Genomic DNA, 121,896 nt, shown 5'->3' with positions numbered 1-121,896 from the left:
TGACAAAATAATGACAGCCTCCAAGAGATGCAGCTTTAGTAGTCCACACATCAGAGTGGATTAATTCCAATGGCTTCTCACTCTCTTGAACATGTCTAGGAAATGGCTTCCTTGCTTGTTTTCCAAATTGACAGGCTTCACATACCTTATGCATTTATGCAATCTTTGAATTTAGGCAATCCTGCAACAATATTTTGGGCCTGCATTGATTTAAGTCGCTGTACATTAACATGACCAATGCATTTATGTCAGATATCAATATCTGCAACTACACCGGTCCCATGTGCAAACATTGTTGCACTCAATTCAGACATGTTTGCATCCAATGTAAACATTCTGCCCTTCTTCTTTCCTTTTGCTATCAAGCGATCTTTATTTTTCATATCCTCAACAAAGCATCCATGAGGATTAAATCTGACCTGCAAGCCCTGCTCAACCATTTGACCAACAAAAACCAAATTCTTGGTGATATTCGGGACATGAAATACATCGGACATGTATTTCTTTTTTCCATCCTACATAGACAAAGGAATTTTTCCAATCTGCACAATAGGATGTGCAGTATCATCACCAGTCTCCACAAATCCTGGTTTTTCCATTTTTCTTGCATCCTCCATCCATTCTGCATGACCTATCATGTGGTTTGATACACCTGAGTCAACATACCACACATCGTTGCTTTCTTCTACACTTGTCACAGAATTGTTCATGTGCTGCACCATAAAAAAATGCTCATTTCTATCATCACCCTGTCTACTAGAAGATGCATAATTCCCTTGTTGCAATTTCCCATTCATGATGTCATTCTGCTTTTTATAGCAGTCTTTAGCCATATGACCCATTTTACCACAGTAGTAGCATTCAACATTGCTGTTTGCATTTTGGCATCTTTGCCATCCACTACGATCTCTTTGGCTCCCCCTGCCTCTAGAGTTACCACGTCCTCCTCCATAGGACTGGTTTTCTTGAGTTTGCTGCATATTCTGATTTCTACCATGGCCTCCAAATCGGCCTCCTCTACCTCTGCCTCTACCTCTTCCAGCATTTGAGTAGAAGACAGCTTCTTTTGAAGTTCCTCCTGAAGAAGATGCACCACCATTTCTCTGCTCCTCAGAAATTAGAAGAGCAATTAACTCCTCAAAATCAGGAAATCTTTCACGAACTGAAATGGATGTCCGAAACTGTGCATAATCCTTTCCTAGACCATTCAAGGTCACAGAAACTAAATCATCATCTTCCACTGGCGACCCAATGGAAGCAAGTGCATCTGCAATCTTCTTCACTTTCATGTGGTAGTCATACTTTCTCTTTGCACATTATGCAACTCTTGCTTGAGCTGCATTTTCCTGGCTTGCGTATTTGTGCTATACATTTTTGACAAAGTATCCCTCCCATGCCTCCTTTGGCGTACTTGCATCCTGAATATGCACAATCATAGAGTCTGAAATACTGATAGACAGCCAGTACATAACTTTCCTGGCTCTCTCATGCCATGCTTTAAATGCCTGCATTTGCTGTTGATTGGGAACATCAGGAAGAACTGGTTCTTCTTCATTTCCTGCAACAAATTCCCAATATCCTTTTCCCATAAGGAAATTCGTCATTCTAAACTTCCATGCCTGGAAGTTCTTCTTGTCAAGCTTTTCAGTTACAATCTGTGAAAGAGAATCAGACACCATTACAGAACACTGCAAAAAATTCTGTCACTGCAAAAAACTCAGCTTCACCCTCACAAGGACAAATCTGCAAAATTGGCGAAAGTGGTATTTGACCACACAGGCACTTCCTAGTGACGATTTTGCATAAACAGGAACCAAGGATGATTCTGAAACTCCCAATGTCTCTACGCACAAGCATACGATGCAACTTCTACAGTAACTTTTCACCAACCTGTAGAACAGTGGTCGCACAGCATAAAATAGGGTCTTTTCCTGAGTGCGTGCAGAAAACTTCCGCCTCCAAAACAGGCCCCGAAATGGCCTCAAATCAAAAAAGCAGGGTCGCCTAGGGCTAAAGCCCTGTCATGCAGCATATATTGCCCTCTTGCTTCACCGCGAAGGGCGTCTCAACCTGAGACAATGCACTCTTGCAATTTCCGGCTGTGCTACCTACAGAGATCTACTCCCAAAACAAAAAATGAAAGCAAAACTACTCTTTTTACCAGAACATCGCGAGCTTGGCTTGCTTTCTTGAGCTCCTTACCACGAACAAGGCTCTGATACCATGTCAAGATTGTGGGAGAGAAGGAAGGAGTCTCACTTGTAGCTTTCTTGCTTGCACAATGGGGGAATACACACAAGGGTGGAGGCTGAAAACAGTTTTCCTCTTCTTAGTTGTGTAAGCCAAAAAAAACTCTCATACAAAGAAATAGAAAAACCCTATATATGGGTCTCAAAACCAAAGACAACTAACTAAGGTGGCATACTAACTGAGCCACGAACTAGAGTAGATAAGGATAGCTGTCATCTAGCTATTATTCATGGGCGGTGTACCAACCGCATCTGCAACTGATAAGTCGGTGACATAAATGCACAACGGTCACCCTGGCGTATCACGAGTGGAGCTCGATATCTCAACACTTACCGCCCCTTGATTATGCATGTTTTGATTCATGCAAGCATTGTCTTTATGGCACGCAGACGAGGTCTATGCATAAGAAGTCTGGTAGGCCACCCATGAGTGAGCCCTTGGCATTGGCACATTCGGATGTCTTTGGGCCCATGCCTTATCAATCTATGGGTGGTGCAAAGTATTTTGTTACGTTCATAGATGATTTTTGACGAAAAGTTTGGGCTTATCCCATTAAGCTGAAATCCGATGTCTTGGCTGTGTTTCAGAGATGGTTTGCATTGGTTGAGAACCAGTCTAGGTATAGGCTAAAATGCCTAAGGACAGATAATGGGGGTGAGTATGTCTCCCGTGCTTTTGACCAGTTATGTGATGAGAGGGGTATTAAGCGTCAATTGACCGCCCCCTACATCCCCCCCATAATGGTTTGGCTGAGCGGATGAATAGAACCATCCAGGAGCATGTACGCAGTATGCTTAGCCATGTAGGCCTACCACAAAGCTTTTGGGCTGAGGCAGTTAGTACAGCTGTGCATGTCATAAACAGATCACTCTTTAGTGGTTTGGATTTCCAGGTTGTAAAGGAGGTATGGACTGGAAAATCTCCCTCTTATGCACATCTTCGTGTCTTTGGATGTGAGGCATTTTGCCATGTGCCCAGGGACAAGAGAAGTAAGCTGGATCCCAAGAGTGTCAAATGCATTTTCCTTGGTTATGGGGATGCAGGCGAGATGGGTTACCGTCTTTGGGATCCGCAGGCGCGGAAAGTCATCCGCAGTCATGATGTAGTCTTCCATGAAGACAAAACACATATGCAGCCTGAGAGAGTTGTTGAGATCCGCAGGGTCATATTTCAGGAGGAACCGAGAGCTCCCGCACAACTAGTTGGATAGCCTACAGTTGTACCAGATGCTCATGGTCAGGGTGTTGGACAGGCAGCAGAGCCTGTCGTGAGATGGTCAACTAGAGACAGACGTCCACCTGATAGATTTCAGCCCTCGATGCGTTATGTCTTGGTTACAGATGCAGGAGAGCCTTTCACCTATGATGAGGCTATGCCCAGGGATGACAATCACTCCTGGGAGAGGGCTATGCAATCTGAGATGGACTCCATGCATAAGAATGACACTTGGGATTTGGTTTCCTTGCCTACGGGCAAGAAGGCTTTGCCATGCAAGTGGGTGTACAAGCTAAAAAGTACCCCTGGACACCCCAAGCTGGCATACAAGGCTAGATTGGTAGCAAAGGGTTTTAAGCAGGAGCATGGTGTGGACTTTGACGAGGTCTTTTCTCCTGTGGTTAAGATGACCACCTTGCACTTAGTCTTGGCTTTGGTTGCTCAGCTTGACTTGGATTTATACCAGATGGATGTCAAGACAACTTTCTTACATGGGGACTTGCATGATGAGATTTATATGGAGCAGCCTAAGGGCTTTGCAGAACCTGGCAGGCAGCACCTAGTGTGCATATTGAAAAAAAGTCTTTATGGCTTGAAACAGGCACCTAGAGAGTGGTATCATAAGTTTGATGCCTTTATGCGGTCACATGGCTATAACCGAAGTGCTATGGATCCGTGTCTTTACACAAAGAGAGCCCGTGATGGTTCTTTATTGATTTTGGTACTCTATGTGGATGATATGCTGATAGCAGGGAAAGCTCATGATGAGGTAGATGCTCTTAAGGTTCAGCCCAAGAAGGGCTTTGAGATGAAAGATCTGGGACAGACCGCTCACATACTTGGTATGCGCATTAGACGCGATAGGCATCAAGGACTCCTCTACTTGTCACAGAGAGAGTACATTCATAAAGTCCTTGAGTGCTTCCGCATGGAGGACATAAAGCCTATTGGTTGTCCATTGCCTTCTTATGTGAAGGTATCACAGGCTGATTGTCCGCAGATAGATGAGAGAGGGCCGAGATGGCCAAGATTCCCTATGCATCCGCAGTGGGCAGTCTTATGTATGCCATGATAGCCACTCGTCCAGATATTGCCTTTGCAGTTGGTGTTGTGGCATGCTATATGGCTACACCTAGCAAGAAGCATTGGGATGCCGTGAAGGGTATCATGAGGTACCTGAAGGGCACTGTAGATATGTGCATATGCTATGGCAGCCAGGATACAGGAGTCGTGGGGTACACTGACTCTGATTATGCAGGACATGCAGATAGCAGAAAGTCCACTTTCGGCTATGTATTCACATATGTTGGAGGTGCTGTTTCTTGGATGTCTAGGGTGCAGAAATGCACGACCCTTTCTACTACAGAGGCCGAGTATGTTGCAGTCATTGAGGCTTGCAAGGAGGCCATTTGGTTGCTGACCTTGGTATTGATGCTATCCCTACACTGCATTCGGATTCTATGAGTGCTAGTCAGTTAGCCAAGAATATGGTCTTCCATGCGAAGACGAAACACATTGAGATCAGGTATCACTTCATACGTGGGGTCGTTGAGGACAAGTCTGTTGATCTTGTCAAGATCTCGACTGACCAGAATCCTGCACATCTGCTCACGAAAAGCCTCTCTACAGAGCACTTTACCTTCCTCAGGAGGTTGATAGGCGTGGGATGAGATGACGTCTTTTCTCATCCTGTTGTACATGTGTACATGTTGTAATGTCTTTTTTCTTTTTCTTTTCACTCCTCACTAGGGCAGATTCGCCTTTAAGTGGGAGGTTGTTGGGGGTAAAGGTGCCTCCGCCTAGATACTTGTGTATTACTACATTGACAGCCACCGCCACTGCACACTGCAGATGGCGGGCGCCCGTCACCGTCACTTTATTCTTTATTCTTTTAGTGACAGTTTGAATAAAGGAAGGCCCGATCACACATTGTGACTGCTGCAGTTTCCATTTCTAGTCTCTCACTTTCTTGCTCTTGCTCTCCAGCCATAGCTCTCGAGTCCAACCTTCGATCCGTCGCTCCCTTTCATGCCAAAATTGAGCAGAAGTTGATAGTGTATTCTAAGCTGCATGTATTGTTTGGTGGGAGGTTAGTTATTATTGATAATGTTCTTATTCCTACAATTATGTTTGTTGTGGTCGTGGTACCATTCGTCAAAAGCAAATGGAACTGGATAGAAAAGCTAATAAAACCATTAAATAAAGTTCTATATTGGGCAATATTTATGGATGAATCTAATCTTTATAACTTTATTAAAATACTATCTTCCATTAGTACTTTTCAAGTTTACAAATATATTTTATCATTTTGTAAATAGACATGCTTGCCATTATAATCGATATGAACATTACAATATTATGTTTTTATCAAATTAATAAATATCTAATATATATATATTTCAATAAGGCATAATATACTATTTTATTTTAGTTTTTTCAATCACTTTGAAAAAGAATGACACATATCAAATCTCATGTAACATAGAGAGCTCAATTGCTTTTCCAACCACATGATGTCTAAGAATTAAAATCTTTTTAAGAGACAAAATAAGCTATCCAAATATAATTGGATCAATACGGTATAAGCTTTATATCAAGTTTATGTGAGTTCAATAAGAGAGTTACAAATATGGTATAAGCTTTATATCGAGTTTATGTGAGTTCAATAAGAGAGTTACAAATATTTATAACATATATAGAACCACTAATTATTTTATTTAAAGGAAAGAAGAAAGAATATAACCGTTATATCCTCTAAGTTACTAAATTAGAAAGTTTCCAAATCCACACATATTTAGAGTTTATCCCTCCAACTGATGACTTTTGTTCACAGTTTCTTAACAACGAACGTAAACACTATGGTCCTTCTCTTACTAGTATGACCAATTTCTTTTTACACGTTCAGCTATTGACTGGTTTTTCTTTATTTTTTTTCTCATTCTTTTGAGTTAAAAAATTAAAAGAAAATTAATTTACTTTTTTTTCTTTTTTCTTCCCATTATTATTTTTATGATTAAGAAATGGGCAACTTAGCTAGAGGTATGAAAGTGTGAATAGCTAGCTCTTTTAAATAATGTCGCATTGCCTAATGGAAAAGAGCAAGAGGGAAAGTTCTGGATATCTCTTGACTTGGAACTTTGGAAGTCTTGTTTGATCTCTGTGCTATTATTCCATCTGCATTCTTGCTGATTTGGCGATGGCGGACAGCCTGGAGAAGCGGGCCAACGCTGCCTTCATCGACGAGGACTACGAGCGCGCAGTGGAGCTCTTCACGGAGGCCTTTGCTGCAGACCCCCAGAATGCCTCTCTTCTTGTTAGCAGGGCGCAGGCTCACATTAAGCTCGAGAACTACACAGGTCTATCTCAGAGATTCCTGTCGAGAGAGAGAGACACACACACACACACACACACACATATTGCACATCAATTTGGGTGTACTTATAGACCAGACTGCTTTTCGTAAATCAAATATTTCAAAATACACAAGAAGATTCGGACAAATTCCCACTACAATTCCAACATTGAGAATTGTGATAACATCGCGAGCTTCTGCAAGGGAGGGACTGCATACCTAGCCAGGTGGGGTTGGGGGCAGAGGGCTGCCGGTCCAGGGTGCCTTCCTAGCAGAATCTCATGATCTTAAACACTATAGGGTAAAACAAGGGAAAAGAGTCCCTTTTCCAACGAGGGAGAATGTCAAAAACTTATTGTGAATATGGATGTGAGCTATGCAACAATTTGACATCTAATTGGAATATATAATACTCGTAGAGATGTCAACTATTTAGGTGAAGTGCTTCTGGTTTGGGCTTACATTGTCATTCTCACAAATCACATCACTTATCAGTCTACACTGATGATGCGAATTACTTAGCCAAACATATAAGCTGAAAAACTTGCAAATTGCATTGTTCATCAGTGTTTGCATGGTATTATGCTTGCTGTAAAACGCTACAGTCTGGTCAATGAAGTACACTGGTCAATGAAATCGGAGGGATGAGTGTTATTATACTCTCCTCGGAATCATCAGCAAGAAGCATTGAAATCATAGACCATTCTTGTCCGACACAAGGTTCATCCACTAAGCCATACCACAAGGAGGAGCCCGAAGTCGAGTCTAGGTTCACATCATTAAAGCCTAAAAAGACCATTAAACCTCGGAAGAAGATTGTACATAAGAAAGAACCACTAAAGTCATATTTTGAAATATTACATATGTATGACTTTCAGCCTTTCTCCTCATTACAACTCTGATATTAATTGTTTGATTTATTTCCCGCGAGCAAGTGTTAGTCCATATAGCTTCTACTAAGTGCTCCTTTTCTGTCATAAAAAGGGGCATATTATGAGCAATTGTTGGAAGAAATATCCTGACAAAATGAAGTGCAATAAATGCAAAAAGACAGGGCATATCACCAGTGAGTGTCTCGGTGTTCGAGAAGTACCTAAGGAATTGGAGGTCAACTTTGCCTCCGAGTCCACAGGTGACCGACTCTTTTGAGTCTTGTAACACTCTACCTATAACATTTTTTTTGTAGCTTGATATAAAGGCATCTCATTGAGAATTAAGGGGAGGCATCCTATTTATCCAATGCCACCTGGCATTGAGGGGGAGGTGTTGAAAGATAAAGCATAGGAACTCTCCTTACATTGGAGAGGATAAGGGTAGCTAGGTGTAAATGGACTGGAGGACAGGGGAAAACCTAACCCTAACTCCAGTGGCTATATAAACAGCCTAAATTACACACTCAATGTAGAGGAGAGTGTACTAGTTGTACTTTGAGCAACAGACTAAACAAAATCTTGTTCTTGTTCTTGTGCTTGAGCTCTCTTTCTCCCTCTTGTGTACACTCTCTCATGCCTTCAACTCTGAGTTGCAACAGATCTATAAGGATCAAATCAATTTGAATCATTGAGCCAATACATCTTGATAATAGTTGATATATAAAAGGTTGGTTACATAGCATTTGAGCTCTATAGCAAAATTCCTCAATGTTCTAGATTTGACCTTCAGTTCATGGCCTTACTCAACTTTGTACTATTAGCATTGGTACATTTTATGGGTTTTATTGGTTGTATTTGAGCACTCATCCGGGCGCTTTAGTAGGCATTTGGGTGGCCTTTTGTGTTTGGCCTATTTGTCTCAAGCTTCTCCTTGTGGCCTATTTATAGATGCCTCCTCTTCACTCTCCTCATTCATTGTGCCTTCGCCTTTCGCATCTGTTGGAGAAAGGGAGACAAGAGGAACTTTGGTAGTTGCCATAGCTTGTGTGACTTGCACACATCTTCTCAGGCTTTGGTATATATTTCATCTTTGTGTCCTTGCTTTCTTGTTTATCTCTTTCAATGTTCAACAGATTGCTTGTTTTCACGTCGTTTCTCTTTCTGTTCTTGCTTTCTTGTTTATCTCTTTCAATGTTCAACAGATTGCTTGTTTTCATGTCGTTTCTCTTTCTTATATGATTTCAAACAACCAATAACTTGATGTTGATATGTATGCTTTTGCTGTTCTCGGTGCGATAGATTTAGTACATGCAATGTTTCCTAGTCTTCGTGTTACTATTCCTCGTGCCTCAATGGAGGGACTTACTGCTGTTGATGTGGCACTTGCTGGTGACACTTTCACACTCCATTTCCTATGAATTGCTATCTCACCCGCTTGTTAAGTAGCCATGGTTCTATGTGTCTCATTCTTGTGTGTACTATGATGAGTTGCTATCATTGTATATTTTATTATACTAATTACCTCACCAATGGTCTTAGAGAGGATGTTAGCATTTGTACATTTCATGGGTTTTATTGGCTCTCTTGTGGCTGCCACTCCTCAAGACTTGATGGATACAAGTTTATTAACATCAAGTGATATTATCAATTACAAGATGACAAGTGTTTGTTGAAAATGACAAGTGGAGGGGCACCTTTCTTCAAAATGACACGTGATCTTTTAGATGCCAAATGTCACTTTTCTAGAGAAAGAAGCTTCCAAACGTTCTACTCTAAAAATCTCTCAAATGGTTAAGAATTTGAGGTAGTTGCTAAATACAAAATTATTCCTTGCGAATTTCAAAGCCATTGATGTGAATAGAATTTTCATTTGAGCAACTTTCAAAAATAGTAATCTCCTAAATTTTAGAAGTTGCTAAATTTAGCTTTTGGAGAGCTTTATTATATAGGTTTACTGGTTCATGGTTTGTTTCTTCAATCATGAGCTTCTGGTTTCACTTTCTGAAACGACTCATTATATGGATTTGTAGTTAATGTGACTATCTAAGTGTAAAAGGCTTAGTCATCTAAGCTTTCTGGTTAATTTGACCGCCCAACTAAACTTTTAATTTCTCTTGGGCATCCCTCAATGACGACCCAAGTATAATTATTGGGCGTTCTAGCCATTGGCCACCCTTAAATAGAAAGATGAACATTTAATCATATTTTAGAATACTTAAATAATACAAATTTCAAAGTACATGAGCATCAAATTAATTTGGAATCATTGAGCCAATATGTCTTAGTAACAATTGATATACAGAAGGTTTGTTACAGTGGGAGAGGAAGAGAGGGATATCTCCGTCTCTTGGTGATGTAGCGGAAATGAAGGGGGAAATTAGTAGATGATGCCGAATCCGCAATTTGTCTTTGCCTTCTCTGATGAGCAGGGCCTTAATTTCTTTGAGATTATGTGCTCTGATCATGTCAAAATAATAGGTATGCTTTGATACCATGTCAAAATAAACAACAATGTAGAGAGACAGTAGGGTTTGCGGGGAGTATCATAGAGTGTGTATGCCAAACACTGAGAGAGAAGAGAAACTCAGAAACACAAGAACACGATGATGATGCATTGAATCATGCTATAAGAAGAAAAGTTGATATAACAGAGCTGAAGCTCAAAGGATAGCTGCATTGTTCTATCTGAATCAGGCAGTAGCACCTGCGTGAATTTGCACAATGAAGGGAGCAAAACACAATCCTCCTTTTAGTGGGCTATTGAAGTAATCATTGGAAGGTGAAAGACAATTGTCGAGGGAGTGAACTGCAGTCCTCTGATGCCATGGAGATGTGGAAGATAATCACTAGTTGTCAAGGGAGCGAACCATAGTCCTCTGATGCTGGGGAGTGTTTTGGGCAGCAAAACGCAAATCCGAGAGTGTCGGAGATGTCAAACGTAGGGAGAGCAGCCTAAATGCTGATACCAGGTGGATAATGATGACGCCAAATGATGGAGGATGAACCGGGCTGCAAAATCACAAGTCCTAGCAGCCTATGTGATAGATGAGTGACACCAGGTGGTGGAGGAGGAGCTAGGCTGCAAAAATGTAGGTCCCAGTAGCCTTTGAGATAGATGAGTAATGAAATCACTAACGCTAGGTGATGTAGACTGTCGCCAATGGCTAGGTTGCTGACGCCAAGCTGGAGAATTGAGACAATGATGCCACACAAGGAGAAGACCTCCAAATTGAAAAATGCAAGTGAAGGTGGAGCTTGAAGAAGAAGGGTGCTAATGTTAAGTAGATGATGGTGACGCCAAGTGGAAGATGCCCCAAATGCAACGCTTGATGATGGAACAAGGCACTTGAAGTAGAAGAGGAAGGGTGAAGGCAGGCATGAGCTATGAATTGCAATGTTCTCTTGAAGGGGTGTAAGGGTAGTGAAAAGGGCTGGTGAGAGAAGGGAAGTGGTGGTGACCGAAAAAGGTGGTGAAGAATGACTAAAGAGAGAGTGGTGGAATGAATGAAGTGATTGCCTATTTATAGGCACAAGCTATCTAGGGTGGTGCACCACTGTGTGGGGGCCCACTGAAAAAGTGGCCAAAATGTGGACACAGGTTCATTTTTGGGGTTGTCAGTGCGAAACCTGAATGAAGTGTGGAAACTGAAGAAGTGGTTTCTCAACGCGTTCGCCTAAAGTTTGTGTCTTCATCAAACAACTTTGCAAAGATTTTGACCAAGGCAGTCAATTGATAGGTGCTTTAGTATTTACTACCCAGGATTGGCTTGGGTACACCCTCATCTAACAAACTTTGCAAAGATTTTGACCAAGGCAGTCAATTGATAGGTGCTTTAGTATTTACTACCAAGGATTGGCTTGGGTATACCCTCATCTACTTCTTTAGATTGATAAGAAGAGGGTGCTTCCCTCTAGCTTTCCCTTCTAGATTGAGAGGTGGCGGCTTTCTTCTCTCGATGGTGAGACAGGGTGGTGTTTATAGTTCAGTTTGAGACATTATGTATATTGTACTTTGTATCATCATCTGTATAACCAACATTACCATGATCGTAAAAGGGCAATTGGGCTAGTGAACAATTTCCTTGAGAGGAACTTATCCAAGTGGCATCGTTGCATAGAATTTTGCATGAGTATGATCATACTTGCATTGCCTCTTGCATAACACTAGTGCATCGGCATTCTACTCTTGTAAACATGTATATGTGTGCATTTATCCCTGTTTAGTCTTGGGATGATTGACTCTTGATTCACCATATTTCTGGCATTACACATGGTAGTCTCCAAGGGCAGTCTCCCTTGCTTGCTTGCTTCGCTTACCTAGCTTGCTTTCCAAACTTCTTTTTTCCCTCTCTACATACCCACCATATTTGTGTCACACACTTAGCCTATTCCTCGGTCATTGACATTCAATAGTGGTAGGGATAGTCTTGTGTGTTTTGTGGATGTCTTGGGATTGATCATCTCTTTCTCCCTTTGGGGCACTGTTATCCCATCGACTAAAAACTTTTGGAAAACCCTCACTTAATGTTAAATCTTTTAAAAATCAAAACAAAAGCCCTCAAAAAAGAAAGTCCATTGTGGTAAGATCACCATTGCCTCTATAGGCTTAGTAGGTCATTGGGCACCGACATGCACCCTTTGCCCAATGTTGTGGCTGCTTTGGGTGGGGCACCTTGGAGAAAAGAAAAGAACAAAGGCTTGGACTTGTTTGCAGTCCCTTTCTGATTTCACACCATTTCTAGGTGTGTATAATTAGGAACTTAATCCAATATCACCTAGACTAAGAACATAATGCTGGAATTACCTATGACTATTTAGGCTCATTAGAATCATGGTGCACAAACACAATATCACTTACGCACTAGGCATAGGGCACATTGCACTTTGGGAGGGGAGCATCATTCCAAGGGGTTGATGAGAGAGGAGCTATTGACTAAGTGATTACGAGTACTAAGCTGGCTTCAAATCATCTTACCAAGCATTATTCAAGAGTCCACGAAGATCAACAAGCTGAGAGGAGTTTTGGCATGAGAGGGGGTGTTGAGCTAACAATAGCCTTCATTAAACGGCCCCAAATCTCAAGTTAATTAATGAATTTAAACCATTTCTTTTAAACAGATGTGGTTCAAGAGAGTTTCAGTGTGTTGGTTTAGAGCATTTCTTTACAAATTCTTGTGTATGAAGAAATTGCAGTTGATCTGAAGGGTTTGCCCATCCTCATTTGTTTTGGCGTGCATGTGAGAGTTCAAGGACCGATTTGTGCCCAATTTTTAGTCAAATCAAGGGGCAAATTGATTCTAGTTGCAGCTGGTCATTTGTGACAGCCGGTTGTATTGGGTTTGAAGAGAGAGAGATGAGCCTATATCTCCATGTACTTCAAATTAGAGCAATATGATCTAAAGAAATACCGCAAGGGATGTTGGTTGTTGGGCCCAATCGAGTGTTGGCTGTCCAATATTTAAGTGTAAAATGTTCATTTCACATTTGTGAATTTATTGCTTGTTGTAATTAAAGTTAATCAGATCATTTAACACCTTGTCCAAGAAGGAAGTCTGGTTTTAGGGGGCACTTGGTTTTTTTTTTTGGGGGTGGGGGTGTAGTTTGGGTCATAAGGAGTAGGTCATAGTCACAATGCATGATTGATATTTAGAGCATGTTTGCTTGTAAATTTAGAATTGTCTTCGTTAATGCTAATGCTAGAAGGGGGACAACCCGCCGCGCCCGGGGGGGGGGGGGGGGGCGGGCAGCGGTGTAGTTTGGTGGAGGAGTAGGTCATGGGCACAACTCATGGTTGATGTTTAGAGCATGTTCACCTGTAAATTTAGAACAGTTTTTTTAATGCCCAATTCTAGAGATTGACATTTCAAAGTTTAAAAAAACTGTTACATCTTTGTTCTTAATTCATAAACATTAAAACACTGTTGGATTGTTGCAAGCAACACATAGGATTGAGCAAAATGTGAGCTCTTAATTATATTGTAGAATATTGGCTACATTGCTCCAGTTGTACTAGGAGGGAGTGAATTTACGTTTTTTCTTTGTTTGGGGAAGGGGAGTGGGAAGAGGGAGCAGCTGACAGGGAGGCAAGAGGTGCTAAACTCAGGGACATGAGTCTTGTGAAATGGCCACAACACACTGATTTTGATCCTCTTATGGGCATTCACTTCTTTTCTGTGTAATTTATAAATACTTAGTCAAAGGATCACATGGTACACTATTTTAGCACTATGATGAGGTGTAACACAAACCACTCTCATTAAAAGTTATTGGTGAGCTGTTCTCAGTCGTACTACTCAAATGTTTGCTTGTTCTAGGCCAAGTGTTCCCTATAATTTCTGATGTGTCCACCTCCTGCTGTTTAAAAATCACAACTCAACCTGAACTATTGTGATCAAGCAGATGCTGTTTCAGATGCCACCAAAGCAATAGAGTTGGATCCATCTCTCTCAAAAGCCTACTTACGGAAAGGGTAGGACTGCTGTTATTGGCTGAATATGTTGATTAATGATTCTTCACATACTTGTGCACTTGAACTTAACTGCTTTTTCTAAACAGCGTTGCGTGCTTTTCACTTGAGGAATATGAGACGGCAAAAGCTGCATTTCTAGCTGCTTTGGAGCATGAACCTTCAAACTCACAATACAAAAATTGGATTCAAAAATGTAATGCTGCATTGGCTGGTAAGTTTCTTGTTGTTTTGCACCTTATAAATTAGAAAGGTCTGTTTACACGTTCAAGTTTCTAGGGTACAGGAAAGTTGTCAAAGTCCATATGAAGCAGAAATAGATTGTAATGAGAATGAAAAGGGGCTTAGTGGAGTGATCAAGAAAAGGGGGCATAATAGATGATCTTTGTGAAACACGAGAAGTGAACAAGAAGGGAGAGGAGAGAGTAAAGAGGGATATATTATAACGTGTCTTTGTTGCATTACTTTCAACATGCACTAAAATAAAAATGTTGTAATAATCACCATAGATGTGCTTTTCAACTTCCATCCTTCTAGTTGATGGGCCTTATATTTTGGTAAGAGGTGCTTCAATTTCATTCGTGCAATTTTGTTCCAATGTGAAAATTTATTACTGGCTTGCTTAGCCAGATCCAAGCACAGTCGTTAGAGAGGGAAAGAAAAGAAAGTTTATAGTTAATATTGATGGGAGAGAAATGAAAAGAGAGGGTTAGGATTCATGATTTCCATACCAGCTAGAAAACTCTGTTTTGAACCTGTGAAGCTTGTTGAATGAAATGTATATCTTGGGTTTGGCTCCCAGGTTTGTCTTGTGTGGCCGTAATGTTTCAATCAGAGCTGTTAGCTTATCATAAGCAGAAATTATGGATAAAAGCAATAGAAATAGTAGAAATAGACTCAGCTTCAATTGAGCTCAAAAAGAGATCAGGATATCTGAACACTCTGGTTGTGTACGGTTATGTCATCTGGATGCTCGTGAGACAGAGTTGTTCCGAGTCCCCAGCAACTGTCGCTCGCTTCTCATTGGAAGAGTCAAGCTGTGTAGGTTGTGGCTCTAGCTGTAGAAACAAGATGTTGCTTCTGTGAATACAAGGAAGAGGGTGTCAGAGTGCTGTGTTGCGGAAGCATGTGCTCAGATCAATTGAATGTGCTGAACACGGAGAGAGAGAGAGAGAGAGAGAGAGAGAGAGAGAGAGAGAGCAGAACACTGAAAGAGAGCAGAACACTGAATAAAGGAACGAAATGCTAGGTACAAGGCTGTGCAGGTAGAGACAGATCAAAGTTGGAAGACCCCACTCTCTGTGCACACTGACAGCACATTGGACAAACATAAGGCTTGCTTGGTAGCCAAAGGTTTTGCTCAAAAGGCCAAGTTTAGGCTTTCCCTCTGCTCCACAGACGGCCATGACTTGCACTGTGCTTGCCTTAGTCAACCATTTCCAGTGGCCTGTCTACCATCTAGATATGAAATCAGCCTTCCTAGGTTCTTTTTTTTGGATGGTACGATGTACAAGTTGAAGAAGACTCTGTACAGCCTTAAACATGCTCTATTGACACTTTCCTGAGGGAGAAGTTGGCATATTGAAAGAATGCCTCCTATCCAAATCTATGCATAACTTCAGCTGAAGGGTGAACCTCGTTCGTGCTCAATGTGGATGACCTCCTATTGACAGGTGACCATGCCTGGATGATTCAGCAGACCAAGAACACCCTTCATGAGCACTTTGAGATGAGAAAAATGGGCCTTTTACATTTCTTTTTTGAGTTAGGACTCATGAGATATGGCAACCAAGGAGGGGATCTCTTTCTTTTTCTTTCGTAAAAGGTAATTGTATTAATTATGAAAGAAAAGGTACAAGGTTACATGATTACAAGATACACGATGGCTCTAAGCCACTGTGTGTGAACTTGTCTGTACAAAACACGGACTGAGATACACAAGTCACGGCAAAGACACAGAGGAAATTGCCCTATGCCAGGGAAGCAAGTCTTCCCGAGGGAGCAAGTCAGAGTGCCGAATGAGATCTATTATTGCCTATGCCAGGGAAGCAAGTCTTCCCGAGGGAGCAAGTCAGAGTGCCGAATGAGATCTATTTGCCTCTCTCTCTCTCTCTCTCTCTCTCTCTCTCTCTCTCTCTCGGTAATGAGTAATTATATTAACTATGAAAAATAGTACAAGATTACAAAGTACAGAGTGGCTCTAGGCCATTATACATGAACCAGATATAAAGGATTCAACAAGTGCAAAGGGACAAGAGTGCAAATGGAGCCCCGGGCCTAGAGACAAAAAGGATGAAGAGTGTTGATGGGATTTGGCCGCATGAGCGTGGGCGTTTGCTGTCAATTCTCCAATACAACACCTTCAAAGAAGTCTCCTAGCACATTGAAGGAGTTGGGCCGTTGATGTTCAGTCCATAAGGAGGAAGGCCTGTCCACAAGGTGGGAAGTAGAGCCTAGATACTTACGATTCCAAGGTGTGATGACTTGACCAACAACATCAAAAGCCAATTGGGCTAGAGCATTGTGAGCACGTTGGTGTGATTGTTGTCGTTTTGTGGCTGAGGATCCTTGGGGACAATAGAAACTCAAACAGGGGATGCATCAATACACTTGCTTGGCAATGCAAAGAAGTCTAAAGGGGGTCTTGCGGTGAAAAAGAACGAGCAGGTACATAGGGCATAGGGTATGAAGAAATGCTCTAAACACAAAAAAACATAAAACCAATCATACGATAAAGCATAGACAAATAACATAGAACACAGTTAGGGTTAAGGTAGCTCAAAGATAGTGAACACAATGAATAATGAAGTGAATGACTACTAAATATACAATGCTCATGCAATGAATACACTATGTAGGAATGCTAGACCTTAAACTTTCGTATCTCTGGGATCAAGGCAAAGGTTATGAGCTGGAGAGAGTGCCGTACTCCAAAACAGATCCTGAAACGCACCAAGGTAACCTTCCTGTGTCAAATACTAGCAAATGGAGCTAGAGAGGCTGGATCTAATGCAGATAGGTAGTGAGGAGAGGGAAAGACTAAAAACACAACTGTCTCAGGAGAGAGAAAAATTGGGTGACAGCAGATGTGTGCAAATGTAGCCACTAGGAGCCAAGCAACAAGCAGAAGATAAAGAAAAAACCAAACGCAAATGCCAGATGACCAGGCAGCAACTAGAGAGTGATAATGACAACTCCAAGAGGTGGTGATAACACCAAACGCAGATCCAACAGGTGGCAATAGCTCCAAGGTACCATACGACAGCTCCATGGTGAAGACAATAGCTAGCAGGTAGAGACGGAGATTAGAATTAGGTGCCAAATAGTAGCATACAACAAAGGAAAGGTTTGACCTTGATGTCCTCTGCTAACAAGGTGTGGGCAACAATGATATGACTCTTGAAACCTACAAAAACGAGATTGAGAGAGAGTGGTAGGTTGCATGCCTATTTATAGAAACTTTGGGGCATCCAAATTGGGGTTTGGCATGTGGGACATAATTACTTTCTAGGATCAAGTTTCTTTTTAAAATAATAAGGTTTTTTCATTAATTAAGTGTGTTTTGGGGCTATTTAAGTCAGACTAATGCATTTTTAGCTTAATACTCTCTCTCAAGGCCCAAAACTGAGCCATGAGAAAGAAACCCTTTTGTTTATTTTCTGTTACCCCAAGAAATCTCACACCAAAGCAACCAGGGCATTGAGCAAAGGGTACATGTCGACTGCCTAATGACTTACCAAGACTACAGAGGCAATGGCTATCTTACTAGGGGAGCCCAAGTGATGACCCCAGAGAGGCCAGGGTATCAGACTGAGCGTACTCGTCGGTTGTCCAAGGGCCTATCAAGTCTTGTAAAGGCAGATGAAATCAACAATGGAATTTTTTTAAAAAAAGGGCTTGTTTTAGTTCGTAACAAGATTGAGTATTAAGTGATAGTTTCAGATCAATGTTTATCCCATTGAGTCATTGTGCCTCAAAGTATAGGAAATAAGGATGGATAGCCCTACTACCTTCATAAACACACTATTAGGATACGTGTCTAGGGATTACTTAAGGATGTATGTGTGTGTCAATCATATGGAGAAGAGAGACAAGCAATACAACATGTTAGTAAGCAAGATAAGCAAAGCCAGTATGCAAGTATAGGGAAAAACTCTCTTAGAAGACTGCCATATGCAATGCCACGAGTATGGTAGATCTAGAGTCAATTACTCCAAGGGTGATTGAAAAGAGATAAATGTGCATAAATGCATGTTTACATGAATAGAATGCCAATGCGTGGGGTAAGGCAAAGGAAGATGCAAGTTTTTATTCTCATGTAAAATGCGATGCAATGATGTTGCTCGGATAGTGCCCTTGCAGACAAATTATTTACTTGCGTAAGCGCTCTTTTATAATATCATCCTAACAATGTGAACGAAGTTACAATTGTCCATAATGTACAATACAGAGGAAATAAATGTCTGAGAGTGAAAAAAAGTCTAAGCATCATCACTATCACTATTAAGAGAAGAAAACTGTCCCCTCTTGAACTAGAAAGAGAAATAAGAGGGAAGCACCCACTCGTCAATTTGAAAAAGTAGAGGGTATTTCCAAGCCGATCCGTGCTAGAAGGTACTCTAGAACTAGCTTGTTGACTGCTTGGTCAAAATATTTGCAAAATTGTCACTGGAAGGCATAAACTCCACACGAATAATGCCTAGCTTGACTTGTCCTTTGGTGATGTGGAAGCAAACTGCCATGTGCCGTGTCGGAGGTGCGATGATCAGATTATCCGCAAGGGCAATGGCACTCTGGTTGTTGCAGTAGACAATGGTAGGCGCCTTACAAGAAAACTGAAGTGCGGCCAGCAAGTTCTTAAAAAAGATAACCTCAGTGGTACCATTAAAGAGAGCTATGTACTCTGTCACGACCGTGGAAGCCACCACCATCTCCTACTTACAACTAGCCCAAGAGATGAATGTTGTGCCCAAGATATAGAGGTAGCTGTCGTGGAAACGTTAGGTGTCAGGATCTCTCCCCCAATCAGAATTAGTGTACCCCTATAAGCACAAACCATGGCTATAAGTTAGTCCATAATTATAATTACACCTTAAACATCTTGACACACAAAGACGAGCAATCCAATGAGACACTCTAGGTGCATTAAAATACTAACTAAGCAAACTAATTGAGTATGCAAGATCTAGCCTAGACTCTAGTTTGTATCAACCAAAGTTGTTTCCCTACATTAGAGTAATACGTGTGAGCATCAAAAGGCTGACTTGAGGTATCCTTATGCAGATGTACAATGGGATCAAGACGTGTTGCCCTAGCCGTGTCTGATCAGTGCAATATTGTTCCACTAATTTTAGGGCGTACTTATGTTTTGTGACAAAAAGGTACTTCCCTTGGATCGAACAATCTCCATCCCCGTGAAATAAGACAACAAACCTAAATCGATAATCTCGAATGTAGCGTAAAGTCTTGCCTTGATTTCTACTATGGTTGCAAAATTTGAGCCAGTGAGGAGTATCATGAACGTACAACAAGATATAGCTAACCCTTATGCTTGTGGTGTACACATATAGATTTGGATAATAGGGGATAGAATGGTATCCATGAGTCTGTAAAAAGTTGTCCATCATATGGTACCAAGACCTCGGTGCTTGCTTTTAGCTCATAAAGAGCTTTCCACCAGCAAAATACATTGTCATTCCGATCAGCATAAGAAAAGCTGGGAGGTTGCTCCACATAGACTTTCTTCTCCAGATAACCGTTCAAAAACGCACTTTTGACGTCCATTTGATAGATCAACTAATCGTGGTGAGTGCAACCAACAGGCAAAATGATGTCAACTGAGCGGTAGGTATGAAGGTTTTTTCATAGCCAATGCTATGCTTTTGCCAGAATCTTGCACTATAAGGCAAGCTTTGTATTTGTCTAAAGTACTGTCAGCCTTTATCTTGGTCCTAAAAATCCACTTAGTCTTGATGACTGGCTTGTAGCAAGGACGATCCATCAATGTCCAACTCCCATTTCCATTGATACTATCCAGTTTCTTTCCCATGGCCTCATGCCACTAAGGGTCTTGAGAGCCTCTTCCCAATTGTCCAGCTCGAAATGTGCAATGTAATCAACTGTAAACAACGATGCGTATGAAGCTTGAGGGACAAGTTGAGTAGACCTTCTACTGCTCTTCAGAGTGGGATTCAATGGAAGGATTCTCGAATCTCGCATGGTTTGTTGGAGTCAATGAGGTAATGGGCCTCTTAGATTGGGCCTAGGAGCTAAAGTATTTGCAAGAAGGTCAAGAGCCGCGGTAGTAGATCCGGCTCAAAAGACTCGATCTCAAGTGAGGTGAGTGGAGGTGAGGACACAAGAGTCTAGTGCAGAAGACTACATGACGTTCCTCTCATCAAAGATGACATCCCTCCTAACAAACACCTTGTTCATCAAAGGATTGAATAAACAGTAAGCTTTCACTTCAAAAGAATAGCCCACAAAGATCAAGAGATCAGCTCGAGGGGTGAGCTTTCCTTTCTTATCATTCGAGGTGTACGTATAAGCACACCACTACCGAAGACTGTGAAGAGAGAGACAACAGATTGAGAACGAAAAAATGCGTTGTACAGAGTCTTTTAGGAATCACCATAGTTAGACATCGGTTAAGGATGTATACCGAAGTGTTAACAGCCTCAACCCAAAGTCACTCATCTCGGAGCTCTACTGTGCGTAGCATAGAATGTGCCATATTCAGGACTTTTCCGTTTCTACGCTCTACGACTCCATTTTGTGCAAGGTAGTGTCAGAAGTGGTGCAGCAATGGAAGCATAAACAACATGCTGAAATAAATTGCTGAAACACAAGACAAGAAAAATAAACACAAATACAGATGAGAACTCAGATGTAAGCCCGAGAAACAGAATCCATATTGAACACGAGACAACCGCATATAACAGTGAGTCACTGGCTGTGTGGGCATCTTGGCACCAGCTCCTCTCTTCTCAGAAGAATCCACAAATGATGGCTGAAGTACACAAGAAGAGGAGCCCTAGTAATATATAGGCATAAAATGGGGGGAGCATTAAATGTAGTCGGCTAGCATTAAATGCCGGCCAGTCCACCACCAAGATGCCTCGGAGAGTATTTGACGTCGATGTCGAGCATAACACCACCACCTGAAAATAGAGAAAAATCATAGCAGTTCTCTGTGTTATGTCACCTATGTCACTCTGGACATACAAGACCAATCTACCAAACATGTCTCTGAACATGTAACCATGGAATCCCAGTCTTCGGCCAAAACCGCCAAAGTGTCCTCTCATATGGGCTCCAGACGAAAGCCTCCCGCTCTCTGTCAAGTAACCAACCCATCATGAACCTGGATGTCAATCCTAGCTCCAAGATTTGTATCTGCCAGACTTCACGCGATGCGTCAAGGATGTCCCTCTCTGGATCCTGTGCATCTGTATAGACATATAGATGAGGCACGACTGCCCCATCTCACCACCCTCTCACACTCCCTCTTTGGCATTGGAGAGTCGTGAGGGATGTCCGCATTGCCTTCACTAGAAAGCAGCTGAGGAAGGGGCCACTAAGCCCTTCCCACGATCTGAAGAAGAGGATCCCTTCCGCGCCTTGGACTTTATCTTGGCTGGAGGATCGGGATCAGAATCTGAGGCAGATGACTCGTCGGAGGAGTCCGCATCCCGCTTCGTCTTCTGCTCTTGGTTCTTCGTGGAAGCCACTAACTCTTTGCAGTCCTTCCTTAAATGACCTTTCTTGCCACAGTGATAACACTGGGCCTTCGACTTCTTCATCTTCGAACCCCTCTCTGAAGCTGCAAAAGCCTCACCTGAACCTCCATAATGTGACGGAAGCCTCCCTTGTAGTCGCAAAGTAGCCTCATGCTCAAGTAGCATGGAGGACATGCGAAGAAAACTGACAAGAGTCGTAGATGTCTACGCCCGTAAAGCATTCGCCACTCCATCAAATTCTCAAGGAAGCTTGTAGAGTACCGTACCAACAAGATGTGCCTTTGATAGGGCAGAGTGCATAGGACGAAGCTGGTCCAGGAGTTGGGTAACACGAAGTAGGAAGGATTGAATCGTATCTTTGGATTCAAACTTCAGTTGTTGGAGCTGGCTATAGAGAGTAAGGGCCCTCACGGTGGAAGGAGCCTCGTACATTAACTGCAAATTCGACCATACATCTGCAGTTGTCGTACAGGAGGTGACTGCGGTAGGACTTCTTTGGAAATGCATCGAAGTAATGCTGAATAAGCACGGGCATCATCCGAATCCCATGTAAGAACTGCCTCCTCATGGTTGTCTTCATCAAAATCAGATGGAACAGGAGAAGGTTGTTGAGGACGTGCCATAGCTCCGTTAACCACGTACCATAATCGCTTCTGAATAAACCAAGCCTTCATCACTGCACTCCACGTGTAATAATCAGGTTCACGGAGCTTGTCATCAGTGGATGTGCATGGAGGAGCCATCTGGAGAGGATTTAGAAAAAAAATAGAGAAAAGAAGGGATTAGGAGAGGGAACACAGCCAAACCATGAGCACAGACTGCTAAAAAACAAGAGTTCACATGCAGGATAACCCAAAAACTGATCAAAATGGGCCAAGATCTGCTGCACAAAGTCAAAAAAATCAGTTCAAAGCTGCCAGAAACAGCAAAAACGGCCTGTTCTGCTAGTCGCCCAGCCCAAAATAGTTCTGAAAACAACAAAACGCAGGCTGCACACTGCATAAACAGGTGTAGGGAATTGTTGCCAACAGCTTGATGATGAAAACACAGGCAGCAGGAGGTGTTGGACAGCAGGCGATGGCAAATCTGCAGAAAACGCAGGTCAAATAGGTCGCCTATATGGAGCAGCAGCCGCCTGATCAGCAAGATGGAAAACAGTCTTGAAATCAGCAATAAAACACAGCAAAAACACAAAACCTGAAAACTGATACTATGTTAGAAGTGGTGCAGCAATGGAAGCATAAACAACATGCTGAAACAAACTGCTGAAACACAAGACAAGAAAAATAAACACAAATACAGATGATAACTCAGATGTATGCCCGGGAAACGGGATCCATATTGAACACAAGACAGCAGCTTACAACAGTGAGTCACTGGCTGTGTGGGCACCCTGGCACCAGCTCCTCTCTCCTCAGAAGAATCCACAAATGATGGCTGAAGTACACAAGAGGAGGAGGAGCCCTAGCAATATATAGGCATAAAATGGGGGGAGCATTAAATGCAGTCGGCCCAGCATTAAATGCTCCCAGCCCCAAAAATGGGCACCAAAAAATGCCAGAAAAAATACTCCCACAGCTCCTGCAGCACAGACTTACCCTGAGCTGACTAATTTGCTAACAGGTAGTTGGTAGAGGTGAGTTGGCGTATACCTTGCTTTTAACTTAGAGAAATCATGGGAGGTAAACTCGCCTCTAGAATTGCTCCTCATAGTATCCATACAATGAACAGTCTACCAATAGTACCCAAGCAATGAAATAAGTGAAAACATCGAACTTGTGCTTGAGGAAGTACACCCACATGTATCTAGAGAAATTATTCACTATAGAAAAGTACATCACGCCATTCAAGGTAGCAATGGGTGTGGGACCACAAAAATCTACATGAATGAGCATAAGGGGTTTCGCAGCACAAGTGATAGACTACCGAGGAAAGGGTATACGATGCTACTTACCTAGTTGACATCCTTTACATACCTATCAAGATAGTTTTAGATATGGAAGGCCCTCAACCACCCCTTAATGCAATAACTCTTAAAGAAAGTTGTAGCCAAGATATCCTAAGCGAAAATGCCAAAGATAAAGTCCATGGGCTCTTGTGTGGCGGAAAAGGCTGGAAGTGATGGAACTCCAAATCATTGGCAGTAGGCTTGATAAGAAAATGGGTCATGTGGTAAAGGCCATTAGGCTGTGTCTTGGCACGAGCAATTACTAAACCAATTTGAGAGTCTAGGGCCTTAACTGTGGTCGCTGTGAAGAAAACTGCTCGCCCCAATTGGCAAAGCTATTGAATGGACAACAAGTTTACGCCAAGCTGGGAGACATGATAGACATCATCCAGTGAGGCTAGATTCGGACCCTAGTTCGTAGCAAAACTGATGAAACCCTAGGCTTGAATCTTGACTGAGAAGTTATTTCCTACACGGACTCTCTTGGCTATAGGGACTCGGGAAATGAAAATATCCTCTATAGGATGAGTGTGGCTCCATTGTCCACAAGCCGAATAGGGGAGGATATGCTCGGCTATAATGAGTGGGCTCCTGCAGGCTTCTCATCAAGAGGCAACTTGTAGATGTGAACAAGACTTACATTCGATGTCTCTAAGGAGACGATGTGGGCTTCTACAGACCAGTCAAACAAACCTTTTGGAGTTAAGTAGTTTGCCAACTGTGATGGCTGATTGGTGGTAGTGTGGGTTTGGCCTCACCATTGCCCCTGCTAGGGGTTGCCACCACCCTGCTTCCCTTGTGGGGGGTTACCCAACTAGGGTGCGGGGTTCGGATTCTTGGATTTTGGTTGTGTGTCTCTTGCCTTAGATTGAAACTTGTCATCATAATGGCCGTCTTCTGACAATGTTGACAATACCTATTATTCTTAGGTACATTCTATCATCTAGGCTTGAAAGTTGATTGTGTGGTTCCTTGGGATTCACTAGCCTTGTTTTGATTTTGATTTGAATTTTGTTTGCCCTTGCCTTGTTGACTCTTGTGAGAAATTGCAATGAGAGCCCCCTCTATCAAGGACATGTTATAAAATTGATCGAAACAACCGTGCATAACGCAACAGTCGACACTCAAACTCATATAATGTGGGCATTTGAGGCTATGAAATCATTTGTTGTAGAAAATGAAAATATTTCTTGGCAACTTATTAAGGAACAAAGTAACCTAATTGTCAGAGGACTTAGGAGCCCTAGTGGTTGAGAACTCAACAAGGAGATGCCGATACTCAACCAACTTGACTTTCAAGTCATCCTTGATTGTGATATTAAAGTTTTGGAGCTCATGATACAAATTGATGCGACGGGTCCTATCTCAAGCCACATAGTGGTCATTTAAGTGTGCCCAACGCTTGGATGCTAAGTTGAAATGCTCAAGCTAAGAGTGAAACTCATGCAATAAGCCCTACATAAGCTCGACAATAGTGGAGACATCACAAGGCTTTCCTGAGGAACGACCTTGTATGAAACATGTTGGTGTAAAGTCCTTTCGGGTGTAAAGTCCCTTAATTTCCGTGTGTATAAACATATACTTGTGTGATTGTATTCTTTGTGTACCGTGACTTGCTGGTACACTCATCTTGGAATTCTCTCTCTCACTCTCAACCCTACTCTTGCTCCATTTCTGTCTTGCATTCCATTGTGTACTCATCCCAACAAAGTGGTATCAGAGCTGCGGCAAGAGTGTGTGCGCTACCCAAGGACAATGCGAATTAGTTTCAGCTCACATGCTCAAAGAAACATCAAGTGGCAGTGTTTCAGATTCGTTTTTTGCTTAGATAGGCCAGGGGCAACTTTCCAGGCCAGCGTCGTAGCAGACATGTGCAGTGTGGCAGCAGGCAATCAGTCTCCCAGGCAAGCGACAGGTCAATTTCGACTAGGTGAGGGAATTGATAGCGTTTCCAGGCAGGCAACGGGCTAACAAAGACCACGCGATAGCAGGCGACTGCTCATGGCAGGTCAACGGCTTTCGTCATGTTTCGGCAGTTTCTTTTTTGTCGTCATATTTTTATTAATTTCTGCAAGCAGCCCCCTTCTCGCTGACAGGGGTTGGCACGCATAAGCACAATTCTCGGATTTGTGCATATTTATGTCCGAAAATTTTGGGGTTTTCCCAGATTTGATGCTGTTCATGCATAACTGTGACATTGGACACGGAAATTGTAGAAATTGTGCACATTGGCCAATTTTGGGGCTTTTCATGTATCAGTGAAATTTTGCTAAGCTAAGCTGAATTTATTGACATTGGTGCACATTTGGACTCCAGAAAATTGGGGCTTTTGTAGAAGTTTGCAAAATTTGCTAGTTTTATGCTCTTGGGAATATGTATTAATGCATTTTGAGCAAATTGGCTAATGAAATTTTGGGGCTTTTGCTGAAATTTGTGGATTTTGGCAAAATTGATGTGTGAAAGGCACATTGGGGACATTGTTGAAGCAATCTTGGTGCTGTAAAATTCGAGCTTATTATCTCCCACTTGTGAGATTTTGAAGAAATTGCAGAGAATTTTGGTGTTTTTGTGTATCAGAAGTGCTTTTGGGCACATATGTATGCAGCACACATGTTGGGCAGCTCCTATTGAGTTAATGTATTGCCGAATATCCATGGTATAGTAGTCTTAGTAATCATTTGCAGATCTGGGATTGTTGCAAATGTATTTTTGGTGATATTGCTGAAATGGGAGTCACCTTGCAGCGGTGTATGCATTGAATGTATGTTGAAATCTCAGTTATATTGATGAAAGTCATCCTTTCTATTGTTGTACATGTATTTGGATCAAATCTTGCTCTTATTTTCTGAAAGTTTGGGCTGAAATTAGCTGAATATTCAGCATGTTATTTACTGTCATAAAATATAGAATTGATACTTGGCACTTTGCTGAATAATGGCCACTAATTCTTCTAGCAGCAGTGAAACTAAATCCCTTCTTAAAATTAAGAGATTTGATGGCACTAGCTTTGATATGTGGAAGGACAGGATGCAAGGCATTTTGTTTCTCAAGGACTGTGATAATACTCTCTTGGAAACCAAACGTGCAACTATGATAGATGAGGATTGGGCTAGACTCAACAAGAAGGCCATTGCATACATTAAAATGGTTGCGTATGATGATGTACTTACAGACATTAGGTGTCTTGATATGGCTTATGCCATATGGAAAAAGTTAATGGACACTTATGAAAACACAAATCCAGTGAATCAAGTGCATCTCATGCTAAAAAGCCCGATTGTCGGTACCACAAGAAAGAGCAAGAAAGAAAAAAATAGCAAGGAAAGAAAAAGAAGGATGACAGCTCTCCCTTAAAAGAAGTTGCAAAGGCAAATGTTGCATCTAGTGTGGTCATTGAAGAGCTTTTTGACATTGGAGAGATACTTGTTGCAGCCTCATGCAATGATGTAGATGTTATGGCAGTAGTAGGTGATATGCACAACACCAAAAAGGAGGTAATTGATGCCTTATTTTCGGCTCATGATGGGCTGTCCCAATCATGGATAGTGGACAGTGGTGCCTCTTTTCATGTTACTCCCTCTTTGGAGTCATTTTCAGAATACACTGCAGGTTGCCCAAGCAAGGTTTACTTGGGCAACAACTATGCATGTGAGATAGAGGGTGTAGGTACAATTCACTTGGCCCTTGAAAACGACTAACAATTGATTTTACAGGATGTCAGGTATGTTCTTTACATAAAGAAAAGTCTATTGTTAGTTGGGTAGCTTAATGCAAGAGAATATTTTACTACCTCTGGTGGTGGATCTTGGAAGGTCCACAAGGGCTCTATGCTGATAGTTAAAGGTAACAAAGAGGGGACTTTGTATTATTTGCATTGTAAAGTATTACTTGGTAAGTTTCTCTCCTCTTTAGGGAGATTTGATGTAAAAGGCTCTGGTCTTGATTTTTGTAATGATTGCATATGTGGAAAACATGTGAAGTCTCCTTATTACTCTGGTGTCATTAAGAAGTCCAATGCTCTCGATTTAGTACACTCTGATGTGTGCACTATGCTTGTTATCTCATATGGGGGTGCACGATACTTTGTTACTTTTATTGATGATTTTAGTAGAAAGTGATGGGTGTATGTGTTAAAGAGCAAAAAGGAAGTGTTGAATGCCTTTAAAGGGCTTCATGCTTTAGTTACGACACAGAAAGGGCTTAACTTAAAAGCTATAAGAACGGATAATGGGGGCAAGTATGTCTCTAATGAGTTCAAAAAGTTTTGTGAGATGCATGGCATTAAGAGGGAGGTGATAGCCCTTGTAATCCTGTATCAAATGGTGTGGATAAAAGATATAATCACACACTTTATGAGAGAGTCAGATGCATGCTGTCCATAGCGAATCTCTTGTAGCAGTTTTGGGGAGACACTCTTAAAATTGCAGTTTATGTGTGCAATCACTCTCCCAATCGTGCATTGGAAAATGACATTCTTGAAGGAGGTTTGGTCTGGCAAACTTGCTTCATATGACCATTTGTATGTCTTTGGTTGTGATGCCTTTGTGCATATCCTTGTAAATCAGAGGACTAAAGTAGACATGAAATCCATCAAGGGCATGTTCATGGGATATGAAGATGAGGGAGAGATGGGATATAGAGTTTGGCTTCCTCAAGATAGAAAGTACACAATTGAGAGGTAGTATTTAATGAGGCAAAGTTGCTGAAAAATGCTACACATGGGGACCTTGATAAAAAGAAGGTCAAATTTCAGCATGAACAGCCAGCCATTCAGCAACCATTAGCTGAAGATTTTGTCCCTTTTGATGCTGAAAATGAGCAGCAACCTATTGTACTACAGCCAAAAGATAATGGATAGTAAATTTATGCACATGATGGAATAGAGACAGCAAGAAGAACATGCTGAAAACAGGTTACAGCAGTAAGAAAATGCTGAAAACAGGTTATACCAGTAAGAAAATGCTGAAAATCATCCACTAGGTGATGGTGTGCACATACCTGAGGATGTAGGCCCATTGCCTATCAATAAAGATCATTGGGTAATAAGGTCTACACGAGTTAGAAGGCAGCTGCAGAGGTTTTTGTTGAGAAACCCTTCACTCGCAATTTGCGTTTTTGCGTTTCTGCGTTTTGCGTTTAGGGTTTGCAGCCCCAAAAAGAGGTGCCATCCTAGACTGACTATGCCTATTTATAGGCCACTCTCTCATTCATTCCTTACGGCTGATTCATTCAGTCCGTCACCTCTTCTCTCTAGCCTCTCCACTACCCTCACACCCCTTTAGGAGTACATTGCGGTTCATGGTTCGTGGCTATCTTCATCATCTTCCTTGTGCTACGACACCCTTGTTCCCTTGTATCACATTCACTCCATGATCAGAACTTCATCATTCCACTCATCAGAGTTTCTTCTCTCTTCTCTTCTCTTCTCCATGTTTGCCGAGTTCACTCCATGTTCCTCCCCGCAAACCCTACTGTCTCGCTTGTATATCATCTTTTGACATGGTATCAGAGCTAGATCTTCTCAAATAACGGCAAAGATCCTCCACTTCAATGAAGGCAAAGACCGGTGGCGGGTTTGGCATTCACTTCTCTTATATCCTTATGGTTCTCGGCACCACACAAAGTCCGATATTCCTCCTATGCATTGCATGTTTTTATCATCTTTGTACTAGGGCACTTGGGCAAGTGAACAATTTTCCCACGTGGGATACTATCCAAGTGGCACGTGTTGCATGAGCATTCATCAGCATGTAGCATTGCATCTCCACCTCACTCTTCTCTTGTTCCCCTTTTAGGCCTAAGAGGGGGTGTTGAGAAACCCTTCACGCGCAATTTGCGTTTTTGCGTTTTGCATTTTGGATTTGTAGCCCCAAAAAGAGGCGCCATCCTAGACTGACTATGCCTATTTATAGGTCAATCTCTCATTCATTCCTTACGGTTGATTCATTCAGTTCGTCACCTCTTCTCTCAAGCCTCTCCACTACCCTCACACCCCTTCAGGAGGACATTGCGGTTCATGATTCGTGGCTGTCTTCATCATCTTCCTTGTGCTACGACACCCTTGTTCCCTTGTATCACATTCACTCCATGATTCAGAACTTCATCATTCCATTCATCAGAGTTTCTTCTCTCTTCTCTTCTCTTCTCCATGTTTGCTGAGTTCACTCCGTTTTCTCCCCGCAAACCCTACTGTCTCGCTGGTACGTCATCTTTTGACAGTTTCAACCATATTTGGATTGCACTTTATTGAGTGATGAAGGTGAGCCTCTGACATTTAGAGAGAGATGTCGTGTGAAAATAAGAGAAAGTGGGAGCTTGCTTTGTGCTGAAATAAACTGTTGAAACACAAGACAAAGAGAGAAAGAAAGAACACGATACAGATGAGAACTCAGATGTATGGACGGGAAATGGAATCCGTATATCTGAACACGAGACAGTCGCATGCAACAGTGAGTCACTGGCTGCGTGGGCATTGGTACTGGCTCCGGCTCCTCTCTCCACAGAGTCTGCAAATGGTGAAGATGATAATACTGACTGAGGAGGAGCACTGAGTATAAATAGGCTGAAAAAGTGGGGAGTAATAATGCTGGTCGGCCAGCATTAATGCTGGCCGACTGGTGCATAAAATGCTCCACTGGTATAAAATGCCACACCAGAAAAATACCTAAAATACCTAATAAAAATGCCCAGCCCAGATCAAGCTCAGACTCACACATGAGCTGACAAATACTCTGCTAACACCCTCTCTCAGATCATGGGTGATCTGATACAATACAATAGTACAATGAAAAGGGATCAGAAACTATACAACATAGAACCACCAAGTAGAACCATGGATACCCAAGCAGTGGGTGATCAAGCCACCACCAAGGTGCCTCGGAGAGAACCTGATGTCGATGTCGATCGTACCAAACACCTGAAAATAGAGAAGATCATAGAATGTCTCTGTGTCCATCACCAATGTCTCACAATAGCAGACAAGACCATCTTGTCAAAAATGCCCCTGAACATAGGTGACCATGGATTCCCCGCCTTTGGCTAGACCGCCAAAGTGTCCCCTCATGTGAGCCCCAGACGAAAGCCTCCCGCTCTCTGTCAGATAACCAGCTCATCATGAACCTGGATGTCAATCCCAGCTCCAGGATTTGATTCTGCCAGACTGAAGTCGATGCGTCAGGGATGTCCCTCTTTGGAACCTGTGCACCTGTATAAAAGTATAGATGAGGCGCGGCTGCCCCATCTGAACACCCGCTCACACTCCCTCTCTAGCACAAGAGAGTTGTGAGGGATGACCTCATCACCACCACTAGAAAGCAGCCGAGGAAGGGGCCACCAAGCCCTTCCCGTGATCCGAAGAAGAGGATCCCTTCCGCGCCTTGGACTTCACCTTGGTTGGAGGATCTGAGTCGGAGTCTGATGAAGGAGAGGACACATCGGTAGAGTCAACATCCTGCTTCGTCTTCTGCTCCTTCCTGGAAGCCGCTAACGTCTTGCAGTCCTTCCGCAAATGTCCCTTCTTGCCACAGTGGTAACACTGGGCCTTCGACTTCTTCTTCCCGTCACCCTTCTCTGAAGCTACGTAAGCCTCGCCTCCATAATGTGCCGGAAGCCGCCCCTGTAATCTCAAGGATGTCTCATGCTCAAGAAGCATTGAGGTCATATGTGTAAAACTGATAGGAGTCGATGCTGTCTGCGCCCGCAAAGCATTGGCCACTCCATCAAACTCCGGGGGGAGCTTGTAGAGGACCGTCCCGACGAGATGCGCCTCGGGGAGGGCAGATTGCATGTGCCGAAGCTGGTCTTGTACTTGCGTAACACGAAGAAGAAACGAGTGAATAGTATCTTTCGGCTCAAACTTCATCTGTTGGAGCTGGCCATAAAGTATGACGGCCCGCATGGTGGAAGGTGCCTCGTACATCTGCTGCAACTTCTGCCATACTTCAAGAGATGTCCTACAGGAGGTAACCGCCGGTAAGACCGCTTTAGAAATACACCGAAGCAACGCCGAGTAAGCACGGGCATCGTCTGAGTCCCATGTGAGCACCGCTTCCTCATGGTTGTCCTCATCAAAGTCATCAGGAAGAGGAAAAGGACGGAGAGGGCGAGGAAGAGCTCCATCGACAATGTACCATAACCGCTTCTGCACAAACCAAGCTTTCATGATAGCACTCCATGTGAGATAATCAGGTCCATGTAACTTATCATCAGTGAAAGTGCACGGAGGAGCCATATGGAGAGGAGAATAAGAGAAGTAGAGAAGAGATGGAACTGAGAGAGGAAACACAGCCAAAACACAAGCACAGACTGCAGAAAATGAGAGTTCACATGCAATAGAACCCAAAATCTGATTAATAGAAGATAAAATCTCCTGCAGAAAGTCAAAAAAGCAGTCAAAAACTGCCAAAAACAGTAAAAACGGCTTGAATTAACAGTCACCCAGCCACGAGAGATGCTGAATCAGCAAAACGCAGGCTGTAAACTGGAGAAAAACAGGTAGAAAACTGTCGCCAGCAGTTGCAGATGAAAAACGCAGGCAGTAGAGGGTGCGTAGGCAGCAGGCGATGGTAAGACTGCAGAAAACGCAGGTCAAACAAGTTGCCTGTAGGGAGCAGCAGCCGTCTGAGCAGAAAAGGGGAAAACAGTCTTGAAATCAGCAATAAAACACAGCAGAAACACAAATCCTGAAAACTGATACCATGTCAGAAGTGGAGCAGCGGTGGAAGCATAAACATGTGCTGAAATAAAATGCTGAAACACAAGACAAAAAGAGAAAGAAAGAACATGATACAGATGAGAACTCAGATGTATGCACGGGAAATGGAATCCATATATCTGAACACGAGACAGTCGCATACAACGGTGAGTCATTGGCTGCGTGGGCACTGGCACTGGTACTGGCTCCGGCTCCTCTCTCCACAGAGTCTGCAAATGGTGAAGATGATAATACTGACTGAGGAGCATTGAGTATAAATAGGCTGAAAAAGTGGGGAGCAATAATGCTGGTCGGCCAGCTTTAATGCTGGCCGACTGGTGCACAAAATGCTCCACTGGCATAAAATGCCACACCAGAAAAATACCTAAAATACCTAATAAAAATGCCCAGCCCAGATCAAGCTCAGACTCACACATGAGTTGACAAATACTCTGCTAACAGGGAGACCTTGGTGGTTTCACTCGGCAATAACCCCAATCTCTCCTATGATGGGGTGAGGGGTTCTATCTTGAATGAAGAAATTAGACGTATGTGTAGTGGAGAAGGCAACAACTCAGCTTATAATGTAAGAGGTAGGGTTGAAAGAAATAATGCAAATGTAGGACAAAGAAACAGGAGTAAGATCAAAGGAAAGGAAAAGAGTGACATTACTTGCTATCACTGTGGTCGAAAGGGCCACAAGAAACCTGATTGCAGGTATTACAAGAAGTAACAAGAGAGAAAGAAGAATGCAAGAGATAAAAAGAAGAAGGAAGATAAGACAAGTGCATCTGAGGCAACCAAAGGCAAAGAAAAGGCCAATGTGGCCTCTAGTGTGGTCATAGAGGAGCTTTCAGATACGGAGGCTGATGTATTATGTGCAATTGATTATGATGCCCTTCTATGTCACATACAAGATATGCAGATTACCAAGGCTGATGTGATTGATGTACTTTTGTTATTTGATGATGGTGTCACTCAAACTTGGATTCAAGGTTGTCCACGTTTGATGGATGGGTCAATCCGTTCGACCTGTCCTGTCCTGTCCGACTGCGCCTCATTGTGACCTGTCTGATTTCCTGCGACCCGTCTGCCAACTGCGCCCCGCCGTGACCGTTACGCCGCACGCGAGTCTTGACTCTTGTACGCCTGGGCCTTGTGGCCAATGAAGTTGTAAACGGTCACTTTTTTGACCGGTTTTCTTTTTTTCCTTACCTTTCTTACCTTTCTTTTCTTCTTTCTTTCTTACGTTTCTTTTCTTCTTTTCTTTATTTTCTCTCACCTTTCTTTTTTTTCTTTTCTTTCTTGAATCTTCTCTATTCTTTTTTTTCTTTCTCTCTATTCTTTTCTTTCTTTCTTTTCTTTCTCTCTACCTTTTCTTTCTTTCTCGAGGCATGGGAGTGGCTTGAGAAGTACTCCTAGTTCGACCCAGGAGGACATACCTATCATTGCCTCTCACCTAGAGCTTAGAGAGCCCGAGTATGATGACAAGGGTAATGTCCTTAGTGAGGGTGATTTTGTTGAGGAGGGTGATGGCTCCTCAAGTGGTGATAAAGATGCTTCCACCTTCGATGCCGAGAGTGATATGAGCACCTAAAGTAATCATGTATCTTGATTCGGATTGAGCCATGGATGATGGCTTTTATCTCAATCCATTTTTGTACAATTTTTATATGAGATTACACATGTGTCTCATAATAAAGTTGTTGGTTTCACTTTATTAATGACTGTTCCAAGAAGATTTGGGTATACTTGTTGAAAAAGAAAAGTAAAGTGTTTGCTGTTTTTAAAACTTTTCATGCATTTGTGGCCACTCAGATAGGTAGAAAGCTAAAATGCTTGAGAACTGATAATGGAGGTGAGTTCACATAAACTAAATTCAAGTCCTTTTGTGACTTGCATGGTATTAAGAGGGAGCTTACAGCCCCTTACAGCCCTTCTTCAAATGGGGTGGCTGAAAGATATAATAGGACTTTATGTGAAAGAGTGTAGTGCATGTTGTCCGCTGCTAATCTACCTCATGAATTTTGGGGAGAGGCACTCAAAACCGCGGTTCACATTTGCAACGGCTCTCCAAAGAGATCTTTAAATAATGACATCCTTGGGGAGGTTTGGTTTGGCAAATTGGCCTCATGTGACCATTTATGCATATTTGGCTGTAATGCTTTTGTGCATGTTAGGGATGAGCTGAGGAACAAACTTGACCCGAAATCCACCAAAGGCATTTTCATGGGCTATGGTGATGAGGGTGAATTTGGCTATAGAGTGTGGTTACCTCAGTCCAAGAAAATTATTCGCAGCCATAATGTTGTGTTTAATGAGGCAAAATTGCTGAAAGGTACTTTAGTCTCTAATGAAGATATGAAAAAGGTTAAATTTCAGAGTTTGCAGTCACTATTACTTCAGAAAATGGGCCTCATTGTGCTGTACCACAGGCTAAAACTGATGATGATCAGCCGGTTGTTTTTGAGCCAGATGATGATGGATAGCAAATAGGAGCACAAGGAGGTCATGGACAGCAAGTTAGGCTTGCTGATTATGAAAATGTAGGTGTTGGTAATGAAAATGAAGGTGCTGTACAACAATGAATAGCATGCTGAAAATGGCTTACAACAGCCAGTAAATGCTGAAAATAATATACCTCCAGATGTATACCCAATTTTTGAAAATGTTGATCATTGGGTATGCAGGTCTACACGTGTAAGAAGGCAACCACATAGGTTTGACCCTGTTAGAGAGTCATTTCCTAGATAGCAGTGTGCCGAGCATTATGAGGAGAGTGCCACATCAGCATCACAGGATGCTGCGTTAGCAGGCAGTACGGATAGACTAGTCTAGTCGAATAGGTGCCACGTCAGCACAATTGGTCAGGGACAGTAGCAGTTGGACTGTTTTATGCAGCCAATCTGTTTTTTGGTCATTTTTGTGGCATTTTTTCATTGCTATTTATAGCAGTTCTAGTCCAGCACTTTGATCATCTTGGATCTTGAGATCTGATAGAGACAGCTTGCTGTGACTAACGGCATGTGGGCTGATGGAGATTGAGGTCCTCAAGGTGGAGACACACGCAGATATTTTCTTTGCACCCGTGTATATTTCTGCACTTCTATACAATATATTACACTGCAGATTTTCTGCGTTTCACGATCTCTCTCTCTCTCTCTCTTCTCTCTGTGTTCACTCTCTCTCACTCTTGGTCCTACGCTTCCTCATTGCTGCACTCTCACATGGTATCAGAGAGGTGAAATCGAACTGACTGATTGAAGAACCTACCTGAAGAGGAGATTTCAGCGCGACACAAGGCTGCGTTTTCAGCATTCGAGGGCGAGTGGGAGGGCTGCGCATCGGAACAAGGCTGAAGCAAGTGTGGGCATGCGGGAAAGGAGTCCAGCTAGTGAATTTGCTGCAGGTTATTGCTGTTCGAAGGGGAGGAAGGCTGTGTTTTAGGCCTTCCATTGTAGATTTTATTTTTTCATCGCCTCCGGCGGTTGAAGAAGGTTCGGGAAGCGGAGGAAACAGCCCTAACAGGCTGCGTTTACACAGTCAGAGAGGGCTGATTTTGTGTTTGTGCAGGCATTGCAAGTGAACATGTCTACAGAGATTGATTTGGAGTTCCAAGCGATCATCGACAGGAAGGTGCCTCTCCTACTGGCTCTTCCATCACATCAGAAGCTTGATGGTGACAATTACCGCATCTGGCAGGTGATGATGTTGGCCATTCTGGAGTCTTATGATTTGGCAGAGCTTGTGATGGAGGAGATTAACAGACCCTCGGTAAGAGATGAGTCCAAACTCTCTTCCAATGCTCGTGCCAAGTTGACCAAGGCCCAGTCTCATTGGGACAAATTGAATGCCAGGATTCGTTCTTTTCTTTTTGTCTTGCACTACAGCCGTGATAGCTCACATTGAGCACTTGATGGTGGCTCGAGAGATATGGCTGGAGCTCGACCAAATGTATAACCGGATGACCCTGATGAAGAGGGTTTCTTTGAAGGTACAGATGCGGACCTTGTTTGTGAATAGGTCTTTTTCGCTTCGGGAACACATCAACAAGGTTCGGTAGCTTCAGATGCAGGTTCAAAACATAGGGAAGCCGATTTCCTCTGAAGACATGGCTATCACTTTATTGTCCCAGTTGCCGCTACGATTCAGTACTTTTTATTCGGCTCATATTGCATCAGGGTGGGAGTTGACTTTTCGGTGGGAAGAGCTGGTTCCTATGGTCTTGGACCAAGAGGAACAGTTGAAGACGGGGCTGATGTGATAGTGTAGTGATACGGAAGTGTAGTACAAAGATTGAGAGAGAGTGAATACAAAGAGGAGAGAGAGAGAGGAGAGTGAAATGCATAAAATCTGTAGTGTAGTATGCTGTATAGGAGTGCAGAAATATACACGGGTGCAGAGAAAATATCTGCATGTGTCTCCGCCTTGAGGACCTTCATCTCCGTTAGCGCGGGTGCTGTCCGTCTCTGTAGTCTGTCTCTGTTAGATCTCAAGATCAGAATGTCTGAGAATGTGCCATCAACTGACTATAAATAGCTAGAAAAAAATAGTACCTAGTACTAGGTCGGCTGCAGTAAATGCAGCCGACTATATAAAATATAATAAAAAATTGTCTGATTGTAGGCTACCACGTGGCACCTGCGCAAATTGCTGATGTGGTTGCTAATATGTCCTGCTGATGTGGCTCCCGCTGTTTGTACTGCTGATGTGTCTAGGGAATGACTCTGTGTCTGTCAGTGCTCCATCGTGGTGCACGCCATCTCGATCACACTTCGATTCTTCCACTTCAAAATGCCATTCTGTTGAGGAGTGTTGGTGTTAACAAACTCTTGGTGAATACCCTATCTGCACAAAAACGAGCAAACTCATTAGACATAAATTCACCACCCTTGTCTGAGCGCAAGGTCTTCAGGCGCCGGCCAGATCGGTTCTCCTCAAAGAGGAGCCAATCCTTGAAGTGAGAGAAAGCCTCCGACTTCAATGTTAAGAAATAGGCCCATGTCATCTTGCTGTAGTCATCTACGATCAACATAAAGTATAAGCTCCCCTTCAGGAACTTGGTCCTTATCAGGTCACATAGATCCGTAGATACAAGCTCCAAAGGTGAAGTAGACCGCCTCGAAGCTTTCTTGGGAATCGCATCTCGATGTAGTTTCCCACGAATGCAGGAGACACATGGCTGATGGCTCACCACTATGTCCGACAAACCTAACGATCCTCGCAACGCCTTCCGAAGGTACGTATAGTTCAGGTGGTTGAACCGAGCATGCCATAGCTCGGACTGTGTTTGAGAGGTAAGAGTTGTAGAAGACTTCAATTTGTAGATGCCATTCTCCTCATACCTTTTAGAGAGAACCTTCCTTGATCCACAATCAAGGACTCCAGCAATATCACTATCAAACTCCACTAAGAGGCCAAGAGCACAAATCTTATGGATCAAAAGAAAATGATACCTCAAGCTTGGCACATGCAACACCTCGAAAGTGTGGATACCACCATGTCCATCCGGAATCAGCTGCATCTCACCCCGTGTAGCAATAGACATAGAAGAGCTGTCTCCAATGAGAATTTGCCCATGCGAAGGGTGCAAATGGGCAATACCAACAGGAGTAGTCATGTGCCGTGAGACACCACTGTCCACGATCCACTCTCGAGCTTGGGGAGCTGTCATCGCAGCATCAAAAGTCTTCGGTGTAGGGTCTTCAATGACCGCTAAGTGTAGAAAAGCAGTTGATGAGGGAGCAGCCACCGTTCCAGAATCCTTTGTGTCCTTCTTCTTGGTGTCCTTCTTGTCTTTGTTGGGGCAATCCTTCTTCTAATGACCGGTCTTACCACAAATATGGCAAGTCAATTCCTTCTTCTTGTCCTTCTTGGATTTGTTGTCCTCCTTCTTCTTTTGGTCCTTTCCCTTCTTTTGAGAGGCTTGTCCAACCAAAGGCTCCGATTTGGAAGCATTCTGTTCCTTCAACTATTCCTCTTGGTCCAAGACGATAGGAACCAATTCTTCCCATCGAATAGTCGACTCCCGCCCTGATGCAATATGAGCCGAATAAAAAGCATCGAATCGTGGCAGCAATTGGGACAATAAAGTGATAGCCATGTCTTCAGAGGAAATCGGCTTCCCTACGTTTTGAACCTGCATCTAAAGTTGCCGAAGCTTGTTGATGTGTTCAGGAAGCGAAGAAGACTTATTCATGGACAAGGTCCGCATCTGCACCTCCAAAGAAACCCTCTTCATTAGGGTCATCCGGTTATACATCTGGTCGAGCTCCAGCCATATCTCTCGAGCCATTGTCAAGTGCTCAATGTGAGCTATCACGGGTGTAGTGCAAGACAAAGAAAAGAACGAATCCTGGCATTCAATTTGTCCCAATGAGACTGGGCCTTGGTCAACTTGGCACGAGCATTGGAAGAGAGTTTGGACTCATCTTTTACCGAGGGTCTGTTAATCTCCTCCATCACAAGCTCTGCCAAATCATAAGACTCCAGAATGGCCAACATCATCACCTACCAGATGCGGTAATTGTCACCATCAAGCTTCTGATGTGATGGAAGAGCCAGTAGGAGAGGCACCTTCCTGTCGATGATCGCTTGGAACTCCAAATCAATCTATGTAGACATGTTCACTTGCAATGCCTGCACAAACACAAAATCAGCCCCCTCTGATTGTGTAAACGCAGCCTGTTAGGGCTGTTTCCTCCGCTTCCCGAACCTTCTTCAACCGCCGGAGGCGATGAAAAAATAAAATCTACAATGGAGGGCCTAAAACACAGCCTTCCTCCCCTTCGAACAGCAATAACCTGCAGCAAATTCACTAGCTGGACTCCTTTCCCGCATGCCCACACTTGCTTCAGCCTTGTTCCGATGCGCAGCCCTCCTGCTCGCCCTCGAATGCTGAAAATGCAGCCTTGTGTCGCGCTGAAATCTCCTCTTCAGGTAGGTTCTTCAATCAGTCCGTCCGATTTCACCACTTTGATACCATGTCAAAGTGTAGTGATGCAAAAGCGTAGGGCAAAGACTGAGAGAGAGTGAACACAGAGAGGAGAGAGAGAGAGAGAGGGAGACAGTGAGATGTAGAAAATCTGCAGTGTAGTATGCTGTATAGGAGTGCAGAAATATATAGGGATGCAGAGAAAATATCTGCGTGTGTCTTCGCCTTGAGGACCTCGATCTCCGTCAGCTTGGGTGCTGTCCGTCTTTGATGCATGTCTCTATTAGATCTCAAGATTAGAATGTTTGAGAGTGTGCCACGAATTGACTATAAATAGCCAAGGAACAAATAGTGCCCAGCACCAGGTTGGCTGAAGTAAATGCAGCTGACTGCATAAACAAAAACTGTTGCAGGCTGCCATGTGGCACCCGTGCAGACTGCTGATGTGGCTGCTGACGTGTCCTGCTCATGTGGCTCCTGCTGTCCGTACTATACTAGCGTGGCCAGGGAATAACTCTCTAACAATAGAATGCTTTCAAATCGGAGACTTTGGTTGGTCAAGCCTCTCAGAAGAAGAAGAATGAGGACAACAAATCCAAGAAGGACAAGGAGAAGGAATCGACATGCCATATTTGTGGTAAGTCAAGTCATTAGAAGAAGGATTGCCTCAACAAGGACAAGAAGGACACCAAGAAGAAGGACCCGAAGGATCCTGGAGCAGTGCGTGCACCCTCATCAATTGCTTTTCTACACTTGGCGGTCATTGAGGAATCTATACCGAAGACCTTTGATGCTACGATGACAGCTCCCTAGGTTCGAGAGTGGATTGTGGACAGTGGTGCCTCTCGGCACATGACTCCTTCTCCCATTGGTGTTGCCCATTTGCGACCTTTGCGTGGGCAGATTTTCATTGGAGACAACACTTTTGTGTCTATTGTTGCACGGGGTGAGATGCAGCTGATTCCAGATGGACAGGGTGGTACCCACACCTACGAGGTGTTGCATGTGCCAGGCTTGGGATATCATTTGCTTTCGGTCTATAAGATTTGTTCTCTTGGCCTCTTGGTGGAGTTTGACAGTGATGCTGCTCGAGTCCTTGATCGTGGATTGAGGAAGGTTTTCTCTGCAAGGTATGAGGAGAATGGCATCTACAAATTGAAGTCTTCTATAGCTCTTACCTCTCTTCTTCTTACCTCCCAGACATAGTCTGAGCTATGGCATGCCCGGTTTGGCCACCTAAACTATGAGTACCTTTGGAAGGCGTCGCGAGGATCGCTTGTTCGAGGTTCGCCGAACATAGTGGTGAGCCAACAACCATGTGTCTCCTGGATTCATGGAAAACTGCATCGGGATATGCGATTCCCAACATAGCTTCGCGACGGTTTACTTTACCTAGGGAGCTTGTATCTACGGATCTTTGTGGCCCAATGAGGACCAAGTCCCCTAAGGGGAGCTTGTACTTGATGTTGATCGTAGATGACTACAGCAAGGGCCTATTTCTTGACGTTAAAGTCGGAGAATTTCTTTCACTTCAAGAATTGGCTTCTCTTTGAGGAGAATTGATTTGGTCGGTGACTGAAGACCTTGCGCTCAAACAAGGGTGGTGAAATTATGTCTAATGAGTTTGCTCGTTTTTGTGAAGATAGGGGCATTCACCAGGAGTTTGCTAACAGCAAAACCCCTTAAGAGAATGACATTTTGGAGTGGAAGAATCGAAGTGTGATCGAGATGGTGTGCACCATAATGGAGCACTGATAGACACCTCAGTTTCTGTGGGCTGAGGCAGTGGCTACCGCAATACACATCCTCAATCGATCTCCCACTTCATGATAGGATGCCACCTTTTGAGACTTACTTCAGGATCTTTGGGTGTGACGCCTATGTGCACATTCCGAAGACGCAGTGGGACAAGTTCGAGGGCCGCAGAGGGGGGTGAGGAGCTCCGTGTCCTTGGAGATCGAGGGGAGAGTTGGGCTCTCGAGAGAGTTCCTTTGGAGCTAGAGCCTCTTGATGGAGATTCTTCTTTTGATTCAGAGTCTTTCTTTCCATCGACCACCCCAGTGGAGCTTCCGCCGGTGGATGTATCCGAGTCTTGAGCAGATGGAGAGAGACGAGAGAGGTCCGGTCTCCTCCTTGTTGGGCCTGTGACACGTTCCGAGATTTAGGGATCGAGGGGTCCCTAAGGAGTGGGAACCACAAGATGGATCGTGGAGGTCACGGAGGAATCATGCACATTCTACGGAGCTTGTTTGCTCTAACTATTGTTTGATGACCCGTGTTATGTAGGATCGAGAGCCTACTTCAGTGAAGGAGGCTTTGCAGTGTCTGACCATTGGCGGAAGGCTATGGAAGCTGAGCTGGAGGCTATTGAGAGGAATGACACTTGGTCCCTTGTGCCTCGTCCATCTCACAAGAAGGTGATTGGCGTCAAGTGGGTCTTCAAGACCAAGTACCTTAGCGATGATTCTTTGGACAAGCATAAGGCTCGCCTTGTTGCTAAAGGTTTTACTTAGCGTCCAGGCATTCACTTCCATGATACTTTTGCCTCCACTGCTCGTATGGCGACTATTTGAGCTGTCCGTGTTTTGGCTGGCCATAGGAGATGGCTTGTCTATTAGTTAGATGTAAAGTCGGCTTTTCTCAATGGTGACTTGTAGGAGGAGATCTATGTAGAGCAGCCTCCTGGCTTTGGATCCTCGAATGGGAAAGTTTACAAGTTGAAGAAGGCCTTGTATGGCCTCAAGCAGGCTCCGCGTGCATGGAACGAGAATATTAACTCGTTTCTTCAGTCCAAGTTGGGATATCGGCGCTCTAAGGTCGATTCCTAGCTTTATCTGCACACTTCCAAGGTTGGTTGTGTGTTGTTTGTTTTGTATGTTGATGATTTGATACTAACAGGGGATCATGCACAGAAGGTCCAAGAGACCAAGACAGCTTTACATCAGATGTTCAAGATGATGGATTTGGGGCTTCTTCATTTCTTCTTGGGTCATGAGATTTATCAATCTCAGAGGGGGATTTTCATATCTTAGCAGCGATACATTCACGAGCTCTTGATGACTTTTGAGATGGCCCATTTCTACTCCTATGGATTCGAATTGGAAGGCCACTTCACACACAGATTTTCCCTTGACGGATGCTTCCCGCTACTGTCAGTTGATTGGATCCTTGATTTGGCTACTCAACACTCATGTTGACTTTTGTTTTGCTATGGGTCTTTTGGTAGGATTCATGAGTGAACCCAAACAGGTGCATTGGTAGGCTGCCTTGAGGATTCTTCGGTATTTGAGGGGAACCTCTGACTTAGGGATTTCTTATCCAGCAGGTATAGATGCTTCATATCTTGTTCTTGTAGGTTGGAGTGATTATGATTGGGTTGGAGATATGAACCACCGGTGGTCTACTACAGGCTACTGTTTTACCTTGGGTACATGTGTTATCTCTTGGAGTAGCAAGAAGCAGCCCACAATAGCCCTTTCTTCTACTGAGGCCTTTAAAAAAAAAAACACCTATCAAAAACGTCCCCTAACAGGGGATATGACAAGGGGATGGTTGTTGGGGACGGGACGGGGGACGTCCCTGTCCCATTTTGGCGTCCCCATTTGGCCCATCTGTTCGGGACGGTGTTCGTGTGTGCCTGGGGGTCTGAGGATGGCCGTTCCTTGTTACTATGGTTGACAAAGATCGAGGTCCTCAAGGTGGAGACATATGTAGATATTTTCTCTGCACCGTGTATATTTCTGCACTCCTATACAGCATATTACACTGCAGATTTTCTGCGCTTCACTGTCTCTTTCTCTCTCTCTCTCTCTCTTCTCTCTGTGTTTACTCTCTCTCAGTCTTGGTCCTACGCTTCCGCATCGCTGTACTTTGACAAACCCCTCCTTGCATTATGCGATGCTTACAAATGAGGGTGAGCCTCTTATATACAAAGAGGCCAAGTCATGTGAATTTAGTTGTAAGTGGAAGCTAGCTATGCAAGAAGAGATTAAATCTCTATATTCAAATGTGTCATTGCCCAAGGGAAGGAAGCCACTTTCAAACAAATGAGTGCACAAAGTAAAGATAGTTGATGGAAAATCTAAGTACAAGGCAAGACTGGTTGCCAAAGGGTATGCATAGAAGGAAGGGATTGACTTCCAAGAGGTCTTCTTACCTGCTTTGAAGATGACCACTCTACGTGTGCTTTATTCTCTCATTGCTGTATTGGACTTAGAGTTGTTGGGAATAAAGGGCCCTCATGCCTTTTATATGTGCTCGGGTGTGAACACACCCTTAGCACACTTATACTTTCATATATATATATATATATCTATCTAAAAAACCTAAAGAGGTGCACTCATCATTGTACCCACAAGTTGAGCTTACTCTTCTCTCTACTTTGCACTCTCTCTCTCTCTCTGTGTCTCTCTGCTGTGTGTAGGTAGTGCGTGTCTTGATCCTCGCGACACAGGTCACAACAAATTGGTATCAGAGCGGGCAAGAGACAGCTCAGGTGTGCACACGTCTCAAGACGGTCGATAGGCGCATATAGGTTAGCAGTAGTGTATGTTAGAGTCAGCAATCGAGTGCTTGACGGAGGCAGTTGGAGCAGTGGGCACGTTTTCTGTAGGTGAGTGTTGATAGCAGGTAAGCGTGACCGGCAGCAGACGATAGGTCCGTTGAGGGCGACAAGGCAAGCACTGTGGGTGACCAGGTTGCAACGCACTGTTGGACGATTGTGCGACGGGGTTGGAGGCATGCAACAAATGCTCACGCGTGATGAGACGGTGCGATTGGCGGATGGCGTTTGCAACACGAGTGACGAGACGGTCTTGCGCATGGTGAGGAGATAATAGCGCGGTCTAGGCCGGCGGGTCAACGCACTGCCCTCGTCACATTTAAAAAAAAAATCAGGTTTAAAAAAAATCTATTGTATCCCCTTTTCCCTTTGACGAGGTTTCATGCGTGGAAGCACAGTTTCCAGATTTGTGCAATCTTGGCCCAAAAATTTGGGGCTTTTCCTGGATTTGGGGATTGTGATGCAGAGCATGACCATTTGTCTCAGAAATTGCAAGAATTTGTGACATTTTGCCTCCGACATTTGGGGCTTTTCATGTACATGCAAGAATTGGGCTGAAATTTACCAATTTCTTGACATCGACGCACATTAGGCCGCGTGCAATTTGGGGCTTTTGTTGTTTGGACAAAATTTGTGCGTCATTTGGTCATTTTATGTACATGTGGGTTTAATTCCATGCAATTTGGATATCTAGCACTTGGAAAAATTTGGGGGTTTTGCTGAAATTGCTCTACTTTGGCAAAATTGGCCTATTCTATACATGTCAGAAACAGTGCAGATGTATGGTTGATGCTTTGAGCATAAAAATTTTGGGACTTTTGACCGTGCGTGTCAAATTTTGTGCCCATGGGTGCATGTACAACAGAAATTGCAGCTAAAATTTGGGACTTATCATGTATTGTGATGTATTTGCCCTTGAAACAGCTGTAATCAGTTGTGGAGTGCTGTAGCACAAGGTTTGGTGCTTCTGAAAATTTACTTACAGATCTAAAATTTCTGCTTCTACGTGGTCATTTATTGCTGGGTTGGTACTTGTTTGTACCTTGGTCATTTGTGTGACAGTTTGGGCCTGCATTTGCTGAATTTTTTGGTCACATTTGTGCTGAAAATCATGGCTGGCAGTAGTGACGAAGCTCGAAGGAGCACATAACTTTGCAGTCCGGCAAAAACAGTGCTATAATATCCTATTGCAGAAGAAGCAGGCAAAGCCGATTAAGACCAAAGGGACAAAGCTCGCAGACAGGGAACATGAAGATTGGGATGAGTTAAATGAGCTTGCATGCTCAACTATTGAGCTATCGATTTCTGATGCCTTGCTGTTTAACATTGAAGGTTTGGACTCTGCCTATGCTATTTGGACTCGACTGGAAGAATTGAATGCATAGAAGAGGGCCACAAGTAAAGTGTATTGCCTGAAAAAGCTTATGGATTTGCGTATGAAAGACGGTACAACAATGTCTACTCACTTGAGCGAGTTTAACTCCATTTTCAGCCAGCTAGTTGCCTTGAAGTTCTTGATTGATGAAGAATTTAAGGCTACATTCTTGCTTTGCACTCTGCAAGAGAGTTGGGATACATTTAGGATTGCTATGAGAAATTCTAATGCGATTCTTTTGTATACTGATGTAGAGAGTGCTCTACTCATGGAAGAAATGAATCGATAGAACAATGCATCCAGTAAGTCTTCCAGTACTTTGCATACTGGGGGCAGATCACAACAGAAAGGCAAATCTGATAGCAAAGGACGTAGTAAATCATGTGGCAAGGATGTTGAATGCCATCATTGTGGCAAGAAGGGTCACTTCGAACGTGACTGCTACAAATGGAAGAAAGAAAAAGGAAAGGGTAAGAAGATAGATGATAGCAAGGAAGAGAAGAAAGAGTCAGTCTAAGAAGAGCAGTGTCAAAATTGAAGAGGTGAATGTAGTCACTCATGAGTTGGATTCTCAATTTAGGTGCTTCCTTTCATGTCACCCCTCATCATGAGTGGTTCTCTAACTATATAGGGGGTCGATATGGTGTTGTCCATCTTGGGGACAACTATGCATGTGACATTGCAGGTATTGTTGCAGGTATTGGCAGTGTGCAGTTGCAGTTTCAGCATGGTTCTGTCTTCACACTTCAGCATGTACGCATGTATCTCAGCTCAAGAAGAGCTTGATTAGCGCAGGGCAGCTAGATGACGATGGATTACATACCACCTTTGGAGATGGGAAATGGAAGATCTGTAGTAAGGGATCTAGAGTGATTGTCAGAGGTTGTAAAAGTGATACCTTGTATCCCCTCCATGTATCTAGTATGAGTGATCATATTGTTGCCGTGATCGAGCAGCCAAGTGTTTCTTTGTGACATGGCCAGTTGGGACACATGAGTCAAACTGGAATGAAAGTACTTTCTCGTTTGGGTTACTTGCCTTGTCTTCGTTATGCTGATTTTGAGCATTGTGATCATTGTGTTTATGGTAAACATGCACATATATCTCATAAGAAATCTCTTTCACTGAAATCTTCTCCTCTAGAGTTAGTACATTCTGATGTATGTCAGATGTAGGGGAAATAAATTTTTTGTCACGTTTGTTGATGATGCTACACAAAAGGTATGGGTTTACCCTATTCGTAGCAAGGACGAAGTGTTTGACAAATTTAAAAAATTCTTCGTATTGGTTGAAAATCAGACTGATAAGACAATTAAGTGTCTTGGTTGTGACAATGGTGGGGAATATGTGTCCAAGGCCTTTCAGGCATTTTGTGATAGCAAAGGGATAAAGAGGGAGCTCACTGCTCCTCATAATTCATTCCAAAATGGAGTTGCAGAGCGTATGAATCGGACCATATAGGATAAGGTCCGTACGATGCTGTCTCATGCTGCATTACCCCGTGGCTTTTGGGCAAAGGCTGTTATGATAGCCGTACACTTGATTAATTGGTTAACAAACAGGTCTTTGGCAGGGGGAGTTTCCCAAGAAGCATGGTCAGGCAAGCCACCTTCGTATGCACACTTGAAAGTGTTTGGCTGCGAAGCATTTGTGCACATTTGTAAAGAAAAAAGCAGCAAACTTGAGCCAAAGTCTTGTAAATGCATTTTCCTAGGATATGGTGACGAGGGTGAAATGGGGTATAGATTATGTAATCCCGAGAAAAGGAAAGTAGTACGCAGCAATGATGTTATCTTCCGGGGAGATCGCATGCATAAACAGCTCGAAAAGACTGAGGAGGTCCGTAGGGTTGTATTCCGAGATGAAATACCTTTTGGATAGCAAAATGTGCCTGCTGTATAGCAGCAAATTCTTGCTGTAAATGAACTTGCAAATGCAGAAAATAATACCAGACATGATCAGCCAGCTATTGCCCATAATGATGAGCCACTAGATGTGTAGGAACAGCTAGGACAACAAGCTGTTAATGTTGATTTGCAGGCTGAAACGCCAAGACAGTAAGCTGAAAATGCTCAATAGTCAGTAAACAATGATCATTGGGTTAGGAGATCGTCTAGGGCTATTAGACAACTTGATAGATTTGTTCTTGGTGCAAACAATGTCGCTGATTATGTCATGTTGACAGATTGTGGTGAACCATCTTGCTTCAAGGAAGCAATGGACATACAAGACAACAAGAAATGGTATAAAGCCATGTTGTCAGAGATGGAATCTCTTGAGAAAAATGGCACGTGGGACTTGGTGCAGTTGCCTAAAGGGTAGAAAACCCTTCCATGTAAATGGATTTACAAGATGAAGGTTACTTCTGGTTCCTTGCCAAAGTACAAAGCAAGATTGGTTGCGAAGGGGTATAAGCAGGAACATGGAGTTGATTTCAATGAGATCTTCTCTCCTGTAGTCAAGATGACTACATTAAGAACCATTTTGGGCTTGGTTGCAGCTGAAGATATGGAGCTCACACAGATGGATGTAAAGACTACATTCTTATATGGTGATTTGCATGAAGACATATATACACAACAGCCTAAAGGGTTTGTGGAAAAAGGGAAAGAGAAGATGGTATGTAAACTCAAAAAGAGTTTGGAAGGGTTGAAATAAATACAAAGAGAATGGTATCATAAGTTTGATACATTTATGCAATCTCAAGGTTTTCATAGAAGTCAAGTGGATCATTGCTCATACACTAAGAAAGCAGCAGATGGCAACTTGATTATCTTGGTTTTGTACGTTGATGACATGCTAATTGCTGGTAGGGATACTTATGCCTTTGACTCACTGAAGCAAAGTCTTCATGGCAGCTTTGACATGAAGGATCTTGGTGATGCAGATCACATTCTTGGCATGCGAATACTTAGAGATAGGGCAAAAGGATTACTCTATCTATCTCAGCAGGAGTATATCTCCAAGGTTTTGTAGTGTTTCAATATGGAGGGGGGGGGGGGGGGAAATTGGGGTTTCATTACCTCCATATGTGAAACTCAGTGCAGAGGACAGCCCTTCATCTGATGATGAGAAGGCTAAAATGGCCAAGATACCATATGCTTAAGCTGTTGGCAGTTTGATGTATGCTATGGTTGCTACACATCCTGACATTGCCTTTGTAGTGGGAGTGGTTAGCAGATACATGGCAAACCTTGGTAAAAAGCATTGGGAAGCAGTGAAAGGTATTATGAGATACCTCAAAGGCACAAAGGATTTGTGCATCTGCTTTGGAAAGGAGGAGGCATCTGTCATTGGCTTTATGGATGCAGACTATGCTGGTCATGCGGATTGCAGAAAGTCCACTTCTGGGTATGCATTTACCTTCACAGCATGAGCAGTCTCTTGGATCTCTAGGCTACAAAAGTGTGTTGCATTGTCTACTACAGAGAGAATGTGGTTGCCACTGAGGCATGCAAGGAGGCTTTATGGCTTTCATGTTTGGTGGGAGAGCTTGGAATTACAGAGTTACCTGTTCTCTATTGTGATAGTTAGAGTGCTATCATGCTAGCACGGAATTCTGTCTTCCATGCAAAGACGAAGCACATACAGACACTTCATTAGAGATGTACTTGACATCAAGAGTATTGAGCTTGTGAAAGTGCATATAGATGATAATCCTGCAGACCTTCTCACGAAGGGTCTTCGAGCAAAGTGGTTTGCTCATTGCCGACAGATGATGGGAGTTGGATAGATATATGTATTTCAGCTTTGTACATACCTAGACTTAGTTGATTCTTTTCTTCTCTTAAGGCACATTATCTTTAGGTGGGAGGTTATTGAGAATAAAGTCGTGCCTTTATATGTGCTCGGTTGTGAACACACCCTTAACACACTTGTACTTTCATATATATATCTATCTAAAAAACCGAAAGAGGTACACTCGTCATTGTACCCACAAGTTGTGCTCACTCTCCTCTCTACTCTGTTCTCTCTCTCTCTCTCTGTCTCTTTGCTGTGTGTAAGCAGTGCGTGTCTCGATCCTCACGCCACTGGTCACAACAAGAGCTGTATCAAATGAATGTAAAAACAACTTTCTTGCATGGTGACATTGATGAGGAAATCTACATGAAATAGCCCAAGGGCTTTGTAGTTTGTGGAAAAGAGCAGATGGTGTGTAAACTAAAACACATCCTGTATGGACTGAAGCAAGCACCACGGCAATGGTACAAAAAGTTTGACACTTTTATGCTATCTCATGAGTTTACACGCAGCCATGCAGATCATTGCTTGTACATGAAAAAGGATACAGATGGCAGCTCCATCATACTTGTTTTGTATGCGGATGATATGTTGCTAGCTAGGAAAAGAAAGACTAGCTTGGATGCTCTCAAAAATCAGCTGAAATCAGCCTTCTCCATGAAAGATTTGGGGAATGCAGAGCATATATTGGGCATGAGGATTCGTAGAGATAGAATGCAAAAATTGCTGTTTTTATCTCAAGAAAAGTACATTGGAAAGGTATTGGACAGATTTAAAATGGCTGAAGCTAAGCCTTTTGGGGTACCCTTACCTCCTCACCTTAAGCTTAGCAAAGCCAATAGCCCAAAAGATGACGTGGAAGCAAATGCTATGAAGGGAGTCCCTTATGCATCAGCTTGTGGCTCTCTTATGTATGCTATGGTTATTACTCGTCCAGACATTGCTCATGCAATGGGAATTGTTAGTAGATTTATGTCAAATCTTGGCAAAACACATTGGGAGGCTGTGAAGTGTATTCTTAGATACCTCAAGGGTACACAAAGAAAGTGTATTTGCTATGGGCAGGGTACACTTAGTTTTTGCAGGGTTATTGTGATGCAGACATGGTAGGTGACTTGGACACTCGTAGATCCACTAGCAGGTATGTCTTTACAGTTGCTGGTGGGGTTGTTTCTTGGTGTTCTAGGTTGCAGAACATTGTTGCATTGAGTATCACTGAAGCTGAATACATATCAGCTACTGAAGCTTCTAAGGAAGCTATATGGTTGAGTAGACTTGCAGAGGATCTCGACATGTCTATGGGTATTGCAGTTTTGGGATGTGATAGCCAGAGTGCTGTGTATTTGGCTAATAATGCCATGTATCACTCACGCACAAAGCATATAGATGTGCGATATCACTTCATCAGACAGATTCTGGAAGATGGTCAAATCACATTGACCAAGATCAAAACACAAGACAACCTAGATTAAAACATAAGACAACCTTGCAGATGTTCTCATTAAAAGTCTAAGCAAAGCTTAGCATGAATGTTGCATCCTACTAGTGGGAGTTAGTTAGAGGTTCACTTCAGACCTTTAAGTGGGAGGTTGTTGGGATAAAGGTCCGGTTTAACCTCCGTGTATAGTACACACACATTATTTAGCTGTACATGTGAATGCATCCTTATGTGCGTTAACTATAAATACACTTTATTTTGTGTACCAACACATTGTTGGTACACTCATATCGCATCGTACTTTCACTCTCCTCTCTCTCTCTCTCTCTCTCCAGCCATCACACTCTCGCTCACTACTCGAACTTCTGTCACTCTCAGTTGAGCTCCAACAAGAAGCTTCTAAGGAAGCTATTTGGCTTGGCTATTTGGTCAAGGATTTTGGCTTTTCTTCACATGCTCCAATGCTTGGTTGTGATAGCCAGAGTACAGTATGTCTGGCTAAGAATGCCATGTTTCATGCATGTACCAAACACATAGATATTTGGTATCACTTCATTCGACAAGTCTTGCATGATGGCCTTGTCACACTGAATAAGGTCAAAACCCAAGATAACCCTGTGGATGTTCTCATTAAAAGTCTTGCAAAGGCTTAGCATGAGCATTGCATTCGACTAGTGGGAGTTGAATAGTTTAAAGGTACCACACCACTTCAGGCCTTTAAGTGGGAGGTTGTTGGGTGTAAATTGCCTTTGGTTGTAAACTCCCATTAATCTTGTGTGTATAAAATTACGGGTGTGAACACACCCTTTACTTGCACCCTAACATATAAATGCATTTTTATTCTTTGTGTACGGGGCAACACACTAGTACACTCACATTCTGTTCCCTCACTCTTAGCTCTATTCCTGCTCATTCTTGTCTCGGACTCCATAGCACTCTCACTCAATGTGAAATATTGACCCATGGACTCTTGTGCCTCTAGGAGAGTATGAATTGAAGAGTGTGTTGTGCTTTGATGGATCCCAAAACACAGCAGACAGCCTTGGTCCTCCATGAATGTTTGGCAACATCGAATGCAACAGCGAGGAGGTGGATTACTGTTAGATGGGGATAGTTAGGTGAAGAACGCACAAATGCAGGCTGGAATGATGATGTGGCAGTCTGCTAGTAGCTGCAAACTGCAAAGATAGGCAACAATGATGCATGGCAGCACATGGAGCAGCTGGAACAGCAAAACGTAGGTTCAACAGTCCATGTGGCTGGCTGACGACAGCTGGCAGGTCTCAAACAGTAGCACTTGATGATGGATAGGTAGTAAATGCAGGCTGAAACAGGAGCCTATCCATATATAGATGGATGTGTCCTCCCAAATTAGGGTATGGCTTATGGGACACAGAGGCTGGCGACAACTTGCAGGTCTCAAACAGCAGCAGTAGATGATGATAGGTAGTAAACGCAGGCTGAAGCAGGTCGCCAGCTGATGTAGAGGGCTGAAAAGTAGGTGCCGATAGTAAGCAGCAGTGGACAGCAACTCGAACTAAGATATCCTCTGTGCGCAGTGTGAACAACAGAGTTATGGCACCAACAATCTGCAAAAACGAGATTAAGGCTAAGTGGTAGGCAGCATATCTATTTATAGATGGATGGGTCCTCCCAAATTAGGGTATGACTTATGGGACAAAGACATTGTCTAGGATCATGTTTTTAAAAGATAAAAGTTTGGTAATTTTGAGTTTGGGGCTGTTATTAAGAGCTAATTAAGTTTAGAATGCATTTTTAGCTCAACATGTATGTCTTATAGCTCAAAATGACTGTTGACATGTGAAGCACAGTATATCTGATTGCTGAAGATGTCCTTTACACGGACTAGTACATAGGAAACATTAGAATAGCTCGTTTTTCTAGAAGTCCATTCACGGCACACAAGCTTTTGACATGCTTTGTGACTGCTTGATTTGTGACAATCCACAGCACATAGGCATTTGACATGATTTTGTGAGTGTTTGCCATTTGGTTCGTGACAATTCATGTGAAGCACAGTATATCTGATTGCTGAAGGTGTCCTTTACATGGACTAGTACATAGGAAACATTAGAATAGCTCGCTTTTCTAGAAGTCCATTCACGGCACACGAGCTTTTGACATGCTTTGTGACTCCTTGGTTTATGACAATCCACAGCACACAGGCTTTTGACATGATTTTGTGAGTGTTTGGATGTCCTTTACATGGACTAGTACATAGGAAACATTAGAATAGCTCGCTTTTCTAGAAGTCCATTCACGGCACACAAGCTTTTGACATGCTTTGTGACCCCTTGGTTTGTGACAATCCACAGCACACAGGATTTTGACATGATTTTGTGAGTGTTTGGTCCGTGATAATTCATGTGAAGCACAGTATATCTGATTGCTGAAGATGTCCTTTACATGGACTAATACATAGGAAACATTAGAATAACTCGTTTTTCTAGAAGTCCATTCATGGCACACAGGCTTTTGACATGCTTTGTGACTGCTTGGTTCGTGACAATCCACAGCACACTGACTTTTGACATGATTTTGTGAGTGTTTGGTCCGTGACAATTCACCATGGGTTACAGAGGTTTGAGATGTTCTGATTTTTAGTTTTATGTCCAATCATGTGCGTATCCTTGGAGAATGCAGGAGACATGTGTTAAGCTTAGCAAGATATAGGTTAACAAAGGGTCATTAAAAGTTGAATCACGTTCGATAGCATCACCTAGTTTGGATTTGTACTTGTGTATTCATATGTCATGCGGTGAAGAAAGCATTCAATATTTTCACACATGTTAGGTGGTGATTTGGATTCATTACTGCTTCCATAAGCAGTTTCTTGTGCCGCCTGTGTGCCATCGATTGTGTTTGCAACAGACATGTGCATGCGTGTTTGGTTGTTTGTGAAACGCAAGTGTACCAGTTGTATCGTTAGGTGTGCTTTCAATTTGATGCATGTTTATGTTTTGACTTCTGGGTCTGTCTTGACAAGTCTGCAGTAATTAGCAGTTTTTTTTTTGTTGTAAGTTGTCAGCATTGAAAGTCTACATACTTCATGAATGTGCCTACAGTTTCTTGCTAATATCAGTAAGGGTGTATACTGCATGTAGTTGTAGGTCTCAAAGCAAGTATAACAGTGATGACTGGGGCATTCAGCATAGTCATTTAACACATTTCTCTGAGTATAAAAAAGGCAGGTACTCCTGTTCGTGGTGCCTGACCCTTTTTTGGGGGGTTTGGGATTGTGGGGGGGTGGGGGGGAGTGGCAGGTATTAGGACTCCAGGACTCCTGCAATGTTCTGTCTGCCTACTCTTTGCAGCTGGTTTTGATTCAGTGTATGTTGATTGAACAAGAGGAATCACTGTTTTAGAAATGCACTTGAACAAGTCCATTGCATGTACTGGATAACAGCCTAACAAGGCAACTGGTCGCCCTTCAATATCTTCAGTATCTCTCATTGAAGGAAAAGGCAGGTCAGCCTTGTTGACAGAATAGATTGAGCCTTCAGAGTCATGGGACAATTACTATTGGTCTCTACTTTTATAGAGTATGTCTTAAACCTGTGTCTTTTGATTTGAGGATAATCCACTGCTCTTCCTTGATATACTTGAGGACTGCATCTTATCACTGCATGGTGTATTCTGCGCCAACACTTGCATCAGGGTAGTGAAGAGATTCAATTTTCAATGCTAATTAGATGAATACTGATAATCATCTTAGTGCTACAATGTTTCTTGTACAAATTTGTGGGAGTGCAGCCAGGTTTGCTTCTAAATTATGCCATAACATTGACCTTGTTATCTGCGATTGATGCAGAAGAAGCTGCCAATGATCAAGCTCATTTGAAGGAGGAAGCATTACCTTCAGAAAGCCCAAGGTTGAATGGATTAAATGGATTACAGACAAATGCAAATTTTCATTCTGATAGCAAAGTATCTGCTCCTCAGGCTGAGATGGCAGCTGCACTGCAAAGAAAACCGGCACCCAAGTACAGGTTGAGGAAACACCATTTACGTGCAAGGATAGTTGTTTCTTAAATCCGCAACATATACATGATAAAGCCTAAATGCAAAATCTCTCTGCATTTACTGTTCTCTCCCAATTCTTTTGTTTCACTAGTAAATAAAGTAACCTTGGATGGATAACTTGAGCAGTATTTGTTAGAAAAGGGTTATCCTGTGGTTGATTATTTCTATCATCAGACATGACTTTTATCAGAATGCAAACGAGGTAGTGGTGGAGATATTTGCTAAAGGATTGAAGCCTGAAAATCTTAATATAGATTTCGGGGTGCAAAGTGTAAGCTATATTCCTTTCTGGGTTGCTTTCCCTTTATGTTTTCTGTTTGCCTTGAATGATAGGTGGTGTGTTTGTTTTCCTTTGCCTCCAGTTAAGTGTTGTAATTTCGGTTCCTCCAGATACTCCTTATGTTTTCAACACCAGGCTTAATCAAAAAGTAAGCTCTCTCTCTCTCTCTCTCTCTCTCTCTCTCTCTCTCTCTCTCTGTCTGTCTCTGTCTTTCTGTCTTTCTGTCTTGCCCTGTGCACACACAACAGGTGAGGTAATTTGACCTATGACACATTGTGTGGAGCTTAGTTTAAAGTGATTTTGTGTAACATATCTTTTTATCCTTAAATAACATGTATAGTAGTTTTCATTACTAAGACTATCCCTCACCTAACAAGTTGGAGGCCTTTGGTGGTGTGGTGGACGGCTGTTAAATCCTAACTTTGTAGATGCCCTGTAGGACATGTGCATTGTGTATAAGCAGGCGTCCATAATGCACATGTGAGAAACAGTGGATTTTTGACCATTCAAGGAGTGATAGTCGTTGGTGCCTGTGTAGTTCAGCAACTCAGCACACAAGCTGTCATGATAACATCCATCCAGAAATCTTTAGGCAAAGATTTTCCTTCAAGCATGCGGCATGCCTCTAGCCATTTTCAAAAGTGATCTATTTGTGCTCAACGACCCAATCATACTAGGGTGTATAAGGTGTGGTGCACAGATGTGTGGTTCCGGGAGATAAAAGGACTGCATCCTGTCGTTGTAAAATGTACTACCCCCTCATGAAGAGTGACTAACTTGCAATCACTAGTGTTTTGTACCATAGCAAGGAAATTTTGAAAACAAGCAAATATGTCAGGCCTTGCTTTAAGGCCAAAGGCCCATGTGTACCAAGTAGAGTTGTCGGTAAATGTATGTTGTCACAAAGCAGAGATATTCCCCAACTGATGGTGTCAGACAGACTTGCATCTATCATTATTCACAAGCTGAAATTGTGTGTGCAGTGTTAGCACTCCCATCTCTAGGGAAGTTGGACCAATACACCTTGCCAAGTAGGCATCTGTCACATGTCTTTTGAGATCTTGTACTTGGTGGTGTATCTGGTATCTTGTAATGCCTATGAATCTAGACATGGCTAGTGTTGACTGTAGTTGAAGCATCAAGCACACATGCACATGCATCTTCCCAATCCTATTGCAACTGCTATATAGTGGGAGGCGTCATGACAGTAGTTACAGATAATGTAGCTTTTGATTTAGCAACAGTAAATGTATTATTGTTAGTTGAGAACGCCATACGTGAATAGGTGCCTCCCAACTCTGCGTGTATAATGGTATGTGGAACCAAGGTTTTACTCCAAATCGTATGGGAGATCATTATCATCATCCACTCCCATGGCTGCCATCCATCATAATACTCCTCAATATCCTATGTAGGATCTACTCCTGTAGTGGCCTCCACTCATCCTCATCCTCCTATTGTGCTGCATTTTGGTGTGTCATGCAACTCTTGTGCTCCACCTACCCGCCTCCTTTGTTTGTGGATCAAGCTAGGCTCCCATATAGGAGCACCATACAAGCGTGGTACGTCGAACAGCCACAACTTTGTCCTCGGCTCTTGAAGCTATATATGAGCACATCTAGACTCTTAAGGTACTCATGGCTGTATACCCTTGTGTCAACCCAATTCACAGCTGCCCTGCCCTCCTTATGCGAAACTTGTTAGCATTTCTTATATTTAATGCTAGTCATCTCTTGGTGTGAGCTCGGTTAGAGCCTGATGGAGACATTGGAGCTTTGACAACCCTTGCATTTCAGTTTTAGCGTGTTCATGCTGTCAATTAGTGATCCAGTTCAGCGCGCTTCGTTTTTTTGCCACTTTCAGGCTGCATTTACACTGGCAAGGGCAGGCAGCAGCATTTCAGCATGGCCAACTGCATTAATGCAGCTGCCAGGGCTGGTTGGCCAGTTTTGGGCCTGGCTGGCTATTTATACCTGCCCCTCTTCCAGTTGTTGTGTTTATACTGGCAAGGGCAGGCAGCAGTTTCAGCATGGCCAACTGCATTAATGCTGAAATGCTGCTGCCTGCCCCTCTTCCAGTTGTTGATCTTTTTGCTCATCACAATTGCTGCCAACACACTCTCTTTGCAGCTTGCATTCTTAGCTGTCCATCAGCCTGATCTGGTGCCCTCACTAATCCCTGCAACTGTGTGCAGGGACTAATCATTCCTCTTTTTATTCAGCATTCATTTTCAGTTCATGCAGCCTATTCCTTCCATTGTGTGTGTTCATCTTAGTTTATTCCCTTCTCTCTCCATGTTGATGTATGTCTTCCATTGCACACTCTCACATGGTATCATGGTCAAAAGAGAGGACTTGGAGCATCTATGAAGAGGAGACAATATCTTGTTTACTGTGATTTTGCAGGATCTTTGTGTTTGCAGGCATTCAACATTGGGTGACTACTTCAAACTATTGATGACAGCTGTTCCTAACATAACACAAGTGTTTAGGCATTGTTTGTGAAAGCAACGTTCCTCCTTGGAGAGGGTAGTGATAACCTGATTTAACAATAATTACAGCAAGTAAATGAATCACATAAACTGAAATGCACACTTTCACACTTAATCTTGGACAATGGATAGCTTGTTGACCCCAAAACCAACATCCCTTGTGGTATTTCTATATCTTCAATTGCAAATGGATGGAGTACAATTGAGGTTTACTAATCTCCTCTACTAATCCAAGTGCCTATTGCTATTATAAATGACTAGCGAGCTTTCAAACTAATTTGCCCCTTGGTTTGTTTGGGGAATTGGTCTTCACCCTACAAATTTAGCCCCAAATTTGATATTGCTTGGTTGGCCTCTTTAATCTATTTGAAATTCTTTAATTTTAGTTGTTGAAATTTAAGTCCTAGGCCCTCAATTTTAAGCATGCATCTCCAGGTAGCAGTCAAACCTTGATTTCTGCTGTAAATTAGAGTTTACAACAGACATAAACCAAAATCTCCACCTTTGATCGCTCAAATGGTTGGATTTTGTTGAGATAACTTGAGAGATGATTGAAGGGTAAGAGAGAATGCCGAAGAGAGAGGAATTTGATAGTTTCATCGTGAGAAAGGGCTAAAATTTGCTCCTGCCATGTTCACACAGCCATGGAAGTTAATCTTCACTAATGGAACACCTTGAATATAGTATTGTTTGGTTGAAACAACCCTCAAATGGTTGTCATCTACTATTGTACTCTCTTCTAGCATGTCACTAGCTCCTAGTGGTTCTCTTGCTGGCTGGAAATGACTTGTCAACTGTTGTAGTAACAATGTTAGCCTTCTCTCTCTCCCTCTCTCTCTCTGAGCCTCAAAAACGTTTTTCCCACTTGGACGGGTAAGTTTTGCCAAGTGGCCGCCTTCCAATTCACATTTTCAGCATTATGTAGCTTATTGAATTAAATTTTAGAATATTAATTTTAAAAATTAACTTCATAGCAGTCAGAAAAAAAAGTTTAGAAATGAAACATCAGAAGCGTGTTTCGTAAGTTTCTTTTAAGAGGGGGTAAAATAAGAAACACGAGTTTTTTTATGTAGGGATTTTTAATAGTTTTAACTGGGAAAAGAGGTTCTAAACCTCTATGGAACTCTCTCTTAAACAAAGAATGGCTAATTGAGCTTGAGTGATGATAGAGTCAATTGAGAATAATACATTACACGTTACATATCCATGATCCATTATTGACTGGTCGCTTATGTCAAAGTTAGTCTTTGGACAAGCTATACTATGGTTTATAACTCAAAAATTATGATTCATACATATCATACAAAGAAAATTGAAATTAACATGTAAATAGCCTATCTATAATATGGACAGAGTCAAGTTGCAACATCATGATTCTCATTTCAAAACAAACTGATAAAATGTCAACATCAAGAATGAATTATAATATATCATAAATAGCTCTTAAATGAGACTAAAGTCATATAATATTTAAATCTCAAGAGAAGAATAGATACTAAATTGACAAAGTCCAATAATTAAACAAAATCACAAAAAAATCAGTCTCTCATCCAAGATCTTGAGCCCTCACGAGTCATTACATATCATCATTACATCTCAAAAAAAAAATCATTGTGGCTCCATTTGCATTTGTTGGTCCTAGCAGGCCACTGGGTAGCCAACAAGCACCCCTTTTTGATGCCTTGGCCTCTCTTGGGTGACCAGTTAGGCTTAGTTGTAAGATAACCATAATCTTTGTAGTCTTTGTAAGCCATTGGGTAGCCTATATGCACCTTTTGTCAAATGCTCTCGTTGCTTTGGGTGGGATGCCTTGGGGTAACAATTGGCTTGAGCTTTTCTTCTAGTTTCTTTCTGATTCCAATTTTGGGTATGAGAGGAGCTAAAAATGCATTACAAATTAATGAGCTCTTTTAAATAGTCCCAAAACATATAATCATTAAAACTTTCATTAGAAAAGAAACATATTCTTAGAGAGTATTTGTGTCCCATAAGCCAAACCCTAATTTGGGACAATAATTCTACATCTTTAAATAGACAGGTCACCCACTGCTCAACCCATCCTTGTTTTGTAGGTCACATCTGTTCGCACCCATCTTGCTATTGACTGATTTACTGCTGTTCCCCTATCTCAACAGCGTGTAGATGCTGTCACTTGATGTTGATTGGTCTTCTCTTGCCCCTAGCTGCCTCAGAAGGTGCTCCAATGGTTGCAAATCAGACCAACAACACCTCCTCCCTCTCTCTTGCAGACTGAATGCACTAAAATGCATCTTTCCAGCCTCTAAAGATGTTTTTCAGTCTTGCATGGACATTTTTGAAAAGTGGCAACCTTCCCAAATGGTTTTCCAGCATTATCCATAATTAAATATTAATTTTCAATCTTTATATAATGAAAATTAATCTAATAATTATTTTGGTACCCTCAGAAATAATTTGACTGGCTAATAATTAAATTGGCTAAGTAACTTCCATTTTTGAGTGTCTTTGCGTCATCTTTAACCATTAGATTGGCATTAGGTACAGTTAAATGCCACTTCTCTAGTGTCACTAATTGATACTTATGGCCAAATGAATGACCTAGACCTGTGAGAATGGGTAGAGATCAAAGCTCAGCTGAGATTGGAGCAGACAGTGTAGAGTGTGAGAACATGACACCCAATGCAATAATTTGAAGTGTAAGGTGCAAGTACAAAGTACATCTCTTAAACCTTAGGCTGAAATCTGATCGGCATGTGTCCCTGTAAGCAAAAGATCATCAACATATAGACATATGACCAACAAGGATCCCCCCTCTTTACATACGTAAAGGGTAGACTCTGATGAGTTGTTTATGAACCCTCAGTTGAGTAAGGCATCAATCTTTGCATACCAAGCTCGGGGAGCTTGTTTCAAGCCATATAAAGCCTTTTTCAGCTTACAGACCAAGTGTCCAGATCCCTCAATTGCAAAACCAATGGGCTACTGTACATACACTTCTTCTTGAATTTCTCCATGTGAAAATGCAGTCTTTTTATCTAGCTGATGCACAGTCCATCCATAATGGGCAGCCAAAGCAGCCATAGACCTAATGGTAGTCATGTGGGAGGTAGGAACAAATGTATCCTCATAGTCAATGCCTTTCTTTTGTGCATAGCCCTTGGCAAGCCTAGCTTTATATTTGTCAATGGATCCATCTGCATTCCTCTTCAGCTTATAGACCCATTTTGTTCCAATGGCTTTCTTCTCAATAGGCAAAGACAGTAAATCCCTTGTTTGATTCTTTATGATGGAGTCAAACTCAGCTTGCATTGTTGCCATCCAATGCACACTATGTTGTGCATCCTCAAAACATTCAGGCTCCTCATCATCAACTATATGTGTTGCCATAACAAACTGCATGGTATGTGCACCATCATGCATACGAGCTTGCCTTCTAGTACGACCAGCAATAGGAGCATCCAAACAAAGATTGTACAAAATGAGAGTTCACATGGAGTGGAAACCAAAATCTGATCAAAAGATGAGGGTGATTGCCGCAAAAGGTTAAAAATACAGCCGAAAAAATGCGTGAAACAGCAAAAACGACCTGTACACATAGTCGCTCAGCCAGCAATCAAGATCCAAAAACCAAATGGAGGCTGAATAAAGCAATAAATGCAGCAAACTGACGAAAACAAGGTAGAATGCTGATGCAAGGTGAAAACACAAATTGCTCCATGGAAAACACAGGCTGCAAGCTGGAAGCAATCAGCAATAGGTTGCCTGATCAAATATCAGCAGAAACATAGATCTTGCAATCTAATAACATGTCAGAAATGGATGCAACAATGGTAGCATATGTGTATGCTGAAATAGATTGCTGAACACAAGAAGGAGAGAAAAGAACAACATTGCAAAAGTAAAGAAAATAAAAGAATTCTTGGGAATGCAATTCATATATCGAGACATGAGACATTAGAGATCCAGGTTGAGTCAGTGGTGGCTGTGAAGGCATTGGCACCGACTCCTCTCTCTAGCAAGGACCTGTGGGCGACAGATGAATGAATGATAACTTTGAAGGAGATTGAATAAATAGGCCAAAGAAATGCCATAAATGGCAGCAGGTTGGCCAACATAAAATGCTAAAATAAACAAATAAAATGCCTAAATAATTAGGATAATAGCTCGATGCCCTAGCCCAGTGAATCACATGCACAGACTCAATCATGAATTGACATATTTGCTAACAGGGGTATGTAGTTGGTCCCATATATTGCAACCTTCTTTAATATGGCCCTTAAGTACTCAAACCTATGGACAGGAACATGATAATCATCATGATTTTAGAATTTAAATTAAGTTAAAAGTTCTTGTAACCAAGTTTAAGCTTATTAAGGAGAGAAAGTATGAATAGGAAAGCCTCAAGAGAATGTCATAATTTGGCTGTATGAAAAGCAATGTGGTCGTGATAGTAGTAATGAGCCAAAGTTGAATTTGTCTTCTCTTTTTTTATTGGATCTTGACTTTTCTCAAGAGTATTTTGATGTTGAGTGATCAAGGATAAAGGTAGCATGCTAAGTATGGCTAATGACATAATTAATGTGGATGCCACACTTGTTACAGACGGAGATTTAGGCTCATTAGCTATTGTTGTTGTTGCGACAACCGTAGTTGGATCGATTTCCCTTGCATGAAGCCTCTTTCCGACATAATGATGATGCACCTTAATGTGCCTAGTGTGAGCATGGAAGATTGGGTTGCTTCCAATTGCCATGTGTCTCAGATTTTTAGTATAGATAGGGGTGAGTGATTGATGTTCCACATTGAGATCAACCAAAAGGTGTTTTAGCCTTACACATTCCAATATAGCTATAAATGTTGTTATGTATTTAGCCTCACAGCTAGACATGGCGAGTGTAGACTACTTGCTTAGGCAAGATATACATGAATCACCAAGCATGAAACAATAACCATTTGTGGCCATGAGTGTCCAAACAACCAGCACAATCATTGTTTGTGGATGCATGCAAGCAAAGAGAACAACCTGTAGGGTAGGCCTTATGACAGAGTGCTTTTGAGATATCGAAAGACATGTTTCATTGCTTGCCAATGCTTAGTGTTAGGGGAAGAGTGTCAAGCGAGAAACCCTAGACTAGATATTTGGCCGTGTATTACAGAAGTACAAAAGATAGCTAACCAGGTGTTGATAGAGTGAGCTATCAAAGGGATCTCTTACATCCTCAAGTGTAAATGTGCTACTTTTCTCAATTAGAGTAGAGTACATTGAACTGTATGACCAAGATCCGTAACATCAAATGAATGATGTAATTCAGCTTTAAAAGTTGCAATATGCATTTCATGGGGCCTAGTCAATAGCATATCATCCATATAAAGAATGAGAACCAAGAGATCATCTCCATTCCTGTAGACAAATAGTATTCTCTCAGCATGTGAGTTGCTAAAACCAAGAGCAATCAAGTGAGGATGTATCTTTTCGTATGCTACCCTAGGTGCCTGTTTCAAACCATAAAAAGGCATACACAACTGGCACATCTTGCTCTTTGGCCCTTTCTAAACAAAGGCACAAGGTTGAATAACATAAACCCCCCCCATGTAGCTCACGATTTAGAAAAGCAATCTTTACATCCAATTGATGCACATGCCAATCAAAATGGGTAGTCAAATCAATAATAATGTGAATGGTAGTCATAAATGAAGTGGGTGCAAATATCTCATCATAGTCAGTCCCATGGTGTTGGGCATTCCCTTTAGCAATAATATATGTGCCTTATAGCCATCAGTGCTACCATTAAATCTATATTTGACTTTGTAAACCACTTTGTGCCTATACCACACTTGTTAGGAGGCAAGTCACATAACTATTATGTGCCATTTTTATGTATAGAGTCTAACTTTGGTTGCATTGTTGTCATCCAATGCTTCACTCTGGGAAGCATCATAAAAAGAATTGAGCTCTTCATTACAAAAAACGGGCTGTTTGCTGTCTTGTGGGTTGTAAGGTGTTCCCATAAGGCATCCATCAACTATCTAGGAACATGTTTAGTCTCTTGAATGGCAGCTCTTTTTGTGAAGTGATGCTCAGGCTGACACTTAGAAGATATAGAATGTACGAACATGTTGACATTAGCATACCTCACGCTGCCAAGCCTATGGGAATCCACAAAAGAAACCTATATACAACCAATCATCACTTGACAATGACAAGTGAAGTTGATGGTTTATTTCTTGCATTTGCATATCGTAGATAAGAAGGACAGAGAAAACTTCTCTCAAACTGTCAAAGACTTAGTCTTTCAATTTTGGATGGATGAGACAAGGGTGTCCCTCAATAAAAAGGATGTTTATAGTAAAAGACGTGCTAGATTTCCATATGTAAAATATCTAGCCCACCTTTTGGAGGAGTCTTAGGTAGTGATTTGTTTTGTATATACTATTGTTTACAACCTGGTTTGGATGTATATTTTTCTCAAAGGCAAAACAATGGAAGTAGTCAGATAGTGATGTCCACAGGAGACACATCTTGAGGTTTGTGATCACTAGTTGGAGCTAAATGTGGAAGGGCAGTAGGTTAGAAACCAAAATGCAGCAAGTATGCAGCGGGTTGGAGGGCTAGAACTAGTTAACATAGTAGTAAATTAGGGTTTACTAGCCACCTCAAAAAGACTATTCAAAATTTAGGGTCTAGTGCTTGAAATTCAGCGGCTGAAATTTGGGGATCTCAAAGAGTTTTAAAGACCAGCTTGGCAACATTAAGTTTGGGGAAAATTTTGTCTTTCAAGAAGCAAATTGAAGGCCAATACCCAAGAAAACCAAGGGAAAAATTGAATTGAAGGCTTGCTGGTTGCTATGGACAACAAGATGTATTGAAAATTGAAGGAGATTAGGTTGGATCTTAGTGTGTACTTCAACCTTGAACAATACAAGTTAATGAAGTACCGTAAGGGGTGCCAATTTTGGGACCAATAGGGTTCATAGTCCAAGATTAAGTGGTAAAGTGCGTATTCCAGATTTGTCATTTTTGACAGTAAGAGACATTGGATTGTCAATGAGATTGGAGCCTAATCTTAGTGTATTTCATCCATAATTTTTAGAAGCTAAAGAAATACTGCAAGGCATATCAGTTTTAGTGCCAGTTGGGTGTCTATTGTCCAAGATTATTTAGTAACATTTGCGTTTCAATTTATGTGAATTTGATGCTTGATGTAATTAGTGTTAAACTTAGGTAATTACCACCCTAATTGAGAAGGATTGGCTGGTTTCATGGGTCCATTGCTAGGATATCATCAACTTCCTTAAATTGGTGGGCCCTTGGCACGTGATTGGAAGCTAGAACCAATGCTACAATGTTGAATTTGTAATTAGCTAGCTATCACAACAAAAATGTCTTCATATAGTGAGATGGGATCAAATAGTGATGGTGCCTCTCAAAATCATTGTAAGCTTGTAATTGCAAGTCTCCCCCTTGGGAAATATCAAGGTATGTACATGGGCTGTGCATAAATATGGTTACTTGCCTAGTTGTAAACTGCAACATTAGTCATCTCACTATCATCATGCATAGAAAACTTCAGCTGTGGATCCATAGGTGTACTCCTAGGTCTACAATTCTGCATGTTAAACCAATGTAGAAGCTTTTCCACATACTATGATAGTGACATGACGATACCATACTGATTTTAGGAGAACTAAATCCCCAAATAGTAATGTAAGAGGCTCGTATGTGACTTAGCATGCTCATCAAGAAGAGCATCTACTTCCAGATTTTCCATAAAATGTGCATGCCCTATCTTGTTCAACTGCTTGTTCCACTATTGGAGGCAAAATAGGATCAATCAAACGCTAATTTGGGGCAAGTGGAGGAGCAACAACTTGCTATAATACATCTGTTTTTGCATTTACAGTAGACATAGATTCCAATGCAAGTGGCAAAAGACCCTCAAAGACATTGTGTCATAGGTGGCAGGCATTTCAAATTAATCTTGAGAATATGCTGCATTTTCAGCAAAACGGATGTCTTTGTCGATAAAAGCCTTCCGAGTGTGAGAATCATACAAATGATAGCCTTTGCTCTTTGAATTGTATCCAACAAAAATACGTTTAAGTACCTTATCATCTAGCTTGCCATGAAGCTCATTAGGCACGTGAGCATATCCTATATATTCAAATACTCGAAAGTAATCGACCTTTGGTTTTTGATCATCCCATGTCTCACAAGGAGTGATTGCTTTAAGTGTCTTTGTCGGAGCCTTATTAAGTACATGATTTGCATATTGTAGGCCCTCAAGCGAAAACTTATGTGGCAGCCCTTTTCTTTTTAGCATACATTTGGTCATCTCCGTGAGTGTATGATTTTTTCTTTTAGCCGCTCCATTCTGTTGACGTGTCATCCTCATTGTGGCCGAATGTGTAATGTCATGCTCAAGCAAGAATGTCTCAAATGCACGAGACATATACGCCCCCCTCAATCCATGCATAGGGTTTGTACCTTCAAACATGTTTGTGCTTCCAATTTTGCAACCAAGTGTTTGAAGTGCATAAATACATCCGACTTTGCTTTGAGACCATACATCCATGTGTAACAAGAATAGTCGTCTATAAATATAACAAAATACAAATGGCCATTGAGTGCTCTCATCCGCATAGATCCACACACAATAGAGTGTATGAGCTGCATTTTCCGGACAGCACGCACTCCACCATCCTTCTTAAAAGCAAAGTGATGCATTTTCCCAAGAATGAACCCCTTACATACATAGGGGAATGGAGTATCAACAAGAGGCAAAGCATCCACTCGGTCAGCATGTGACCTTCGTTTCCTGCCTGTCGTCTTGTGCTGACGTGGCCTATCAGCCGTCACTGCCTGCCTGCCCATTGAACTGCTTGCGTATTGTGTCCCTTGTGCTGATGTGGACTGCCTGCTTGCATGTGCATGGCATATAGCTTGTGTGGCTTGTCCGTCTATCACGTGCTAGCTTTGATACTAGTTTGTGGTGTCTTACGTGTGGTGAAGGTTTGATGTTCAGCAATTGAGGGGTTGCTGTGCCCCCCTCAAAGACAGATTTAATGAAGTGTGAAAATTGAGATAAGACTTTGGACTTTGGAAGAGAGTTTTGGTGATGTGATCATCTCCTCATCAGTCATCACCTCATTAATATTCAGCAGCTGCTCTCTAAAGTCTTGAATGTAAGTAAAGGTGATCTATCATAACATCACCCTTATCCATGTGTGATTTGCCAATTTTCTTCTCAAATAACAGATTGTGGAATAATTTTGTGTTGCAAACATTTGCTCAAGGATATCCCAAGTTGCCTTCGGGGTCTTACAAGATTGAATACGAGGCATTATTGTCCTCTTGACTAAAAGAGCAATCAAAGATAAGGCATGTGCATCTTTAGAGTCCCATTTCCTTCATTCTGTAGTAGGAATATGGGTAGCAACAGGAGCAGCTTGCTATCCTCTAGCCCCTCTTTGAGGCATCTAAGATGCAACCCCTCATAGTCTAGCTGAATTGCTGGTCACAAAATCCCAAAGACCCTCGACAACAAGCAGATTGTGCACCATGAAACTCCACAAGGAGTAATTGGTGCCATCCAAATTGTCCTCTTGAATGAGGACACCCAAAATGTTGTTATGGTCGTTGTAACCTTGCTGAGTCATTGCTGCAATAAAGTGCACAAACTGCAACCAAACACTTTCAAGCTGGAGTGCAAAACTATACTCACATGATACCGAGATCCCAACATGGGATAGATTATGCAATCACAAAATTGTCTCAAAGTAAAATCTGCTTGTAAATGCCCTGAAAAGTATACCAAAATTGTTCAAAACAGCAACACGCTGCTGTATCTCAAAATACAAGACTAGAAAGTTAATCTCAGCAATTTAATGCTGTAAGTCCCCAAAATTTCACCAATTTTTGTGCCAAATGTGTATAAAACAGCAACTGAATGCTGTACCTGCACGTGTTGGTTGCTTTGGGATGCATGAAATGTGAAAGCCCCAAATTATCTCAAAGGAATTTTGAGAAATTGAACAGATTTTATACTCAACAGCCATAGGATTTGATGAAATGTCGCCTCGGGATGCATGGTGACAACAACTAGTAATTGGACAGCTTCTTGGGATGTATGCTAGACCCAAAATTGCAAAAACCCCAAATTTCTTGCATAAATGTCAAAAAAATTGGTCAATGTGTATAAATTTGGTGGAGATTCACGCATGAGACTTAAAATTGGGCAAAAGCCCCAAATGTTTGGGTGTTGTTATCTCCTTGGGACATGTGTTTGTTGATCTGAGGACTATAGGGTGGTGTTGAGGCTGGTGGAGTAGGCGTCAGTGGTGTTGTGGTGGCAGAGGGCAGTTGGGGTAGTGTTGGCAATGGACAAGGAGGGAGTAGCTTGGTGTGCAAGGTGGCGGGAGTATTTGGGCAAAGACACTGCTAGTAGCACATAGCTATGTAAATTGAGCTGGTGGCGTTGGTTCCTTGAACTTCACTAGCTCCTATTGCTTTTCCACAAGAGCTAAGCCGAGTTGGCAACAGCATGGACCAGGAGTGGGTGGCACAAGTTGATGATGACAAGATGGAGCCCACACATGTGGCTTTGATACCAAATGTGAGAAAATAGAGTGTGAGCTTAAGAGTGTATTAGCTCAAGATTGCATGACAGAATAAAAGTACAAAGTACAACCAAGGTCTAAGGTTGACCTAACCACACTCCCACACCCTATCTAGAGTTGGATTAACTCAACTCCAAAGTCTAGAGACAATACATGTAAATGTTGGGTATTTGACTCATGCCTCACTTACGCCTATGCTCATATGGGAGTGTCGGTGATCAGTAGGACACTGGGGCACTTTTTACTCTCGGTAGGAGAGGTTTTTTCCCCCAGACTTATAGTCTTATTGTCGTATGTGCTTATGTGCGTATGTTACACACTTATGGGCACTTAGTGTGTGCCGGGTGTGAACACCCCCTACAACCCTAAGGTTTAAGGGTTGTACTTTGTACTTTCTTGTTACACTCTTTCAGTCTATTGGATTAGGTGTCGTGCTTATGCCCATATTTCACAGGTACTTAGAAAAAAGTTGGACAACAAGGCTGTTAAGTGCATTTTTATGGGATATAGCATACTGAGATGCTGGAGGGCTTATCTCTCTTGGAGAGATCTCCTGAGCACTTATGCGAGGGATGCATTTTGGGGATGGAGATGGCCAGATGTATGTTGAAGGCAAAGAGCTTGCCTCATAGTTTTTGGATGGAAGCAGTCATGTGTGCTTGCCATATTTTGAACAAATGCCCTACCAAAGCCTTGAAGACTATCACTCCTTTTGAGGCTTGGAACAGCCGTAAACCTTCTGTTGGTCACTTTTGTACCTTTGGGTGTCTTGCCTATGCCCATATTCGATAGGTACTTAGAAAAAAGTTGGACAACAAGGCTGTTAAGTGTATTTTTATGGGATATAGCAATGAGAGCAAGGCTACAGACTCTATGATCCCGTTACAAAGAAGGTTTTTGTCAGCAGGGATGTTGTTTTTGATGAAAAATCAGAATTATCCTTGGCTGGTTTGGACACATATCAGGCTGCCCGTGATGTTTTTGAAGGGCTGCTGCCCATTACTTTTGGTGATTCAGCTGGAGCTTTTGAAAATGAACCTAATTTTCAGCCAGCTGCTCCTATGGAAAGTGCAGAAATTCAGCCATTGGCTGATCGGAATATTCAGCATAATGCTGAAACTGAAATTCAGCAAGAGCTTGCACACAGTCAGGAAGCTAGACAATTACCTAGATGGTATTTGCAGACTATGCAAGATAGTCCTTTGGATGCACCCATGGCTGGTCGTACTAGAAGGCAAACTCGTTTGCATGATTCAGCACATACCATGGAGTTTGTTATGGCAGCAAGTACTTTTGATAATGAAGAGCCTGAATGTTTTGAGGATACACAACACAGTGTGCATTGGATGGCAGCAATGCAAGCTGAATTAGATTCTATTACTAAGAATCAAACTTGGGATTTGGTGTCCTTGCCATTTGGGAAGAAAGCCATTGGAACGAAATGGGTCTACAAACTGAAAAGGAAAGCAGATGGATCCATTGATAAATACAAGGCACGGCTTGTAGCTAAAGGCTACGCACAGAAAAAGGGCATTGACTATGAGGAGACATTTGCTCCTACTTCCCATATGACGACCATCAGGTCTATGATTGCTTTGGCTGCACATTATGGTTGGACAGTGCATCAGCTAGATATCAAGATTGCATTTTTACATGGGAAACTTAAGGAGGAAGTTTATGTACAGCAGCCCATTGGTTTTGCAGTTGAAGGCTCAGAACATTTGGTATGGAAGCTCAGAAAGGCACTATATGGTTTGAAACAAGCTCCTAGAGCTTGGTATGCAAAAATAGATGCTTTCTTGCTTGGTCAGGGGTTTCTAAACAGCTCATCTGAGTCTACCCTTTACGTATGTAAAGAAGAGAGATCTATGCTGATTATATGTCTTTATGTTGATGACCTTTTGCTCACTGGAATACATGGTGATCAGATTTCAGCATTCAAACAAAATTTGCAGCAAACTTTTGACATGTCTGACTTGGGAGTTTTGCATTACTACTTGGGCATCCAGTTCATACATGATGCTCGAGGTATTGGGCTATCACAGTCAAGGTATATTGGGCAGCTTCTTGAGAGGTTTGGCTTACAGGATTGCAAGCCAGTTTGTACCCTCATGGAACCTGGACTGAAACTGTCATTACATGATGACAGTGATTTGTTTGATATACATACATATGCTCTTGCAGTTGGATTTCTTATCTACCTATGCAACACTAGGCCGGACATACAGTTTGCAGTTTCAGCTTTGAGCAGGTATATGCATCAGCCACGTATGTCACATTGGCAAGCTGTCAAGCGTGTTTTTCGTTACTTGCAGGGTACTCGATCTCTTGGGTTGCTTTATGCCAAGGGGGGACCACTGCAGTTACATGCTTCTAGTGATTCTGATTGGGCTGGTGATTATGATACACGTCACTCCACTAGTGGCAATTGTTTCTTTAAACACCCCCTACAACCCTAAGGTTTAAGGGTTGTACTTTGTACTTTCTTGTTACACTCTTTCAGTCTATTGGATTGGGTGTCGTGCTTCACTCTGTCTCTCTCACTCTCACACTGTCTACTGCACTCTCAGCTGCATTTCGATCCTATCACCATCGTTACAGTAAATTCCTAGATAAACTACACTTTGACACTTTAATAAGTGTCCACGCTACACAAATTACATTGGACATTGCTCAAAATTGGCAAATTCTAACATGGAATGTACATTAGATGTGATGCACATTTGCAAGGCATGTATGTGATGGGTGGATGGTATGACATGTACATTTGTAGATCATGCTAGAGAAGTACTTTTACCTAAGTTACATGTGGTTTATAGACAGTTGATGTATATTTTACACGAGTATCGTGTGGTACATCATTGCTACAAGGCAATGGTTATGCTTAGCTCGTGCAATACTTTGCCTTGGTGGTTAGAATAGTATTGGGATTTGACATGTGGAGGCACCCCTTATGGTTCTGATAGTGGTTATGATTTGTGTGTGCGGATAGTAATTAGTTTATGTAATTGGAATTTTAGGCATGTAGAGGGCATGCGTATGGTCAAGCAATAGGTGCACATGCTGTTTTGACTATGATGTTGGGATGTATTTTCAGTAGTGGCAACAGATGCTTTTAACAAAATTGTAGTGCAATCAAGGGCGATTGCAAGGAAATTCAAGGGGGAGCTATTTAGGGGAACGTGAATTTTTTGATGCTTTGCTTAGCATTTGATTTAGTTTTTAATCAAATGTGTTGATATGAGGTGTAGATGTGTTGTGTAAGACAATTAATTCACAATGATGGGCGAAGGACCTTGAGATATCACTTGGTATCAAAGGCAAAAGTTGTAGTAAGCTATACTGTACAGGTACTCAAAGGTGCCTAGTGTCAGTTTTGGCTAAGGGCATTTATTTGACCAATAAGTGCTAGTGGTGACACTAGAAACTAGACATTAATTAATAAAGTAATACTAGTTCAAGGGTCAATTCATGCATAGGATCATGTGGGAGTCAAAATGGCCTAGTCAATTTAATTGTGGATGGTCACTACTAATTTTTTGTGCAAGGACAAGGGGCTAAATTAATTTTCAGAATTATCAACTTTGAAAATTTGTTTAAATGGCTGAAAAATGCATTTACAAGGCTGCCACTTGGCAAAACTTGCCGATGCAAGTGAGGGAAAGGCTATTAGAGGTTGGTGAAGCCTCACACTAACATTGTGGAGGTTAGAAGAGGAGGAGGGAGAGCTACTATTGTAATTTTTCAACCATCGGTGAATAGCCCAGCTATTGGAGACTATCAAAGAGTTGCCCCTAGCTGATTAGGAGGCCATTGGAGGTAGGCCACAGCACCTATAGGTTGCCTATAGATAGGTGACATCAATTTAGGGCCCACAAGGGTAGGTGACTATATGTGGGGCTCTTGTTGACAGTGGGCTGCAGTCAATTAGCTATTTCTTATAGTGTAGCAGCAAATTGGAGCACTTTCTTGTGATAGAAATAAGAGATTTTTCTCTCCTCATCTTTCTCTCTTTTCTACAAGGAATCCCCAAGAAAATTTTGGCCATTTTTAAGCCTTAGTGAAGAGTAATTGTGTTTTTGCTACTCTAAATAATAATTTACAATAGAAATTAGGGTTTAGCAACCAACTCCAGTGCCATGTTGGGAAATTGAAGGCTTAATACTTGAAACAAGGCGGTTTCGTATGTTTCATGGCATACATTCAGTACGTGAATATGTACTGTATAGAATGTACACAAAAATTTTAAGAACAAAATATATTTGGTACGTTCCATTAAAAAAATGCATATAAGATTATATATAAAGTCAGTTTATATATACATATATATATACATATGTATATATATATATACATATATATATATACATATATGTATATACATATATACGTCTATATATATATACCTATATGTATACGTGTATATATATGCGTGCGTGCGTGCGTGCATACATACATACATACATACATACATACATACATACATATATATATATATATATATATATATATATATATATATACATACATACATACATACATACATACATACATACATATAGTGTAATTGTTCTATTGAGTACTCCAAAAAGATACAAAAGGACATTTGCCATGGCACATGCTATCACTCAAATCTCATAAAAGGACTCCAAATGAGAAAATACAAAATAACTCATGACTTATGAGGACTCCTTACCATCAGGCCCAGATACATTGGAAGTCATCATTATACTTGGGCTCTCTAATTGGAGCATCCTCTACTCAGGTTCTCTAATTGAAGAGGCCTAGATATTGCGGAGGGAGAAAGAAGGATTTGGAAAGGGAGAGGAAGACGAAGAGGGATAGAGTGAGGGAGAGATATAGGGATAAAAGAGGAAGAGAAGGTGAGGGAAAGGGAGAGGAAGAGGGAGAATAGGGTGATGAAGCTTGAATGGAGGCTTGAGCTTAAGAGAGGGAGATTGAAGAAGATGGAGGCTGATTTGTGTGATGAGATTTTTGGTTTTGGGGGAAGGGGGTGTAAGTGTGCTGTGGCACTATCCTTCTATGAGGGGTTGGGGTGAGGGAGAAGAGATGGGGGAGAAGTGTGAAGGGCCAGAGGGGAGTTGAAAGAAGAGACAACTTACAAGTTTTAACTTACAATAGCAAAAAAATGGTCATCTTTTTCCAAGAAAAGCACTAGCAACCACTTTAAAATGGTCATAAAAAAAAAACATAGTTTGAATGTATGCAACCTATATGGTGCAAACGTATGATATAGTATTGTATGAAATGACTGTACATGAACAAAACGTATGGTACAGTCAGGGTTTTCAAGTACAATACGATAAAATACGGTACTAATTGGTACCTTATGATTTTATAACGTACGGTGCAATATCAGTACATTAAAAAAAAAAAACTTGGTTATTTTGGATTATAGATAATATGAGGGTAACAAGGTCAAACCTCATGCACAACATGCACAACATGCTACTAGAAGACAGATGGGACTGTATATGTAATGCATCATATAACAAAGCAAAGTGTAGGGTGGATGGACAAAGAGGCTTTTCATTCTTTTGAGAGAGAGAGAGAGAGAGAGAGAGAGAGAGAGAGAGAGGGGGGGGCGTGCGAAGAGGCTTGGGCCTTGGCAGTTTGGGGGGAGAGAGAGAGAGACAAAGGGGGGGAGGGATGCTCTTGGAATTGCATACTCATCTAGAGAGGCTTGAAATTATGATAATAAACGTAAGGCTTAGGAGTTAAAACATATTGTGTGGGCTAGTCTTCATAGGCCAAAAATAGTGTGTTTTTGGTATGAATTGGTATGGATATGTACCGTATGGAAACAAACTAGTCCATATGTAGTACAAATGCAACTATGGGTATAGTACTGTATGAAATGTATTGTACACGAACAGAATGCAATCAGGACTTGAAATCAACGTAATGGAAACTTAGACTATTTTGGTGAACCAGTTTTGATCCTAGAAAAACCTATCAAGATCATGAGTAAGTATCGCATAAGCATATATTTGGAATACTTATATATATGTCTTTTCCTTGTTTTACCTTAATTGAACGTTTAACCACATGACATCCACTCCCTCCAAACCTACACATCCTTCGATATGTGCCACTTTTGCTCATTATCATCTCCAAGATGAACTATCAACTCAAAGTTTTCTCTTTTACTCCAAGTTCTTCATCTTCTGCAAGCTCTTCTTATTCTTCTTCTGCACTGTCAAGTTGTCTTGTCTTGGAATTCGAGGAGTCGTCAAAGGTTTTAAGAAGCTAGTCATCCCCTATAAGATCAAGGACAAATTGATAAGAAGGCTTGCTGGCCATTTTTGACAGCAAGAGACATTGGATAGTGAAGGAAATTGGAGCTAAATCTTAGTATGTCACAATGGGTGCATGTTTGGGGCCAATAGGAGTGTACTATCCAAGATTATTTAGTACCATTTGCATTTCAATCTATGCGAATTTTATGCTTGCTGTAATAAGTGTTAAAATCAGGTCATTAGCATTGTATTTGAGGAGGATTGGCTGGTTTCAGTGGATTGAATGCGTGATGATGAGATGGCCTTGAGTTCAATTTGTACACCCATATAGCCATCTGTGATAGGAATAAAAAAAGGAGGTTTGAACTATGGGTTGATAAAACAAGTGGCTTATCACTAGGGTAGCCACTTTTGAGAGAGAGAGAGAGAGAGAGAGAGAGAGAGAGAGAGAGAGAAAGAGATTGTATTAATGCCCTTTTAGATGCCTCAAAGGAATGTAGAACAAAGAGAGCCACATAAGAGTTTTAGTGACAATCCACCTTAGGGTGCCATTGACACAAAAAGAAACCTACATCAGGGTGCTATTAGCACAAAAAGAAAACCAACTACTAAAGCTATCGAAGGCTCTAAATGCATCATGGCCCAAAGTTACTAAATTTATTATGACACAAAAGTAACTTGGTGCTGAGGCTTTTTTAAACTCCTCTATGATGGCTTTGCCCCCTTGGTAAATTTCCAAATCGCCCTCCTTTCTAGTTGCCTTTGTCTTGACAATTTCACCTGGTCATGCTTTGAGCTATGCTAGTGTTAGTTCATCTGTGATCCATAGTTTCACCTGGTCCTTGCCTAGTGATAGGGTGCATTTGTACCCAAAACAGCTCAGAGGAGTAGAATATATTTAACAATCAGCTTGGAGTTGAGAGAGGTGTACTTTGGAAAGGTATGAGCAAACCATCCAGGTGAACCTTTAATACCTGTTTAACAACAGTGCTGTACCTGGTATGTATCTAGTCAAGCAAGGGAGGTAATCTGAGCTGAAAGTGTCAGATTGGGTTGAGGAGTTGTTGGAGTGGTATACATGTAGGTGCTTTTGTGCTCCTGCAAATTCTTAATGTTTTTGAGAGCAAGGTTTGATTTCCATTTTTCAGTGTGATTGATTTTTGTTTTTGTTGGAAAATTCAGATTGTCATTGAAAAATGCAAGTACAACATTCTTGGTACAAAAGTTGAGATACGTCTTGCAAAAGCAGAAATGTTGCAGTGGAAGTCACTTGAGTACAGTCAAAGTCAGATAGCTGTCCAGGCTAAGCCTGTTCCTTCAGGTGATGATTCTTTCTTTTTGGAAACAGATGAACAGGTTTACAATGTAGAAATCGACTATAGGATATGCTCTGGAGATTTTCCATGTTTCCAGTATGCATGTTAAAGCATAGATTTTGAGTTTTTTGGGGGGGGGGGGGGGTAGGGGTTTTAGGCCGACTCCCTGGATGTTTTGTTTGCAAATCACTTGAGTTGGCCATTAAGCCATAAGGGAACTTGGAAGGGCAATCGACATGACTGACAATCAGCAGACCTGAGCCCTCTGTTCCTTCACCGATTTGGTTTCTTTAACTCTGACTGTCTACAGATACAGCACCTATACTGCACCAAGTTGGCTGGCTCTTCAGACCTCCTTTCATTTGGCTTACATATTGAAGCTTCTGTGCACCCTTGTTTTCACAAAAAGTCAAAAAACAAAAAGACAATGCAATGCAACCTCTGGTTTGTTCTGCCTTTGCAGGACAGTAGTAGAACGAGGAAATTTGTTGATTCAGGAAATACAGTGGAGATGATTTTATAGAATCAGAAGTTTTTGGGTTTTTACTGGTGGTCTGCTTTTTATCAGCTGCAACAGAAACTAAAGCTTACCCTTCCTCGAGCAAGAAGGCCCACAAAGATTGGGACAAGATCGAGGCCCAAGTTAAGGAGGAGGTCTGACTTGGTTCTTTGGAAGGGCAGATACTTACCAAAAGTAGCATTTTTTCTTATTACTTTTTCTCCATGCCAGGAAAAAGATGAGAAGCTGGAAGGTGATGCTGCACTCAACAAACTTTTCCGGGACATATACCAAAATGCTGATGAGGATACTCGCCGTGCCATGAACAAATCCTTCGTAAGATTAGCCTTAAAGTAAATGGGATTGCTTGATAGATTAGTCTTTTGTTACATCTGTGACCAACTTTGTAACCTGTGTGCACAGGTGGAATCCAATGGGACTGTGCTTTCTACGAACTGGAAAGAGGTGGGTACAAAGCATGTAGATGGTAGCCCTCCATCAGGAATGGAGATGAAGAAGTGGGAAGTATAGATTATGTGCCAGTGCTATTCAGTCAACAAAATCAGAGGTTAGCATAAACAAAAATCATTGGAAAGGTCATACGCTATCTCTTGACTGTGAGTTTGACCTCACAGATTGTTTGTATCATTTCTCAAGGGTGCGTACAGAAACTCTAAACTACCTGCGTCCTTGGGAGGCTGTGTGAGGATTTCTTTGGTTTCCATGCCTGCTGGCATCATGTTGGTTTGCAATTATGCACTATCTGTATTATGTCTTGGTGTGTATTTTTTCAGCAATGCAGTCTATGGCACCACAGTGAAAGGTCCCTGGGTATGGGTTTCTGATGTTGACAGTTAGACCTAAATGATGTTTATTGTCATGATCTTCTTGGAAGCAGTCAGACACATTGACTGAGACTGTGATGGATCTAGCTAAGATGAGAAGAGACTTGCCAATTGCCCTGTGCAAGCTTCCACTTACTAGAACTTATCTTTTCTAGACTTATCTTTTCCAGTTGGAAGAGTGTGTGTGGTCTCCGGACCCACTAGGAAGCTTTGTGAACATACACTGTCACAGCACTGCCCTAGGTTGTTCAATACTGAAAAAGCAGCTAATGCAAGCAGGTGTGCTATCCTGGTTAGGGAGCACTAATCTAATAAGCATCTCCAAAATAATTGCTAGATACCATGTGCCAAATAAAAGGGTGTGCATAGAGAACACAAGTACGTGGTATGCAATATTCATGTTTTGAGTAAACTACAAAATCAAGCCAACAAGAGATAGTGGAGGTTCGAGGGGTCTAAACTGAAAACTAACATCCAAAAGTAACATGGCTATAGCTTGTAGACATTGATGATGACTAGTCTACTTGTCTTCATCCAAAACTAACGTTACTAGATTCTAGTTACTTATCAAACTTTTGAGCTGTAAAAAGTAGAGCTTGGAATGCGCATATCATCGTCCAAGCTTGCAAACGTTTGTCCAACATATCATGTGTTTGAAAACCACCATGGAAAGGGTATTGAAAGAAGTTTCTAAATGCATGGCCTTGCTTGTGTGCTTTTCATTGTTGTATTCCTCAATTGTTTGTGTTCGAGGGATTTAGCGCTCCCTTATTACTTGATGCAACTCTTTACCTATATTTCATTGGATTACACCATTTGAAGGTTTGTTGACTTTTTGTAGGTTTAAAGAGTCAAAATTCCATTGGCCAATGGGAGGGCATAAGCTTGAAGGATCACATTAAAGTTAATGAAATGCACTTTGAGAAGGTAGCACATATCACATCGTATGACTTGTCACTCCTTGAGTGGGGCTTGTCTTCAATCTTAAGGTTTATCATCATTAGATGTCCAAACAAAATACTTGCATACCTAAGTATGACCTTGCTATTGTGATATAGTGCCTTTTTCAAGTAGCTTAAGTTTTTCATTTTGCAAGTGTTTTTGGGCAAGTTCATAATTAGTTTGAGAGTGTTTAAGTGTTATTTTGGAGTGATACATTGGGCATTAGATTAGATTGAAAGTGCCAAGAGTTCATTTCAGACAAATTTCATGGTTAGGTGTACAGGTTTTATCATCAAAATCATATCTTGACATATTGTCAAATTCAAAAAGGCACAACATTGTTGAGAAGACTCTTATATAGAATTGATATTTGTTAAGTTAAAACAAACACACACCCCCACCCCCATCCCCACCCACTCTCTTGTATGTTGGTATGCATTCGTTTGATGGGCATTTACAAAATTACAAGTGCTTCATTGACAAGGTAAATATCGACTTTGGATTTGCAAGGGATTAACAACTCTCTTATCTTACGAGCATGACCAAGTTGCAATAACAAAAATGATTGAGAAGGAGCTCTAACATATGCAAGTATGGTGTAAAAACACATAAAGCTTCTACTTGGGATTAGTAAGGGATTGACAGCTCCCTTATCTTATGAGCATGACAAAGTTACACTCCAATAACATAAACGATTGAGAAGGAGATTTAACGAAGTAGCTATTATCAAATAAATACTATTGCAAAATGAGAAGGGGTATGCTTGTTACTTGCAAAATTGAACATGCCATTTGTTAGTTGCTTATTTCAGATGCTTGAACATTGTTGTTTATTTTCATTCATGGTGAGGGAAACAAAGACTTGCATTTACATTACCTTCCATTACAATCATTGCTATTCACATTATTTGTTGTCTCTTCATTTCCCTAGTTGGATAGTCCAGATACTTAAACATAAGCATGGCAATGCATCCAAAGATCTCAATTGACCTCCCATTCATCTTGCATTGCCTATGGTGATCCTTTTGATACTACATCATTTGTTTAAGGCATGAAATTTGATCCATCAAGTCGGTTTCAAGTTCGAAGTCATGCTTACACACGATGGTGAATATGCTTTATCAACATAGAGAGCATGTGGAAGGATTTTTCTACAAAATTTAAAAAGGAGACTACTTGGAAAAGAGAGAGAGGCACTTTGGCAAATCCAATTAAACTTTCATGGTTGTAGCAATTTTGTAAGGCTAATCTCTTGTATTTACCTTTACATTGAGAAATGCATAGAGAATGGTGTGCTTTCACCCTAATAGACATGAGAAACATCTCTTTCTACACATGTGAAGTGTTCCACTATACAAGATGTTAAACTTATGGGTTATCAATACCATTTTTATGTTTACTAGTTGCATTTATGGCCATGAGTTGCTTGTATCAAATGTGATACACCGCAAACATGTTGATTTACTATCAAACTAGTCAAAATGATGCCTTGAGTGTATACAATAGGGTGTTGGAAAACAAAGATAGGACCTTCATTTACTAGCAGCTAGATGAATGTCATTTGCTCTCTTTCATCTTGATCATTCAAATAGAATGATAGATTCACATGCTTCCAGGATTTAACCATGATGGCTTACTTGCCATGGATATGACCTATGGCACTATCAAATACAAAGTAAGCCTTATATATCGTATTTTGATCTTTGCAATAGCTTTCTTTCTAGCACATTATATTTGGCCCATCTATAGTATCGACTTCACTTCATCCTTGTGTTTGATGGGCATAGCAATAATGTCCCTATGGTGTGGGTGACCACATCTTCCATGTAATCCACTTGTCCAAATGCTTGGCTTAGGGCCTTCAATCCAAAGGCTTGACTTAAGGCCTTTAGAGAATGAATTATGGATTTGAAATCCACATGCAAGCCTATGTTTGGATGGTGGATGATTCCCAAAAGGAGATACATGCACTCTAGAACAAGCGATTCCTTTGCAATCTTAATCACTCTGTTTCTTATAGGAAAACTTTTGGTTTACCAATTTACCTTTGCACATGGCACGCACATTGGTGCTATTTGAAGTAACTCCTTGAGAAGGCCCTTGATATTGAGGTAAGCCTTTGCCCCTCCTTAATGATAGCTTTTCATTGTGGTACTTTCTTTCTAGTACATGAGCTTTCGTCCATTAGGCTTTTGTGGACATGTTTCTCTTTATGCTCCATCATGAGTATGCATTCTCGAGGCCTTTCTAATGAGCCCATGAGATTGGGTAAAGGCCATAACTTGATAGGAGAATTCATGTTAAATTTTGCAGCATAAGTGCTTCTCTTGAAGTTCTTTAGGTATCATATAATAGTCAATAATTGAGAATAAAATAAGAAGAGAACAAATAGCATGAGAGAAGTGAATTCCAAAAACTTGCACAATACAAGAATGCGTTTAACTCTCTCTATGCATGGGTGAGTATCTCCCCTAAGCATATATTTATAATATTAGAATAAGCTTTTGTGCTCAAGATACATTGAAAGCATCCTTTGTGAGTTCTTGCTTTTTCTCACATTGTACGACTTGCTTTTTTGTAAATAAATCAAAACACACACTATTCTAATAGCTCTACAAAAAGAATATTTTGTCTTGTCTAGTAAATATATAAAATAAATCTATTGCTCATGTGCATGCACAAAGTCATTGCACTAATAAATGCATGTAAAATATAATGCTTTCAATATTTTTTCATGATGTGAAGCACATGATTCTATGCATTAAAATATGTACTTTAAAATAATAATTTCACTTAACTTCATCTAATTATCTATCTACTACTACACAAAGTACATTAGTATTCTTTTATCTATCTACCCAACATGATGTAATTATTATCGTACAAAAGTATTCATATGGTAAATCATATATTATACAATAAATATAAGAAATCTATAATTTAAAATTAATAAATATAATTTTATAATATTTATTGGGGATTAAAAATCAAATGTAAACATTTGATAACTCAAAGAAAAATGCAAGGATGGCCAACCACATGCAAGTGTTACCTCCTGTCGTGAATTGCACCATATTGTAGTGTTGTATACTACTGTAAATTTGCATGATAAAATTTCATGGATTTTACATGAAACATTACCTATTGTGATGAATCAACGCCCATGGGATATTTAATGTGATTGTGAGTGGCATGCATAAATTAGATTGCTATATTGTAGAGTGAGTACTAACTTTTAAGTCCATTGTGATTCTCCCATAGAATGGTTTCTATACTTGACTAAATATTTGTGGTATTGATATTCTATTTTGGTGTTGTGTGGTCATGGTTAAGGATTTTTTCATGTACTAAAATTTTAGCATTAGCCTTTAACAAAGGTGAATCATCAACTTCAGGAGCAACTAGAGGTGTTCTCTTAAATGGTTTCAACAATCTAATGTGAAATGAATTATATATTTGTAAGTGAGGAGGGATGTCTAATTTAAATGCATTCTCATTGATCTTGTGAAAATTCGAAATGGGCCATCATACCTTGGTGCTAATTTAATGCACGGATGCTTTTCAATGGATTAAAGCTTCCTCTTTTCAATTCTCAATCAAACAAAATATTTTTTAAAAAATTAATAGCATCGTGTCTTTTATTAGCTTGAGTTGTGTACCCCAATTAGGATTGATTAATCTTTTTGGTAGCTTAAAATTTTTTTAATGGTTAGTAGCCAAAGAATCAATAGCAACTAGAACATCACTAGCAATGGTGGTTATAGGAATATGCAATTTCTTTCCATAAGAGTACTTTGAAAGGAGCTTTGCAAGTTGTAAAATGTGGGGCATTATTATAAGAAAATTTAAGGATTGTTGGTCCCAATTACTAGATTAGTTAATAGTGTTAGATATAAGGAGGTTAAGAATTGTATTGTTGGTTGCATTAGTTTGACCATTACTCTTGGGGTGAAAAGCTAAAGTCAAATTCATCTTAGAACCTAAATTTTTAAAGAGAGTTGCCCAAAAATGATTGCAAGATCGATCATTATGATCAGAGAAGATAACCTTAGGAAACTCGTGATTAGGGAATATGGTATTAATGAACAACTTAGGAGCATGTGGAGTGGAAATAGTCTTTTTATAGGAAATGAAAGAGGCATGCTTACTAAATCTATTGACAATGGTCCAAATCATATTATGAGGAGAGAACATAGTAGGAAGACTTGTTATAAAGTCAATAGAAATTTGCTTCCACTAGCAATTAGGAATTAATAAAGACATCAATAAGTCATATGATTTTCCATAGTGATGTTTAATTAGTTGGCATACAATGCATTCATATGCAAATTTTGCTACATCATGTTTCATAAAAGGCCAATATAAACACTCTTTGCATGCAACTATCATAGATTGGATACCTCTATATTCCATATATACAGGATGGTACATTTTAGTCATAGCAACATGTTTAAAAGGTATGGTAACATATAATTTTCCTTGATAATATACAAATCCATTCACATAAGAATAATTATGAAAAATAACGGTGTTAGTATTCTAAAATCTTTGCAAGGTAAAAAGAAAATCTGGATATGAAACATACATGCAAATCGTAGCATCAAAGGTTTAAATCTTAACAATAGAGATATGATTTAAATACACACTTTTGATTTTATCAAATCCAAGGTGGTGATGTGATGCAATACTTTTGTGTGGCCTACGACTTGATGAATCTATGACAACATTAACATGACTAGATGGATATTAGATCAAATTTGGAGGAAATTTTTGAATAAAGGAAATCCATTTAATGTGTCAATTAGAAATTAAGGATTGGTTCAAGAAATGTTTTATGGCTTGTGGATCCCTTTTATAAGAACTTCAGACCCCATTAAATAGTGTTTTCAAATATCCAAACCATGAACTACAACTGATAAATTTTAATCATATGTATTGTAAAAAATTTCAAAGTAATTTAATGTTTTATTTTCATAGATAATAGGATGATTGTTCTGCATTAGGACAACACCTATACTTGAGTCCCTAGCATCACTGATAACTAAAATGAAAGGTTGGGAGAAATCATGCAACTAAAGAATAGGTGCATGGGTCAAAAGATAGATCAAAGTATCAAAATATTTTTGTTGATTTAGGGTCCCAACAAAATATAATATTTTTGCATAGCAATATGGTCAAAGGCAAAGCAATCAAAGAAAAATTTCTAATAAATTGTCTATAAAACCCAGCTAATCCTAGGAAAGATTGAACTTCATGCACACTCTTGGGATTAGGCTAATCTTGTATAGTCTAATTTTTTTTTTGGATCAACAATAATGCCATTTGCAGAAACTATATGACCCAAATATTCAATTTGATGTTGAAAGAATAAATTTTAATCAAGATTATAATACAAGTGATTTTTATGTGGTAAATCAAACATAATCCAAAGATGTTTCTTATATTTCTCTTTTAATTTATTGAAAAAAATATATATCATAAAAGAAAACAAGTATAAAACCTTGATAATCCAAAAACATTCTATTCATCATTCAATCAAATATAGATGGTGCATTAATAAGATCAAAAGGCATAACAAAACATTCATAATGATCAAACTGTATCCTAAATGTAGCCTTAAATACATTGGCTGAATCCATGAGAATTTGATGATATCGTGATTTAAGATCTATCTTGCAAAATTTTTTAGCTCCTTTAAGTTTATCAAGTAGAACATAAACTCTAGACATTGAATATCAATTTTAAACTCTAACTTTATTTAAAATTCAATAATCCAATGCAAATATTGTATGCTTTATTTTTCTTTTCAACAATTCATTTACTTATCTTTGAATTTCTTATTGATGCAAGTGATTGTGTCTACATGGAGCTTTGTGTGGTGGAGTAAAACCATGAAATAGTTCAATTTTGTGATCTAATTCTCCTCGTGATGGTAGCAGCTCAAGTGGATAATCATCCATAAAATAATGTTCAAATGTATCCATTTTTTTTTTCTATGTGGGTGACAATTCAAAATACTCACAATAATCATGGATGCTTGTGTTGCTTTCTAATTGGTTGTCATTGAGCTTGTGTATGACTAATTAATGGAAACAATTCAATTTTAGGGTCGTTAGTCAAAGAGATTTTTGGTCCTTGGAATGAGAAGCAATGTCATGATTAAATTGATGTTTGAAATGCATACTAAGAATAATGTTTGATAATTGAAGAGGTGCAACTAAGAAATTATGTTTTTCTTTGTATTTTTCCATAGAAATTTATAACTCCTTTATTTCCTATATTTCATTGTACCTAATGCCTTGAAATACAAATGAGAGTGTCTAAATTTTCCAGAACAATGGTAATTAAATTTGGGCTTTTTATTTTGAACATTAAGATTTGTAGTATGAGACTTTAGCTTGTTTGGGTTGCTATTTAGATATCTTTGTGTATTGCCGGTTCACGGTTGGAAATTAGAAGTCCTGTTAGACGGAAAATAGTAGGATGATAAGGCACAAAAGGTCTCTTTGGGTTGCAGTCGTTGAAGGAATGAGGTGGATTGAATTGTTAATTGCAAAGCATTTGATTGGAATCCTTTCTCGGCATCGTGTGGGCATGGGGATAGCTTTGTGAAGAGAAGTGGATTTAAGAGAATTTAGTTTAGCTTGAATGCTGGATTGAAGACCATCTTCATATTTGTATTACAACACACTCTTGGGAACTTCCTCAAGCATGTGGAACTTAAAAGCCTTTGCCAACATCTTTTGGTGTAAACCGAAACATGATCACCTTCTTGCCAAGATAGATTTGATTAATTATGCCTCCTTGAAAATGAAACTTAAGGTCGAAGAAAAGATTCTTTAACTTTTTCTTGAAAGTCAACCCATATCCTCGGTTGGTTGATGCTATGGCGTAGGGGATATTATGCCAAAGTGAAGCTTTATCCACATCAAATAATTGGTTGCACAATTGAATTTATCATTCTTGAGAAAAGCTTCTTCATTGAAGTAATCATCAAACTGGCTCAACCAAGACAATTTTTTTTTTCCATTCTTTTCAAATTGAGAAAACTGGAAAGACTTATTGCCTATTTTCTAATCCTTCTTGATTTGTTGAGCATAGAATACACTCTTCATAATTTGAGAAGTAAGATCATCTTTGTCTTGAGCGGAGAATTTTGTTGACGTTCACACTTGTGAAGCTCTTGTGTGATGCCATTCAAATTATGTTGAAGAACATTGATTTGTTGTTGCAAAGAAATTTCCGAAAGAAGTGATTCCATATTTTTCATATGAACTTCATTGATTTTAGAAGACCCACATGATAGAAGTTTTAGTGCGCAAGAAATATCCTTGAATAAAACTTGTTGCTTGTGAATAATCCCCTGAAAAATCCACATAATGAAATTCCTTGAGTGTGAAAGAACTCTTAAAGAACATGTAGAATAAAATATCCTAAATATAAGCACTCCACACTTTATTTTACTACATGCAAATAGAAGAATATCTAGAAGCTCTCTCAAATAAGAACAAAGTCTTGAGAATTTTTGCAGGAGGCTGAAAAGAGATCGGAGAGGCCATCATGCATGAACTAGGCCTGTGGAGCAAAGAGGGCCAATGATAATGGTGTGTAAGGCATCAGCATCATAAAAATGTAATTTGATAACAAAAAACCAATGGAACACAAACACTTGCAATAACACCAATGACTTTTTCTTCAAGCTCTTCCATGGAGGATCCCATTGATTTCTTTCTCCTTGATCCTTTATGGTTGCATTAGCCTCTTGATCCTTCTCCTATCCTTCACAAGAAGCACAGTGACTACCATTTAGGGGGGGGATTAAGCATGTGTTAACCAATAGGAAATTAGCACACAGATTGCGTTGATTTCCATGCATGTTTAGCATACAAAAATGATTGTGCATCAGCATGATTCTTGTTTCAGCCTACTTCTATTCCTTGGTAACGGCTATAGAAAAGTTCTTGCATTGAAGGCAATGACATTGTCTATGAGCCATAAGTGTTAGGTGTCATGATGAAATAAACTAGGACAACAATCAAATATGTTTGAACTGCATCATTAATCTTTATTCTCTAAACTACAACTGGTGCATGGGCTCAATACCTATGCTAATGTACTTGCTTGATTAGTTGGAAGGCTATTGGAAGGATGCAATCTACTCATGGAGTAAGATGCTTCATTCTTAAAGCTGAAAGGTTAGGACAACAAGCGATAAATCAACTTATTCTCCACAATCGTCAACTCAATAGGCTTCTATGCATTGCTAAGAGTCAAGGCAAGCCCTAACGTTAAGCATTGGAGTCTATTTTTCATCTTGGAGCAAAGGGGGAGCAACATCATTGCTGTACTACAGGGCTAACTATGATTTTATGTTGAAAGCTTCAAAGCTTTGAAATGTTGAAGGGGCTTTTGCTTCCTTTTACTCTTGGGAGTCCACCTACACCTCAAACAATCATCATTTTGCAAAGATTGAAGCATTCCATCAAGATTTAGAGCATTTTCCTTCTCTTGATAACCTTGGATAGGAGGGCAAGTTCAAAAACTACTTGATTTCATGGGGCTTTAATCAAGATTGGGATTCATAGTAGTATGGAACACTCCAATAGCAAGTATTGAAGGGATTTCAACACTTCTCTGATAACTCTATGCACAATATGGTGGTAAAATGGCAGCATAGAGTATGAACCCATAGTCGTGGTGCTTGAATCAACTCTAGAATTCACATTGAAGAATACGGTTGGTAGCCATTCCTCAAACACTATGGGCTTTTGTCAATGATGATATGGGTAGTACTCTTTTGAGGTTATGAGGAATAATGAAAAAGGCTACCAAAACATCATCCTTGAGTAGCAATCGGGTGGTGGAGAGGCCATTCATGGTAGCTCTCGTATAAATCATGGTACTTTCTCTACTCATACAATCCAAAACCAAAAGTGGATGGCTCACTTAATGTGGATACCAAGGTAAAGACCATGTCCTTAATCTTCTATTGAAATAATTGATAACATTGTAAGTTTGTATTGCATCCTCCTTAGTATGTTTTATTTTAAGCTTTAGTAAGATTGCCAAACTTGTATTAAGAGTTGCTTGTGTTGTGGTACCTTTCTTCTTTTGGAGCTCCACATCCTCCTATTTGGATGGCTTGATGGTTGGTAGCTTCCTTTAAGTACATGCCCTCTCATATATAAACATGAGGTGGCTAGTAACCACCTCTTTCTCCTTCAGCAAGTCTATTTCTAGAGTCATTTTTTTGAGATCCAAGACTAGCTTTTGGATAGATTATTGCACTTTTTAAGTCTTTTCCTCCAATGTTTGTGCTATGTAATAGAGAATTCTTGAAGGTTCCTTGGAGATCCTTGAAGGCTTGCCCTAATTTTTCATGGGATTGCTATGTTTTTGGAACTCAGTGGTGGTGAGCATTGTCGCCTTGGCCTTTCCTTGTGCTAAATTGCATCTAGATATTTTTAGCTTGCTTCTTAATTCTAGTTGACTTTCCAAGTTCTCCTTTTGCATTAATTATCTATTCCTACTCAAAAGTTTCTTCAAATGTGTGTTAGTCTCTTAAGTGGCCTTAAGGATTTCTTAGGCTAATTTCTTCTTGTTTTCTTAATGTAGTGCTTTCTCATCATCAAGAAATATTTGCACCTCTTTTCTCTCCTTCACAACTTTGTCAGCCTCTTGTAACTCTTGAAAAAGGTTTTCAAGGATGGTAGCAGAAGTGTGTACTCTAGGTACCTTGGTGCGGTAACTAGTCCATCCCACCAATGTCAACTAATCTTTTTTCACTAAAGGGCAATGTGGTGTCATTTCTTTATCATTTCTCCAAGAAATCCTTTATAGCTACTTGCTTCACTACTAATTTTCTTCCTTCTAGGAAGCCGAGGATCTCCTAAGACATCCAATACCTATAGTATGACGTTTCCTCAAGTGTTTTCTCTTTTTTGTTCTTGATTCATGTTGTTGCTTGCTCTTAGGCCTTTTATAGTCTTTCTTAAAATCCTATTTTATGAAGGCCCTTTGTTGTCTCATCTATTCTTCATCAGATAATCCAATGTTCCTCTAATAGTCCTCTTCTTTGCTTTATTGGAATCTACCAATAGAATGGAGATTGTAGAGAGAGAGAGAGAGAGAGAGAGAGAGAGAGAGAGAGAGAGAGAGAGAGAGAGAGAGAGAGAGAGAGAGAGAGAGAGAGAGAGAGAGAGAGAGAGAGAGAGAGAGAGAGAGAGAGAGAGAGAGAGAGAGAGAGAGAGAGAGAGAGAGAGAGAGTGTGTGTGTGAAGATGTTAACTACTCACGACCAAGAAATACATGAAATAAACGAATAAATATTGCAATAGCCATAGCCAAGGTGCCCATAGCTTGAAATATCATTATCATGAATAAATATTACAATGGAAAAAATGGAGAAAGGCATCAAGATAATCACAAATGTTGTTATGGTGAAGTTGTCAAGAATCGTGTGGTGGGGAACTTTGCTTGAGCCGCTGCGCCAAACACACACTGTATACACAAGAGGAAGCTCACTCAAGAACACAAGAAGAGAGATGGAGGCCAAAACATTTTCTTGCTGATTTTTTCTTCTTCTTCCACACACTATACAATCTACACTAAATATAGATGAGATACAACATAAAGGAAAGTGGCCTTCTAAGTCCAACAGTGCATAATCGACTACACTAATCGACTGGCGCTATATCTTTGCCAGCTGTAGGTAGGTGTAACAACCTAAATATAATAAGTGATAAGTTAGTGGCCATGTGAGTGTCATAATGACCACCAACATGCTAAGTGTAGACGTGGGGACCCATCTAGCTAGGTAGTCCATCATCAACATCCGCATGTGTTGAGCTTGCCATCTCAACAAAAGTAACGTATGCAACCCTTTGAAATGGTAGGAGGTCTAACTAGGAATCATCAAAAAATGAAATTGATTAATGAACAAAAGATAATGAGCCATGTTACAACTCAACTTTATACTAAACCCTAGCTCCTAATGAAGTAGGCTATTCTCACCTAGCCTAATGTTACAAGGCACTTATTTGCTTTATTATAAGCCATCATTTTCTAGAGAAGCTTTGTCCTCAAAGCTTGCAAAAGTTTGGAGAATTTACAACAAAATTTCCAAGGATAGTTGGGTGGCATGTAAATCTATGCTAAAATATAAGTCTTCATGCCTAAGAACATCCCCCTAATCAGTGTGCACCATCTCAATCACACTACAATTCTTTCGCTCCAATATGCCATTCTCCTAAGGTTTGTTTGTATTGGAAACTTGGAGTGAGAAACATAATAGACTAAAATGTAAGAAGAGTGCATTTTCCCTCCTCTACCTACTAAAACCAAACACACTAGTCTAGACTAACTAATTATGAATATATGGGCAAAAAATAGGAGGACACTACCATGGCCAAAATTAGGAAGAGACTACCATGGCCTAGCAAGTTGGGGATCACATCTGAATGCCCTAAATAAATGAGATTTGATACAATATTCACTATTTTCATACTATAATTTTAAGAAGAGTTCACTTACTCTTCTTTACTTTCTCTAACAGTGCTTGGGTGATTTCCAACTTTATTGAGTTGTTTGATGCATAAATTTATGTGGCAAGGGCTCAAATCTAAGAACCCTAACGAACACATTAAAAAACATGAATACAAGGCATGTATATCTCCTCTAATTTGTGTCGAAAAAAATTTGTGGTAGGATCTGAAAACTCATGTAGGTCCACATATTAAAGGCAATCCCTATCTTCTTTGATTCCACTATTGCAACCTAGAAGATGTGGGGCTCATCATGGACGATTGTAGTCTCATGGAAATTTTCTCCTTACAAAAGAGGAGCATGGTCAATTGAGAGCGGATTTTAAAGACCATTTAATCCTAGAAAAGAGCCCGGGAGGCCGTAAAAGACCAAATTTTCATGCAAAATGAAACGGTTGCAGATCAATGAGATGGAGTTTGATGCGAGAAACCCAAGACAAGTCTCAGTTCATTGATCAGAGTTCGTTTGACTCCCATTTAATCCTCACAAGGTTTTGCATTATGAAGCAGCTACATGATCTAGAAGCTGGAAAGTGCATGCCAGGAGCAAACTTTATATAGGTTTCGAGGTCATGAAACCAGCTATCTAGATGGATCTCAATTCCGAGTACGTTTGTCCCTTTAAAAGCGAAAAATCCACTTGGTAGAAAGTGTGAACATGCAAAAGTGATCTAGTTTTTTTAAAACTTGAGTTTAAGCTTGTAGATTTGAAGGGGCATGAAGAAAAATGTTTTTTTTTTTTTTTTTTTTTTGGGTGGGGGCGCTATTTTTTTCAATGCCCTCTCCAATCATTAAAAAACGATTTTTTGAGCCTACAATGATAAAGAGAAACCATCTTGGTTGTGAACTCCATCAATTCTTCACCTCCAATTGTCACAAAAATGACTGAATTTGGTGCATTATTCAACAAGATCTCATTCTAGTCTCTCTCTCCTCTCTCCTCTTATGGAGTGTTCTTATGGATTAATGTAAAAGTGAGGGGGATGGGCTAAGATGGACGTTTTTTAATCAAATGATGTAGGAGTGGAGAGGCACGTGAATTAGAGTTGGATGGATAGTCAACAGCCGTGGAAGAGCATCAGCGGGCCTCCAATGTCCAAAAACGCACATAATAATGAGTGATTTTATGAGAAAAATGTAGATTTTACTTTTTTATGATGAACTCTTGTTTGAAATGGTTGGAAATGCTTGGATTTGATTGCCGATTCTCTGTTTGATCACTCATGTTGAAAGAATCATAAAAAAATTTTCATATAATAATTGCATGTAAAACACACAAAACCCAAGACTAGGCGGTTTAAAGGAAAAAAATACAGTTTTTGGGTTTTAGGTGTGTATTTGCCGTTGCCATGGTATAAATTATGCTAAGAAAATCATGTTCTATAAGAGTAATCAATTTACATGTGAAAACTAGTATTTTTTTGTAAATTTCTATAAAAAAATAGAGAAAACTAAATGAAAATGCAAAAAATAGGTTTTTTGCATCATAAAAATAAGGAAAAATAAGATTAATATGTGTGATTCTATAATGGAGCTGAAGTATGAGGTATAGCCTTAGTTCAGCCCCATTTCTTTATTAGAGTGTTGTTTTGCCGCTTTCAATAAAGAAAATTACATAAAAAACCGTGCCTACACCTATCAACGCAAGTAAATTTTCAAATGGTAGGGGGTAAGGGGTTTGTTGAGTAGTTGAAGTGAATTAAATGCTGATGATTAATGTTTCATATCATATAGAGTTCGTGGTTGTTTAAAATTAAAAGGGATTAGTAGCACGAGGAAACTCAGTGCTAGCCCTAATAAACGAAGCACTATCGTGTAGAAAAGGAAATCATGAAAAGAATTATCTTTGCACTTTCACGTGCTAATTGTCAATGAATATTTGCTTGAGCACGATGGTCATATTCACACTTGCATTGATGTATCTCATGGTATCGAATCATGGATGTATAGTACCTGTTTGTATGAGTGGTGATCGATGTTGAGAGTGTGAGGTATTCCAAGCTGTAGGGCTATTCAGTTTGGTTCTTTGGGGATTATTTGGTGAGGTTTATCTATAATCTCCTGGATTGATTTATCAAAAGAGTGGACTTTATGTCGAAAGTGTTTTATGTTCATAGTGCAACTTGGGGCCAATCCCCAAGGTGTGGAGAGCCGTAGTGGAGCTCCAGTGATCAACCGAGGGGTGCTCCCTTTGAGTGTGCTACGTGGTGAATTATACCAAGATGTTTACGGACTCCCTCTGAGGAGTGGGGATAGAAACATTCGTTGGACTACAAAAACACTACAAACGCAATGTCTTAAACACTCCTTGCCTCCGCTAGGCCGTGTGGGGTGGTTTTAGGTGAGTAGTAGAGGCACGGCTAGTACTTAGAGCCACTGTTGGGCCTCTTTTAGGTCTCGACCCAGGTGGTGCATTTGCTGGGAGCCGCTACTAAGTGGTGGTTACTAAATCTTGGTCAATAGGGACCAATTCATTAGTTTATGCCAAAAGGCAGTGAGATAGACTCAAAAGACCATCAAGCCGAGCTTCAGAAAAGCAAGAAAGAGCTGAATGGGCTAGACGGTAGGCCAAAATTATTAGAAGATATTCTCTACAAAGGAGTGGTCCAATATCCCTACAAGGGCAAGGTCTTAGAGCAACCCTAGACCTAGTTTGACACATAGTCCGTTAGGGGGAGGAAGCTGTATTAATTCCCCCCTTCCAATCAGTTTGTCCACTTCAAGTGGAGTGATAGTTTCAATTGTTCAAACTTCATTAGCGAATCCGATTATTACCATGGCACAACCCATTGCAATCCAAGTTGTGCTGGGACGTAACACTTGCTAGCCTTGGAATTCCCTCTACCCATTTTCAATGGGCTAGCAAAGGAAGACGTAGAACTTCATATCAATGAATTCCAAAAGTTAATGTTTAATTGTCAAATTCAAGATGGACACTTGATGATGTTCTTCAATATGACTTTGAAAGGACGAGCTACAATATAGTATCATAGCCTAGAGACTGGAACCATAACTACAATTGACCTATTTTTTGTAGTCTTTTGAATAGAGTTTGCCCCTGAAAGGGGAGGTCAATATTGGTTACGTGTCCTCAATGTTACATACCAAGAACATCACGAGAATGTTCATAGGTATGCCAAGAAACTAAATGAAGTATTCTGTAGGTTGCAAACCTATATTCCTATTCGAGTTGTTGCTCAGCTGCAATACTTTTTGAATGGACTAGACTTTAACATTCAAGTGCAGTTGAGCAGTGTCACTCTTGTCGACATTGATATGACTATTACATGAGCAGAAGAGGTAGAATCATGATTACAAGTGGCTTATACCTCTAGGGAAAACTAGAATCCGAGTTTAGGGTTTGGAAATACTTTAGCATTGACAAATGAAGGTTAAGGGATGCCCATGAGTCCTCCTAATGGGAGAGGACGCACAACTTCAAATGTGCCCATGTTACCAGCTCCTCCTAGTGCAACCATGCCTATGGCTAGTCAGATGGCTCCACCAAATGTTGGAAGCCAAACGATAAATCCTACCATTGTTCCAGGGAATCAACAACCAATCTCTAATCAAGTGGTCAGCAGGCCATTGGAATGACAGGTAGATGATCATGACTGTGAGTCAAGTGCCTTGAATGTCCTTGGCGAAGTTAAAGGATATGATGAAATACTACAATATAGATAAATAGCCGTTATGTCAATTTCCTTAAGAAGCAGTAGAATTTGATAGGGAGTTGATGAAGGCAAGTTCTTAATCCCGATATGGAAGGCGGACCTCTAAAGGCTGTAGATGGTTAAGTCGACCCCAAGAAGGATAAGGAGTTGCCAAAGAAGAAGCCAAAAGCCAAGAAAGAGGCACCAAAGCCAATCCAAAGACCAAAGGAGAGAATGGTTTGGCGAGAAAAGTGAGCTCTTGATAGCTATCATGAATTCAATTTAACGAGTTCTCTTTGCAAAGTTAAGTGGATATAAACATCCTGTAGTTAATTAAGTTGTCTCCAGGAGTGCATAAGGAATTCAAAAAGGTTCATCGCACTGGGTATATTGTCGAGTCGTTGGGAATAGCATGAGTAGAAGACGATTGGTTTGAACATGCTGAAAAGCATTGTCCAATGTAATAGCATATGTTGATGGAATATTAGTGGACCATGCTATTGAAATAAAAAAAGATGCGTCCATGATTCTCTAAATGGCTGATGATAGTTTAAGACAACCAAAAGGTTGCATTACTAAAGTCCACATGATCGTTGCCAATGTGGAATGCATTCTAGACTTTAGGGTCATTAGGTTTGCGGGGCATCGATTCTACAAGCAGATTGTCAGGTTGATATACCCACTGGTCAGTTGATCTTGGGTAGAGGTGCTAGACATATAATAGTAGATGCCTATCCTAAATCTCCTTAGAGTGAGAGAGGTCCTTTATCTTTGTCAGAGTTTGATACGCTAGATGCTCCATCTGCTAATGAGATGTCATCAAGTGATGAATCCAACTATGGGTCCACTACAGAGGATATCTAACAAGTAACTTTGAATGAGCCAATAGAGGCTCAAAAAAGGATAAGCGATACGGACGTAATTGAGCTCGAACTTGGTACGATGAATGATTTATGGCCAATTAAATTAGGATCCATGCTCAGCTCGGAAGAAAGGAATATGTGTCCTTGATTCAGGAATTTCATGACATATTTACTTGGAGTTATGATGAGCTAAGAGGTATTCCTCCCAGTCAGATTGTTCATATGATTTCTTTAAAGGGGGGTAGCCACCTTGTGCAACACAAATTGAGGCGTATATATATTTTGAATTAAGGGATATGCTATTAGAAGAATTGACAAAGCTGTGAAAAGTTGGCCTGATATTTCCGTTCAACACACAAAATGGTGTTCACTAGTTGTAGAACAATCAAATTTAGACTTTAGAGAGCTTAATAAGCAGACAATTAAGGATTACTATCTGCTACCATTCATTCATCAGATTTTGAATCAGTTTTAGCGGGTAGGAAAATATATTCGTTTATGGATTGCTTTGCTGGATACAATCAAATGGCTATTGTTGCGGAGGAAGACAAGCTGAAAATGACATTTATCACTATCTTTGGTACCTTTGCATATCATGTGATAGCCTTTGGTCTATGCAATGCACCTGATTCTTGGCAATGATAGTTGATAATAATTTTGGTGACATCTCCCTAGAGGAGTTAAAAGTCTTTATTGGCGATCTGGGGGCAGCCACCACAAGGGAGCAGCAACAATTGGTCATTCTATAAAAATGTTTTAAGAATTGTAGATAGTTCTACATTGCTCTTTATCCTAGAAAGTGTGTATTTGGGGTGCCCTATTATGGGTTGTTACTGGGCCATGTGGTTAGTTTGGTCAGTACTGTGACCCTGAAAAGATAAAGGTTATAGTTGCTATGAGCTCGCTATGTACTCCAAAAGAGGTATACATCTTTTTGTCTCATCAGTGGGATATTATCAAAGATTTATCAATGCACTGGCAGAAAGAACGTTGCCATTGACGAGCCTCCTATCTTCTAACTATTTGTTTGAGTGGAATGAAGCATGTCAAGCATCCTTTGAGGATGTGAAGCACAAACTAGCAAAAACTCCAATCCTAAAAGTACTTAGAAGAGGTGAAGTTTTCTATATATTTATAGTAGCCACAATGTATAGTATTAGCTGCTTAGCCCAAATTTAGGAAGAGAAATGGTATCATCCAATTGCCTTTGCTAGTAGGAAATTGGGGATATCTAAAGTCAACTATATGTACATGGAGAAATTATGCCTTGGAATGGTCTTTGTGATGAAGAAATTTAGGCATTATATTCTCTATAAGAAGGTAGTATTCCTCGCGAAGGTGGAAGGACTTAGATTGTTGTTAAACAAGTTGTAGTCACCCAATCGTTTAGCAAAGTGGTTAATCACTTTGTAGGAGTTTGATTATGAGATTAGGAGTAAGCCACTGACGCTGTAGGGTATTGTGGAATGTCTTGTGGATTTTGGGGAGCCAAAGGAGATTTTGGCTTAAGAAAGTGACATTGAAGGTTTATTTAAAATCAATACAACTTCCATTTCTTCCTAGTATGAAGCTATAACACATTATCTATCTATAGGAGGATTTGGGGCTACCTTATCAAAGTTCGAAAAGAGGAAGATCAAGCAACAAGCATTATGCTTTTCGATTATAGTGGGTGTTTTGTATCGGAGAGGAGTAGATAATATTTATTGACGATGTGTAGTAATCGATGAAGTACCATTCATTCTTGAGGAGTGCCATGATTCAGCACTTGGGGGACATTTTGCTGGCTGGGTTACCGCCCAAAAAGCTCTTTGTGTTGGATATTGGTGGCCATCGATTTTCCAAGATACTTTTAGTTATGTTAGGCATTATGATGTTTGCCAAAGACACGATGCAGGGGAAAATCGTAAGCGGTCTCTAAATCCCATTTTGGTTACGTTATCGGAGGGGTTTTTGTCGAAAGGTTGTATCCACCGAGGATCAGAGGTAGAAGGAAGTAGATATAGGAGATGGAAGAGAAAAAAAAGAATAGACAAGAGGTAAACACAATAAAGATAAAGCACAATGAATTGAATTAATATGTATTGACAGAATGTGAAATCCTTTGTTTGGCACTACTCAAAAGCAATCTCCAGGCATTAGATCTCCTAGAGCTCCTTCATAGACCAAAAGCAATCTCCAGGCATTAGATCTCCTGCAACTCCTCTATTGCTCGGAACCCAAATCTGATGGCTCCATTGGCTTTGAAAGGGAGCAAAACCCTAGGAGACTTGGTCAAGGATCTCCTAGATGACTTCTTCTTCTTCTTCTTCTTCTTCCGTTTCAAAGTGTTGTTTTGTGGCTGTCAACTATGATCGCGACCACACGCAATTCGGACAATCTTTCTTTTTTATGAAAAATTCCCAAAACTGGCTGAAAAAGTAACTTGCTTTTTGTATGCCATCCTAATATAGAAGTTTTCCTAGAAATTTCAGATATTTATAATAAATAATATCCAGCATATCTAAAATAGTCTAAAATTGTCCAAAAAACTAGTATTTTTGGACCATCCGTGACACTCACACTAGCACTAATGACTCAGATGCCATTGACTCTCTTGATCAATAAGAAAGTCAGATGATGATGCACTCTAGAGTTTTTCACACCTGTCTGCGTAGTGGCATGATATCCACCCCCTCTGAATCTACACATCCTCCAGTATGTGCCAAAATCCTAGTTGTTAGATTCTGAGTCCTCCTCATCATCTATAACCATATCCTTTGCTTCTTCATGTTTCATATATTCCTGGCTACCCCCTGTATCATGGCCACTATTTTCTTCAAATTTTGGCAACTCATAGACTTTAGATTCCCGCCTCTTGAATAATTTGATTCTTTTCCCTGCTATACTGAAAGTTTTATGGCTGTCCCATCCAGCTCATTTAATGCATAAGTAGCATTATCAAACACCTGTCTTACCACATAGGGTCCAAACCATCTTCTGGAAACTTTATGCATGGCACTATGCTAGTTGTCTAAAGTGCTATCATAAACCAATACCCAATCCCCATCTTGTATGGTTCTTGGTCTCAGTCTATGTCTTTTGTCAAATCGTTTCTTGTCATGTATCCTTGATGCACTTAATTTTGCAATTGCTGCCTTTATGTCTTCTGATTTTCTTTCCAACTGTCTAATGCGCAACACCAATAACTCCTCTCGATTCAACTCCTCTTCCCAAGGCAGCACACTCCATGTGAGTGTCATCTCTTTTATCGGCATGATAGGTTTTTGACCATACCTCAATTCAACATGCATATATCTTGTTACGACACTATGAGTTGTTCTGTCAGCCCACAAAGCATAAGGGAGCAATCATGACCACTCTTTTACCTTCTCTCCACATACTTTTGCCAATGCCTTCATAATAGGTGGATGACCTCTTTCACTTTTTCCATTTCCTTCAAGGTTATAAGTTGAAGTTCAAGCAAGCTTTATTCCCAATCGTGCAAAGAAATCATGAGCTTCATCTGCATCCAGCTCACCTCTATCTGCAATAATTTTTCCCACACAGCCATACCGACAAAATATCTCTTCTAAGAGAAAATTACATACGGAATTTGCTATCTTAGTACGTAGAGCTCTCCCTTCCACTTGATTAGTTAAGTCTTCACGAGAAAGCTTGAGATATCTCATTTGCCAAAGACCTGTAGGCGTCATGACTAAATCCACCACCCACTTAAAATGAAGAGATAATGGATATGTGGGCTGCAATCCATCCCAATGTCTCACAGATGAATACATTTGATATGTCGTACATGTTTCCACAAAGTGAGCAACATCCTTATACATACCTTGCTACCAATATCTTTCTTTGATCTTTGCAAAAGTACCCCAAACACCTCTATGGCCAGCCCACAAGCTTTCATGAAATTCTTGCATAACATTTACTTGTGAAGCTCTATCACCCAAAACTCACAATGGCATACCTTGTTTCTTTTTAGCATGTTTCCATAAGTATCCATCTTTTAAGAAAAACCCATAGGCTTTCCTCTTGATATTCTTAAACTCCTCATCTGACCATTCATCTCTCTTTGTTAATGTATTGAGGTATTGACCAATTCTCAACCACTCTCCTACATATTTGTCTTCCAAAAACACTTCTACACAAGATGTAAAACATCTAAATTGTCCTCTCTTTGTTGTCCAAGCTTCTATTAATGCTGTAACAACACCTTGCATTGCTAAATTCACTCTTACAACATCATTTTTAGTCGCAAGAAAGTCATCTTCTTCCTCCTCATCCATCATCCCATCTTCATTCTCATAGAATGCTCAAGATAACATGTCTGCCATTGGGTTATCTCTTCCTGCAATATGCCAAAATTCAAGGTTCAAAGATTTGATGTATGCAATCCACCGGAGCATAGCAATGTTTGGGTAGCACAACTAGTAATCATACCCAATACCGGCAAAAAAATAGTCTCAATGACTACACGAGCACCCATAAAATACTCTTTATCACATTTAAGGGTTGTCACAATTCCCCATAATTCTCTTTTTACTTGTGGATACCTTCTCTATCGTTCAGTCAATACTTTAACACCGAAGCGTATTGGATATCTTTTCCCTTCCTCATCATCTTGCCCAATTGCCCATCCAATTCCGATTAGGCTTGTATCACAGTAATAATGATAGGCTTTCCATGTGAATAGTCAGCCTTTCTCAATGTAGGAGCATATTTTAAGAGCTGCTTCAATTTCTTCATTACTTTCTGATGCTTCTTTTCCCAATGAAATCTCAGACCTTTCCTCAGAAGTTGATATAGAGCATCAACTACATGTGCAAAGTGAGGAATCCATATCAAATAGAACACACATGCACCCAAGAATCTACACATATCTGATACATTCATACATACATCTTGCATTTTATCAATCCTATCTATTTTTGCTGGTAATGGTCTTCACCCATAGGGCCCACACATATGCCCAACAATCAAAACCTCTTCAACTCCAAAGACAGACTTTTGTCCAGAAAGAGTTAAATGCACCTCTTCTAGATGCGTCAAAATCCTCTCACAATCCACAATATGGTCTACAACAAACTGTTTGCACCCATAAGCATCCATCTCTTCATTCTTTTCATCCACTGCACACCCTTTGATTGGAACATCATCCAAGAAGGACATTGTCAATTGTGGTATAAAATCTATGAGTACTCTATTCATAGCATTTTTCATGTGTGCCACTAAGTTTGTTGCACCCTGTGGGAGAGTACACATCCGTACTAACCCCAAGGGAGTCTTCATAGTTGTGATATCCCTACTTTCAATTGCAAGTTGAAATTGATGATACCTCGAGTAAAGATCATGCAAAGAATAGATTTCTCTGCCTACAAAAGCCTTTGAAAATTCATCAACCACAGGACCTGCACCCACATTTCTTATGGTCACTTTATTGATTGATTGCATGTCTTGAATAAATCTCAAAGCCCAATTCTTTTTGGGCATAGTAAACCAACGATTTGAGTACGATATTGAAGAGGGCTCCAAGATCTTCATGCAAATCTTTTCATTTAGCAAATCCATCAACTTTGGCAAGTAAGCTTTAGGCACTGGAATAGGCCTCAAGTTCCATGGTACATGTGGCACAATAGATATTACCATAGGAGAGACAACATTTGGATATGCACAACCTATTTCAGTTGGCTGAAATGCAAATGCCTTTCCATGCCTAGCCAACATCTGCAAAAAACAGTCTCTTTCAATAGGCAAAAGAAACCCTTCTGCACCAACTTTCAATTCTTGTAATGTTTCAAATGTAAATTGATAACCTGTATCTTTAGGATCTTGTAAGCTTGGCTGCCTTGACACATTTTTATACAAACCCTCACTTTTTGGTGGAAGTAGCAAAGCAATTGGTTTCATCTTTTTGTCAACTGTCTTATACATTGTCTCGATAAGTGCTTTAGCCCATTGTAATCCTTTCTGCTGAGCAAACAATGCTATAACATCACACATGTCCAAAGAACATGCTGATAACATTGTTTTCAGCTTCATTTTCTGTATGTATAGTTGTTGAAAATTTAGCCATAGTGTCATTAATGTTCAATCCATAAAAGATACCTAAAATGCCTTCATTTTCAGCTAATAGTCCCAATGCTCTCAGTTCCTTAGTAGCCCGTTTCACAGATATGCATTTAGCCTTGCACATAGCTTCCATAGGCTTAAACTAATATGAAGTGTTTGATGTAAAATGAGAATAACCAATAGTAAATACATGCTTCATTCCATCAAGAGGCAAGTATATCCTCTAATCCACTACTATAGCCTCGCATTACAGCAGTGCTTAATGAAAATCTAGGTCTTTGAATTCCCTTGCATTTGGAGCCAAAGGAGACTCTCGAAGCGTATCCGGATTTCTAGGGTGATTAACACAAATAGTAAGAAATTGGACTGCTTTCCTCCCATCCTTGCTTCTGAATCTTGCATAAGCAGAACCATCATCAAGCACCTTTGTTTCCATATGTACTCTTGCAATATAGGGCTGTCCCAAAATCACCGCGTATGAGGAATTATCTTGCACAAAGAAGTGTTTCCCTTCTTATACATCACCAATCATCACTTTTACATTAGGACATACAGCATAGAGCTCTCTTGAAGAATTATTTGTAGTCCTTATACGCCAACCATGATCAGTGTCCACATGACATGCACTATTTTCATACAATTCATGCTCAATGATATTTATCTCAGACCCATGGTCAAATAAAGCAACACAAGGAGTTTCATGTTCTCCTATTTTCACTACCGTTTCAGTGGTAGCCTTGGCCTAATGATTTCTTGTGTAGTGACTTCAAGGAATAAATCCTAGACTCTCTTTCCCATATTGTTGCATTTGCCTTACTCCACCATGCATATTGCTACAAGACAATGCATTTTTAGCCACTTTCTTTTCTTTTCCACATGTTGTCCCCACAGATTAGTAGCATCCTGCATAGATAATCCAGTACTTGTTTCATGCTCATATTCGGCATGAATACCCAACAAACCAGTTTCCTCTTCAAATTGCAGCAATGCAATAGTGGTATCACCAAGAAATTGGCACTTCCTCTTAATTATGTCAATGATCTCATCATGAAATTCTCGCTTGGCGATGCCAAGCACCTCTCCCAAGGTGAATTCTACCCGATTGTTTAAGATCCATTCTTCAAGAACCTTCTTAAGATCTATGGTTGTCTCAATGTCAAATTGCAACTTATATCCTGGCTGCTTGCCCTTCTTTTAACCCTCTTCTTTGTTATCTTGTTTTTGCTCCTGACTAACCTCTTCCATAACATGCTTGGAAGGTGGTTTATTTGTAGCTTTAGGGGTGATCCACACTTCTTCTTGTCACTCTTTTAGATGTCCTTACATTATCTTCATCTCTCTTTCGTTTCTCTTCCACAACCGATGATTCCCAACTAGTTATGCCATTAATGTCTTGCCCTACATGAGACATTTCACTATCAATAACTTTTTTCTTTTTAGTTGCATGCAAATCATGTGTCCATATTGCAGCCTTTGGACCAACCATCACTTGGCTATGCATTCTATCCAACTGTAGACCAAAAGTAGAAGCATGTACCACCGCATAAGCATTTCGAACAGCCAAGTTTTCCAATAACTTTTACATACCTCCCTTTCCAAAATTCAAAACAAGAGGCAATCCCATTTCTTGTGCATGGATCTTGCCATCTTTCCAAAAGATGAGCTGTCGTGCCAAGGCCTCATGATAGGAAGCACAATCCTTTCTCTCATGCTGCAAGCTATCACACCGCATATATCTTTTTCCTAGCTCAAGGGCTGCTACCCATCCCCTTTCCTATTGTACTTTTTCATCCAATTTTGCAACCTTCAATTGAAGATTCCACGTCTTTGACCAATTCATCTAATACATCTTCCCTAATAGTGAAAACAACAGGTATAGCCATAGGTTTAGCCATAGAAATGGGTGGCTTATTGAATACATCAACTGTTTTGCCCATAATAGTGGGCAAGCTAGAGACATGCAATCTTTCTCTTCTTCTATGCTTTTCACAAGTGCAATAACAGCTTCCTTAACATGTCTCCACTCTGTTTTAAGATCTATCTCTATAGTCTGATCCTCTAGCAAATCATCAAGCTTCTCTTGAAGCTCAGGATTTGCTGCTTATAGAAACAATTCAATTTTTTTTCTTGCAAGAGTTTGATGTTCTGCAAGATCCAACTACTCAAATCAACCTTAAAATTCTCTTAACAATTCTATAGCTACAAGATCCTTATTGGGTTGTAAAACCCACTCCTGAAAAGTCTTGTGTGTAATCAAGCTGGTATCTTCAATGTAAAATTCTTCCCTGAGTGTCTTCTTGAAAGCTACCCAGTTAGCATCCTGCATATACAATTCAATAATTCGCACTTTCAGTTCATGTATAGTGATCTGAACAAAATACGGGCTCCATGCAAGATGAGCCACTCCAAAGAATTCCATCTTTTGAGCATAGGCATGTACATATGCAGATACATTTTTGCCATTGAATAACTTCATCTCACGCTCAACTACTTGCAGCACATTCATGGCAACACTTTCTGTTTGAGCAGAAGCCTGCATCACCTGTTGTTATTGTACCTGGATAAACACATTCATATTCTACACCAACTGCTGCAAAACATCACTGGAGACTGTGTTCGAAGTTTCTCCCATCTTCTCTTTCCTTCTTCTGAAAACCTTTCACGTCGGGTTCACCAATGTCAGAGGAGGGGTTTTTGTCGAAAGGTCGTATCCACCGGGGATCAGAGGTAGAAGGAAGTAGAGATAGGAGATGGAAGAGAAGAAAAAGAATAGACAAGAGGTAAACACGATAAAGACAAAGCACAATGAATTGAATCAATATGTATTGACAGAATCTGAAAACCTTTGTTTGGCACTACTCAGAGGCAATCTCCAAGCATTAGATCTCCTGGAGCTCCTTCGTAGACAAAAAATGTGCATCAAAATAGCAGCTCCTTCTATGTTGCTCGGAACCCAAATCTGATAGCTCCATTGACTTTGAAATGTTGAGATGGCAAGCTTAACACGTGCGGACATTTATGACGGACCGCCTGGCTAGATGAGTCCACACATTTACACTTAGCATGTTGGTGGTTATTATGATACTCACATGGCCATTGACTTATCACTTATTATATTTAGTTTGTTACACCTATCTACAGCTGGCAAAGATATAACACTAGTCGATTAGCGTAGTCGGTTATGCACTGTTTGACTTAGAAGTCCACTTTCCTTTATGTTGTATCTTATCTATACTTTATGTACATTGTATAGTGTGTGAAAGGAGAAGAAGAAATAAACAAGAAAACGTTTTGGCTTCCATTTTTCTTCTTGTGTTCTTGAGCAAACTTCCTCTTGTGTATACAGTGTCTGTTTGGCACAACACCTCAAGCAAGTCCCCCCACCACGCGATTCTTGACATGGTATCAGAGCCGCGCCACTGAGAGAGGTTGATTTTGAAGGCTGAAGTGAAGGAGAAGAATCAAGGTTTGAGCAAGCAAGCAACGAGTAAGAAGCTCTCCCATTCTTCCACTTTCTCTCTTGGATAGTGTCTGTGGAGGCATTGGAATCAGGGTCGAGCAAAAATCTCAGATTGCTTTGAGATTTGGTGTGCAAGCAGGTCAATGTATATTCTACAGAAAAGCCCTTAAGGACAATTCCGCAGTTATTTTGGGCGTTTGAGGATGTTTCAGGTCCCGTTTTAGAGCCATAAGGTGGCAGACAGTAGTTTCAGGGTACACTACTATGATTTCGACTGTATTGACCGAAAGTGGGTGCATAGATTACATATTGCGAATTTGGAATTTTTGAGGTGTTTGCAAGAAGAAAACATAAGGTTTATTTGCAAACATATTGTAGATTACATGTACTATTGAGCAATCAGTGAAAAAGGTTGCTTGGTGTAGTGTTGTGCACGTGTTGTGAAAGATTGCTGAAGACTAGCTTGCTGTGTTGTATCCTTGTTTGTGATAATGGCAGAGAACACTGAAAATCCCATTATTGAGAAGCTCGACAAGAATAACTACCCCTCATGGAAGTTCTGTGTAACGAACTTCCTCATTGGAAAGGGCCTTTATGATTTTGTTTCAGGTGAAGAAAAGGAGCCAGAGTTGGGACTGCAGATGAATTAAAAGCATAGAAAGAATGGAATAAAAAAGACAAAAAGGTGATGTACTGGTTATCTGCATTCATTCATAATACAATGTTGGGACATATCAGGAATGCACAAACTTCACATGCAGCTTGGACAAATTTTGAGAACATGTTTTCAGTAAATACAAAGGCACGAAAGATTCAACTCAAGTAAGAATTGAATGCCTTGAAGAAAGGAAAAATGTCTGTCAATGAGTATGTATTGAAGGTGAGGAGCATTGTAGATGCTTTATTAGCGATTGATGCAATGCTTGATGATGATGATTTGGTTTCATCCACTTTGAGTGGCCTTAACAATGAGAAGGCATGAAAATCATTTTTTACTTTAGTATATGTACGGAAGCCATTTCCAGATTTTGATGAGTTGATCTCTCTCATGATTACTGAAGAGATCAATATGCAGAGTAACTCATCTAAAAAAAATGGTGAACAGGTTCAAGCATTTTACTCAAGTTCAGGAGAAGGGGACGTGGTAGATCCTCTTCGAGAGGCCGTGGTATGGGACGTGCTAGCGATAACTATCAAAACATGTTCAATCAGTAATTTGGTGAAATGCACGTTTCATGAGGCTAAGGAAGCTTTAGAGGTAGGGGGAGCTCTAGAGGAAGAGGTGGATGGCAGAATATAGGTTCTAGAAATTCTGCTAATGTTTGCCATTATTGTGGCAAAACAGGCCATATTGCAGCCCATTGCTATGCTAAGAAGGATGATATTCGCAGTGGTAAATTGCAACAAGGAAACTATGCATCGTCTTCACAACAAAATGAAGACAAAAATAAGCGTATGTTTGTTATGCAGCATATGATGAATGTAGTTACAGTAAGGGGACACATGATGATGTATGGTATGTTGATTCAGGTGTATCTAATCATATGACCAGACAGGTTTGGAGAGATACAAGACCTCAAAATCCAAGTTATTTTTGTCAGATTCTGTTGGGCCTATCCCTTATGGAGTTTCATACCTTGATTTTTATGCTTTATTACGTTATTTTTGTGGCAACTTGATGCTTTCTTTGGTTGTTGTTTGTGAAGATTAGTTCATGGGATTCGACGGGCTGAGTCACCCTATCCCGTGGTCGCCAATGAGAGCGAATTTTAAAGATCATTTAATCCCGGAAAAGAGCCCAAGAGGTTGTAAAAGAAAAAACTTTTATGAAAAATGAAATGGTTGTGGATCAGTGAGCTAGAGTTTTCATAGATGGAATTCATTGTCAGGAACCCAATGCAAGTCTCACTTGGTCAATCGGAGTCCATTTGACCCCCCATTTAATCCACTCAAGGTTTCATGTAATGAAGTAGCTACATAATTTGAAATCTGGAAAGTGCATGGTGGGTGCCAACTTTATAGATTTCGAGGTCGCGAAGCCAGCTGTCTAGATGGATCTCAATTTCGAGAACGTTTTCCCCTCCGAAAGCAAAAAATCCACTTGGGAGGAATTGTGAACATGCAAAAGTGATCTAGTTTTTTTAAAACTTGATTTTAAACTTGTAGATTTGAAGGGGCATGAAGAAAAACTTTTTTTTTTGGAGGGGAGGGGGGTGCCATTTTTTTCGACGCCCTCTCCAATCATTAAAAAAATGATTTTTTGAGCTTGCAATGATAAGAGGAACCATCTTGGTTGTGATCTCCATCAATTCTTCACTTCCTATCACCAAAAAAATGATTGAATTTGGTGCATTATTCAACAAGATCTCATTCTAGTATTTCTCTCTCCTCTTTCCTCTTGTGGACTGTTCTTATGGATTAATGTAAAAGAGAGGGGGATGGGTCGAGATGGGCGTATTTTGTCAAATAATGAAGCGGGAGTGGAGAGACACATGAATTAGAGTTGGACAGATTGTCAATGGCCGTGGAAGAGCATTAGCGGGCCTCCATCGTTCAAAAACACACGTCATAATGAGTGGTTTTACGAGAAAAATATAGATTTTATTGTTTTATGATGAATTCTTGTTTGAAATGGTTGGAAATGGTTGGATTTGATTTCCGATTCTATGTTTGATCAGTCATGTTGAAAGAATCATAAAAAAAGCTATCATATAATAATTGTATGTAAAACACGCAAAATCCGAGACTAGGCAGTTTAAAGAAAAATATACGATTTTTGGGTTTTTGGTATGTATTTGTTGTTCCCATGGTATAATATATGCTAAGAAAATCATGTTCTATAAGAGTAATCAGTCTACATGTGAAAATCAGTGATTTGTTGTAATTCTATTTAAATAAATAGAGAAAAATGAGAAAAAATGGAGAAAAATAGGTTTTTCATGTCATAAAAATAAGATTAATGTGTGTGATCGTATAATGATGCTGAAGCATGAGGTATAGCCTTAGTTTAGCCTCATTTCTTTGTTAGAGTGTTTTTTTGCCACTTTCAATAAAGAAAATTACATAAAAAACCTTGCCTACACCTATCAACGCAATCAAAATTTGAAACAGTAGAAGGTAAGGGGTTTGTTGAGCGGTTGAAGTGCATTAAATGCTGATGATTAATGTTGCATATCATATAGAGTTTGGGGTTTTTTTAAATTAAAAGGGACTAGTAGCACGAGGTCGCATAGAAAAGGAAATCATGAAAAGAATTTTCTTTGCACTTTCACGTGCTAATTTTCAATGAATATTTGCTTGAGCCCGATGGTCATATTCACACTTGCATTTAAGTACCTAATGGTATCGAATCATGGATGCATAGCACTTGTTTGTATGAGTGGTGATGCTGAGAGTGTGAGGTATCCCAAGCCGTAGAGCAAGATATTCAGTTCGATTCTTTGGGGATTATTTGGTGAGGTTTATCTATCATCTCATGGATCGATTTATCGAAAGAGTGGACTTTGTTTTTTGAAAGTGTTTTATGTTCACGACACATCTTGGGGCCAATCTCCAAGGAGTAGGAAAGCCATAGTGGAGCCGCGGTGATCAACTGAGGGGTGCTCCCTTTGTGTGTGCTACGTGGTGAATTACACTAAGATGTTTAGGGACTCCCTCTGAGGAGTGGGAAGAGAGACATTCGTTGGACTACAAAAATGCTACAAATGCAAAGTCTTAGATGCTCCTAGCCATGAGGCCGTGTGGGGTGGTTTTAGGTGAGTAGTAGAGGCCTGGCTAGTGCTTAGAGCCAATGTCAGGCGTGTTTTAGGTCCCGACATCAATGCACTCATTATATGCCTTACTTAATTTCTCTTGCCATCAAATAATACAATTATCTCCTCTACTCATTGAATATATATTGCAAGGAGTTATTTGAACATTCAACACCCTATATAATATACCCTCCAAAATAAATCCCAAGAAAACCACCTTAGATGTCCTCCTTGTAGTTAAACATGTTCCCTATACTAGTGATGTTGATCCATATAAACCTGAATCTATTTATCAATCCTTGCTGAGTGAACTACACTTGAAGGACAAAACTACAACATTTGTCAACTCTCATTATCCTTGTATTATCTTCATTCCTTGGAGCATGGTGCAAGCAACCCTCCCATCTTTGTCATTGTGAACAAAAGTCTACATCGCTTTGCTTTCCCCTCCAATGCTCCCCAATATGTGGAATTTTGGTGTCTAGTGAATAGCCAATTTCTTCACATGAGCTTCATATCCACCTCACTCTCTTTAGGGATGCCTCTAGAAAGTGCTAGTCCTCCCTTAGACCTTAAAAGATGAATGGTGATATTCTCATACTTTTGCCTATGGCTTTAAATATCTAGCACAATGATTGCATGCACCTTTCTTCTTTAGACCTTGGATAATGAATGGTAACATTCTCATACTTTGGCGAGTGACTCTCAATATCTAATATAATGCTTGAATGAACCTTTGTCCTCTTTTGCATAATATTTTGTTGTTTAGTATTGCTTTATAGTTTAGTTGTTATTGACTACTCCTTTAGTGTGGTTGATGTTAGATCCACCAAATGCTTTCTAGCTAGCACTCCATCATCCCCTACCATAAAACTATTGTGTATATCCCTAAGACTTGTTCTAGATTCCTCATGTTCTCCCCTCTAATAAGGGGGCAATGAGAACTTTGAAGGACTTGGCATAGCAAGTTCCATAGCACAAGTAGAGTACAAGTTAACTTTTAAGCATATCCAAGAGCTGGCCTCATAATTGCATGTTTACATTAAGAAAGATTGGTTGTGGGAAAAAAGTAACTTCGATCCCCTTGATTCAACATCCACTTTGCCTACTCTAACCCTATTACTTCCCACCAAGAAAGCTACAAGTCCAATGACTATAATTTTTCTTCATGTGCATGATGCAATCTCCAAAAGCTAATGAGTTTGTCCTTTGTTGTCTCAACGGACACTTCACTTGGTGCGTTTCTCCATTGATGGCATAGCTCCTTGTGTTTCTCTTGGAATTGTGGTTTAGTATATTGTTTTATATGCTCCAATATGCTCTTCTCCGAATGGAAGGAGCATGACCTCTCCTTGTAGTGCATCTTTTCTCTGTTGAAAACATTGTGCATTGCCAATAAATTTGTATGATCCTCATTAGCAACCATGAACCCCCAACAAATTGGGCTCTTGGAAACCTACACTAAGCAATCTAGTCATTTAGAAAGGTTCAAGAAAGCACTTCAAAATTAGTATTTTCAACCCTAGAACTCAAATCTCCAACAACAATAGTAAGCAACTCTCTAATATATGGGTGATACACATGGGTACTCATGATGGTCACCCATAAGTATAGTGAAATGATCAAATTAACCGAATTGCTACTATAGTGGGCCTCCATGTCTCATCTGATTAATTAGGTCCAATTCACTTCTAAGACTGTTAACATCAACACAAAGAAAGCAAAAGGAAATAAAAAAGACGTAGGGAAAAGGCGGAAAAAAGGTAGCCCGATTGAAAAAAGAATAGGAGAAAAGGCCAAAAGCGCAAGGGCAACCTTAAAAGTCCAAGGCAAATGCAAAAGGGGAAAGGCGAATTTTAAAATAAAAAGGCACACCCTAAAATCTTGTAAAAGAGCGCTGGGCTCTCACCCGTGCAATTTGTAAATGTAGACGGGCAGTGCAAAGGAATCTAGGAAGATAGAAGGACAATGGGAAAAAGGGCCTAGGCTATGGCCGGCCATGTAAAAAAGAGGAAAAGGGGATAACCGCCCAAAAGGGATTTAGGGTTTTGTATATAAAGTTGAAAAGTGAATGAGAAGCTCATTCTTGTGTGTGGCCAAAAGTAGCTCTCCTCTTCTTCTTCTTCTTCTTGTTCTTGCTTGCTTGAGCTTGTGCTTGAGAGAGGGAGTGTGAGAGTGTGAGGGAGTGAGTATGTGAGGGTGAGGGACAGAGGAGGAGAAGCTCTCCATCTTCTCCTCTCTTCTTCTCTTCTCTTCTCTTCTCTTGTCTTGCTCGCGGAAATGGAGCTTGGAGCGTGGAGCTTGAGGATGGAGCTTGCTTGAAGCTTGAACTTGGATTGTGGAGCTACCGGAGTGTGCGGGAGAGGAGGTAACTCGAACGGCACAGAGGTAAGCTCACTACACCTGTAGATATAGATGGCGCATTGGCTACGTGAGAGGTAGCCATTAGTGCTTGGCTTGGAACTCTTGAACGGTCCGTGGGTCTTTGTGGTTGAGTGAAAGCTCCCACATTTTGGTTCCATTGCCGGGACCAACGGATTCAAGCCTTGAGCACTTGCGCGCTTCGAATCGAGCATTGGAGTAGGGTTTTCTCCGAACCGGTGCTTGAGGTAGATAGGTAGGAAGCGAGGGAGTTTGAAGATGTATTCGATCTCCTTAGCAAGTAGGTTTGTGGTTTTTTGGATTTGGAAAAGCATGTTGGAGTAGTGTAGGTGATTGCTTTGTGATTTGTATGCATTTAGGATAGGAAAAAAAAAAAAAAGCAAACAGTAGGGTTTTCTGTTGCTGTATAACAGGCTAAAACAGAGAAATAGGGGCACAGATCCTTGGAGTGCCGTTTGATTCGAGCACCATAGTGATTCCAGGCATGTCTGGCATTTCCTTGTAGTGTTTTGTACCTATTTGGAAGGCGCTGGATGATTCAGTGGAGTAGACGTTGACCTAGAGACATCGCGCACAACTCATGGGCCACCGTCCGCGCCATCGAACCAGGCAGTCCGAGTCCTAGAATCGGACTAGCCAGTCCAGAATCGGACCAGGCTGTCCGAGTCCCAGAATCGGACCACCCAGAATCGGACGAGTCCATAATCGAACCACCCAGAATCGGACTAGGTCGTCCGAGTCCCAGAATCGGACCAGGCCATCCGAGTCCTAGAATCGGACCACCCAGAATCGGACAGTCCATAATCGGACCACCCAGAATCGGACCAGGCCGTCCGAGTCCCAGAATCGGACAAGTCCCAGAATCGAACCGTCCGACTACTAGAATCGGACCACCTTGTCCGATACGATTCCCAGAATCGGACCACTTTGAAAATCAGACCACTTTTTTGATCCGATTCCCAGAATCAGACGTGACCAAAATCGGACCATTGGTCTGATCGGACCAACCCAAAATCGGACGTCCGATTCTAATAATCGGACTCCTGAAAATCAAACATCTGGGAATCGGACAAAAAACTGTCAAAATCAGAGAGGTATCTAGAACACAAATTTTGATGCATCTAAACCTCGAAATTGACCCCAAAGGCTACATAGAGCTAAAGGCACATCACAGATTCGTCACTAGGCTGAAACATAGAGCAAGTGGTTCAAAATTTGGCTATAAATGGTCCTCCAAATTGTGTATGGCTTTTACCATAACGGCCATGCGGGCCGGGGGGGACTGCCCCCCCGGACCCCCGTAGAGGGGGCTCTGCCCCCTCCGCACCTCCCCCAAGTAGCTTGGAGAGAAAATGCGCGCCGTGATAGGTCCTCCAAATTGGACCTTAGTGTAGTAATGGCTCTGCACGAGCATGGATTCTCACTTGTTGCAAAAGAGCAACCAAAAGCCCATACCCAAACAGAGAGAAACATAGACCCTAGAACATCAATGGGCCAATCTAGCCATCAAGGGCACAAAGGCCACACCACGAGAACACAAAGACATTGTGTTCATACCATGTCTAGTCAGAGCGAAATGCAACATCAGCAAGCTACAAATGCCAAGATGACTAGACATGACACTTTTGACGAGAGATGTATCTTGAGCAACACTGTACAGACAACCCAAGATATTGGTGGAGAATCCACGTTTGGTCATGCAAGTGGGGACTCAAGGGCATCTGTCAGAAGGCTTAAATTTACAACCCAGGACCCGGAAGATGAAGACATAGTACCACCTGCTTATCTTAGGGTCAAGCTCACCACGAAAAGAGAGCATACTATCGATACTCTAATTGATGAAGGAGCAGATTTTAATATCTTGACCTATGAATCATGGACCGTACTAGGCCAACCAGAGCTCACACCGACTAGTGCAACTCTTAGCCCTTATGGGGGACACCCACAAGCACTCATAGGGAAGTGCAAAATCCTTGCCACAATTGAAATGGAAAGCTTGCCTATCCTATTTCATGTCCCTCCAAAAAGTGCTAGTTGCAGGAAAGAAACCCTCCTAGGAAGACCCTTCAAAAGGGTGACCAAGTGTGAGATTGACTATGTAGCACAAAGGATACACCTGACACTACCGGGTATGATGAGGCCTAAAGATGCTCAAAATCTGGCCCCCCCCAATACATTTACATCAACCATATCATATATTAATGTATTCTTATTATGTCTTATCAACGGTTGTATTCATAAAGAAAGCCATAACTTTGAAGGCCCTAAAGATATAGTGGTAAAGGGCAATGTAAACAAAAAAAATACATGTTAGTTTAATAAATTGTCATACGAAAGGGTGCATGTGGGGGATGATTGGGTGTGTTTCTTTCCATACACACCCCTTCTCTCTCTCGCAGGCAAACCGGAATGATTCGTGTATTAAAAAAGAAGTCTCTTTTTTCTCTCTGTGTGTGGCTTGTGTGGTTTGCTTAATTCAATATGGAGAGCATTGAGGATGGAGAGGAAGAGGCTTTAGATTCAGATTTTTGGTTGCTTTCTACTCCATTCCATGAGCGGGAGATCATTCTCAACATAGATTTTGTTCTGATTCTGTTCCTGGGAGTATGGTTTTCTTGGGTCTCCAGGGTGTGAGGATAGTCACGACCTTTAGCAAGGGTGACCTCATCGAACCTCGAGGGAAAGGCAAGAAAGGTGTTGACATAACAGTCAAGCATGCTGACAAGAGCAAGGACTTGTTGGAAGAGTTAATACAAGCATAGGTCGAACAACGAGAACCAGTGAGAGTGAGACCATGCCGGAAACAAGAAGGTCAGGAGACAATGCCAAGGACGGACTTTGGACTTACAAATATCGTAGAAGACCCCAAAAGAAGCCTTAGCCTTATAGACGAAGGCATCGATGGAGAGTCAGCACAACACTACGATGGATATCCAAAGCGTTGCTACGTGCTCAAGGGTATTATGTAGGAAACCGATGGATTTGGGTACCAAGACCTCTTGCTAAACCTCCTTTGTCGATTGAAGGCCAGGATGTATCAAGAGCAAAGAAGCGTAAGAGGAGATCTAAACGAAAAACCAAGCCCCAAGTCAAAAACAGTGGAGTGACCGAGCCCCTCATGGTCGAAATTAAGAAACCCAATAGGACCAATTGGAGGGTAGATCCTCAGTCTAGTGTGCTTGACAAGCAGACATCAGATGTAATCACTGAGGATACGCAAAAGCCACTAGTGCCCAAGGAGCCTTTGATTCCCCAAGAGGATAGCAAGCATCATAGGCACAACATTTCTCATGGCAAGGTTAAATGCTCAACAAAGCAAATAGCAAAATCATCTAACAGCCATGAGCAAATCTCCAAGCCAGTGTCAAAGCCACTTAGGAGTCCCAAGTCTCCTACACCCTCTTCCCCTAAACGGACACAGAAAGCACAACACTCGTCAAGTGTGGCTACTCAATCCCAATCTCGACCTACATCAAAGCTTCCAAATCTCCAAGAGGCAGGACATGACACCACCCTTAGCTCTCAACCTAAGGATGTGCCTGTGCAATCCATCGTGGCTAGATCAATGTATACTCGATCTACGCAAGTGAATGCTCTAAGGGAAACAAAAGACATGACCACTTCCAATTGCTCTAAGGACTTGACATCACAATCCACCAATAGTAGCAAGTCCATTGAACTAGCTGCTACTACTTCAAATCAGGGATCACAGTAGTCACACCCCTTGGCCGTGACAAGACCCCTTGCGGAATGTGTCCTTAGTAGTTTACATGTGGAGGAGGTGTCACAACCAACTTCACTAACAACTCCAGCCCTTCCTAAGCACCTAAAGCCTAGGCTTGAGGAGAAACCTCTCAAAGATGTGGTCAAGGAGGTGGCGCATCGAACCACTCAACCTGACAAGGCTATTCCGTAGGCCACGACTAAGTCCCATGAGGACACACTAGAGAAGGGAAATGCTGAGGCCCAACCAAGCACATCAGCAGTCGACCTAGCCCAAGGTCCTGAGCCATTAGATGCACCTGCGTTGACCAAGAAAAAGAGGAGGAAATAGCAAAAACAACAACAGCCTGCAGGTGGTTGTGGACCCCAAGAACGTTGAGACCAAGAGCGCTGGAGAGCTAGGGAATAAAGCATCAAGTCCACCCACTAGTGAATCCATTGATGTCTCTCCTAATAGCGGTGGAACCTCAGACACATCCGTGTGCTCTGACAAATCAAAGCAGTCGTTACTATCAATGGCTGCTTGCAATACTCTATCCACTGACAATAGAACTCACATTGACAAATCAAGAGTGGATACAACATTGTCATGGCGGGGTGACGAATTCACACCAGTCACACCCAAGGAGAACCATGATGCAATAATGAAGCCTCAAGAGAAACGTGGAAACCCTAAGAGCATGAGCAATCCTAGTGTTGACCAATCTTGCTCATATAGGCCTAAACCCCCAGCTATGCTAAAGCCTAGACAAACTCCTAGAACCTTGCATGAGATGGCAATCGAGCAAGCCCTCGTTGAACATAGAAGTATCATAGAATGCTTAGCTGAGTTGGATGCTAAGCTCAAGGTGTTCACACGAGTTTACGTCCTTGTAGACGTGGGCACAATCCCCAAGGAGTAGCTTGGAGATTACGTGCCCTTTCCTCTATCCTGGGAAGAGCAGGAACATCTTAACAAGCACTATGACATGCTCTTGCATGAATGCATGCAACTCATCTCTGACGAGGATGCTGACGAACTACGCTTAACCGTGACATTTAATGAAATGCTCTGCCAAGTGAATCTCGTAAACATTGAGCAACTAAAGCTATTGTCAGCAGGCCGGAGTCAATTTGAATAACGTTGGTGCGAAAACCACGTTGCAATGGTCGAAGTAGGAGCTTAGATCATGACAATATCTGAGGAGCGATTGGCCAAATGGCGGTCTCAAAAAGACCCAACCTATGTGGCACCAACTTCCCTTCGAGTGTGTTGACTGCCATTCGGGGTATGGGCTTGGCTGAACCTAGCCAAGAAAACTCCCTGTTTGATAAGGTTCTCACTGAGGAGGAGTTACATGTTGCCAGTAGACTCGGACAAGGGTCCATGCTGCTCGATCTGGCAAAATATCTATCGGTACTAAGTAAGCTACCACGAATGCTGGATGCGTGTGCCACACTTCAGTACAACCCCGAGCTCTACAATTGGTTCTTATCCTCGTGAAGTGATATGGATTCATAAATATGTATATAAATAAACACTGATTTTTGTGTCACCATGTATAAACAATATCAATACACACAAGCAATAATAGTCAAGTGCAGGGAGAAGAGTAGGGTCTGGTAGGCTAAGCTCCTCAAGTCCTCCTCTCATCACGCATTTAAAAGTCGTGTGACCATCTGCACCTCCAAGTGAAGGGCATGCAACTCACATTAGCGCCATAGGAAGCCTTGACCAACAACTTTGATGGCGTAGATAGGGTGCAGCCCCTTTTCTATACACCTTCTTCCCTTTCCGATCTATCCTTCCAAGGTTGAGCCCTGCCTAAATTCATGACCACCAGCCGACGTAACTCGGCATGAGCCAAGATTTGCTAATGGCAGGAGGCTAAATATACATCATGGGGTCCATCCCTCTACAACAAATACTGCATGCCTCACCCCTCCCCTTCTTGTCATATGCACTTGATAAACCACACTAAAATCCCTTCCATGCAAATAGTTGTATCCTGTATCAAGGCCTGACCCTTGGATCGCACCTTGCAAGTCCCCCTACGAGGAAAACATGGAGAGTCGAGGGCAACTGGCTTGCAAAGACGCTCTCCGCTGGCCGACGGGAACATGCAGCACATGCCCCTCCGCCGGTGCGCTAGGTGCCCACCCTCAAACGGTATGTGAAGAAACGAGGGCCTAAGCGACACCGTCTCGGACGAAGGCCGAAGAATCCATGGGCCAGGGGAGCGAGCGCTCAAGGAGGCACACACAATGTGGCAACACCAGTGGCACAAACCCCCAACGTACGCTCGGGCACCAGATGCTCAAGGGTAGAAAGGGCAGCTCGGGACAGGGAAGAATTCAATGAACTATTTAAAGGCATTTTGAAAATGGTGGCGGCTCGGGACTACACCATTCATGTCCTGGCCAACATGTTCCCTGCGCAACCCCACGGGAGCCTCGCACCAGTAGAGCCCCAATTTCCCGACCACCCAGACTCGCACTGCCTCATACAAATAGAGTAGCCCTATGTTGTATAAAGTCTTATTAAAAGCTACATGGCCAGGACTCTTTGTCTTCAAATGGTTTAGTGTTGACATGTTCCCCAATTGTACGAACTTTTCATATCTACGTTTGATGTATTTCACGTCTTTAGCAAAAGAAAAAGCTAATCAAGCACAGTTGATAAATATCTAAGTCAACACCATAGAATTCAGATAAGTGATGTCTCCTTGCATTGCATTGGTTTATTATAGTTACGACATATACCATGCATGTACTCTCATGAAATGACAAGTGGATGCAGGATGGTACAAGTCTTTGTGCGAAAGTGTTCAATGCCAAATCACCGCAAGACCATCGACCCTACAAAGAGCCGCGACAAAGCCATGCTGCCAAAAGCAAAAATCACCCTTGCCGACTGCCCACATCGCATGGCCCAAAGCATATTCATGGGCTACGCTCTCTTTCTGGGTCAAGCTCTATAGTTGGCTCACGGAAGTCGTTACCTCAATTGTACCAACATCGTGTGTGTCGCAAAGAGGTTTGCAATATCTCAAGTGTATCTCCCCATCTCAACAACTGCTTCTCTAACAATGAGGCTAGGGCACAATCATCACTGTAATATCCATTTCCTAGGCCTTCGAAGCTTGACATTTTCCAACCCATTCAAAGGCTGATAGCCTCAACATATTGTAATGGTTGTACTCAGGAAAGTCCCAAAAAAAAAGAACGAAAAAAAAGCACAAGAAAAAGAAAAGAAAGAAAGAGAGAAAGAAAGAAAGAAAGAAAGAAAAAAAGAAAAAAAGAGAACGAAAAGATAAGAAGCACCCACGATCATAGCACAACACCTAGGGGTCCTCAAATTAGGTCCGTCCAGTGACCTTGGTCGACTGGCTTTGTCCCTAGTCCCCTAGCCCTTTAGCATCACCCACAATTGTTCAGGGCACATCAAGGGTAGGACATACCTAGGGAGCTTGTCTCGCCTATGGTTAGACCTGTCACCCTGACCCACTTGCACAATTCTCTCTTGCACTCTGCCTTAGTACCATTGCAATCAGTGGTGGTAAGCACCGCACAATTGGCCATGAAAAGTACACCATCCTCATCAAGCAAGTCCAATAGCTTCTCACTACTGAAAGTGCGGTGTCCCTGTATTCAATTATGCTACATCGTACAGTCACAATGCAAAGGATGTCTCATATACCTTCATGTGTACTTCTTCTCAACATGGACAACTTTGCTTCATCCACACATTGTTACGAGAAACTAGCCCACGGTCTTCTAACTACGTAATATCTAAGTATACACGAGCACTTACATAATATCTACACTGAAGTATATACACAGTTTGGGTCCTCAAGTGCAGGACAATACTCTCAGCTTGCTTAGAGTTTGACCTGTCTCCCAAACTAATCACATATGTCTTGTGTACGACAAGAAGACTAGCACTACCCCGTAGGGAGAGATCACACGAGAGGTTTTCAAATTGCAGGTATTGAAGCCTCCAACGAAATGTCGATCGCTCTTTAGCGACACCCAACTCTGAATGCTTATCCCTTACCATCCAACAAGCCTGCAAAGAAGCTGAATCCCTAACAAACCAACACTTGTGCTGGCCATCAATGCCATCCCCAACACAGAACAGCCCTACCACCAACTCCAACAACGTTCCACCAGCCACCTTGGCCACCAACAAGCCCGCAGGAACTTCTGCCACACCACCACCAACACTCCTCCACGGAAACCACAGGCATCCTTGTCACCCACGTCTTCGGTGCATGCTACAGCCTGCTACCTACGACGGTGAGTGCCATGGGACTGGCACTTGTCTAGGAGGGGGGTAATGTTAACCCCAACACAAAGAAAGCAAAAGGAAATAAAAAAGACGCAGGGCAAAGGCGGAAAAAAGGTAGCCCAACTGAAGAAAGAATAGGAGAAAAGGCCAAAAGTGCAAGGGCAACCTTAAAAGTCCAAGGCAAATGCAAAAGGGGAAAGGTGCATTTTAAAATAAAAAGGCGCACCCTGAAATCTTGTAAAAGAGCGCCGGCGTGCAATTTGTAAATGTAGACGGGCAGTGGAAAGGAATCTAGGAAGATATAAGGAGAATGGGAAAAAGGGCCTAGGCTATGGCCGGCCATGTAAAAAAGAGGAAAAGGGGATGACTGCCCAAAAGGGATTTAGGGTTTGGTATATAAAGTTGAAAAGTGAATGAGAAGCTCATTCTTGTGTATGCCCAAAAGTAGCTCTCCTCTTCTTCTTCTTCTTCTTGTTCTTGCTTGCTTGAGCTTGTGCTTGAGAGAGGGAGTGTGAGAGTGTGAGGGTGAGGGACAGAGGAGGAGAAGCTCTCCATCTTCTCCTCTCTTCTTCTCTTCTCTTCTCTTCTCTTCTCTTGCTCGTAGCAATGGATCTTGGAGCGTGGAGCTTGAGGATGGAGCTTGCTTGAAGCTTGCACTTGGATCGTGGAGCTACCGGAGTGTGCGGGAGAGGAGGTAGCTCGAACAGCACGGAGGTAAGCTCACTACACCCGTAGATATGGATGGCGCATTGGCTATGTGAGAGGTAGCCATTAGTGCTCGGCTTGGAACGCTTGAACAATAAGCGGTCCGTGGGTCTTGGCGGTTGAGTGAAAGCTCCCACAAAGACTAATATTAAAGATTTAAGAAGCATGTGGCTTATCTGCATGGGCCAAGTGATTTGGAAACAAGATGCTATGAAAGCAAGGATAACACTTACTTATTCCACTTTAACTCTAGTAATGCTTCAAGGCCTAAGGTAGACCCTTCTGTATTTTTTCTGACTATATCTATGGTCATTAGAGACCTATTTTCAAGGCTATAATTGTTAGATATGATCAATGCCCCACCCTCATTAGGTGCTACCAATGATCCATGGTGCTCAAAGTTGTAAGGCCCCCATTATGAGGAGAAGCCAAATGTGAGCCCGGACATTGGTTGAGTCCTGACTTGTATATCAGATGAGGTCTATGTGACCGGATGGCAAAAAAAGGTGACTGTTGTGGGTCTAATCTTTGGGTTAGACAGAGTGGTTAAGCTGGTAGCAACTCGAGGCACATTGCATTGAGTTGCGTGGTAAGGGAGTTAAAAGGGGCCCCTATTGTGGGGTCCGGGGGCCGCGGAAGCGGCCCCTGGCTGGGGGGTCCCAGGGGGGCCAGCGGCCCCCCTGGCGGGGGTCCGGGGGCAGCGCCCCCGGCCCGATGGTAAAGGGAATATTCCCTGGAATATTCCCTGGCCGACTAGTGGAGGCTCATATGGTAGGTCGGTCAGCAGGCCGACCTAACGACCTTCGCGGGCTATAAAAGCTAAACCCCTTCGCAGCCATCTCACACTCATCTTTCACCCAGTCAGAGTTGTTGTTCCAGCTAGCCTTAAGCTCTTCACCTATCTTCTGTCTAGATCGCCATCTAAGCTTCACACAGTGGAAGCGCACGGGTGGACAGAGCCATCTTTGTATCAGTTGTTTGGAGTTAAAGAATTTTACTGATTCTCCTCTTATCTGTTGTGTACTCTCTATCTCTTTCTCAGATTCTGTTCGCTGCGCCGTGTAATATTTTACATGGTATCAGAGCCCAGGGGGCTCTAGAGATCGGAGAGCGTGCAAGAGGCAAAGGCTTCAACAGCAAAGAGAAACGATGTCGACTCCGGGAAGCAGTTCTGGCGCATCAGGAAGCGGTGCAGGAGGTGGTGCTGCTGTACCGGCTATTCAAACACTGAGGATTCGTCCACCAACCTTCAGCGAAGGCAAGTTAGATGGTACAAACTACACCTTGTGGAAGTTCAAAATTACAACTATCCTTGATTCTTATGAGCTTCTGGAGACTGTGCTGGGGACTGACGCAGAACCACAGCCTACCCCCGACCCATCAAATCCTAGTGTGATGATTCCTCCGAATGCAGATCTTCTACGAGCTTGGAAACGAAGGAATGCAGATGCATTGTGTGCCTTAGTTACAAGCTGTTCTGACAGTGTTTTGACTCTGATTCAGCATACAACCAAAGCGTCAGAGGCTTGGAATGTACTAAGGAGTCAGTATGAAACACGAAACCAAACAAGGATTCAAAACTTGGAGAATCAACTAGCAGCGGAGAAGTTTGCTGAAGGAGAGACGGTTGAAGCATTCATCACTCGGATTAAGAATCTGCGCGACCAGATGGCTGGCGCTGGGATACAAAAGACTAGCGAAGAGCTAGCTCGGAGGTGTCTTCGGATTTGTCCACAAAAGTTTGATGGACTAGTAACTGCCCTTAATACTCAGGTGAGACCTCAAGCTTTGACTTTTGAGGAGTTTTGTGCATTATTAATGGAGGAGGAGTTGAGGCTGAAAGCCCGAGAAGGAAGCAACAATGGAGATGCTGCATTCTCTGCCAATGCAAAAGGCAAAGGTGTTTCCTCCACCAAAAATGATGGTGACAAAAAGAAAAAGGGCGGCAAGAAGAAGTTTCAAGGAGAGTGCTTCTACTGTAAGAAGAAAGGACATGCAATTGCAGATTGTCGTGTCAAGAAGGCAGATGAAAAGAATGGTACCCTTAAAACTAAAGGGAAAGAGACAGCCAATACGGCTGAAGCAGAGTTGGAATTATTCATGGCGACCATTGAGGAAGTGTGCTCCTCGGCGCAAGAAGAATCTACCACTGACTCTTGGGTGTTGGATAGTGGGGCCTCCCGTCACATGACCAACAAGAAAGGTCTATACAGTTCTATGCAGCCTCTACAAGAATCCATCACTGTGACGGTTGGAAATGATGCTAAATGCCCTGCTGCGGGCACAGGTACTATTTCTTTTGTTGCTGCAAATGGTGAAGTCAAAAAGCTTTCAAATGTGTTGTATGTTCCCGAAATCAGGAGAAATCTCTTATCAGTTGCTGCCATAACTGATCTTGGTCATGAAGTGAGGTTCAAGAAGACAGGTGCAGAAATTATTGATAGTGCTGGCACAATTGTTGGCAAAGGAGAAAGAAGGAACAACCTGTATGAGCTAAGTGCTCTTACAGCCACCGCTGGAGTGGGCACAAGTAAGCTTTGGCATGAAAGGTTTGGACACATTGGATTTGCAGTATTGGAGGAGATGCAAAAGCAAGGTATGGTTGCTCACCTACCTACAATAACTGAATTGAAGGAACCATGTGAAGCTTGTATGATGGGCAAGCAACAGAGAAAGGCATTTCCACAAGAAAGCAAGAATAGAGCACATGCTCCTCTAGAGTTGGTGCATGCTGACTTGTGTGGTAAGATGCCTACACAGGCCTTGGGGGGATCTTCTTATTTTATGTTGATTGTCGATGACTACAGTAGGAAGATGTGGGTGTACTTCCTTCGTGATAAGGCTCAAGCTTTTGGTAAGTTTAAAGAATGGCTAATACTTGTTGAGAATGAAACAGGGAAAAGTGTGAAGAAATTTAGAACAGATGGTGGTGGTGAGTTCAACTCAAAGGAGTTTGAAGGCTTTTGCAAGAGCAAAGGGATCAAGCGTCAATTGACGACGCCTCACACACCTCAGCAGAATGGTGTTGTGGAACGCAGGAATCGTACCATTGTGGAGATGGCAAGATGCATGCTAAAGGGCAAGGGATTGCCTAACCATTTTTGGGCTGAAGCTGTTAATACTGCAGTCTACATTCTAAATCGGAGCTACACAAAGGCTCTCAAGGGAAAAACACCTCATGAGGCTTACACTGGTAAGAAACCATCTGTTTCACATTTCAGAATTTTTGGATGTGAATGTTATGCACATGTTCCAGATGAGAAGAGAAACAAGTTACAACCAAAAAGCAGAAAATGTATCTTCTTGGGTTATAGTGATGAGCAGAAGGCTTACAAGTTATATGACCAAGAGGCAAAGAAGATCATCGCGAGCCGTGATGTGGTGTTCAAGGAGGAGCCGCATACAGTGGAGGAGGAGAAGGCAAGGTCTTCCACTTTATCATCAAGCGAAGAAGTAGTCCACTATGAACCTGTCCCGAGAGCTATCCCTATCCTTAAGGAGGAGGAAGCATCATCTTCAGATGATGAGGAAAAAGTTCACCAACCTGACATCACCCCACCGGAAAAGCCATTGCCGCGCTGGGTGAAGCAGCTCTATGACCACAATAATCCTAGGCCTGCATCTG

At 41.3% G+C, this 121,896-nt stretch overlaps 1 protein-coding gene across 1 annotated transcript; it reads left to right on the top strand.

Moving 5' to 3' along the window:
• Positions 1-6,536: 6,536 nt before the first annotated feature.
• On the top strand, positions 6,537-78,001 carry SGT1A (phosphatase-like protein). Its single transcript, XM_087691409.1, has 10 exons — positions 6,537-6,821; positions 14,089-14,158; positions 14,245-14,369; positions 54,416-54,593; positions 54,802-54,898; positions 54,990-55,055; positions 75,437-75,575; positions 76,139-76,224; positions 76,301-76,405; positions 76,493-78,001. Exons 1-10 carry the CDS (start codon positions 6,662-6,664, stop codon positions 76,598-76,600), a joined length of 1,134 nt encoding a protein of 377 aa, XP_087547535.1. The 5' UTR covers positions 6,537-6,661; the 3' UTR covers positions 76,601-78,001.
• The last annotated feature ends 43,895 nt before the right edge of the window (positions 78,002-121,896 follow it).

This window comes from Lygodium microphyllum, chromosome 13, assembly GCF_053477565.2.
Source record: "Lygodium microphyllum isolate KBCC chromosome 13, Lygodium_microphyllum_v1.1.10, whole genome shotgun sequence".
NCBI lineage: Eukaryota > Viridiplantae > Streptophyta > Polypodiopsida > Schizaeales > Lygodiaceae > Lygodium > Lygodium microphyllum.
This window is presented reverse-complemented; position numbering and strand designations above follow the sequence as displayed.

What these genes read in the sequence shown, in the direction of transcription:
- SGT1A (XM_087691409.1), top strand. Translation starts at nt 6,662, where the DNA reads ATGGCGGACAGCCTGGAGAAGCGGGCCAACGCTGCCTTCATCGACGAG. An exon ending in TAAGCTCGAGAACTACACAG is followed by an intron (nt 6,822 to 14,088) that starts GTCTATCTCAGA and finishes GTGATCAAGCAG; the next exon opens with ATGCTGTTTCAGATGCCACC. An exon ending in GTGCCATGAACAAATCCTTC is followed by an intron (nt 76,406 to 76,492) that starts GTAAGATTAGCC and finishes CTGTGTGCACAG; the next exon opens with GTGGAATCCAATGGGACTGT.